Below are 127,512 nucleotides of genomic sequence, written 5' to 3' on the forward strand. Positions count from 1 at the left end.
ATAATTTAGTTCCTTTTCCGGAACACTTTCTATAATATTTAAATTTTCTCACTCTCTAAACACTTTTTGATATTCTTTCAACGAATTATTTTCTTTTGCCCTCTTAATCATTTTTTGATGACGTGTCAAAGTAATACTTTTACTATCTGATAAATTGGTAGATTCGCATTTCCAGGATAAGTCTGATTCATATCTACCATCGGGCCGAATAGATAATTTATTCTGAAAATCAATTTCATAGTCGCAATCAACATTTTTCTTTTACTATTTTCCGTCGGATCGGAAATACCCAAAATTTCAAGCTCCCTTAAAGATTTCAAAGAAGCAGTATTTACATGCAGGGAAAAACTTATTAGGGCATTATCCCTAACAGTATCATTTTCTTTACCCATAACCGTCCAACCCAGTTTTATTTTGACTGCAGTTAAACCAGAGGGTAATTCTAGGTATTCGTCAGTTAACAATTTACCAATGACATCTGCGCCTATCAATAAATCAATTTCACTTTCCTCGCAAAATGTGTCACTGACCTCAATTTTCCTGCTCTTCAATTCCTCTATAATCTGATGAGTATCCTTAATTGTTGGGACAAAAACCAATACCTTGTCTTCTTTTTTTTCTGAAATAGAATGGGTTACAGGCGCAGTTTCCCTCCCCCCAAGCAAACCATGAATTACTTTCTCCTGTCGAATAGGATCAGCTTTCATTCGCTTAATAATTTTCTCTCCAACGTAAGATCGTTGGGATCCCGAATCCAAGAGAATCCTAATTTTTCTCTCTCGATCTTTTAACTTTAATTGGAATATATGAAGTTTGCAAATAAACTTTCTCGCTCTTACTATTATTAGAAAGGGAAATATACAACTTAGAGTCATTTTGTTTTACTGAACTAACATTCTGAGGACACAAATTTTATATGATCACAACTGCAAACGGGACATTTAATATTGGCTTTACATTGGTTTATTAAATAACCAATTCTTAAACATGAAAAACAAACACCTTTCTTTTGTACAATTTGCCTCTTTTCATTTAAGCTCATAGTTTCAGCTTTAAAACATTTAGCAATTGTATGAGGCTTACCACAGAATATACAAAAATTTTGGTTACCTTTACTGGTTTCATTTGTACTTACCAACGTGGCAGATGTTGCTAAATCTGAATTACCTGAAATAACATTTTTATTAACACGTTTAATAGGGTGAGTAAATCCTGATTGAGCTAATCGAATCATTTCTTCCGATTCTACTTCATGCCTTAAAAAACACATTTGTTTTTCAAGCGTTCTTTCAGAACTCTTTTCCTGTCTTTGTTCAGAAGTTCGACTCCGCTCCCAGGCACGTAGAATATTCTCAGGTAGGCACGACTCCACTAAAGGTTACGAAAAATCCGCAAACTTTTCCTTGGTGCGTCCTAAGCTTTCTAGCGCTCGTAATTTACATTCTATACTATCGTAAAGTACTCCTAAGTCCGACGCCGTTTTGCCTGTTGTAGCATTCTTCGTAACAAGCCCAAGCAAATCTCTTACATACACTGGTGTGCAAAAATTAAGAACGAGACGGTTTTTTCAATATAACTTTGTACAAAAGCTTTCCAAATCAACACATTTAATACCGTAAGATCCCCAATACGTAAGGACATGAGTAATGTAAGCAACACTTACTAAAAGAGAAATCAGAGGGATAAAAAGAAGCTTTATTGAAAAAGTAGCATGGAGCGCAATGCGACTAAAGGCCGAAACATCCTTGTGATGGGTGTCAGCAAGAAACATCCGGTCTTTAATAGGGGATATGATCTCCCCTGACTGCTAGGCAGGTTTCACAGCGTCTGCCCATGCTGAGAATGAGGGTGTCAATGAGTTGTTGAGGCATTGCTGCCCATTCGTCTTGCAGCGCCAATCGAAGCTCCGGAATCGTTACTGGTGGTAAGGTACGAGCTGCCAAGCGTCTGCCTAGAAAATCCCATACATGCTCGATGGGATAGAGATCCGGAGATCGTGCCGGCCAATCCATACGTTCAATATCCTCACTCTCTAAGAGCTGTTCGGCAGCTACTGTGCGATGACATGATGCATTGTCGTCCATGAAAAGGAACTGCGGACCCATAGCGCCTCTAAAAAGACGCACATATGGGAAGAAGAATCTCGTTACAATAACGAGTCCCGTTGACTGAACCTGCGTCGAAGATATGAAGGTCTGTACGACTACCAAGCATGATGCCTCCCCAAACGAGAACACCGCCACTTCCATACCTGTCCCTTTCAATGATGTTCGAGGGATGATTGCGGCTTCCCCGCTCTCTCCAGATGAGTATGCGATGAGAATCTCTACTCAGACTGAATCTGCTCTCCTCTGTAAAGAGTACTCGTCCCCATTCATTGTCTCTCCAATTCCGGTGTTCCCGGCACCACAGAGAACGCCTTCTCCGATGGGCAGGCGTTAGAAGTACACACCGTACAGTGCGTCGTGCAAACAGACTACCACCGTGCAGTCTTCTGGCCACGGTAAAACGCGATATCGGTCGTCCAGTCGCCTGTGTCGTGTGTCTAGCGATTTCTCCCGCCTGTTTCTTCTGGCCTGTAAGGCAATATACCGGTCATCTGCGGGTGTGGTTCCTCGTGGACGACCACTACTAAACCCCCGGATAGATGTTCCTGTAGTTTGAAATTGTCTCCAAAGTCGTGAAACGATGCTGTGAGCAATTCCGAACTCTGCAGCCACACTTGTCACACTGCGGCCTTCCTCCAACTTCCAAATGATTCGACCTCGGGTAAAAGCATCCAGATGTCGTCTAACAGATTGATTATTCGCCATTTCTCGCTGAAGCAGCAACTCGGTGTGATTTTAACTGCTATACGGCGTGCAATCTCTTTACCAGAAATACAGATCTTACACCGACAACATGCTTTATACTACTCAGACACTCCTCCATTACGTCTACCTGCATATCTGCGCATGTGCTACCGTACATAATTTTACTTAATCTCCTGATTGGTCTTTCTGTCCGCTCTGCCTCTTCGTTCAGCTAATTTTTCGACTTCGTCCTTAATTTTTGCACACCAGTGTAGATCTGCACCAGAAGGTCTTGTCTACCAAATCTTTCTTTCAGCTGCTCGATAGCTTTGGGATAATTCGTGGCGGTAACAGGAAAACTGTTCAAAAGTTGATCTGCCTTTGAGCCAGGTACTGCACTTTGCACAAGAGTACAAAAATTTATCTTCCGGAACAATATCCCTTTAATTTAAAGCACATTTTTTAAACAAAAAATATTACTTTGCATTAAAACTTATCTAAACTGCATTAAGGTCTGATCTTTCAAAAATAGAAAATTTCTTACTACTGTGTGGGTTTTAGACAGAACTTTCAGCTCAGTTTCTTAAAATGCACTAACTATTATTATTACTTTTCCAAAGATATCAAAAAATGCACAAATTTTCAATTAACAATGTTAAAAGTTTAAATATTTAGCAGCACTACCTTTAGTATTTTCACAACGTACAATTTTTCAATACGTTAATTTATTATTAATCACATAAATTTAGAATAATCCTCCCAACTTCTTTTTCTTTTCATAATTTTTGGCAAACGTACATTTCTCTTCACACACACATACCTTTTACCATTTATATTTTATTCAGAAAAAGTTATAAGGATGGTACATAAATTACATATTTTAACTTTAGAAATCACAAATACATCAGCAATTCAGATACTGTTGTATATTTACATATGCCAAAATATGTTTGTATGCCAGTCACTCTAAATGAATGACAGTGATACGACCTCACAATATGGTCTACCGATGATCTGCTTTATTATAGTGGTATTCCACCTAGATAGAAAAATAATATCCTATAATAGAGTTCATTCAAGGCCTCTTCAGTGCTCAAAACTGGAAACTGGTGAAAGATCTTCCACCTTCAAGGTAAGAACTTAACAGTTTTGAACAAAATAATTTTTTATCCATTTACAGTGCTCTTAGCAGCATTAGGAGATAATGGTGGTATATGAATGATGGCATAAAAGCAGAGATATTATGCCTTGTTATGGCAGATAAAAGTTTTTAATTGCCATATCACTAAAAAACAAAGTTACTTTTCTGAATAATTATTTACATACAATCACACATAAGTCCAAACATACATATCCGCATTCAGGTAGAAGAAATAAAATTAGGTATTCGCCCAATAGGCGATCTACCTTGCTTAACTGTGTAGTTACTTTACGGATCGATAGGTGGCCTTACTAAAATTATTGTTTTTGCTTTCAAATTTTCATCATCAGATTTATTATTTAGCATTGATAATTATTTAATGTTTTGCAAAATATTTCTTTTCCTGTGTTTTATGATACGTATAAGGAAACTTTCAGTGTGCGAATAAAAGGGTGAAGAATTCTTTTTATTAAATTAGCTGGTTCAAGTATTTCAATACATTACTCAATATTAATATAGCTGAAAGCGAGTCCCTAAATGTTATGGATACAGATGACGTCAAGAATTTCGTGCATAATAGGGAATGAAACAGATAAGAGGTACAAAATACCCCCAATTTCGTATTGCTATATTTAGTTGATTCAAAACCTATTTACAAACAATTTACTGTTAGCAGAGTATTAAAAAATGAGTGATAAATTAAACACTGTTGTCACTTAAGAAAAGTATTTCATTTGTTTCTTATTTCAATTTTTTTTAATGCAAGCGTGAAATTTGAGACATAAATTGATAACAAACATTCAACGACAGCATTTTGAAATCTCTTCACAAATTCATTGGTAAAATTCCATGTGAAAGCAACGATAAGCATAAATATTGCTTTTACGAACAAAATAATAGTTTGAAAAAGAGGTGGCGCCACCCATTATGAAACCTATTAACTAAAATTAATGAACTTTGGTAGATTGCCTACTGAGAGACTCTAAAATTAATCTCTTTTTGTCCAAACCTAAGTGATATGATAAACAGTATTGCCAGTGAAAGTTCTCAGTTAGTGCAGAGTTTAATCTTGCTTGTTGTAGACTGAAGTGCTGCTGAATTTATATTCAGTGATTTTACCTTTTGCTCAGTGAGTAATTTTAGAGACTACTGTTTATTTACTGTTGTTGGACTTGCAAATTTTTGACAAGAGGGGTTCTGTCCTTAAGGAATGATTCATTATTTAGTCCATTGTTAAGTGGTTCTGTACTAAATATGAATAATTTATTTCTTTATTAGGGAGAATTTCTCATTCCTTTTCACCTACATTCTTAGTCATTTAAAAAAATTAATGCTTGTAACTGCAATAAAAATTAATGTCTATTAACAAGACAACTATTTACAGAACATTCTTAAACCTCAGATCAATGAAGTAGATGAATATATTTCTATTAAACAGTCATTCCTGAAATAACAGATAAAAGCTTTGGTCCCAGAGATATCCATTAATGGGAAATTTGACTGTATATAACATTAGACTCTTTAAATTTCTACAATACATTTATATACTAATACTTTAGAGTAAAAGTACTGACAGAATTTTTTTAAGTTCCAATGAAGGCATTTTTTAAAAAAATGATTCATTGGCAGCATTACCAAAAAAAAAGTTAACATCAAAGATTAACATGTGCTGACCAACTCTATGCAAATAAGAAAGTGTATTTTATGGTAATAATATTTATAAATAATAGGAGACAAATTTTCACATAAGCACAAAACTTTATTTTAAAATACAAAATCTGTACACAGTGCTCATGTACACATCTTTTAAAACTTTTTAAAAAAATGACATGAATATAAGTTTTACCGTTTAGCAACACATCATAGAAAATATTGTGGAAAAGAAAACTATCTTGCACACAATGAATTCTGACAACTTTTTTTTTTTTTTTTTTTTACATAATCAACACAATAACTAATTAAAAGAAAATTTCAGCATTCTTCAGACAGAAGATTATACCTCAGGTATAATCAACTTGGAAATCTGTTGGCCAGAAACATTAAATTATGTGCAAGTTTAATATTCCATTATGGAACAATAAAAACAAAATTCTATGAAGCTTTAAGCTATTACAAATTCTCTTAAAGAAACTACGGAACCACAAAACATGGGACTCATGAATTTACATTATTGTAGTCTAAAAAAAACAATTTGACAGCTTTGTTATTTACATATTTAAAATGTACAAACTGCACTTCTGTATGAACTGCTACCACACAGTTTCTTGCAAATGCTTTAAGATTCCAAAAGACGCACATGTAATAATGAAATATATACACTCTCCCCCCCAAAAAAAAACAACCTTTTAACAATACTAATATTTAGGCACAATTAATGAATTAAAGTTTTAAAAAATACTTTCTATTTACTGCATATTATTTTTTTTTTTATTATAAAATTGTTTCATTTGCTTTTTACGAATAGAGAATGTTTGTTAAATTCAATTTTTTATTATAAACCAACATAACCACAAACTGTTTGTTTATGATACACTAAGCCCACAAAGTATTCATTAAATAGTATGTTAATTCATTTTCTCCCCCTAATGTCAAACTTGCAACTACCGTTTTATTTATTATATACCAGCACACATTTTATAACAACCAAAGGCTGCATTAAAATGTGCACTAGTTTGTTTTTCATTTGAAATTCAAACTTGATGAAAATTAAACAAGAAACACCAGCACCTGCACCAAGAAGAAATTGTAAGAATCTGCATATATCAAAAGCAAATACTAAAAAGGTAAAAATTTTTCATATTTTATCAATATTTTCCCCATGTTTTAAAGGTCAGACCTGCTATTATTGATTACTTAATTAGAAATTCCCTCCCACAAAAGGGAGAGAACAAAGAAATCAACAGATGTTTTTTAACAAAGAATATTACTTTTAATTAAAATTTATCTAAACTGCCTTAAGGTCTGATCTTTCAAAAATAGAAAATTTCTTACTACTGTGTATATTTTCTACAGAGCTTTTAGCACAATTTCTAAAAATTCATTACTAATATTCCTTTCTCAAATGTATAAAAAATGCAAAAATTTTCAATTAACAATGTTAAAAGTTTAAACATTTAGAGCACTACCTACTGAATTAGTTTTTTCACAAGACACAATTTTACAATATATTCATTTATTTTTAATCACATAAATTTAGAATAATCCTCTTTAATTTGTTTCTCATTTTTAAATTTTTGGAAAAAGTATATTTCTCCTCACGCACACACAAAAGCATACACACACGCACACCTTTTATCAAGCATATTTCATTCAGAAAAAGTTAAAAGGATGTACATAAATGACATTCTTTAACTTTTATGGTCATAAATACACCAGCATTTCAAATGCTGTTGCATGTTTACATATGTCAAAATACGTTTGTATGCCAGCCACTCCAAATGTATGACATGATGGTATTAAGCTCATGTCACAGTTTACACTTGACCTCCCGGTATGGTCTACGATGATCTGTTTTGTCATGGTAGTATCCCACCACCTAGACAGAAAAATAATATCCTGAAGAAGGATTCATTCACAGCCTCTTTGTTGTCTTCTTCTGTGCTCAAAACTGGAAAAAGGTGAAAGGTCTTCCACCTTCAAGGTAAAAACAAATAGTTTTTACCAAATACTTTTTTTATCCATTTACAGTGCTTGTGACAACATCAGGAGATACTGATGGCATATGAATGACAGCATACAAACAGACATATCATGCCTTATTACGGTAGAGAAAAGTTTTTAACTACCATACCCCCCCTAAAAAAAGGTTCACTTTTTCTGAATAATTATTTACATGCAATCACTCGGAAGTCCAAATGTACACATCCACATTCACACAAAAGAAATAAAATTGGCTGCTATAAAATTAAATTAATATAATTTTCTAAAACTCTTTTCTACTCTGGTTATTTTTACATACAATATTTGTGTTCACAATCAATTTATACTCCTTTATATACATACGTATATATATATAAAAAAATTAAAAGATTTGATATAAACTTTACAGTTCCTTAACATTAAATTACAAATGTACAAAAAAGGCACTACATATTTAAATTTCTAACATTCTGAACTTGATGAATTTAGTAACTTTTTTTTTTAACAGCAGACATATAAACATTAAGAATATGCTTTTTTTTTTCCCTCCTTTGAAATCAGATTTTATTATCACAGAATTATTCAGCTTAAAAAGAATCATGATATATATATGAACTTTAAAATTTATTACATATCAAAGTTACTATTACATTTATATTAAAAGATAATTAAGATGTAAAAAAGAATATACATAAGTAATTTACAAACAAATGAAATGGACCAAATGCTGGTGTTCCTCATTTAATAAGCATATACATGTTGTATAAACTGCAAAACCTAAAATTTTGTATAATCTACTCGCATTTAATTAATCATTTCCTGTTTAACAAAGAATATATAAACTTAAAATATGATAAATAAAAATTCATTTTTACCATTAATACAAAGGCTAAACCCTTGCATGTATGTATATATGTGTATATATTATACGTATATATTATATATATAAAACAGCAAGCTTGAATTTCAAATGATATTTTCTACCCCTTCCTACCTTTTATTTTGGGAAATATTTATTTTATTTTTTAAAGAAAATTAAAATTAGAAAGCTAATTTTAGGGTAAGTATAGCAAGGAAATATTCAGTCAAGCATTAAAAAATATGACTAGGGAAAAATTAATATTTTTTAGCTAAAAAATACCTGTAGTGGTAACTTGAAAATGCTTTAATTACCAAAATACAAAAACTGCATTCACAGAGTCATGAAAATTATAATTTTCCATAGCTAACACCAAAACATATGGGAAAAAGCATTTTCAAGTTTAAGAACTAAAGTAATTTTTGCATACTAAAACTTTAAAAAAATTAATCAAAAATTTGTCTTCCTTGCTAATACTAATGATATACTTTGAAATATCAATATTGCAATGACTATGAATCAATAAAAAAATTAAAATTATTAAATTTTGAGCATTTGCTTTCTCAATAGCAGGAATCCAAATGTGGTGACATAAATCTTCCTTTTAAAATTCCTCTTAATCTTGATAACATCTGGTATGATACTGTTGTATCTTAGAAGTCAACAATTACAAAAGTAAGTTAACAGTCTGGAAACTGCATCTTAACATGATAATCTTTAATCACAGCATAATACATTTTTTGCTGTTTTTGCTTAGAAAATACTGACAAGAACCTTTTTTTTAAAAAAAAAAAATGTTTTTTCTCTTAACATCTCGTATTATACTATCACATCCTGTAAGTCAATAATTATGTCAGTAAACAGTCTGGAAACTGTTTTAACATGATAGTCTTTAATCACAGCATGATATACTTGCTGTTTCTGCTTGGAAAATATTAAGTGTTGATAAAAATTCTCCATACTGTATCACTGTACTGGTACTGTGGCAAATGCTTCTGGCGGTATTTTACCTTCACTCTGCAAAGATAGTAGTACAGCATAAGAATAAAATGCATTCTCAATTACATATTATATATATAATTTATTTACTAATGGATTATTAAGTATATTATCTCCTTTTCCAATCAATGACAATAATTACTTAGTTAATTGATTAGTCTTTCATTTTGACAAAATCTTCAATATTCATTTTTAAATACTTATAAATTACTTCAAAACCAAATTCTACTACCTTTTTCAAAAAAGATAATATACTCAACAATACATTAATAAGCAAATTATTATTTTATTACTATGCAGGTTTTGCACAAGTATTAGGTAATTTATTAAGATTAATTATTATATATATATATACCTTAATCTTATATATATATATATATATACAAATAATAATATACACAAAGAGAGTATTCTTTTATATTTTTATTTTAATAGGCTGATGAGATAAATATTTTCCCTGAAAAAACATTAAAACTCCAAAGTGGAACATTTTTGCAGATAAAGTATTCTTAAGCTTTAACTAGAAAACAATTCCTAACAGATATATATACAATGAAGAGCAAGTGAATCAGGTATTGATGGCATTATTCACATGGTGAGTTGTGTGCAAGCCTGTAAATGACCAGCAAATGACGTAAGCAGCAGTTTGACAAGATAAATTGTGTTGCTCACAGCATCACTAATAGTCAAAAGCAAAACGGGTAAGAGTACAGATCAAAGTGCACATTTGATCTTGGCCGAGTCATCAGGGCCCGAAGAATGGGTCACTCCATTTCAGTAGTGAAGACACTCGCGTTTTCACGTACCATTGTGCCAAGGGTACGGAGTACAACTACTCCGATTCTGGCAAATTCATTCCTGCCAGGGTCAAATGCAACACACAACAGCATGTGGATGACTGAGATCGTCAGTGGCTAGCCTGTATTGTAACAGTGGATATATGGGCTACAGTGTTAAAGATCACCCATCAATTTAACCCTAGAGCAAAGCAACATGTAAGATGCCACACCATCTCCTCTCAATGGGGTACGGGAGTCACGAGAGTCATGGCGCAATGATTAGCATGGGCATGGTAACACTGCCAATGGACTGCTTAGATGTGGGAAAATACTGCATGGAGTGATGAGTCAAGATTCACATTGGTACATGTACGGCATAAACCACATGAAGCAACGGATCCTTCCCGCCAGAAGGAAACTCTTCAAGCCTGTAGAGGCGGTATTTTTATCTGGAGAGTGTTCACATGGACAGAAATAGAAACCCTGGTATATGCAATATTGTCCCTCACAAGTGAACATTACTGCGATATCCTTGATGACCATCTGGTCCTGTATGTTTGTTTTGACAGCTCACTTAAAGAGATCATCCTTCAGCAAGACAACGTACCCTGCCATCGCTTACGAATTGTATCGGAATAGATGGAACATTTCACAGACCTGCAAGTGCTTTCCTGGCCATCAAGGTTACCTAGCTTAAATCCAATCGAGCACATCTGGGATGCAACTGAGAGAGATGTTCAAGGCTCCAACCACCTTTCATCTAATCTTCATTAATTGTGGGAGGTTGTTCAGAAGTTGTGGAAACATTTGGCTTCCCAGCGACTCCTCGAGCCTATGTCGAGATGAATCACAGCCATTATCAAGACGAAAGGTAGCACTACATGCTATTAGACAGGTATCCTTAATTCAATTGCTCTTAAGTTATACTTGAGTGAAAATACACCCAAAATATGATTCTAAATAATTAACATTAACACTATGATGGCAAGATCCATGAATAACACACTCAACCATTATTCTGAATATACGAGGAGAATGTTCTTAACACACCATCACTTTAATTTTGTGGTACATTAATGCAATAACCACTAGTTTTTGATTCCATTTAAATCAAATTCTTCAATTTGAATTTTATAATTTTGTACATGCACTTATAGGGTTAAGTGAATGTTAAAATTAAGACTGAAGTCTGTTCACATTATTTGATGAGAAATCACTTGTAAATTTTTTAAAATCTATTTTAATTATTATTATTTATTTAACTTATTCTTCTGTGTAACATGGCATAATAAAATGAAGGCATCTATGAATCCAGACAATTTTGGCCTCCTATAAAGGCAATTAAGACATTCATTGAAAGTTGAGATTGAGAGTGCTGTTATTGGTGATTAAGAAACTAATAATAATAAGTGTGACCAGGCATATAAACATACTTAAGATGGCATATAAGTATCTCACGAGAAGTACAATAAATTGAACTCTCTGATTGCCATGACTGAGTTTATTCGGTTATGAGATTTTTTATCACTTGTTATATATTAGCTTATAATTTAAGATATTTTGCTTTTTTACTTTCATTAATAATATAAGTGCCATCTTGATGAATACAAGTTTATGAAAATAGAGATTAAAATTGGTAAATATACGTATTTAGCTAATAAAAGCTCTTTAAATACAGGTCTTCATGAAAGATCCAAAAACCTGAGCTGCTCAGAGGGTTTAAGTTTCTCATTTTATTGATAACCACAATATAGTCTATCATATACAGAAGCAGAGCTTACTGAGTGGCACAGCTTGTAATCTCTCATTGCTTAAACTTTCTTTAGAATTTGGAGAGATGAATTTGTGTAAGAGAGGGGATATTAGGATGCAAAATTCCCACTTTCTTACACACAATACAAGGGCTTACAATGGATTCTTAAATAGTTTAGTTAAATAAATTAATATTTATATGCTAAGAATAAATGCCTGTAGTGAAAAAATTATTATATTTATCAAAAAAATGAAAGTACATAACAAATGTAGGGTATGATTTATTGCAGACCTTTAAAAAAAAAAAAAGTTAATAAGCCATACCATGTGACATAAACAATACTTTTATGTAGCTTGCAAGAATTATACCATTAACATATTTTTTCACCTCAATGTGTTGTGTTAAGCAAATTTCCATTAATTACCTCAAGCAAAAGATTTGTGTATAACAAATAAGAGCAGACATTACTGCTCTCTTTATGAATAGATTATCACTTCTTTCTTGTGAGTTTCTCTGATATTACTTTGTAAAGATAAAATCTTAATACATCAATAATTTTTTAATAACAGCAATATAACTAAATAGCTACAGCTGAAAAATATTTAATTTACAAAATTAGCAAACACCAGCATTTTACATTAATTTATTTAAATTGCAAACTTGCTCAAGAAACAGAGAAATTTAAGCTGTTACAAGAGGATGCATTGTATGTCCTCTGCAAAAATATGTTCCAATGAAGAAACATTTGCATCTGCATTTCAACATTATGCATTTAACAAATTAAGACACTTTGGTTTGATTAAATTAGATGTAATTCATTTGAAATATATTTTAGAAATGATCAACAGATACTGCCTATAGAAAGTTATGTGATTCACTTTATTATGCTTATTTAGATATACTTACTTGAAATTTTAAGAAAACTGCTAAAGCTCTTTGGTAATCCCAATCATTTTCTTCAAGGCATCTATAAAAATAAATAATCAATTATTTTAAATAAAAAAATGTAATTATGATTGCAAATCATTAATTTCATGTTTAGATATTTTAATACAGCAAATATTACAATTTATTTTTAAAAATATGCAAAAAAAATTGTTAACAATATTTATTATACAAAAAGGAACTCACTTTGTTGAAAATTCTGAAATCATCCCAGTCTGTTTTGACAGTTCGAGAACAAGCAACTGTTTTTCACTGATGCTTTTTTCTTCTGTTGAAGGTGCTGGGCTAGGTGAAGGAGTAGGTGCTGGAACTTGGAAAGCCTAAAGGAATTTAAAAACATTCAAATTTAAACATATTGCACTCACAAAAGAAAATTAAAAAATACATAATAAAATATGCTCAAACTTTTTTAAATAAAAGTAATCAATAAAATGGAATTAATCTTTAAAAGTTTTTTTAAGAAAGTATTAAAAGTTGAATAAAATGTTAAAAATAATTTCAGGAACCAAAAAGCCTAATTTTAAAAAATTGATCTAAACAAAGTTCTGAATGCATAATAAAAGCCTGACCTATCCAACATTCAACTGAAACCACATTTTTAAAAAAATTTTAGAAATCCCCCTCTCCCAATTTAATCAAGTAAATCCACCATAAAGCACATGTAGGACACTGTTGCATAGTAGTAGCACAATTTAATACCAATAATGGATTACAGTGTCACAATTATTAGGTCTCCCTGATAAGCTGGCTTAATTTTTGTGCAGTTAACAGTTAAATGCTACTTATCTGTTTTCTTTCGTTTTGAAAGAATTGCTAAATTTGGAACCTGCCTTCATAGCATGCAATGGAGCATTTTAAAAGTTATGGGAACCAAGCACCAAGAAAAGTGTGCGTAATGGGCAAGATATCCAACTTTATTTGAAAATATAAACAGTGGTGATAAAAAATTAAAAAATACAATTTAAGTGTTTTATATGATATAATATTAGCCACCGGTTATTTAATTAAATAAAGAATGATTTTTCTTTAAACTTCTGCTTCATTTTATCAACTTTATCAGATTGGTCTTCAATGGTTGGCACAATTTTGACAGCATCTGCATATAATTTCATAACCAGCTTTGCTTACACATCTAAAGGCCAATGAATTACATCAGATTTTGTGTCTGAAATGCACCCCCTTCCCAAAATCTTATATAATTTAAAATGTAGGCTTTTGATATTCAAATTATAATAAATAGGAGACTGTTTTTATAATTTTATATTGGAAATTTCGATATTCTTCTGTTATTGGGACTGGATTCAGAAATGCAATATATATATGGATGTATGTGTTCATGTAGGTATGTATATATGTTCGTACACACACAAATGCATACATGTACACACACATAATGCATACATACATTTCTAAATCTGGTCCTGATAACAGAAGAGTATCAGAATATCTTCCATTCATAGGTTTTTCTACAATTAATTGCATTTTTTATGTACTCAATTATCTGCAATCTTCTTGCATCTGGCATTTTTCAAGTTTTCTGAATAGCTGTGCTTTTATTGTATGTAATGAAAAAATGAAAGAATTTAATATGAAAGGTTTCAGATTTTACATTATGTCCACAGAGGCTTTTCTTAACGTTTTGTGTGTCACATTTACTTATTAAATATCCTGTTCAACATAAACTACAAAATTCAGTTCAATAGCAATATCGTGAATTAATTTTAAAATGAGCATTTTTTTAGAATTTCCGATACAGAGTCTCTCCCGCTGGAGATAAAAATGTTTTTTTTTTCGCACAGTGTTGCCACTGCTCGCTTTAAAATCGTTTAGATTTTTGATAAAAAATTCGTTGAAGCATTACAAAATCTGAAATCGATAATAAAACAAATTTCAAATTCTAAATGCTGATATTCTATTTAAGATTACATTATTCAAATTTTGATGGCTCTAGGTACCGTTGTTTTATCACAATGCGAGATACATACATACATTTATGCAGATTCTTCATTATTTAATTTCTTTAAATAGTTTAAGACAGGGTGATAATATATGGTGGCAACGATTTGAAAAGCGATACTACCTTTTAAAGTTTTTGACACAAAATGCCAAATGAAATTAATAGTCCTTACAGACTAATTGCCCCTTTGGACTAATAAGAGTTTTACTTTGAAATATCATTAGTATGCAGAAAACACACTTCTCTTTCTACATGACGAAATTGACCAACAAAATAGTTTTGGTATCTAGTTTTAAGATGGCATACTTTTTTAACACTTTTTTTTTTTTTTTTCCTTTTCAATTGGGGAGGTGAGATGGAAAACTAAGAAAATACATTTTAATTTTTAATAATGATATTGAAGCAACACTTAAGGAAACACATTTGTTCCAGCTCAATCTGTCTGTATCAATGAGACTGTTTTTATATACCTGCATTATCAAAAATAAAATCATTTTATATTACGTTTATAACAAAACAATATTAATTACTTATTGGATATTCTTTCACAAATAATACATATTATTGTACTTTTGCCATTGAGTCAGTTCTGGTACATTATTACCAGTACACAACTAACAGCAAAAAATCAAATGCACATAATTTATAACTTCTTAGTAACAGAACACAAATTAACTGTGTACCTTCGGTTTTAATGATTTTGTTAAATGAAAATTTTGTGGTTTATGACCTTAAGGAATAAAAAACTAATGTCACACATAATTTTTAAAGGATCAACAAATTTTAAAATAACTAGATAAATTCCTGTGATTTAAGAACATGTAAATTAACTTCCAATCTAAAAGAAATTTATTTACTTACAGGGATGATATGCATGGATAATTTAAATTTTGTATTATCAAAATCAAACGTCTTGTATTGTGTTTTGTATTATACATATTCAATTTTGAAATGAGGCAACAGGTTCAAATTACAGTTACAAACATGACTTCACAGTACAAAGTAAATAAACGTACAGGAACTACCATAACAGTTTAAATAATGAGAAGCCATTTTCCTTTATATATTATAATTTTATTTAAATATCTATACCTGAAATATTTGACACCTACCTTTGCTTGCTGCTCTTGACTGGCATGAGCAATGAATAAGGTCTCATTTGTGATAACAAAACTGTAAAAAAATATATATAAAATCTGAATTAAAAAACTACAATAAACTTTTAAGAACAACTTAGCTCTTCAAATAAAAAAATACAAAATAACTTACCCTTGCCCTTGGGCAACAACTACAAATGTTCTACTAAAGGTTTTTAAGGTAGCATTATTTATGTCAGCTCCAACTGAAAAGAATTAGTAAAATGAAAATGAGTAAAGAAATGTCAAATGACAAAAAATATCAGATCAAATGAAATTATTCACTGAACATATGTACCTTCTTTGAATACTCCCACTACAGAGAAACTCATCAAACCAGGCTGAAAATTAAAAAAATAAAAAATTTAATAACAATGGATTATAAGAAATATAAAAGAAATCAATCAATTACATTTTTCACATTCTGCAAGTTTTCATGGCAAGGTTCCCACTGAAAATCTTTTGAATTTCTTGATTTTTGCTGACTTCCAATGACCAAAGAGAATGAATTAACACTTATTGGGTACACATAGGTCAATTTGACCTTTTAGCATTTTTACATTCTGATACTGGCAATGCTGATTGATTGGAACTGAAGGAGTTTGTGAACTTTACATTATACCAACATATAATATGCCAATGCTTATTAACAACAAGTTTTCTGCTTTTGTAAAAGTTTTAAATTGTAATAAATTTATTATCGGTCATGTTTAATAATCTTTGTTCGCTAATTTAAATGTTCTTTAATTTTTTATTTCCCTACTTTGTTTTAAAGTAATAAAATAGGTTAAAAAAATGCATACATGGTCAAAATGACCACATGTTTACTTTTGCATTATATGTACTCTTATAGGTGTTAAACTATCAAATTAAAAAGATGAGCAAGTGAAAATATTTGCCACACTATTATCATACAATAAATAAGAACATTAAAACTGTTCATTCTGCAAAAGAAACTTATGAAATACATCATTCACAAGAAATATTACTTTTTTGGTATTTCATAATAAACTCATTAACAGGTTGATAAAACTGTATCAGATACGAGCCAGATGAGATACATTATGCATTAATAGTGACACTTCACTTGCTTTCTTTTTAAAAAAAGTCACTTTTGCCTTTAAAAAAAAAAAAAAAAAAAAAAAATTAAAACATGAACTTTTTATTAGCAAGAACTAAGGGGTACTTTTTTTAACCTCTCAAACCTTTTGAAAAAATTCCAGTTTTCTTTACCCTTTTTTGAGATAAAGGTTTATAAGTTTCCTGTTCATACCTTAACTTTGCTTCCACTGGCCAGAAATTTCCAAGCCAGTGGAAACCAAAGGAAAATGGGAAATATCAAATACGTTACTCAAATTTTATTAACTATTACCGTTAATATGCAAATAGCTTTTTAATTTTTTTTTTTTATGCGGCTTGGAAGAAAAGACCCATTTTCTACACACACACACACACACACACACACACACACCCTTTAAGTTTTAGTGCATGGAAAACACTAGGAAAAAATTTTTAACAGAAGAAATAAGAAAAACACATATTCAAAATCATGTGACTTACCGAAATATGGAAAATATCCACACTAAAAGATGTTGGGTCATGCATGGTTTGAGGTAATTCTGAGAGCGTGCTCACAATATTTAACTTTCCTTGTTTCAGCAATTTAAACCTTTCATCTGAAACATGAAAACAGTCTTGCATCAAACAGAATAAGCACTATCTGATTAAAAAATAATCAAGAAAATAACACAATCATATAGTTAAACTATGGACATATTTTAACTAACCTGTTAAATGATTTTTTTTCCCTTATACAAATTTTTCATGCAGTATACTTAAAATGATTTCTCTCATAAAACATATGTTGATAATATGACCAACTGGGTATGGTATGAATATACCTAGATCTTTTTAATAAATATTAATTATTACTTGGGCTGATGTGACTGAAATGCTAAATGTGGAACCACCACTACTTTCTAGATAACAGCGACTTGCATGATATGTTCTAGATAACAGCGACTTGCATGATATATAAGAACAACTTGCATGATATGTTCAGTATTTTCACAGTAATTAGATATATTTGTTACAGTGGTAAACAGCAGATGTTTAACATATCTAGGTTCTGAACTTTTACATTGTAAACTCATTCAACTTCCCCCAATTACTCAAATGATATTCTGCTTTCCCATTTTAAGAATACAAAACACAGCAAATGTTAAGTGTCTAATGTTTATCATTGTAACAAGCTCTCTATAAACTTCAACATTTTGCAAGATATGCTGGAAATAATAACAATACTTGAGAAGACATAGCTAATAAGTGCAGTATACGAAATTCTCATTACTGATCTAAACTGGTTACACACCCTATTGTAACATTTCAAATTCCTCAAGAATGCTGCAGTCATTGATTTAAGTACTCAAACAGTAATCAACAAGCATATGCAATATAACCACAGCTAACTGCCATCTGACAGCATTCGCCACATGAAAGAAAATAAAATGAGATTCATAAGTTGATATTTGCCTAAACAATTATTTTTCTATACATATTAGTAGTTCAATACCAGAGAGCATGGTAACCTTTTATGTTGACATTATGCTTGGTTTGATTACAGGCTTCAGGTAAACAACTTGTTTCCATATGCAAAATATATATTTGGCAAATGATACTCATAGGTAAAAAAATTACATTTAGTACTGTTTGAATTGGGAATAAATGATTTATTATTTATTTAAGCCCTGAGCTGTGCCAGAGCTGGTGTGGCAAGATTAGGCAGAAGAATTTAGGAGATGCTAAATTTTTAGAATATACAGTAGCACTGAGTAACAAAATTAAGAAATGGAAAAATCTTCAGATTTTAAGGGCAATAAAATTTTTAGAATTAGGAAGATGCTTGGCAGGAGAATTTATGGAGCACAGAGATAGCATCAAGCCACTAAATGTCTAGCACTGGATAAGACTTAAGTATATGTAGGAAATAGGAGTAACTATAATAAATAATTAAATATATAATTCAGGCTTAACTTCGTTAGCATGCGTTAGTATTCTTATAGGTGTTAAAACAAAATTTAGTGGAACAACATGCTTTTACTAGCTAATCCAATGATACAATGCCTATAGTGTATAGGATCATTAGCTAAGTTTTATTATGACAGAGGTGAATTTGGAGGTTTTTAAATATTGCAAACCAAAAAGCAAAACTTTCCAAATAATAGAATTTGTGAAGAAATGAGGAAAAGTGGTAATAAATGATGATATAACAGAAGTTTTCCACTGTGATAATCAATCAATCAATCAGTTAATGGATGGCAAAATTTACAGTATGGTTCTAAATTCAGAAAATATTGCTACTGACGATTAAGAAAGTGATCAGAGATCAAAATTAAAGAGAAAGTAATAGCACAAAAAACAAAGCAACTTAAACAACTTAGATTGAAAGAAATATTCAAAGCAAGCAAACATATATTGAGTTTTTATACCTATAAATTTTTTTATTTGCTTAACCCGGTGGAAGTCGCACCAAGAAAAGTTACTAGAGTGGGTGCGTGGGGTATCACATACCCCAATATTTAAAATACAATAAAAAGAGTATTATTTAGTTTTAAAACTTTTTTTTCCCCTCCTGTGTATTATAAATAAGTGAATAATAATTGGTTTTCAAAAAATTAATTTCCGAACTAATCTTAAAATTAAGATAAATATGAAAACAATAAAAAAATAAACATCATGCCGCTAAGTTTCATTGCATCTCTAATACACCATGCTTATTTTATTTCTTCACACTTTGAACAAAATACATTCATGTGTTCTTGGCCCAGAATGTTTTCACATTTTAAACATTGCATTCACGTTCTTGTCCTTGCGCGAGGGCAAAAAATTTATCACATCTTTCATACTTAGTTGTTTCGAATTTCACGTATTCGTTTTAATTCTTCGTAGAAACTTCTGCTTTTGTTTTGCATGCAGTACGTCAATTTCTTGGAAAAGTAAATCTCTGATCTTTGTTCAATACTTTTTTCATTAATTGCAATGCTAAGTCCTTCAAAAACAGACTTTTGTTTCTGGTTGGTGGATTAGCAGTTGAATGTAATATAATTCAAGCATTTATTACAGCAACATTCAGTGCACAAAGGAAAATTACCATTGGCCATCTCCTTGTTATTCTGGCAATTGAATAATTGGCTGACATTTCATCCCCCATACCCACTGCTCCTTTAGTCATATTATTAAAACATATGATTCCTGATGTTTTATTTTCTCCAATAGTATCATCTATAGTATGATCGTTATATAATGTTAAAAGCATAAGAACAGTTTTTCTTTTTTTAGGAACATCAGGAATTAATGTTTTATCTTTTTCAAAACCAAAACATTGTAGAAAATATTCTTAGTTTCACGTTCAGTTTCTGAAATGCAATCTTCGCTTTCAAATATTTCTAATAAATTACACATGTGTTGCATATCCAGTTCATAGGGACTCATTCTTTTTACCATAATGCAGTTAGAAATTTTTAAGAATTTAATGTCAAGTACTTTAAAATCACTTGACAGTAGAAATATTTACTGATACACTGTTAGAAATAAATTTCTGAACTAAATATTCAGTCAGAAAAACACTTACACAGACAGGCGCGTGGGGTGTGTCATACCCTAGTTCCAACAAAAGACCGATAAATCTTTTTCTGAAACACACAGGCAAAGAAAAAGCGGTTCTGAAAGTCAACCACAACTAGAAACTCAGCTACTGAAAGCAGCACAGAATTTCAGTTTCACAAGTTAGGAATATTCCACTTTTATGTAGGGTTGGGGTATGATAAACCCCACGCGCTTTCCCGCGGGTTAAGATCATAAATGCTTCATTATTTCCTAAACCACTATTTCATATTTTCAATTTGATCTTTATTAATGATATAAATTATCAATAAACACAGCTACTTAAAAATAATGTCTTGAACAGAAATTTATTTTACAGCTTTCTATTTTTGAGTAAAATATTTTATGAACAATGACGGAACTCAGCCAATATTTTTCTTCTTCTTCTTGTTCCTATTTTAATGTGATTTTGAATAAATGAAATTTAATCAAGATTAACACTTCAGCAGACTATATTATACTCCATACTTTTTTATAAAATATGAAAACACTTATAGTACATTTAAACAACGTCATTACTATATCATCAATACTGTTGCATAAAAGGACAACTTACTGTTATTTGTAACTCGTAAGAGATTTCTGCTTTCCGAAATGTAGGATCCAAGAGTACCGCTGTTTGACCTAAAAAGAAGAACACTGTAAAAAGGTGGTCATAATGTATTTGAAAAACTATCAATAAAATACATATAACTGACTTACTTCGGAGAAGAATGTCTTGATAAACATAAAGAGAAATTTGCCTAAAAAATAAAGTACTTGATTAGTAATAATTAAACATCATACAGGGTTTGTACACATTTCTACACACGGAAATCAAGTACTTTTAAGGACCACTAATGAAAAAAATTAAGAACCTATGAGCAAATGGAAACCGAATAAATTCAATTAAAAATATTATTCTATGCCTGAATTTTACTATTGTAATACCATCCTAAAAATAAAATGGATCCCTACATACATGGTCAGTATAGAGGTTCAGTAAATAGCAGGGAAATTTTATGTCAAACGGCATGGGTTAAAATGAGAAGTAAGATCATAATCAGAATGATTCATAACAAAAGACTGAATGTTGTCCCTCTGCTGCTTGTCTCAAGAGAGACCTGCTGAGTGGAACAAACCTGAAAGGCCTGATGCACGCACGGTTGGCAAGGGTTGAAAATTAGTCAGGCTCTACTTAATGCAGTTAAATGTCATAGCTTTGTGTAGAGTTCCAGGGGTTGTAACACAGTTAATATATTTAAGGTTCCAATAAGCCATTAAAGCACCAGAGGTGATAAGTTGTTTTGTATATATTATTCTAAGTCTCAGTAGATGCAAAGAATAAGTTTTACTTTAATTTTTACATTTTTGTGTTTTATCTTGTGACCACAGTGAGTATTAATGAAAAACAATAACTTGCTTTAATATGTAGAGATAACTTTTAAGGGTAAGTAGTTAAATAATTAAATCAGGTAATTAGATAACCTTAGTCATTATGGATTTACATGGCCACTATTAAATTTGATTTTTTGACAATACTTGTTCAAAAAAAGCCTTATTAAAATCAAAATCTAATAAAATTTTGCAGTTTAAAATACATTAATTTATGACACTGATTCTTAAATGATATTATTAGGATAATTACACATTAAAAGCTACAAAACATTTATGTTTTGTAACAACAATACTCAACAAAATATTTATCCGTCATTTCAATTTGAAGCTTATAAGGTATTTCTCCCACCTTCTTAGAGAGCCTTCATAGTGTAGTGGTTTGCACACTGAGCCGGTATTCCAGAGGTTCGCAGTTCGATTCCCGGCGAAGGCGCTGTTAATTTTTTCATCTTTTCTGCTTTAAAAAATACCTAATGTATCTACATTGGCACCCGAACTAAAAGGGTGTTGGATAATTGTTCTCCACACCCAGGATTTGGCGATTGGGTCCCCTAAAAACCCCAGTTACCCTTTAAGGGGGGAAGTAGATAAGGTATTTCTCCTACCTTCTTGGGGAGCCTTCGTGGTGTAGTGGTTTGCACATTGGGCCGGTATTCCAGAGGTCCGTGGTTCGATTCCCGGGAAAGGCGTTAACTTTTTATCTTTCCTGCTTTCAAAAATACCTAATGTCTCAATAAGCCTTCGCAAACATTTTGGCTAGTTTATATTGATTTCCTTCTCTTTAAGCATCTTTTCTAACAATAATTAGAAATTTGTCTAAATATGCAAACCAATGTTCTCGCTAGTTTCTGTGTGCTTTATCTCCTAATTTGTCAAACTTTTCACAATGTATCTATGAGGGTTTAATTGATCTGGTTAAAGTTAAATAGTCCCAACCCCCCGACAGATGTGAAGCAAATTATCACTGTCTGAAAGTAACTACAATATCAGACAAAGGTTTAAATAAGCCTCTTATTTAAAACAACTTAGAACAAAAAGGCATGTTCTGATGCTAACAAAGTCAATTACAGCTCCCGGTGACGTAATTAAACAAGAACAGTCAAATTCAAACTAAAAATGTGGACTAGAGGTCAAAGATTATACAGTCAAAAGTTGTTAATCCGGACTCGTCGGGACTTCGGCGATTCCGGATTATCGATTTTTCCAGATTATAGATCATCAGTTTAAAACTGGTAAGATGGCATGCAGAAATTATAAAATTAAAAATATGAAACCATAATTTATGAAATAAAGAACAATTATGATCTAAAGGGTATCAAAATTTAAAAAAAAAAGCTTAATATTTATTTGTTTACTTTATTAAACATTTCTTTCAATGTAAGTTGTTTAAGTTGCTTCGTTTTTTATGTGATAATACATTCTCTTTAATTCTATAAACAGACATAATTTCTTGTTCAGTTACAAAGTTCCGCTGTTCAAGTCCTATAATTGCTGTGTCGAGAATACCGACTAATTAGTCAATTGAAATTTTTTCATTTTCAATAACCTTTGTCACTTTCTTTGCTATCGGAAGCAAATTATAATGACGAGGAATTTGATTTAAATCATATCAAAGACGGAGTACATCGAGATGAAATACTACATTTAGTAAGGAATTATAAGCCAAATAAAATAGAAACATCTGCCCTGAAGATAAGGATAGTGCTGACAGATCAACGTCCAATTCATTGCGCGTCGCAGCGTTAAAGTTAAACAAACGTTAAAGTTTAGATAAACACAGGATATGCCTTTATCCATTTTTTCCAGCAATTCCACTTTTTGTTTAATGGACTTCGAAACATACTTTTGCTTTGTCGATCCTTTACATATTAGTAAATATATATCAGAAATTCTATTTGACATATGTAGAAAAAAGAGATAGAGGGCGCTGCGCCGCCCGTATGTTTAGCTAATTAAGAGTTTCGGTAGAGAGGGTTGAGAGGTTCAGGAGAGTGGTTGAGAGTGACATAAGCTAGATACTCTGTAATCAGTACTATATAATATTTGTACATAGTCTTCTCTTCTTTAAATAGATTTAGTTAAAGGAAAGTGTCTTTGTTTGGCCAATAAAACACAAGAACCACTGATAAAAGAAGATGTAAGTAAGTTATTACATACATCAAGTTTTGGTAGCATCAGGCCAGAAGGTAAGTCATTTCATTTATCTGCATGCAATTTATCTTTGATAATGAGTTTTGAAGAAACCGTCGAGAGAAATAGAAAAATTAGAGGTTCGGTTCGTACCAGTGTAACAAAATTAATAAGGAAATTAGATGAGGAATTGCAAAGCGAGAATCCGAACCTAGAAGTGTTGCAGGAATCACTTTCAGTGTTAAACGAGAGAGAAACTAGCTTGCTAAAATATGATGAAGTTATTAATGCTCAAAGCACTGTTCAGGAATTAGAGACAGAAGTAGAACATTGTTTAGAATACAGCAAATCTATCATTAGATGTAAATCTAAAGTCAATAGATATATTCAAAATGTGGGTAAAACCGGAACAACTTCACAAGTTTCGGAAATCAAAACTAATTATAATACTAAATTGCCTCACATTACCTTAGAAACTTTCAGCTGCGATTTATGTAAATTTACTGAATTTTGGGCTCAGTATAAAGCTGCCATTCACGAAAACAATACGCTTCAAGATGTTGAGAAGTTTAACTATTTAAGATCTTTACTCACCGGTTCAGCTGCAAAAGCTATAAGCGGATTGCCATTAATAGGAGAAAACTATATAAAGGCCATCGAAATCTTAACTGACAGATTTGGGAAAAAAGAAATATTAGTTAGCGCACATATGAACGTTCTCCTAGCTTTAGAGCCAGTACGCCGATCAAGTGATGTATCCAGTTTAAGAAAACTATATGATGAAATAACAGTTCAAACAAGAAGTTTACAGACACTAGATTTTAATTTTAATTCTTACGGTAATCTATTACTTTTTATTTTATATAAGTGTATACCGCAAGATTTAGTGTTACAGTTTAGTAGGGAGCAAAAGGACGACACAGAGTCAACAGTGTCAGATTTATTGTTGTTTCTAAAGAGAGAGGTAGAAGCGCGCGAAAAGTCGCTAACTCTGGGTCTTAAACAACAAACACTTTCGATAACCAGTGAAAGAAATACCAACAACTATCGTAAGAGTGTTGCTCCAATTAAAAAGAAAATGGTATCAGCGACGACGCTTAATACATCAGTCGAAAATTATATGTGTGACTTTTGTCTTAAATCTCACCTCTCAAAAGACTGCGACTTAAGTATTTCAGAGAAACACAAAGCATTATACGATCAATTTAAGTGCATGCGCTGTTTAAAAAAGGGTCACAAAAAACCATTTTGTAAGGCAAAATGGGTTAAATGTAATATTTGCAAATCTTTGTCGCATTTAGAGAGCCTGTGTGATGCAGAAGGGCAAGAAAATAAATCCATTAAAAATACTGCGAGCGCAGCAAAAGAGACAAACGTTAGTTCACTATTCCTCGAAACACTGAGCAAGCAAATTCCTAATGACGTGATTTATTATCAAACATTGAGAGGTCAACTGGTAGGAAATAATTCCACATTTAACGTTAGGTTGTTATGCGATTCAGCTTCCGAAAGATCTTATGTTTGTCAGTCTATTTCCAGAAAAGCAAGTTTACCAACTATTGGTAAAGAAAGATTAAGAATTCATACATTTGCATCTTCGAATCCGCCAGTGCAAGAATTTAAAAGAAAAAGACTTTCTCTAAAAAATAAGACAGGGTTCACTCTAATCATCGAAGCACTCGAAGTAAAAACCATATGTTCCAATGCATTACCCAGGCCATCTGCAGAAATTATAAACAATCTTCGCCAACAAGGATTTCACTTATCTGACAGCTGCGATAGTGAAGTGGCAGAGGTACAGATTTTAATTGGGAATGATTACTTGAACTGCATCTTAACGGGGAAAACACATAGGTTAACAGACTATTTAGTACTGCATGAAAGCATATTCGGTTGGACATTGAGTGGTAGAGTGGGGGGAGATAGTAAGAAGTTAAGTTCAGGGTCAGACTCCACCGGCTTGTTTATACACATCGATTCGGAAGAGGAATTAAAAATATCGGAACAGATTCGTCAGCTTTGGGAGATTGAAAGTCTAGGAATCTCTGAGTGCGCGTCGGAAAGGAGTTCTGGCGATGAGCGAATAATTAAACAATTTGAAGAGGATTTGAAATATGTAGACGGAAGGTATGAGGCTCGCTTGTTGTGGAATAGGAGTCCAGAGCATTTGGAAAATAATTTTGGTTTAGCGAAAAGGCAGTTCGAAAGGGTGCAGCGAGAGTTAAAAGGTAACAGCTTTGTGAGGGAACAGTTTATGGAAATAATTAAATTTCAGACACAAAACAACATTATTCAAGAGTGTGAGGATACAAGAAAGGGATACTTTATGCCATTCCGAGCAGTGGTCCGTAAAGATAAAAAAAGCACTCAAGTTTGAATGGTATTTAATTGCAGCAGTTGCGAAAGAGGAAAGCTATCGTTAAACGATTGCTTAGAAAAGGGCCCAAACCTAAATCCGAATATTTTGGATATCATTCTTTCCTTTCAAAAATGTAAATTGGATTCTGCGGTGACATAGAAAAGGCGTTTTTGATGATTGGGATAGCAAGGGAAGATAGGCAATATTTAAAATTTCTCTGGTATCCTGATAATGACAGTGAGGACTTTTAAAATTATGCAAATGAACAGAGTATTATTTGGATGTAATTGTTCACTGTTTTTATTGAGTGCAACGATCAAACATCATTTAAAGAAATATGCGGAAACAAACAAAAACTGTGTCGAGATGCTAAATAGCTCACTGTATGCAGACGATTTGTGTTATGGAGGAGAAAGTGTAGAATCAGCTTTCAGTCTTTCATCAGAGGCGGTATCTATTTTGAGAGACGCGAGTTTTAATTTGAGAAAGCTAAACACTAATTCTAAAGAGCTGTATGACTTGTGGGTTCAGGAAGGGTTGTGTGAAGAAAGTAGGTCTGAGACAGATAGTAAGTTGAAAGTGTTAGGCTTGGTGTGGAACTTAGAAGAGGATGGTTTGAGAGTAGACGTTACATCATTGTTGAGTAGTTTAGAATCGTTGAGAAATAGTAAAAGATCGGTGTTAAGCACAGCAGTTAAGGTGTTTGACCCAGTCGGATTTATTTCTCCATTTGTGGTGCGAGTTAAGAGACTGATTCAGGAAATATGGAAGAGAGGTTTGGTGTGGGATGCAGAGTTGCCAAAGGAGTTACGGTGCAAATGGATAAAGTGGTGCGCTGAAATTGAGGAATTAAACGCGTTGAAAATAGAGAGGTACTACTTTACAGAAGTTCTAAGTAAAGGTCAGTCGGTTGAAATTCATATTTTCAGTGATGCATCAGTAGTGGCATATGGAGCGGTGGCATATTTTAGATATAAGAATGAGAGAGTAGAGGTATGTACGTCGTTTATAATGTCGAAGAGTAGGATAGCTCCGTTAAAAAAGTTGTCCCTCCCTAGGTTGGAATTGATGGGGGCTGTAGTTGCAGCTAGGTTAGGGAAATATTTATTGAAAATATTTCAGGATTTGGTAGGTAGGTTAGTTTTGTGGACGGACTCCGAAATTTGCTTGTGGTGGATAAAGGGGTCAGCGCGTGAGTGGAAACAGTTCGTGTCGAATAGAGTTGCAGAAATACAAGACTGTACCTCGCCTGATAAGTGGAAATATTGTCCAGGGTCGGAAAACCCAGCAGATAAATTAACTTGTGGTGAAACAGCAAATGCATTGGTGAAAGATAATAACTGGTAGCATGGTCCATCATGGTTGAAAGATTCTGAAGATCAATGGCCTGAGCAGAAGTTTAAAGTAGAAACTGATACTCAAAATTTGGAACGTTTAAGCACTTATGTTCAAGTAACTATTCCAGAAGAAGAAAATGCGTTAGACATTACCAAATTCAGTAGTCTCGAAAAATTGTTGAGAGTTACAGCTTGGGTAAAGCGGTTTGTCGCCAAGCTAAGAAAACGTGCCTGTGAAGAAGGTCCTCTTACTGTATTGGAGATCCAAGAAGCTGAGGAGTACTGGATAAAACAAGTACAGAGAGCGAATTACTTTTCGGATATTCAACAACTAGAGAGGAATAATCTAATAACACCAGATTCTAAGCTTTACAGTTTAGCACCATATCTGGACAGTAGAGGTATTTTGCGTGTCAGAGGTCGTTTGGAACAATCAGAATTAATAGATGACGAAAAACATCCCATTATTATGCCCAAAACGAAGTTCACCGAACTAGTGATATTTAGTGAACACATAAAAGTATTCCATTCAGGAGTCATGGCAACATTGTCCAAAGTCAGGAATAAATTTTGGATATCTAGAGGAAGACAAGTAGTAAAGAAAGTTATTAATGCTTGCCTGGTGTGTAAAAAGTTTGCAGTGAAGCCCGCCAAACAGTTAACGGGTCAGTTACCCAGAGACCGTGTAGTCCAAAGTAATCCTTTCACAGTTGTAGGCATTGACTTAACGGGAGCAGTTACTATTAGAGAAAAAGCGGGTAACCATAAAAAGGTGCACATAGCTTTATTTACATGCGCCGTCACTCGTGCTGTACACATTGAAGTGGTTTCAGATATGTCAGCAAAAAGTTTCATTTTTTCATTATGACGTTTTTTAGCAAGAAGAGGGAGCTGCAAAGTGATTTATTCAGATAATGCCAAGAATTTCCGCAGCACATGTGAAATAATTAAAGGATTTAAAAGAATCAAAGCAGCACCAAGTGTGAGAGATTTCTTGACATCCAAAGAGGTAACATGGAAATTTATACCTGAGCGTTCCCCATGGTGGGGAGGGTTCTGGAAGCGTTTGATGAGAAGCATCAAGGAACCTCTGAAGAAAATCTTTGGGAGAGCATTACTGACTTTCGAAGAGCTCTCTACAATATTAACTGAACTCGAGTGTGTGCTAAATAATAGACCTCTAGCATGCGAGAGCAACGAGCTGGGTGAACCTCGCCCGCTCACACCTTCACAGTTTTTATTGCCAGGACGTGGTACATTTAACTTTCCCGAGCATTTCTTGGAAATTTTTAACAAGGTATCCGACAAAGAGACTTTAACCAGAAGGAAGCTTTACCAATCTAAGCTCTTAAAATTAACATGGATCAAGTGGAAAGAGCAATATTTACTCAATCTTAGAAATGCGCATAACTTTGCTAATCCTAAAACTGAGCGGAACCTTAAGACTAGAGACGTTGTGTTGGTAGAAGGACCAAAACAATCCAAACTACTTTGGGACATGGGTGTAATTGAAAACGTGATTAGAGGAAGAGACGGACATGTTCGAGCGTGCCTTGTTCGCACGCCCAAAGGACAATTCAGAAGATCGATCCAGATGTTATATCCTTTCGAGATTTAATTTAGAACTTTTGATATTATTGAGTTTTATTATATTATTAATTATTATGTTCATTTGTGGCTTTGATATACTAGTATCGATTATTCTTTTATATTATTCATTTGTATATGTCATACCATTTAGTATTAATCCATTATTAATTAATGTTGATATTGTTATGTAAGTAAGTTTGTGTACTCTTATTAAAGAGTACAGGTGGGGAGTGATGTAGAAAAAAGAGATAGAGGGCGCTGCGCTGCCCGTATGTTTAGCTAATTAAGAGTTTCGGTAGAGAGGGTTGAGAGGTTGAGGAGAGTGACATAAGCTAAATACTCTGTAATCTGTACTATATAATATTTGTACATAGTCTTCTCTTCTTTAAATAGATTTAGTTAAAGGAAAGTGTCTTTGTTTGGCCAATAGAACACAAGAACCACCGATAAAAGAAGAGGTAAGTAAGTTATTACAACATAATCGAAAGTTCAAGCTTACTTTTATAAAATTGCTCTAACAGTCTGCAAAAAATAATAAGCCGAATAAAATTCGAAGATTAAGGAACAACGCAATCTGCAATATTAACTGAATTAGATCATTTTAGCTTAGCTTATACCGTCCGTTATACATTAAATGCACATTAGTAAACGTATTTTGTGCACACGCATATTCGCAGCCGTAATGGTCTTACACGCATGCGTCAACTTTGAGGTCTGGATTATAGATCATTCCGGATTATGGGTGTCCGAATTAACGACTTTTGACTGTACAATTTAATTTAAATTTAATCTGGCTCAGTAACTCTATCATATAAGGAAACAGAAATGGGAAGTTATAGTAAAGGCTGAAATCATAAACAATTGGGTAATTTACATAATAATAACTGCACATATCTTTGAAGAATAATTTTCTTTATGTATTCGGTTTCTTTCTTCAACACGTTTCCTTTTAATTTTAGAATTTTTGGATTTAATTAAGGATTTCTGTTATTCTAAAAAACACTAAATGCATTTAGAATGTATAGAAAAAGTGGCTAATTTTATTTCTTTAGTAATATGAACATTCAGAAGAAATATGAAATATTTATGGTAAAGGCCAGTTACTTAGCTGGTGTGGCAGAATCTTTAGAATTTAGTGACACACAGAACAACAATATCTAGAAATGGCAAAACTTTTACAGCAGGCATTGGAAGCAGAATTTAGAAAGGCACTAGGGAGCAGAATTTAGGATCGACAGAGACTGCATCAGGTGGGAAAATGTAGAACACCAGCTCTGTGTACAATGCATTTAGACATATTAGATGAATCTTTTAAATTTAAGTTTTCAATTTCTTTATCAAAAAAAAAAAAAAAAAAAAAAAAAAAAAATGCCCGCGCAAGTGATAAGATTAGAATCATTTTTGATATTTTCCATGCTTGTGTCTAGTGAAAAGTACAGAAAATAAAGGGAAGATAAACATGTTAAGAAAAAGATACTAGTATCAGGAGTAAAACATTTAAATATTATGTTTCCAATTTTTTTTCCAGACGTTCTCCAAAAAGTAAGAAATTCATTGCAAACTTTTTGTAAAATACATCCATTACGTGTTGATACCGTGGAGACATTTTTCATTTTGTCACATATTTCTCAAATCTTCTAAAATCGTGGGGTCTATATAAATCTTGCCTTCAAATCTTCTAAGCTTTCCATGTTGCAGTGTCAAAAATACTAAAAATTATCCCAACCTATTCTGCTACAGCAAAAAGCCAGAAATATTTTGGAAAAAAAAAGGGGGGGAAGGAAAAAGTGTAAAATTAATTTTATAGAGAAAACTGATGCATATTCTGAGAATTTTGAATAATCTGAGACAATTACCGTTTTTCACGGCATATAAGACACACTTTTCTTCCTAAATTTGGTCTCAAAAAAGTTATCTGCGTCTTATATGTGAAGGACACAGGTTAACTTTCAATACTGAATGCTCATAACTTTTTCTACATCTGCCATAATTATTTTGTGCATGCGTGAAATATCTGTCACCGAAACGCGACAAAGCTCAAAGCTGATGTCGAAGTTCGAACAGGTTCGACGGTCACATTACGCCTTTGGAGCCTTTTCTTCTTTACAGACTTTCTTTGACTCAGCCGACACACATGTCGGTATCGGTGCTTAAAACTATGTGTTTAGAAAAAATACCCTGGAAAATATTACTACAGGAAACGAGATTAAGCTATACAATTCAGTATAAACTAGGAGTGTTAAACTACACCAAAGTGCATGGAAACAGAGCAGCAGCAAGGCATTTTGGTCCATCACCTACTGAAAAAATGATACGTACTTGGCGACTGCAGGAAGATCAACTGAAGACTGCTAAAAAAACAAAAACATAACCTTCGATGCCCAGCTCCATCTTGGCCTGAACTTGAAAACGCCATAAAAATGTGGGTGATAGATAAGAGAAAATCTGGGATAAGTGTTTCAAACAAAATGATAATCAATGAGGCCAAAGGATTTGCAGAAAAACATGGGAATCAGAACTTTTCAGAGTCCGAGGGCTGGTGCTACAGGTTCATGAAAAGGCAAGGCTTATCATTGCACACAAAAACAACTATTGCACAGAAAATGCCAGCAGATTATGAAGAAAAAATACTAGCATTTCATAGGTTTGTTATAAATGCAAGCAAGAAAGCTTCTTTTGAGCTCAGTCAAATAGGAAATATGGATGAAATTACACTCACATTTGATGTACCATCCAATAAAGACTGTGAGCATTAAAGGGTCTAAATCAATAACCATAAAAACCACAGGTCATGAAAAAACCCGATATACGGTAGTTCTAACATGTTGTGCTGATGGCACAAAACTACCGTCGTTTTTCATATTCAAAAGAAAAACTTCCAATGGGTGTAATTGTTCATGTTCATCCGAAAGGCTGGATGGACGAAGCTGAAATGAAACTGTGGTTACAGAACATATGGGCGAGGCGACCAGGTGGACTCTTAAGAAAACCCTCTCTTTTGGTTTTGGATCAGTTTAGCACCCATGGAACTGAAACCATAAAGAATAAAGCAAGAGAATTAAAAACCCAGATAGCTGTCATTCCTGGTGGACTGACTAGCCAATTGCAGCCTTTAGATGTATCGGTGAATAAGCCATTTAAGGAAAAAGTGCAAGAACAATGGAACAAGTGGATAGGAGAGCCACATCACGCCTTCACACCCTCAGGTAGAATGAAGTGGCCCTCTATTTCACAAGTGTGCGAGTGGGTAAAAAGATCTTGGGAGGACGTAAAGGCTTCAGTAATTGTTTAAGTCCTTTAAGAAGTGCGGAATCAGTAATGCTCTTGACGGAACAAAAGACGACGCATTATTCAAAGAAGGTGATACTAGCGATGACGGAAACAGTAGTGATGACGATATTCTCGTTTTCGATGATGGTGATAGTGAAAAGGATTTTTATGGTTTTGAAAGTAGTTAAAGTCTAATGTCATGATAGGCAACGTTTTCCTTGAATCTGTGTTTTTTGTTGTTTCTGCTTTATTTTGTATTATGTTTGATTGCTTGCCATTTATTCATTTATTCATTATTGAAATTTACATATCATTTCAAAATAGCTTGCAGTTTGTTAATTTTCCTTAATAAAAATACGCTTGGTAATTGCATTCAATGATTATTTATTTGGCTTTTACAAAACATGAGAACTAAAGAAACCACAGTAACTCTTTTTTCCTTGTGTGTGGCCTTCTAAATAAGAGTGCGTCTTATATGCCGTCAAATACGGTACATGGAAAAAGCGCTTACTATGAAAAAATAAAAAAGAAGACATTTTTAATTAATTACATAGCTAATTTTGCTTTTACTAAGAGCTGTTTCGTAAATTATGCTTTATAGCATTATACCTTGTTTATTTTTCAGATTCAAAATATTGTATAATATATTGCCAAAATAAAACTTTATAATATGATTAATTTTAAAATTTTTTATTTTAATGTTATTTTTTAAATATAATTCCAAAATATTACCATTATTTTAATGAAAAATTTATCAATGTTTTAAAAAATTTGCCAAAATGTTGACACATTATCAAATTTAGAACTGTTTAATAAAAGAATTCACAACCCCAAAAGCGAAAAGTTGTTTAAGAGCTCTTTATTAAAAAAAAATGAATTTTGAAATGCTTATGTTTCACTTCTTGCTTAGAAACTCGAGTATTCCATCACTTATATCAGAAATAGAAACAAATTCTAACCCATGAACCCTTTCAAAAGATAACCATATACGTCAGTGAATCGCCAAAAATATTCCTCCAAAATGCTAATTCACACTCAAAATGGCAGTCATAAAAACAGAAATTCCAAATGATTAAAATTAAGGACTTAACACTTTGACGCGCGCGATATTATTTTTATAATTTTTTAAACTTAAAAACTCTACAAATTGAATATTATGATCCTAGAGACATATAATATATGAATTAAAAAAAATCTACTCTTGCCCATTGTTTTGTGGGTGGTGGTCGCACTGTGAAACCACCGCACGTCTAGGACTTTAAACTTACCTAGGTAGCAAGGAAAAAAAAAAAATTACCTTTTTCCATTCCCATTTCCAATAAATGACGAAATTTATGAATTTTTTTTAAAAAATGCATGTAAGAATTGCATAATATATATATTTTACAAACTAAATCGTAAGAAAAAATTAAAAAATAAACATTTATGTAATTTTTCTATAGCAGTGAAAGTATAAGTACCTACATAATAAGGACGTTTGGCCTTGATTAAAAAACTCAGTAAAATAAGGATAAAAAAAGACTCAGTGTTTTTTTTTTTTTTTTTTTAATTTTTTTTATTTCAAAGAACAAATATTTTTTGTAACACTATTCAAAGCATGTTTTGTCTGTTTGGTACATGCATAGACTCACATTGCATGTTTCGCACATGTATCTTCTTCTATGATGTTTCTTACTTGTGCTACAAAATGTACACTGATTGGATCTAAATTTCACCGGTATATGTCCAGCATTATTTAGTTTCTTTTCATCTGGCACATGACATTTGTGGTTTTTCTATGTTATTGGGGAAAGGCCTTGGTCTTTTTGGCTTTGGTATGGATCATTCGTTTCCCATTCATACCTATTTTATTCGTATTTAGTCTCAAAATACTCAGAAAATATTTTTAATTTAAATAAAACTTTACGCGATTTCTATTTTTAATTACAGTTAAGTATATTTACGTTAAATTTAAACCACAGGAAATAATTTATAAAATCACAATACTAGCTTGGGGAGCAAGCGTGTTAAGGTAAGAGAAAAAGTCTCTGCAAAAGAAAGACCTTTTTACTGGGCAGGTGCGTGTATTGTTTAGTAATAAAATAACTCTGTGATTTCAAAACCCCTTATCTATATCCGGGTAAAAATAAACATTCCTATTTGAGAAGCACGCAAACGCCATTGCGAAGAGCAGTGGTTTTAAAGAGGCTTGGTGGTCGTGCCCTGAAACTACAAATCAAATGCCATACATATAGAGGGTTTTTTTTTTTTATATATGCAGTTTAATTATTGCTATTTTTTATTGTTTATGACAGAAATCATGATGTGCGATGAATAACTTTTGAAATTTAAAGTTGTTTATAATAATAAAAGGAAGTTATTTTGTCTCATTGAAAACGAATTTTAAAAGGCATCCGATTTGAAGTACTAAGACCTAAAACATGCATGATTCTGTAGTTATTTTGTGTTATTTAGAGGTCAAAGATCAGTAATCAATTGATTTTCACTCAAAAATTTCCAAATGAAGAGGAGAAAAAAATTCGAAAATTGTTAGTTTCAAGGCGCGACCGTCAAAGGGTTAAAGGCAAAAATCGATTTCAAGAAATTTAAGGACTTTTAAAGACTCTTAAGGACCGTAGGAACCCTGTCATATAGCAAATTTATTTCCTTTTTTTAAAAGAAATTTAAGTTAAACTGATGCATGGATAACTAAGGCATTAAGCATAATAATATACATTATTGGAAGGGGAAAATGCCAAAATAAAAACTAAAATTACGCAAAAAGTAACCTTGGAACCGGCACAGATTTTGAATTAACTTTTAGTTTCCATGGCAATCTGACATGGTCCCTTTACATCAGGAGAAAAATTCTAGATTCTTTTCCCTCTGCAGAGGAAGAATTAATGGCAAATTATCTTTGAAATCAACAGTTTTGTTTTTAACATACATGCCAAATCTAAAGTTGCTTTTTTTGTCTAATATTAAACAATATTCTTCATTTACTTAAACAAATGTAAGAATTCAATTCAGTAGATCAAATCTCACTTCTGCTCCTGGTAAGGGAAGGGGACTTACTTCATAACAATTGCAAAATCAGCTTTTATATGACTTTAACAATTTACTAATGTGTTTAACTCAGTATGTTTTGAAAATAATTTTTAAAAAAATAGAGATAATTGCAATCAAATTGAAAACTTTAATTCAAGAATTACAAACATTTACAAAAAGTACTATTTAATCATGAAAAAATATATACATAATAAGAAAATACATACCTGATCATGGTATGCTTCTAAAAGTTGTGTACGATTCCCTGAATCATATATGGTATAATATCTGTAAATTGCAGAAAATTTGAATAAGCACAATTATAGCTATTAAGATACAAATATTAACACATATTTTACATAAGCTACACATATTTTAAGAAACAAATACTGAGATTTAAGTGCTGAATTTGATTAATAAAATGATTAATCCTCAAATTTAACCAAAATTATTGTCAAAGAATATAAATTATACACATAAACAGCAATAAGTTTATATTTGCAGATATGTAATTTTGATTAAACTTACAAAAAACATTATAATTTCCTCCTTTTGTAAAATTTGAAAAATATAAATGAGATTTATTACTATTATAATACATCACGCACATAAAATTACTTGAATGGTTTTTCACATATACACAGAACTGTTCTTCTCTCGCCTTCAGTTATGAACAATTTATTGCTTTTCAAATATGAAAAGCAAAATCGATTCCTTAATTCTTGTTTTAGAATTTTCCCAAAATGATTTAATTTCATTTTGTGTAATTAGTTTGTTTTGCTTATTTTTAGGTTTTTTTGTACTATTTCGGATGTTCACTTTTTGTAATTTCTTTTTTCAATGCATGTAGGGGAAAGATCTGAGCATTTGAGACTAATTAGAAATTTATTTTTAGAATTATGATTTAGTAATGAAATGCGATTTTAAGTCTCAAATGGTTCAGAGGAAAGAAACATGTATTCAGAACTCATTAATCAACTTGGATTAAATCTTCAAAAATCTTTTCCATTGACAAGTTCTGTTTTGAAGCTTTGAACAGACAAGATTAATAAAAATTCTTTTTTGAGCAAAATTATTTTGCAATTTGTTATGTCTCATGTTCTATATTTATTAAAAAAAATTTGTAATTTGTAATTTTCTTTTAGATTTCTTTTTTGAATGCTTTCTTAATTTGTGTTTATTCAGTTTGGTAACCTTTGCCCGGAGAGAGAGAGAGGAAGTTAGACCTTCAAATTTTTGGAATAGAATATAATTTAATTTTCTTTTCGACCTTTACTTTTTGATATATACACATACATATCACGACATTAAACTAATTTAATACTTTTACTACAGAGTCTGTCTTGTAGGAAAATGCAATAAATAAAGTTAACGTGAAATAAGATAATAAAAATTAAATTTTCTTTTAGGTAATATTTTCCCTTTAAGAAGCCATATAAAATGAGATGATACTTACTGATCCAAAAACTGAATTACTAAATCTTTAACATCTTCAGCTGCAAAGAAGCTTTTCTGTAAAAATATAACAAAATAATCTTTTTTTAAAAAATAATGTGTTTTGCACTGCTTAAAAAAAAGAGGACTGTTTAAATTTATTAAAAACATTCGACAGCTGTTAAATATACATCCATAGAGCATTAAGAACACAAATTAAATTTATAATTATATTTCGCTACCTTTGATGGCGGAAAAGTTTCGGGGCCTAAATCGAATCCAATTGGAGCAGGTAAATCTTGATCATCCTATAAAAACACATCAAAAATACAATTTTAATCATTATTTAAAATTTTTTTTAATGATGCATTGCCTTAATTAATGGTATATGATTTAAAAAAGTTATCTCTATATGCTAAACATTTTAAATTCAGTATAAACTTAGCAGACAATTAAATTACAATTAACAATAAGCATTAATTATTAGTAAATCAACAGGAAAAACCTAATATGGTAAAAGCCCAACTTGCATTCAACTAACCAGAATATTTCAAAATTTTAGAAGAAATTTTTTTCCCAGAAAAATTTAATAAATGAGAGATTTTTAACACCATTATTGAGCTCACAACACCATTAATAAGTACATATTGTCACCAAACAGTGTGATTTTATAACAATGATGGATAAACATGACATCACAAGTAAAAGAAGTTCCTTTTGTTTCAATTTTTGTGTAGAAGGATATAAGTTCTATTGTTTCTTGCACTTAGAAAAAACTGATACTTGGGATTCCACGAAATGCACATTTTCAGAGTTATCAAAAAGTTTGCATTTGCTCTTGAAAATGGATAAAAAATAAACATGTAATGTGAAAGATTATGATAAGTAATTTAAGTTTTTCCCATGCTATATCCATAATTTGCATCTCTTCATTAACTAAATAAAAAAATGATCTGTTGATTTAAACTTCTGACAATATGATCTGCGACATCTCTGTAAATTTTCACATTTGGAGAAATTTTATAATCCTAGCAGATGTTATATTCATGTTTAGGGTCTACGGAATACGAGGGCTTTTATGACTGAAATGCGTTCCCTTTTTCTTTTCAAAATCTTGTATGATTTTAAATGTAGACTTTGGGTTTTTTTTTTTTTTTTTTTTTTTTTTTAAACATGCTTAATTATGTGGTATTCGGGCTTCACAGTCAAGATTTTACTGTAGCTGGAAAAAAGTTAGGAAAGTTAAGTAACTTGAACACAAAGGGACAGACATGCTTTTATGAAATATAACTAAAAAGTTCTATTGATAATTCCCATATTATATGATCATCTTCCTAAAAAATGTTAGGTTATGCATTTGTGTCATAAACAGGTCAAAATAAGCATTTTTCTCCATCAAACTCCACACAAAAGTAGAAGCAGAAAAGCAAACACAAATGTCTTCTGCAAAAGCTTTCCCAAACCTTCTTTCTGGAAAAAGAGGGCAAAAAAGCATTTTAAGTGAAAAAAAAAAAAAATAAGTTTCACAACTATTAATCTTCATTTCACATCAGACCTTCAACTCTCAAGATTTCTATGGATAAGACTAATGCTTCCAAAAGTTAAATTCATTTTTTTCTAAGGGGGTTAGGCGGAGAAGGGGGAAAGTTCCTTATATCCTATTCTACAACTGATCTACTAGATAAAACTCGTCAAACAAAACACACAGCATTTAAAAAATGATTGTATACACATATCATCTTCAAAGAAGATGCACACACTCATTAACCATTTGTTATGTTTCTGAATATTAAACCACACAGGAATTTTAATCTTAGTAGAGTATCTTATTTTAATCTTAGTACTTGCCTTAACTATAGTTTTTCCAAAAGTTTTCAACTGATGAGTTAAGTGCATTTAAAATCTATGCACCTTGGCAAGTGTTGTTATTGCACAAGTCTTTAAATTATCAGCCATGTGACCTAGCAAATAGCAATTTCCAAAATGCTGCCACTTGATGCAATATAAGATCTTTAATTCATTTAGCTTCTAAATCACAACTACCTAACACATGAAATAAAACATTGACGGCAAGAAAACTTTTTAATAATTTAAATTTAAAGTTTTTTTTATTTCTTAATAATAACTGATGTAATTTATATCTATGTGATAACACTATATCTATGTGATATGTAAATATCACATAGATATAATGTGATATGTAAATATAAATACCAAGAACTTTACATTTGGTATTTGTTAATGTGAAATTTTTTACTATACTTAATTTTGTTAAGAACTTAGTCATACAGAAAAGTATAAAAACCAAATGACAATTTTCAAATCTGGAAATGGCTTAAAGTCTCATTTAAAATATATATATATACATCTGAAATTATTTAAGTTCTGCAGGTAAATTTAGAAAATGTAATTCATCACTGAGCAGACTAAGATTGCTGTATTTCAAGAAGTAATTATCCATCTTTGATGACTAGAAATGAGCAAAGAATGACATAAGTAATCATTACACATCTTCAATGACTAGAAAGCATTGAAAAAATATATCATTGACAAATCTCAAATAATAAAGAAAAGGACTTTGGGATGTACTTTTCGCAGAAAGCTTCGAGAAAAAGTTCTGCAAATTCCATGTCCTCTGGTTTATGCTTTCTTGAAACTCTTAACTTCTTCCCCCAGGAAGAAGTCTGTTTAATCAATTATGCAAAACACACATGCAATACCTATTTAAGGAAGGGATGCCTTCATTGGAGATTTTCTAATGTGAAGGAGATTAAGACATTTAATATGAAGCTAATAACAGTACAAGCATGTATTCTTTTCAGATATGATTTAATTTAGCTCATCTTCTTAACAAAAATAAACGAAATTCCATACATCAAAATCAACAGATTATTTAATGAAATTTTGAGACGAAAATACTTACCAAACGAATTAACTTGGGAAATTTATCTCGAATGGCACTGCAACATACAAGTTTTAATGATAATCAATTTATCTCAAAAATATGATTTTAAAGTTAGTTTAATGGTTAAGCAAACAAAAAAATTAATGTATAATTTTGCATTAAAGAACTTTGTTAGAATCAAACTAAAAAAGATAAAAAAAATGAGCGAGTTAAAAAAATAAAACCTTAGTAAATAAATTTGTAGAAAAGAAATTAAGTTTAGTAAATCGATTTCACATGAAAAAAACTGATGAAAAACAAAATTTCCTTTCACAAAATCTTCCACTGATTTGCTTACAGAACCAAGTAAAAATTTAGAATTTATAGAAATTCATTAATTAACAATTTCTGCAGTCCAATGAACAAACATGTTGAAACCATCCATATGGTGAAAAGTGAGCAACCCATCATTCTTTCATTTAATTATAGACGCAACTGAATTTAAATTATGAAATACAATGCGATTCCATTTCTTGGTCAAAATAGCATCCAACAAACAGCCTGAATATGCCTGAAAATAAACTACAAACATGTTTTACATAAAATATTAAAAGGCAAGAGGAAAACAGAAGAAATTTATCTAATAAATGTTTAAAAACTATTCCCGCAACAATTTAATAGTTAAGATATTTTGTGAATAAATGAATTTTTTTTTCCTTTGACATATAAATGAAGAACTCTAAATTTCCCCTTCAGGAAAATGTTTTCATATGCAAATACACATAAATCAAATTTTTTAGAAAAAGAAAATACATAAAGAAATGGTAGTTGCAGGCAAAAGGCGGTAAATTTTAGAAATATTTATACAGTGGAACCTCATGTCACGAATGCCTCACTTTACAAATTATTTAAAAAAATATGCCTCGGATGACAAACAGTTTTTCAAGTTATAACAATAATATATGGTTTTACAAAGGTGTTTTAAGATAACTTATGCCCCATAATTAATATTCAGGAATTCACGGAAACATAATATTTTTCACTGCTTAACTCTCATTAACAAAGCCTGACAGCATATGACTTACAGGATTATGAATTCACTCTGGAAGAAATAATGTCCAAACTGCATTGCATGCAGAGACTTTGAGTGCTCTAAGAACTTCTTTTGTTATCTGCAATATTATGTTTTTAGGTAAAACCATGGGCTAGGAAGCGAACAACGAAGTTGCAGAGAAGGTAACAGAGGATAATAAAAATGAGCTCATCAAGAAGAGCTACAGAAGCTGTAAAAAAGGTGATTACATGGAAGAAATGTCTTCAGAAAGGAATGAAAGAAAAATTACCCCAGTTCCAAAATGTGAGAAATTTATACAAAAGAGACCAAGCTAAAAGTTTTATGTAATGACATCACGCTGATAAAACAGTAGCAAGCTACAGCACAAGCATTTTCAATGGCAATGCCATGTCTCACTTCAAAGATATTTTAAAATGTAAGCAACAATAAGTTACACTTAACAAATTTTGAGTGAAATAGAGGCTAAGTGGGTCTCAAACAGAGATAAATATTGCTCAAGGACACAGCAAAGATAAAAGAAGGTGCCTTTAAAGAGAGTTAACTGATGTTTTCAGGAAAGAAATTGCCTCATCTGTACAAAAACCTCTTGCTCATCATTTTCCACTTATGCTCTTTTCTCACCATACAAATTCAGTAAAAGTAAATTTCCATCTGTTTAATATTTATTACATTAATCATTATCCTTTTTATATTTAATGATTTCCATTGGTTCTGGTTTTTTAGATTACAGCAAAACACTCGAGGGCTATCTGCCTTAAGGGAGGGATGCCTTCGTGGAGGACTTTTTAAGGGAAACTGGCTCGTATACACGTTACACATGGGGAAAAACCACGAAAACATCCATGCAGCCAGCCCGTTCATGGGATTCGAACCTCGGACCGAACTACCAGTGTTCAGCGACGTTACTGCTCAACCGCTGGTGGGCCCATTGGTTCTGGAGTTATGAATTTGTATGTAAAGTATAATTGTAAAGTTTAAGAAAAACCATCATTTCTCTGTACAGGAATGATTTAAACCATTTTACTTTAAATCTCTGAAGCTGCTTTAGTTTTGGGGAAAACACTTTTAGTTTATTAACATACATTTCATTTGATGAATAGCCTTGAAGAACATATTAAATTCGTGAACTGAGGTTTCACTGTAGTTAACATAGCAATAATTTTGTAATTCCGCTCTGTTAGGATGCATATCAAGCACAAAAAAAATGTATTTCATAATTTTTGTATATTTTTTTAATTATATTTTAAGTTAACTGTAGGAATGAAATTTATAACATTATTCTTCAAAATGGGGCTATTTCTTTAAATAAAAGGTGATCTTTAGGAATTATTCAGAATTTTTTCCTATTTAACAGCACTGAAAATTCTTTAAAAAGAATGGAAAAACCTTTGAAGAACTGATAGATATATAAACTATCAAGTTCATACAAAGTAACAAATTTAATAAAAAGATTATAGCACATTTAATGAAACAATGGTCACACTAAAAAATCTAATAAATTTTAATTTTTTAAAAAACAATAAAATTTTTTAAAATTTACTTGGAATCAATCCAAAGTAAATTTCAAGCTATTAATGATAGTTTTCACAGGCATATATATACTGAGATTAGAAATTCACCAAATGTTAAACCAGCAACTGAATAAATAACTTCCAAAAAGCTTATTCCTTTTTTAAATTTTCCTCGTTATAAATCTGAGGGAAATCTAAGAACCTTCATAAAGAATTTTAATTCAGTGACAGAATTTTTTTATACTTGGCTGATAAAATAAAAACATATATAAAATCAGCATTTCCTTATTAAAATACACATATTATGTTGGAACAATACAGGACACTGTAGGTTACCTGATATATGTACTTAGATCTTTAAATTCATCACGTAAGGTGTTACCATCCAATACTAAATCTAAGATATCCATTCCTTTCAAATGGTTTAATTCTGCAACAGATCGGATCTAAAAAAAAAAAAAAAAAAATAAAAGCATTACAGTAGTAATTCTAAACAATTGAATTTTAAAACTTTAACAGTAAAGTAAAAACCCTAAATTTTCTATGCTCTTTCTGAAAAAAAAATCAAAAATTATTATTTTTACATCTTTCCCTTACAGAGAGAATTATCTAATTTTGCCAAAATTACTTAAAACTCAAAAGAACAGCAGTAATCCGAACAATACAACTGTACACTACCATACCATGCAGCCATATTTCTTATTCCACATGATTATATTTAACTGCAACACTATCCACACCAACACAATAAAATAAATTTTCTGCTCTAATTTTCACATTTATCCAGCTGTTAGGAAATGAGAACAATCTATAACTTGTACGTGTTTGACAATTAAATATCTGGATTACCATGAACTCAGATTACAAAAGACCACTCTAATTTATATTAACAAAAAATTAAAAGAAGGATAGAATTTGATTGCAATTCTCAGCTCTGAAACAGAATTTTTACAACTAAAATTTTTGTACTGAAGGGCAAAGCAGTTAAGTTGAAAACCTTGCGAAAAATCTAATAAACAGCAAAGAAAAAAAGTGTACATACATATTTGCTCTCCCCCTCTAAAAATTATGTTGCAATACTACATTTTCACTTTGTTTTACGAAACTTTTTATTTAATCAAGTATGAAGTATTTATTCAACAAAAACTAAAAACTACATAATTACTCTTAAATATCATGTTTGAATAAATTAAAAGAAGTTTGCACAGAGCAATTCAAGTGCTATTAGAAGTATCATTTACAGCTAATTGTGGTTTGTACTCAGCACAGTTTTTGAAAAGAAAATTTGGACAATCTCAAGTAAGAAAATAATTCAAAACTTTGTGATATTTTCATGACAGTGCATTTCTCAGCACAGTTTTTGAAAAGAAAATCTATACAATCTCAGGTAAGATAAATTTCAAAATTCTGAGGTACTTTCAGGCTCTTATTTTTTATTTGCAGAAAAATAATTATCTTCCATTCGACCCTAAGTGTGAATTTAGCTTTCATTTCAGTCAGGACTTAATTTATATAATTAAAAGTACAAAAGCTTTATAAAAAGTTGCTAGAAGAGGTAAAATAAATAAATAATAAATGTTTAAACAGAATGTACAGGGATAAACTAATAAATTAAGTTAAGAATAAATAGTAAAATAATAAAATACTGCAGTCCACCTCACTTCGAGTTTTGTTTAAAATTACAATTTCATGCAAAAATTGAGATCCATGCTCAAGTTGAATTCACAGCCTTTGTTTTTTGACAAAAACATGAAGAATTTACAGGCAATGAGATATCAATTTTGATGAGTAAATATAGCTTGCAAATTAAACAGTATACTCATAAAAAATTTTATGATTATACAAAAAATTTAAATTAATATTTTGAAGTTATTTTATATAATATTATATTAACAAATAGATCAGAAGTCACAGCTTACGTAAGCTTTTGATATCAATTTAATGACTATTATTAAAAAATTTGCCTCAGATGTAATTACTAACACATTCAAATTATAGCAGTTGGTGCATAAGAAAAAACAAGTTGACCCAATTGACTTTCAATACTCTAAATCAGTCTTTAAATAAAAAATTAACCATTTTATTGGAGATTTTCATAAGGTGGCATTTTTTTTATTATTATAAGGTGGCTATTAATAAAATACTACTAAAACAGTATTAAAAATATGTTACTTGAGAAAACATGCATTTCAACTTTTTGTTATAAAATATATGCAAGTATCAACTTTCTAAAACGATGTATACGACAACAGAAGTTAAAGCACAAGTCTCTATTAAATAACTTCATTATGGTTCAAGAATTAGAAAATTACTTTCATTCACAATAATACATAGTTTCGACAGAAGCATAATGTTAGCGCCTAAAAACAATGGAAATAGGAAATTTACACAAATTACTTAGGATAATTCTGCAAATACTGACAGAATTTTGAGAGCATTGCATACAAAGCAAAAAATGTAGAAATACATTCTTGTTCATACCTTATTATTTCGGAGACTCAGAGTCTTCAACTGTTTGCACACAGGAACAAGAATATTCATAGGTTGTAAAGAATATAGCTTATTGTCAGCAAGATTCAATGTTTCGAGCTGAAATTAATAAACACATACAACAGAATATATAAATCTATATGCATTATAATTTTTAAAAGTATGGAAATACATCATTAAAATTACATATTAAATACAAGTGATGTAATTATTCAACTTTAAATGAGCTACTTTATAAGCATAAAATGATAATGAACTAAACCTATATACCTGAGGTATGTGTTCTTTGACTATTTTCATCACAGCATTAAAAAAAACAGTTTTGTGTAAAGGAATGTAAAGACCAAGGTTCTTTAGACCTAAAAACAAATAAACATAATAAATTATTTCTTTCAAAAATGCCTCTAAATGAAAGCATCTTATAAACAAAGATAAAATCAGAAAAAAATTGTGAAATGCTGATAAACTTACACTGGCCATTAAAATTGCAACACCATGAAGGAAAGCACATACAAAAAATATTGTGCACAAACAGTATGGCATGAAGACAAAATGATTAAATTTGTAAGCAGTTTTGGGGTTTGCAGGGGTGAAAAATCAGTAGAAACAGCTACCACCACTGGCAGCTAAAACGGCCCTTACCCGATTAGGCATGGAGTCGAACTGGACTTCGAAGACAGAAACAGGCAACTCAATCCATGCTGCTTCAAATGTATACCACACTTCATCAAACACAGTAGCTGGAAAGGGTTAGCGGGCCAGTCTCTCACCAACCCATGAACAGATGTTTTCAATGGGCGACAGATCTGGAGATCATGCAGGCCAAAGCAGCAGTCGAATATCCTGTGTATTTGAGGAAGGTGAGAACACGAAGTGCAACACGTGGTCTCGCATTATCTTGTTGGAAGATGGTTTTAAGCAGGTCTCAAAGATAGGGCACAACTACTGGATGCAAGATGTCAGAAATATACCGATCTGCATTCAAATTACCGTCGATCCAAACAAGAGATGTACGTGTCGTGTATCTAATGGCTGCCCAAACGATCACACCAGGTGCAGGGCCCCTATGTCAATATCAAATGGAAGCAGGTGACATGCAGTCTCCTCGGAACCTCTAGACACGTATAAGGCCAGCAGAATAATGTACGTAGAACCGCGACCCGTATGAAAAGACGAAGTTGTGTCACTGTTGTATTCAGCTTTGTCATTCGGCGCACCAGAGTTGCTGTCTCTCTCTGTGCTACATTGTCAAGGGAAGCCCAAGTAATGGTTGCCATCGAGGCCCTTTATGCCGTTCAATATGACCCTCAGCAATCCATTGATCCCATATTCGCATGACAGTGGTTAGATGTCGACCAGTGTGATGGGTGATATCATGGAACAATAATCCAAACTCTCAATAGGCGACAAACCTGTCTCTATCGAATTCCAACACTTGCTGGTAAGCATTTCTTCTTCTTATATGAGGCATAGCATGGTATTCTGAGAAAACTGCGACCTCACAAAGCGCTTTCTGAATGAGAAATCGACTACACAACTTTTCTTTTACGCAGTGCTTCAGACGTCGTTTCTCCCTCCTGCGTCGTCTAAATGCACTGAAATACTAATCATTTGCATATCCTAATCTCTTCTTCCTTTCATATGATTTTGACATTCTTCAGATTCTTCTTTCCTGGTGTTGCAATTTTAATGGCCAGCAGTGTATTTTGGATCGAAAAGAAAAAGAGGTATGAAGGCATTCCCCTTTTTTTAAAGCACCATGCTGATTGTACTGTTTCTAAACTAATGAGTGGACTGTATAGCAAAAGAACTAACTAATTTATTGACAGTAATTAACTACATTCAGATCTAATACATGCTCTGGCATGCTGGATCCAGATGGCCAAGTGGGCGTTTTTTCACTATATCCAATATGTTGCACTATATTCTAACTTAACACTGATGTTGCATTGTAAAGACATGACTTTTAACGAACAACTTAGGAATCAGGAAAACATTCTATAGTATTCTAAGAATTATTTGTTAAGAAAAGATAAAAGACTAACTGAAGACTTCAAATTTCTGTAGAGTGACTTTTCTGAGGAGGGAGGTTAAAACTGCTCATAGTGCCTATAACTACCACTTTATTTTGAAAGTGTTCCAATCATAAAATATGCCAATAAATTTGAAGGACTGTATTGTAGAATGATTTATAATTCTCTTTGTAATTTTGAAAGTTTATGGCATTTTAAAATAATAAACTATTTTCAATAATATCTAATTAATATTTGAATATTTAATATATAATTATATCTAATTAGTTTTATTTCATTGTTAACATATGTGACAGATTTTATACCCTTTGAAAAAGAAGCAGCATAATTTTATTCACGGTAATTGCCATAGCAACCTGCTTTCACCAACAAAAGTTTTTTCAATGCCCCCCCCGGGGTCGACATAGCTCAGCGAAGCTACTGGCTAGGATCTGTACCCAAGCAGTCTCGGCCATGGGGGTATGATTATGAACCTAATGGTTCTGGAAGCCCCGGAAAGGTCACTCATTGGCCAGCTCGGTGGTCTGGCAAGTCCTAGAGCAGTGTGGCTTTAGTAGCCCAGGAGTTTGCTGGGTAATGTCCCACTGCAACGGGCAGCCCAAGCGACTGGCAGGTAGCAAATTGACAACCAGTGTCGCTATAAGTGATACGTCCTTCTTTCTAAGGTGCGAGGGCAGAGGTTGAACCTCTGTGCCTGGTTTTAAGGGACGAAGGAACTCGTCGTGCGTTTCAGTCTCGCAGAATGAGGAATGCCCTATCGTGCTTAAAATGTGTCATCATTCAAACTGGTTTTACATTTAGGCCTTGTTCGATTAATAACACGAAAATTGTTCCCATTCTCAGACTGCTATAAGGATTTTTAAAATAGCTAACATTATTTTTGACATCTCATTATACACAAAATTCCATCAGCACTGTTCAGTTTTCCAAACAAATTCCATTGGATACAGGCATTATTCTTCAAGAACTAATCACCAAATTACAGATAAAACTTCATGACAATATAATAAATAAAATAACTGCCAGTCTTAAACAGTTCCCAAGATAATTTAAAACAAGTTAAATTTTTCATACATGCACATGCATGTATATTAAAAAAAAATAATGACTTACATTCATATACACTGTAACAATTTGTTTAACATAAAAATTTACTCACTCGTATCAACATGAAACTTGGACAAATCTAAAGTGTGAGTCATGGTGTCATATCGAGAACTCATGCAAGTCTAAATTTTGGGAGAAAAATGCACTTAACATTAGTAAAATATTTTAAATGAAATTAAACACAGTGCAATAATATATATATGCTCAGTAATACCATGCAAAAGTAAAAAATAAATTAAAATTTTTTCAAAGACTGACATATTAATCCCAGACCTAGCTTATATTTCCTTCCCTAAATATAATTAGTGAATTGTAAATGTTTACCTTGATTGCTTCTGATGTTTCTTGGTCTATAGAAATAGTAGGTGCTGCACATCGAGAAATCAACACATGCATCTGCAAATATTAAGAGTATTACAGAGCATACTTCATGATAATTTACTTCTAACTTTTTAAATATCTAAAAAATATCCAGATACAGCATTAAAGCTTTATGCCATTGTTTTATCTCATGCTAAGAAACTGACAACATGGAGTTTAACGAATTTTCTAATACACACCATTGTTATTTGCTGATCAGAATAACAGAATAAAAAATTTTAAAGCTTAAAAGAAGAATAATTTTTTAATAACTTATCACAAGCAATTTTTTAATCAGGCATTTTAGTTCAGAGAGTTTCAAAAAAATATTAAATTAAATTAAAAAATAAAAAAAACATTCAATTCCTTAACACAAAGAATGCTTTGATATAAATTCAGCAAGTTTCCTTTGAAACAAGTTTTGCTTAGGTCATCTTATTAATTTAAATAACTTGCTTATTTTCCCATTACAACTGAAACAGTGCTGCCCTGTGAATTCTTAGTTTTACAGACTTGTGCTCTATTCAGCTGATGAAATAATCAAAATACTATTTTAGGAAAAATTACGGCAACAGAAGTGAACTCAGGTCAAACTATCAAAGTTCAGCTTGGCTGCTGGTGGGCCAACTGTTTCTTGAATTTTATCAAATTCAAAAACACAGTAATCTAATCAAAAATATTATCCAAAACATCTATCTTCTCCATAAATGAAAACAGGAGGATACTTAGAACAATTTTCATATGGTATGATAGCAACAAGCTGGAGATATAAATGACACGCATTTATGCTAATTAATATGCACAATCAGTCCCATATATTTCAAAGACCAAATGGCTAACATAATCAACAAAAAACTTTAAGGTGGACCAACAAGTTATTTCTTACATGAGCTACAATTCTGAATAGTCATTTTGTTTAAGAATATAAAGAGACAAAACAAAAATCTCAGACAGAAACTCATTTATCAAAAAAATTCAGAGAAATATTACTCATGAATTAAATGTATTGTTGTCACCTAGAACTTTGAAATCTATAAAAATTACACTTTCAAACAAGAACCATGTATCACTGGTCAAAGTGTATTAAAATTCAATGATACTGCAATAAACGGCATCAAAAATGGAATTAGGAAAAAAATTTAAGTTTCATACAAGAAATGTCATGCTAGACTATATAAATCATTTTGAAATTCTTCTGTGAAAATTCTTCAGGGGGACACACAAATTTTATTCAGGAATTATTATACTTGAATATCAGGACATACATACACTGATAGAAAATGAAATTCTAACACCAAGAAGGAGTTGTCCTCAGGGTTCGTACACATTTCTGCACATGGAAATTAAGTACTTTTAAGGACTTTTAAGGACCATTAATGAAAAAAATTAAGGACCTACGAGCAAATGGGAACTGAATAAATTCTATTAAAATTATTATCTATGCCTGAACTTCACTTTTGTAATACCCATAGCTGTGTTTAGACTTGTTAAGGCAATAAGCTATTTGAGATATGGGGCCATTTATGAGCCTGTTATACTATATTTTAATTTTTTGGGGCCCCCAAGAAAGTGGTGCCCTAAGCTATAGTTTGTAGTATAGCTTATAACTAAAATCCTGCACTGGTAATACCATACTAAAAATAAAATAGATCCGTAAGTAGGATGCATTATTATTAAACATGAATTAATTAACATAATTATTGATAAGTTTGAGAATAAAACTTCATGAAATTTATAAAGTAGCATTAAATATTTTATACTCAAAATAGTTGGAAATATTTGAAAGAAGAAAAGTGACATTTTATTTATGTTTTACTAACAGTTAGCTTTATGTTGATTTTTTTTTTTTTTTTTTTTTTTTTTTTTTTTTAATGTCTCATTTTGTCACATAGTTGTTCAATCTAGAGGTTTAGTAAATGGCAGGTAGATTTTATGTCAAGCGGCATAGGTTAAAATAAAAAGTAAGATCATAACATGATTCATAACAAAAGACTAGATGTTGTCACCGCAGCTGCTTGCCTACAGAGAAGAGTGGCTGATTGGAAGAAACCTGAAAGGCCTTATGTAGGCACGGTTGGCAAGTTTTGAAAGTTAGTTTTGCTCTGTCTGACACAGTTATAGTGTAGTAGCTTCGTGTAAAATTCCAGGGGTTGTAACCCAGTTAATATAATTTAAGGTTCCAATAAGCCACTAAAGCATCAGAGGAGATAAGTTGTTTTGTATTATTTTAAGTCTCACTATATGCAAAGAAAAAGTGTTACATGAATTTTTACATTTTTGTGTTGCATTTTTATCTTGTAATCACAGTAAGGATTAATGAAATTCAATAACTCACTTTAATATGCAGAGATAATTTTTAAGGATAAGCAGTTAGTTATAAATAATGAAATTAGGTGGTTAGATAACCTTAGTCATTATGGATTTACACGGCCACTATTAAATTTTATTTATTTTTTAACACTATTTATTAAAAAAGCCCTTTAAAATCACAATCGAATAAAATTTCACAGTTTAAAATGCATGTAATTTATAACATGGATTCTTAAATGATATTAGGATAACTGCACATTAAATGCTACAAAACACTTACGTTTTGTAACAAGAACACTCAAAATATTTATGCGTCTTTTTAATTTGAAGCCTTCGCAGACATTTTGGCTAATTTGTTTCGATTTACTTCTATTTAAGCATCTTTTCTAACAATCAGAAATTTGTCTCAATATGCAAACCTAGTGTTTTCACTAGTTTTTGCTTGCTTTATCTCCTAACTTGCTAACCTCTCCACAATGTACTTATGAGTGGTTTACTTGATCTGGTAAAAGTTATACAGTCAAAAGTCTTTAATCCGGATGTCTATAATCTGTAATGATCTATAATCCAGACCTCAAAGCTACAAACTTTCTGCGCATGCGTAAACGCAAGCTAGGCTTAAATTATCTAATTATCTATTTCAGTTAATGTTGCAGATTGCGTTGTTCCTTAATCTTCGAATTGGATCCAGCTTATTATTTTTTGCAGACTGTTAGAGCAGTTTTATAAAAGTAAGCTTGAACTTTCGATTATGTCAAAAAGAATTTCCGATTCTGGAGCAGCGAAAGGATCTACAAAGCGAAAGCATGTTTCGATGTCCATCAAACAAAAAGTGGATAAAAGCATATCCTTTGTTTCTCTAACCATTCCGATATCTGTTAATCAATTTCACGCTGCTATACGGGGGGGGGGGGGGGGGCGTCGCGCGGCGCAATGAACTGGAAGTTCATCTGTCAGCACTATCCTCATCTTCAGCGCAGACGCTTTTATTTTATTCCGCTTATAATTCCTTACTAAATGTAATATTTCATCTCGATGTACTCAGTCTTTGATATGATTTAAATCAAATTCTTCGTCATCATAAATATCACGAATACACATCAAATAGTTTTCTGGTTGCAATTTTCTAATTTCGACTATGCGTAATGTATGCTTTACGTGAAAGAAATGTTTAATAAAATAAACAAATAAATATTAAGCTTTTTTTTTTTTTTTTTTTTTTTTTTTTTTTTTTTTTTTTTTTTTTTTTGTAAATTTTCATACCTTTTAGATCATAATTGCTCGTTATTTCATAAATTACGGTTTCATATTTTTTTTTTATTTTATAATTTCTGCATGCCATCTTACCAATTTAAATTTATTATCTATAATCCGGAAAAACCGATAATCCGGAATCGCCGAAGTCCCGACGAGTCCGGATTAAAGACTTTTGACTGTATAGTCCAAAACGCCTTGACAGATGTGAAGCAAATTATGTCTGAAAGTTACTACAATGTTGGACAAAGGTTTAAAAAAGCCTCTTTTTTTATTTAAAAAGAACTAGAACATAAAGGGCATGTTCTGATGCTAACAAAATCAATTACTCCTCATGGTGATATAATTAAACAAGAACAGTCAAATTCAAACTAAAAATGTGGATTAGCGGTCATTTATTGTGTATAGAAAGAGATAATCATGATGCATATAGACTTAGTGGTCAAAGCCTATACAATTTTAATTTAAGTTGGCTCAATAACTCTATCATATGAGGAAAAAGAAATGGAAATTATAGCAAAGGCTGAAATCATAAACAACAGCGTAATTTACATAATAATAACTGTAAATATCTTTGAAGAATAATTTTCTTTATTGATTCAGTTTCTTTCTTCAACATGATTCCTTCCCATTTTAGAATTTTCGGATTTAAATAAGGATTTCTGTTATTCTAAAAAAAAATGCATTTAGAATGTATAGAAAAAGCTGCTAATTTTATTTCTTTAGTAATATGAACATTCAGAAGAAATATGAAATATATATAGTAAGGGTCAGTTACAGAGCTGGTATGGCAGAATTTTTAGAATTTAGTGACACACCAAGCAACAAAATCTAGAAATGGCAAAATGTTTAGAATTTAGAGCAGGCATTGGAAGCAAGATTTTGAAAGGCACTAGGCAGCAGAATTTAGGATCCACGGAGATTGCATCAGGTAGGAAAATCCCTAGCTCTAGCACTATGATGTATTAAAACATATTAGATGAATCTTTTAAATTGTAAGTTTTCAGTTTTTTTTATTCATTTTATTCCACGCCAGCCCATGTGATAAGATTAGAAGCATTTTTTGACATTTTCTATGCTTGTGCCTAATGAAAAGTACAGAAAATAAAGGGAAGATAAACATGTTAAGATAAACATTTTAGTATCAAAGGTAAAACATTCAAATATTATGTTTTCATTGTTCTTCCAGACGTTCTCCATAAAGTAAGAAATTTATTGCAAACTCTCTGTAAAATACCATGGAGACATTTTTCATTTTGTCACATATTTCTCGAATCTTCTAGAATCGTAGGTCTACAAATCCTCCTAAACTTTCCAGGCTGTAATGTCTGAAGTCCCAAAGAAAAATTATCCCTACCAATTCTGTAACAGCAAAAAGCCAGAAATATTTTGAAAAAAAAAAAGGGGGGAGTGTGAAATTAATTTTATAGAGAAAACCGATGCATAATTCTGAGAAAATTACATGGGAAAAACTCTACGAAAAAATTAGGAAGAAGACATTTTTAATTAATTACACGGCTAATTTTGCTTTTGCTGTTTGGTAAACTGTACTTTAAAGCATTATACATTGTTTATTTTTTAGATTTAAAATATTGCATAATAAGATGCTAAAATAGAACTTTATAATATGACAGAGAGAAATAAAAATGTTTAATTTAAATGTAATTTTTTAAATATAATTTCAATACATTATTATTATTTTAATGAAATTTATCAATGTTACAATGTCTTAAAAAAATCGTCAAAAAATTCCCAGATCTCAGAATTAAAATCTTTCTATAGAAATTGATCTTAAAATCGCCAAAATGTTGATAAGTTGCCAAATTTAGAACTGTTTAATAAAATAATTCACATCCCCAAAAGCAAAAAGTTGTCTAAGAGCTCTTCATTAGGAAAAATGAATTTCGAAATACTTATGTTTCATTTCTTGCTTAGAAACTCGAGTATACCACTGTTTATATTAGAAACAACAACAAATTATAACCCATTCAAAAGGTAACCATATATGTCAGTAAATCACCAAAAATATTCCTTTAAAATGCTAATTCACACTCAAAATGGCAGTCGTAAAAACAAACAGAAATTTCAGATGATTAAAATTAAGGACCTTCTGCCGATTTTGGCCAAAATTAAGGACTTTTAAGGACCAAAAAGTGATTCCAAAAAAGCTAAGGACTTTTAAGGACTCTTAAGGATCGTACGAACCCTGGAATAAACAATATTTGAGAAGTGTGTTTGTACATCTGAAAGATGGCATCTACTCAAACTTCACCACTACAAACATGCAAATCACGTTTGCTTTAAAAACTTCCATGTATTTTACCTGCTGAGTTGGGCATTGTGAACGAAGTTTGTGCCAAGAAAAATTTTGAGGCAAAGAAAGAGATTAACAGTTTAGCGAGTCTGACCGAGGCCAGCTATGATAATATAATATGGCTATGAGAAAATAGATTTTCTTTTTGCGATATTGCAGAAAGACTTGGCAGGGATGTATCCACTCAATGTGTGTTGGCAGCACTGATCAGGAGAAATTACTGTCTCAAAACAGTCAGGTCTAGCCACACACACAGCACTACTCAAAGGGGAGACTGATGCATTTATCCGTGGCACATCGATTACATCCGCAGCAGACATTCAAAATTTTTGCTAAAACACCAGAGTAACATAGCTAACTGCAGATTTCTTGACGGACAACTCCAAGCCAGATATCCTGTAGCAGCCATTCTACTCAGGTGAGTGTTTGGAACAAATCTACCAGCAGTGCCAACACACTGGACCTAGAGCAGGTGTTATGGTTAGGGGAACAATTTCTTGTGACAGCAAGAGCACTTTCATCATTATCCTACACATTTTGACAACAAATTTATACTTCAGATTGATGATTGCACTAGCTGTGTTGCATTCTTCAGCAATATTCCAGTGGGCATTTTCCAATAGGATAATGCTCGTCCTTATACCGCTGCTATCACCCAATGAGCTTTACAGCATCATTGACATCTTCCATTCACCTGCAAGATCATTTGAGCTTTATGCCAACAAGTATGTATGGGATATGAGAGGATGACGAATCCAGCAGCATCCACAACTAGCCCAGAAAGTTGCCATTTGGCTTAGACAACAGGAAAGTACATAGCACAAAAAAGGCACCAGTACAACACATGCACATTTGCCTTCAACATTGTGGTGAGTACAGAGATTATTAATGTATAAGTATTTCATAGATGAATTGGCTCTTCTTGCCCATACTTTAACCTGTGACCTTGAAACATAATCAAACAAATATGCTACTTAGAAAAGTACTTTGGTTACATTCTATTCCTCTTGGTGTTGGAATTTCCCAGCAGAGAATACCCCAAAATAAATAAATAAATAAATAAAAATTTTCTCTTGGGCTAAACTTGAAAATAAGATTTATATACTTTCATCAATCTGTCTCTCTTTACGTATGAAATTATAAGGATGTTGGTGATGTGCAGATATGTAACAAGTAGTTGCAGTAATAGCCAATTTTAATATTTCCTTATTCTCGTGGACAGAAAGTTCAGATGCATCACTTATAAATTTCACAACTGACAAAACATCATTACTCACACCAATATATTTTAATTCATCCAAAATATCAGAGCACTGTTTCCAAAGATGTCAAACAAATACAGAAAGAGAAATACCATCATTTTTCTCCTCCTCTAAAGTAACCATAAAGAAGCTATAAGCAGACATCCATATTAATTCAACATAACTCATTTTGAGCCAATTGCAAAGTCGAGATTCTAAGCTTGCTTTTAAAACCACACTTCTTCACTCCTCCCCTCACTTGACTCTTTTCTTGCAAATGGCATGCTTATATGAAAGGAACAATAAGCCTGGAAAAAGCAGCAATTAACAATTTTTAACGAAAGGATAACAATGGTTTCCTAAGTGGAAAATAGTTCTGGGAAGTGTTGAAACTCTTTAAAAAAGACAGTTGCCTTGTACACTGCAATCATCCTACATGTGATAATGACAAATGGAGTGAGCTTACCAAGAAATATAATTATACAGTCAATTCCAGATTTACCAGGTAATATCCATGGTTTCAAACTGAGGACAGTTAAAAAAACACACAAATGAGAATTAGCTCAAACTATAATTAATAACTATTAATAAGAATTTACCTGCATTCAAACAGTTTAATATGTTTGCTGCTATCCATGAGAATACTCATAGTTGGCAAACTACAAGAATATACAAAGTTTATCAACTTAGCTAAATAACCAAGTATGAAAATGCATGCAATGTTTAGGCGCTTGGCATACAGGAAAAGGCAAAATAATACATTCTGGTAAATTGAAATGGATTAAAACACATCTATTCATAGAATATTTTGAAGCTCACAACAAATAACAAGATTTTTTTTAATATGTTGAAAGTTGTCTATGCTGAACTACGAGTAAACTTGTTTACTGCTGAAATTGATCTATTATACCTATATTTAAATAATAAAAATAATTTAAAAGCATAAAAGTGCAGACAGGATCTTGGTGCGCATGAAGAAATGCACCGTATCAGCTTTGGCAGTGAACATATTAATCATGCATTTAAGTTCACTTGGTTACATTAATTACTTCATTATTTCAAACAAATAGTTCAATCTGTAATTAGTGGTTGAACAAACACCATTAGAAATTAATAAACTAAATCATAAATGACAAAAAAAAAATTTTACTACTTTAACAATACACACAGTTCAAATTCATATGCAAAAAAGTGAGAACTTTTAAAATATATAATGTTTAAATATTCTGAATTATATGCTATTAATTACTGTGTTGTGAATTTAAAAAAAAAATTCCAAATATTATGGCACCAATTTCCATCATAACTGCTATCTTACATATTTTCCTACACTTTATTTTCTAGAGTTTCATTGGTACTTTCTTCTTAATGCAACCATCTTCGTCTAACACCAAAACCAGTAGATTAGCCGCCAGATTTGGCAAACTTATAACAGGAATGAACCATAATACATGTACGTTAACAATGACAAAGCTGTGTGCAATGCCAAATCTGTACTATTTTCTGATTTTTAGTGAAAACAGATTGCTGAATACACGGGAAGAACAACAGTAATGTTTCCTATTGCTTAATGTATAATATCAATCCTCGTTTTACAACTCAAATTTATAATTCAAATTGCAGACTGGCTAAATACAATAGCATAAGAAACAGTATTTGACTATGCAATGTAAAAATTCAAAATGTAAATAGTACTTACTTTAAATCCATCTGGTGTGATAACTCTGCGATGAACATCTTTAATATGACGTGCAGCATCAGGATCCTCTACATAAAACTCAGCTGCATTTCCATTGAATTGAAACTTTAATAAATAAATAATAAAAAAAAAAAAAATACTTCAACTACGTAAAAACTATACAGATTAAAAAAATCAACTCATGAAATTCAGAACTCTACCTTAACAAAGATCAGAAAATTCAGCACAATTTTTCAAATTACCTCAATAGTAAAAAAGGTCAATGAAGTAGACTTGGATTTAGTGTGACCTTTTTCTAATTACAACTAAACAGTATTGTAAATTTATGTAACTTGTGTTTTTGCATTACTTTTAATCTGGCTGTAATAAATTCTAAATAAATAGCTAATTTTATGTGTAATAAATTTTAAATTAATAACTACTGGCATTTCATTAAAACGCACAAGTAGAACTCTAAACATTATTCAATCTCAGCAAATTTTTATGATTTTTTGTTGAATTGGAAACTATTTGGATGGTTTATAATGAGTATGGTAATTTAAATATGGCCATCATGAATAAGGATAGAATAATCACAAAGCTATAAAACAGAGAAGGGCACCAGTTCAATTACTTCTATAGTGAAGTTCTGTAATTTAAGCCTTAACTCGACTGTGTTTTCAATTTAATTACTTTCAAACTCTGGTATTGCATATATTTGCAACAGCATATGCTCCTATATTTTTTAAATAAATCTACTAAATATTTTCCTCTTACAAGTAGGATGAGCAATATTCAGATACAGGTCATGCAACAATTGCTTTTGATTTTAACTGTTTTTAGTGATTAATAACTGTTTCTAACTGGAGTAATAATAAAGGATCATTTCCCCCTTCCTAGTCTGTTTATTCTGGAGAACTACTGTCTGTTTATTCTGGAGATCTACTGTCAAATACACAATATTTCTGATTTGTATATTTATATTAGTTACATACTTCAAATGCCATTACTTTGCTATAAAAATATCACTAATTTACAGCTTAGCATAACTTTTCTTCTTAAGACTTCATATATTTTATTACAAGCGTTTACTTTTTTAAATTGAAATAAAGATGATTAAATATACTGTATTTTTCCACGCACATTTCCACCCCCATTCTTTTTTCTAATTTTATCATTTGAAAATCGAGGCAAAAATTATGTGAATAATCTAATTCCTGAAGGACTATTACATTAAAAACAATGATGAAAAGTAGTCATGGATAAACTGCAAGCAACTATCACAATTTTATTTCTTTAAAAGAAACCTGTATTCTACTAAGATTATGCAGTAATATTAATATTTCAATATCCAATAAGTTATCTTTATTTCTATTTTTTTGTAACTTGAATCTCACCTGCTCTCATTGTTATCTCTGCTACTCCTTAGGGCTCAAAACATCCATAAAGGATTAGAAACGATGAATGTGCAATTGATTCAGCGAAATCGAGATAATGTCATTTATTATTTGGTTTGCTGTGGCTAGTCAGTTCCTGTTTTAGGCTGTCATAGTGTCAGCACAACCTTCGCAGGTAGTTTGTGAGGGCTTGTCATTGTTAATAAGACAAAAACAATCATTACATGGACAAATACATTTTACAATTTAGGGAACTCATTCTCTAAATGAACTGAGGAAAAGGGAAATTACAAAACATTTTGTAAATTTTCAGAACCTGGAACTAAACACACAAAGGGGAAAATATGCAAGGAAATATGCCATACTTTCCATCCCAACCTACACCATTCAAAACTCAAGAGAATTTTGTCAACGACAAAAAGATTTTTTAAACAATAAAAATATATACTAAGAAAATACACTTTTTAACAATGAATTAACCTTAAATAGTAGCTAATTAATATCTGAAAGTTCAGTTACTAATTCTTGAATGCAAATAGTACAAAAATACTTACATGTAAGAAACATTTTAATTATTTGTATGTTTTCAGTTTTCAAACAAATTCTAAGAACAATGGCAGATTTTACTTTCATTAAGAAAAAAACTCCTTGGTGGTAGCCTGCTTTTGCTAATAAAAGTTTTTGTCATGTAGCATTATAAATATTAGAACTAAATTTAGTCTGTTTTAGTAACAACACTGAAAATTTTAATGCACTCTGCGCTACTATGAAAAATTGTCTAGAGGACCAAAATTATTCTAAGCAGCTCTGTAATTTGAAATTCTATCAGTTCCAATTAAAAACTCCACTGGGTGACAATTCTTGCTGCTTTTATAACTTCATTCAAGTCTATATAAATATGCATTTTATAACCTTAAATAAGCCTTTTATCTTAACTCTAGAAGCATTTACCTCTTTCTTAAAAAAGTGTAAGAAGCGGGTTCTACTTGACGAGGATTCTAGATAAACATTTCTCTAAAGATAACCAGTGTGAACATACATGTTTCAAAATTTTTCTTATTTTAGTATAACACACCTATTGGAATTGTTTCAATTTTTACTTCCTTTTAGAACTCTTTTCAAGATAATAAATATCAACAATGTGTTCATCCATAGTTACTAGCAAAGAAGCTGCTCCTTTTTCAGCTGGTACATTTAAAAGGCGACAGGTGCAGCTCATGATTTGCATATTTGAATTTTCCTTCATCTAGATGCTTGAAACATCTGTCTTCAAGAGCTTATCCTTATTGGTATTTAGTCGAAGCTAAGTGCTAAGCAAATATCCAGAGGAACTGCATTTTATTTAGTTTTTACTAAATAGCTGTGCTACGTTAAAGGCTGTTGAATCTCCATCTAAAATGAATTTTTTTTAAAAAAAAACTACACTCAGTTTCTGAAGACTCTGCATTAAAGAAAGAAACAACTATTGGATATAGTTTTGCCTCAGTATTATTGCTTCCATCAGTAGATAGGCAGAACAAAGCTGTTTTAATGCAATCAGTAAATGAAGATTTATTTTGCATACCCATTTCTTTAATAATTTTTAACCTAGCACTTCAGCATTTCTTGGTGATTTTGTTACTGGGAAAAATTTTGTAAATAAAGCTCCAGCATGATCCGATGCATTCAGTTAAAGTTTGTGCTCCAGTTAAAAAAAAAAAAAAGAAAGAAAGAAAGAAAGAAAAGGCATTTTGCATTAATAACATTTTAGTCCTTTGCTCCCATAGTAAAATTTATTTTTTCATATTTTCTCCAATACAACTCACTTTTCCTTGTCTATACCCATGTTTAAGAACAATGGCCTTTCCACCATGTGAAGAACTACAAAGACGAATGGAAACCACTGCAAATGTAACACATTTTTTTGACAAAATAATAGAAGAAAAGTAATCTGTGTATGGTTTTTGAAAAGTATATAAGTATTTTATCTTTTCACAGATTTAACTAACAAAAGATCGCAATTTCTTAAAACTCTTTCTCGAAAGCACATGAAGCTCACAACGATGAGCGGTAAGACAAACCAAGTAACAACCTTGATCTTGCTTTGTTCTTATTGGTTAACATATGCTAGATGACCCACAGCAGTACTTGATGCTCACTGGAGAATTGGAACACTACATTTTTGGATACATAAAGGGTTTGTCTGGGAAATAGGACTGATTTTTTCCCAACCAAAACATCGTCAAGGAGGGGCATGTTACTGTGCTAGTTGGGCTGTGGGGGATCTTAGCAGAGTTGCCACTCAAACAGGAGAATAAAATTCCCTGACTTTTCCAGGTGTGTTTCAAGAAAATTCCAGTCTATCCGCGTAATGTACGTTGGAAGTGCTAAGAGGTAAATTAATTATGATATTACTTGTACTGTATAGCAAATTCACTTAATTATTCAATAAATCCCAGAGGACATTTATTCTTAATTATTCTTGGTATACTTTGTTTGATAATTTTGTTTACTTTTCCACTTAAGAAACTTAATAAAATTTAAGATATATACATAGGATAACAAATGTATGTTTTATTGAATTATTACTCATGATCATCACCAGTTCAACATGAGGCTAATCCGGTCCTTATAAATCACAACACAATGCTAAATAGTTAGGTTAGATTTTAGGTAAATTTAAAAGGCACCTTAACACTTGAAAACACAAATATAATTATAATAGTTGTTGTTTTCTCCACTGAAGATTGAGATTGGAATCTTCCCAATCTGGAATAAAATAAGGCTTTTTTTTGCAAACATTCTACAGCTAAACGAAAGAAAGAAATCTATTTTAATAAACTGAGGTATTTTATATTTATTTCGCAGTATACATAAGGAAAAAATATGTGCATTAAATTTCGTGATGGTAGGTCATCATACTGCTAGAATTTCAGGATTATGCCAGAGAAAATTTCCTGAAATTTGGAAATATTATTTACTAATAATAAATAAATTTAGAGGGAAGAAGCAACATTAAATTATATGAATAACATAAAAATAAAGATAATTACTTAAAAATTGAATTAGAATAATCAACGATGTTTTAGCGAATATAGTTATATTACATGGTTAGCCTAGATGACTGATTACTATTTTTTTATTTTACTGCAAAATGGCAAGGTATTTATTAAAAAGAAAAAAAAAAGGTTTAAAAATATTTTGCGGTAAAATTCTAGTATACGGTAAGGTTTTGGCACGATTTTGAAAATTGTCGCCAAGACCAAAATGACCCGTTTACTGCGCATCATCATGTTGCCAAATCCCATTGTACCATACATGGAGATTATTCTAACCAAAGAACGTCTATGTAAAGAAGAAAAGGTTCCATACAAGTAAAATGCTATTACGCCGCTAGAATGCGAGGGAAAATTTTCCAAGGGATTTGGCGACGGAACCTGGCGGCCAGAATTTCCCTCTCCGCGATGTGTACCGAAATTGAGAAACATGTGTTAAGAAGAAATGTTCTTTGACAAAAAGAAAGCTACGAAAATCAGTTTTTAAATTACTGCGAAAAATCCAAGAAGAAACGTTTTATCAAAGGACGTTTCTTCTTGGATTTTTCGCAATAATTTTAAAAACGGACTTTCGTAGTTTTTTTTTTCCCCCTGAAAATAACTAATCCATGAATTAATTTGCTTGCGCCAAAAAATATTTTCTTTTCCTTTAGAGTTTAACCACTTGCGCTAAGACTAAACGTCACGGTTGCGGTGCCGCGCACTACAATATAACAAGCGGTAAAGTGTCTCATTTACGCCGCTCCGCATCTGCGAGTGCAATCCACAGCTGTAACTCGAGAAATAAACACTCTTGTTGTTAGGCGACGTGTGCACCACGTTATTTTCATTTTTGCGATAAATGCTTATTGATGTGGCCGCTCGCGGTTTGAGACAAAAGCATATTGATGTGCGTGGCACGTCTTTTTAGCGCAAGTGGTTGAAGAAATTTTAAACGATATTCATTTTATGAACTCTTGATAACCTGACCTTTGAACTTCGACACCGGTTTCGAGCTTTGGCGACAGATATATCACGCATGCACAGGCTGTTTCCCTCTATGATGGAACGGAGCCACGTCTGTTGCGGAGAGGTTTTCCTTCTTTACAATACATATTCTTTGATTCTAACCTCCATGGTACCGTATACTAGGATTAAACCCATTTTGTTTTATACGAGAACAGGTACTTTCTTTAGTTCATGCACTGCACATGCGATTCTCAAGAATACTGGAAACCAAAAGTTGAGGGAAACTTGCTTTGCCTTTCTAACAGACAATCAAATTGGAGCTGCGAAAATTGGCTCTATGCCAGCTGCCCGAATGACACTCACGTGATACACAATTCGCCAAAAAAGTTACCTCTTCCGACGTCGGCGCAAAAATCGCTTTTTTTGGCGGGATCGTTGTATGAACTTCCCTGACTTTTCCAGATTTTGACAAAAATACTTAAATTCCCTGACTTTTCCCTGAATTTTTTGGTCAATTTTCGAATTCCCTGACTTTTACCGGTTCTCCCGGTTTTCCAGATGGCGTGGCAACCCTGTCTTAGCTACCAGCGCACCAAGCCTTGATAAAATGTAGATCAAGTTTACGGTAAGCTGTTTCAAGGTGCCTTTTCATCTCCACAATGAACTGTTTGTTAGAGAACGTTATGCAGTGAAGGTTTTCATCAAACTGGGTAAAACTGACCCACGACATGATCAAGACTGTTTATGCTAGTGATGCCATGGGCCAATTAAATATTTTTGAATGGCACATATTGTTTAGGGAGGCAAGAGAGCAAGTTGAAGATCAGCAACAGCAAGGATGCCCTTCAATAGCAAAAAGTGTTGAAACTTAGTGAAAATGCAAAATCTTTTGAATTCTGACCACAGACTGAGTGTGCAATTGCTGGATCATGGAGGCTCTATCATGACAATGTACCAAGCCACACCGCCTTTGTTGTCACGGACTTCATGACTAAACAAGGCATCACACAGCTTCTTCAGCCACCCCACAGCCCAGATGTTGCTCATTGAGATTTCTTCCTCTTCTCCTGACCGAAAAAGGTCACGCAAGGATGATACCATGGCTTGGTCCAGGCGATTCAAGAGGCCAGGAAAAGGGAGCTGAAGAGCATTCCAGGGAGCCTTCAAAGATTGGCAGAATCGCTGGAAATGCTGTGTTGATGTAATAAGGGCATATTTTTAAAACTATTCTGTCAATGCATCAAAACTGAGAATATTTTTTTTTTAAATTCACTTCTACTACTTTTGGGACAAACCATGTATGCTCTCACACAAAAAGCAGAAACACACCATTATGTTTCGCTGATGAAATGACTTTGGTTTTCTTTCACATGTAATCTAGGAAAAAAACCAAGCGCTTTATGGCCAAAATCCATTTTTGGGATGCAAATAAAGAAGTATTAAGCCAAACTACATAAAAATCATGACCTAGTTTAAAAATAAGAGAAAGTCAAAAGAAATATGTTGTAAATCAGGCTGGCGGGCATACGGTCGGAAATCTGGAGTATTAGTAACTCTGATATGGTACAGGTTAGTGCTATTAAATAAGAAAAACAGCAACATCCAACTGCAAGTTATTTTATTTGAATAATATTTAAATGCTAAAATCATGAAGCATTTCCCTCCAATTTCTAAGAAATTTAGTTTAGCCCTTTAGAGGCTTTTGTTTTTACTATGCATTTAATATTACATAACAAAATAACTTACATTGATTGGTATAAATGGAACTTTGCAGCGAGAAACAATTGATCGTAGGATAAAGGCTTTTCCACTTTTTTTACCATATGGAATCTGTAAGGATATAAAAGAAATTTTAATTATCAAATTCAAGATAAACATGTAATTATAGACTATAAACATATATGTAAAAAAATTCATAAAATATCAACCTTAGATGTGGGAAACATTATGTCATGATATTCCCTAATCCCCTACTGTATGACGTATGCATTGTGCATCAGCATGTGTTTCCCGCCTTTGGAAGAAGACGAGGATTAGCTGGCGAGCGGAGCAGACGTCGCTCAATCGCTCGTATACCATTTTCATTAATTGTAATCCTAATGTAATCTATATTTGTAAATAGTAATAAATGTGTGTTATCAACTATGGTCGTTGCCTTTCCTACATTTTGGGGGCTCGACCGTGCCTATTGTGCATGCATTATAATCGAACCCTAGACACCAGCAATCACTAAAGACGTTCAGAAAGCTAATGAAGACGTGCCTTTATGACGATTTAATATTCTTCAAGCTGGACGACATATGTGAATGATGTTACATGCTACTTGTCCATTCTTCTGATTTTGGACGTTAAATCGAAATTCGATTTTGGATTACATTGGATTGGCTAAGATATATATTGGATTATAAGGACTGCCCCGAAGTTAGGTAGGGCCATTTTTCCCTAATTCGTTCATAATTTATTAGTATTACGATTTTAAGCTGTGTTTATACTGTTTAATTCTCATTCATACATACCCTATTTCATATTCATATTGTCCTATTTTACTGTTTAAAGAACTATGGCCCTAAAATTAGGTGATATCCCATTGATAGCAAATTCTCTTAAATATGGCACAACATGAGTTATTAAATTATTTAATACCGTGCTCGGTCCAATGCTCGGTATTCCAATTTTGATCATTCTTCGCGAAAGAGAATGCGAAATTTTTCCGCGTTCCCGGACAGTTTCGATTTGGCAAAACATAAAGAACTTCTATTAAAAGATTTTTCTTCATCAGATTTTATATCAGTGGCGAATTTATTGTATTTGGAAGCTTCCACTAATAAAGATGTTTTATGTGAAAAAATTTTTCATGCGCTCACTAATCTGACAGATTTTCACAGTTCCCTAGATGTTAGTTTTTTATCCGATGACGATCATTCAATTTCAAACACCGACAGTGCACCGACGCCTGTAGGTCTAAGTTCTTCTGTTCCCCCTTCCCCTCCTTCCACGGCGCCAAGCCCAAATCGCGTTGTTTCTTCTGACGCGGAAGTAATAAATTTGAATTCGAGTCGCTCCAGTGTTTATATGACAGCGAACACCGAGATTCACGAGATGAGTCATGACTTATGGTTTATTTTGAGAGATCTTTCAAACACTTGCAGAAACTTTTCAGGCAATGATTCCTATTCAGTCCGCGCTTTTTTCAACGATATAGAGGATAATTTCCAATTATTCTCAAATCTTACCGACCAGCAAAAATTAGTTTTTGCGAAAAGACTTGTTGTGGGTACTGCTAAAACTTTTTTGTTTTCATAACGGAATCTCAATTCATACGACATGTTTAAAACAGTATTACTTAGTGAGTTTTCCGATAAAATTACGTCTATTGAAATTCATAAACAACTTGAAAGAAGAAAAATGCGCTCGAATGAAAGCTCTTCACAATATTTTATTGCCATGCGCGAAATTGCGAATCGTGGTGAAGGTGTTATCGACGAGGCTTCTGTCATTCAATATACCATTCAAGGAATACTAGGTACCCCATCCGATAAAATTATTCTCTACGGTGCAAAATCATATTCTGAATTCAAGGAAAAGCTACGCACTTATGAATCTGTAGTTAAGACTAGACATACAAATATCTCTCATCCATCAAATTTTCAAAATACGAATAATAGCCCCAGACGTGGTACTGGACGCAAAAATTCAGACCAACAACACGACACGAAATTTAATAATACTGGTCCATCTAAAACTAAACCACAAACTTGTTTTAACTGCAATGAGGTCGGACACCTCTCACGGTCCTGTCCTAATTGTTCTCTTGGCCCAAAGTGTCTAACTTGTGGTCGTTTTGGACATAAATCTATGGATTGCCGCCCCACTACATCGAATGAGACTTCCACTCCACCTGCCGAAGTAAATACAGTACAAATCTCTCACGGTAATATGTGTAAAACTGTCATTATACTCAATAGCACAGTTACTGGATTAATTGACACTGGAAGTGAGGTCACATTACTTAACGAAAACACATGGATCCAACTTGGTTCCCCACTACTTTCAAATAATTCTGGAGTGTTAACTGGTTTTGGATTCTCGAAAATTCCTATTATTGGCTATTTTCAAACCATTATCAACATTCATAATCAGGACTTTCCGGCTAATATTAGAGTTCCAAATCATTCTATGCAATTTTCTCTTATTGTAGGATGTGACGTAATTACAAATGCTAAATTAACTATTACACCAGACAGTATATATTTTTCAAAACCTTCCGAGCAATGCTTTGAAACTGCTCCTGAATCTTTCATTTTTGCAATAAATGACGATGTTCCAGCTTTTGATATTGGTTCAAATGTTTCCAAAGAAACTCGTGCTGCGGCAGAATGTTTGCTGAATTCGTATGTCCCAAATAAAACAAAGACGACAGATATTAAACTTAATATCACTCTATCCGATGATAAACCGATTTTTCACCCTCCTAGACGCCTTTCTTTTGTTGAACGGAAATTGTTGACAAACAAATAAATGAATGGTTGAAACTTAAAATTATTGAACCTTGTTCATCTCCATATGCCAGTCAAGTTCTCGTGGTGCGTAAAAAAGATGGTACACCCCGTGTTTGCATCGATTATAGGAAACTTAATCGACTTTTAATTAAGGATCATTTTCCTTTTCCTCTTATTGATGACATTTTGGATAAACTTCAAGACGCGCAAATTTTTAGTACTCTTGACCTACGTAACGGCTTTTTTCATGTGCCAGTAGCGGACGAAAGTAAACCATACACAGCTTTTGTAACTCACAACGGACAATTCCAGTTTCTTCGGATGCCATTTGGTCTTTCAAATTGCCCTTCAGTATTCCAGCGCTTTATAAATTATGTTTTTCTTGATTTAATTGTCAAAGGTTAAGTTTTACCCTACATGGACAATGTAGTTATTCCCGCCAAAAATGAAAATGAGGCCATTCATCGTCTCAACCAAGTACTCAAAGTTGCTAGTGAATATGGTCTAGAAGTTAATTTTCATAAATGTCAATTTCTTCACAAAAAAATCGAATTTCTTGGACATATCGTTGAAGACGGTAACCTTTTTCCTTCCCCTTCGAAAACAAAATCTGTAATTAACTACCCCGAACCTAAGAGTACGAAAGACGTCCAACGCTTTCTCGGTCTCACGGGATATTTTAGGAAATTCATCCCCTCATATTCTAGCATTGCAAAACCCCTTAGTGATCTCCTTCGTAAGGACACCCCCTTTCAATTTCATGCTGATCAGAAAGCCGCATTTCACAGATTAAAATATTTGCTTTCTCAACAACCAGTTTTAAGTATTTTTAATCAAAAGAGTCCTATTGAAATTCATACCGACGCATCCATTAATGGCTTGGGGGCAATCCTACTACAAAAATCTATGAACGATAACAGCTTTCACCCTGTCTACTACATGTCAAAGAAAACATCGGACAACGAGCATAAATACACCAGTTATGAACTCGAAGTACTTGCAATTGTTGAAGCTTTAAAAAAGTTCCGTATTTATGTCCTTGGTTCACATTTTAAAATTATCACTGACTGCAACGCTTTTGTACAAACTTTAAATAAAAAGGAACTCAATTCGAGAATAGCCCGATGGGTATTATATCTCCAAGATTTTGACTGCGAAATTGAGCACCGTATCGGCTCAAAGATGGCTCACGTGGATGCCCTTAGTCGCAGTCCATGTTGCATGACTATCCAAGACAGTGTCCTCCTCCAATTTCGCAAAGCACAAGAAACCAACACACATATTACGGCTATTAAAGCACTTCTTCAAACGACGCCTTCGTATGATAACTTTCTCGTTAAGAACAATCTCCTGTACAAAAACGTCAATGGCATTGACTTACTTGTGGTGCCCGAGGATATGCAGGCAAATGTCATTAAAACAGCTCACAAACGAGGCCACTTCGCCGTAATTCGCACTCAAGAGCTTTTAAACAACGAATATTTTATCCCAAATCTGAAAGAAAAAATTGAGCGGTGTATCCATAACTCAATAATCAAAAACATGGCAAACAAGACGGACTTCTGCACCCCATTGACAAAGACGACGCACCCTTGCACACGTACCATATCGACCACTTAGGTCCCCTTGCCACCACATCAAAGAAATACAAACATATTTTGGCAGTTATAGACTCGTTTACTAAATTCGTGTGGCTTTATCCGACAAAGTCTACAGACGCAGATGAAGTTATCAGTCGGCTGGAATCTCAAAGATCAGTCTTCGAAAATCCTTCACGGATTATCTCTGATCGAGGCCCTGCATTCAAATGCACTGCATTTGCAAACTATTGTGACACACAGAGAATAAAGCACGTTCTTATTACAGCTGGCCTCCCACAATCGAACGTTCAAGTTGAGCGTTTGAATTCCATTATTATTGCTGTCTTTTCTAAACTCTCCATAACCAACCCTGAGCAATGGTACCACCATGTTCCCGCCGTGCAACAAATTATTAATTCAACTTTTCAACGTAGCATCAATTCCACTCCCTTTGAACTTCTCTTTGGGACTAAAATGAAATCGCAAAACGACATCAATATTGCTGCTCTAATCGACGAGAAGATCAAATCTGCATTCATTCAGCAACGTGACGATCTCCGTAAGGACGCAAAACAGCAAATCTCTAACTGCTCATTATACAATCTTTCAACCACTACCCAAGTACTCCATTGTCAATAAACAATTACCATTTAGTATTCTCATCACATTTTCGTGAATTTTCTCCATGGACTGGAAATTATATACGTTTCAATTATTTTAAACTTGGGAAAGAGAAAAAAAATCTGAGTTAGGAAAATGGGGTGGTGCAATGTTTTGTCATATAACTGGCAACAAGGAGCAATGCACGAGCTAAAGTATTGCTATGATGCCACACCCATGATTGATTCTCCACAATTCAGGTCTTTTCCTCTGCACAGCATCCATCAATCATATTCTCTGGTAGACTTTCTTGTTTACTGCTTGACCGCGTGGTACGAATTAATAGTGCACTCTAAAAATGTTATCTGTCTGTTGATGTGGGAGGTTGACTAGTCCTTGAATTTTTGAAAACGGAACTTTTGCCCTTTTTAACAAGCTGAAACCAAACATAGCACTGCATTTGCCCACGGAGTCACTTGTATACTTGGTTAATACGGTGACGGAAGCGTGGATATTAGATGTTCTTTTCGTGCGCCAGCGCAGCACCAAATTATAAAATTAAAAAATAAAAATTTTTTAAATAATTGTATTTTTTTATATACAAGCATAATTTATTATTTTTTGATATACAAGCATGACCCATTGGTGAGTCATGCTGGCCAATGACACAATCAAGCATGACCCAACGGTGGGTGAGGCTGCCCCACGGAAAAGACAAGTATGGCATCAGCATGTTAAATACTTGGAATGCTTCCACTAAAGTTTCCTCCACTTTTATGCAAAACTTTCCACAGCCGCGTTGTTTCCCCAAATCCTTTTTTTAAACTAATCTGATGAGCAGCTTATGCATGACCTAACTCACTTGTACTCAGCAACTAATGCAACAACTGGAACTCAGTAGAAAGCAATATGTTACCAACAGGTCTAAGCCAAGCTGGACAGACAAAAGCCAAAGAATATTAACAATCTGGAACAGCAGCTGCAAAATGTTGAGACAAAGTACCAAAGGAAAAAGTAAGATATCTCATATATCAGCCTGATTACTGCCAAACGATTCTTTAGATAGCTTATTAATGAACTCTGTGATTAATTATACAATAATTAAAAACTGCATTTCATTTTTCAATCCTTTTTTTCCCCCATGCACATCACATACCAAATTTCATTCAGATCAGACAAATAATTTGGCAGGAAAGAAGCATAATATTTTACTAAAATAATACCAGCAATCTCTACTTCATATTCCTTACTATCAGCTTTAATATGTATTTATACCTAATGTTCTGTCTGAAAATTCATTTTTAAACATGTTCAGTTATTTTTTAGGTTATAGCTTTGATTTTATAGCTCTTACATAATGTTACATAATGTTAATTAAATGCTTCATAAAAAAAAAAACAATCTTTAGTATCCTTATGTTGAATTGAATTCCCAACAACAATTATACTTACAGTGATTTTATGCCATGAACCAACTTCATATCCAGCTGCACCATCACGATAATGTTTTGATTTACCACCTACAGAAATTTTAAAAAATTCAGATATCTTATAAAACATAGACAAAACAAAATACATTATGCAAACAATTTTTTTTTTTTTTTAAATAAAAGAGTAAAACTGTTTAAATTAAGATAGGCTGCCACTATGAATTTTGTAGCACTTGCAATAGCACATTTTGCTACTTTCTTGTCTTTAAAAAAATCTATTGCAATGATTTTAAGTAGTTCTTAATCATTTTTAACAATAAATACTAAATAATGATAATTACTTACAAAAACTGGTAAATAATTAAACAATGAACATAAAATACCTTTTAGCAAAGGATTAGAAAAAACAGCATATTATTATTCCCTTAAATATAGTGTAATGCTCAGCATATCACACAGAAAGAACTGCAACACCACAAACGTAGCTATACAATGCATTTAATGCTCACTGTAATGACCACTCATTACAATGACTGATATGAAAGTCCCCAACTAACATACATACGTTAAATTCTTACTTGCTAACATTCAGGGTCAGTCAGGGTCTGGCATTAAAACTTGGTTACTGGCTAGTTTTGAATTTTTTTATTTTGAAAAAGTTGGAAAAATTTAAATTGGGAGTGAGGTGGATGTAAAAAATGCACGATGAAATGGTGACGGTTACAAAGCAAGGAAGCAGGATGGCAGTTTAGGCACAGAACAGCTCAGTGTAGACATACTTTCCTCTATAAAGGAAACTAGATATTGGTGTCATAATATTATAAGGTTTCTATAATTTCCATCTAGACAATTATGTTAACTACTTGAAACTTGTCAGCAGAGGAGGTGCATTCACAAAGTGTTCCCCCCCTCTCACAACACCAATGAAAGGAGGACAGAAAAGCAGCAGTTTTAAATGGACCTATGGGTACATAAAACACAAATACAGCCATGGCTTACAGCAAATGGTCATCACAACATGCTTTTCATATGATATGCAAGAAATTCTATTTTATATCTATCATATTTTACATCATATCATATTTTACAGCACATCATATCTTGTACACTCATTAGGATATATTGAAGCAGGAACACGTGACAAATGTGCAATGCCCTCGCCGGGACTCCAACATGCATCGAGTTTGCTACCGTTACACCACGAAGACATGCAAAAAGGAGGGATAAAATACCTTACATACTCCACCCTTTAAAGGGTGACTGACAATATATCCTTTAAAGGGTGACTGGGGATTAGTGGACCCAATCGCCAAATCCTCGTGGTGAACAATGTACCACCTTTTAGTTAGGTGCCACTGTAGAATCATTAGGTTATTTTGAAGCAGGAAGACATGAAAACTGTGTAATGCTCTCCTCGGGACTCAAAACTGGACATCTCAAATCAACGGCGAGTGTGCTACCGTTACACCACGAAGGCACACAGAAAGGAGGGAGAAAATACCTTATAACCTTACTATAAATTAACATTTTTACTACTAAAATTTAAATCTATTGTTTAAACAAAACTTTTCTCACTTGTATATTTTCAAAATTACAAATAAGGCTACAGTATTTTGATTTCTAACCAAGTTCATACTCAAACAGTTTCCACTCAGGCTTCTGTTCTTAATAGAGACACGAGCTTTAGTTTTGATGAGTTACAGTTGTCATTTCTGTAACTGCTACAAGTAATCATAGTTATTATATTAAGGCTAATGTGGCATTAAGAGCAAGGTTATTTTTAACTAATAAAACAACTTTGATTAATAATGTATTTTCTGAGGCTACATACAGCTCAACCAAGTCAATGTTTTCATTTTCTGTGTGTGTGTTTCAGTATTTTCTATGTTTTTAATTTTATTTAATGGCTTTTACTGTCTTATATTCCAGATTAAATACATGTATTATGCAATATAATAAGACACCTGCATACTTGCCAACCTACGACACGCAAAAATCAGTTTAAAAAAAAAATCATTCAATAATTTTTTCAATAACAAAAAGATTTGTTAAATAATAAAACTATGTAGAAACAAAAAATATTTTTAACGATGTATTAACTTTAAATACAAGGGCGAGTCAAATGAAAGTGAGCCAATGCAAATATATGACAAACAGAGCATTTTATTTAAAGGTAGTCTCCATAAACATTGAGACATTTATCCCAGTGACAAATGAGCCGCGTGATCCCCGTCTCATGAAACTCCTTCGGCTGTCGATTCAAAAAGTCTGTAACCGACTCCTTCACGACGTCGTCCGACAGGAATCTGGTACCCTTGAGATGTTTTTTCAGTTTCTTGAAAATGTGAAAGTCGCATGGCGACAAATCTGGGCTGAATGGAGGATATTGCAGCGTGTCCCACTTGAACTTTGCCAGTTGTGTCTTAACCACATCAGCGACGTGGGGACGAGCATTGTCATGTAGCAAGATCACACCATTCGTCAATCTTCCAGGTCGTTTGTTCTTGATTGCGACACGCAGCCGATCCGGCGTTGCACAATATCGCGAACTATTGATAGTCTCTCCACGTTTAGCAAATTCAATCAGTAATTAATCAGTAATGCTTATCCTCCGTTCTTGTCTAATCAGCTCATCAACCTGTGCAATTGTGTCGGGGGTGATTGCAAGGTGGCTTTGGCCCGGTCTTGGATCGTCTTTGCAACTTTCACGTCCTTCTCTGAACCGTTTGCTCCAACGCTTCACAGTGGCCAATGCGATGCAATGTTCACCGTACACAGCAGTCATACGGCGACTAATTTCATGTTGGGAAACACCTTCAGCTGTCAAAAACCTGACCACACCACGCTGTTCCTATTATGTCATGCTATTCCTATTATGTTCCTATTATGTTAGCATCCATTATGTCATGCTACTGTCTTCAACGCAGTGTAAGAGCACCTTAAAGAACTTTAACCTCACACTTTCGCGCCACTTTCGTAAATGAAGGCTGTCTCTGTGCTACGCGCATGCGCCGCAGATGATGGACCGAACCATTCTTGCTGAGGAGGGGTTGGCTCACTTTCATTTGACTCGCCCTTATAGTAACCAATTAATATCTGAAAATAAACATGTTTAAAAACTTTTTATAGTTTTCAACTTTAAACAGATTTTGTCCTTGCACTTGATTATTTCTTAGCGATTTTACTGCCAGGAAACATTTTTCTAAAAAACTGAAGCATGAACCAATGCATTCAGAGGCAGGGTGTGCTCCAGTAAAAAGGTAGAGAACAGGCATGCTGCATTAACTTTTTGTCCTTTGTTTCCACAGAAAAGCTTAATTTTTTAAATTTTTTCCCAGTACATGTTTAGTTAATCCTTCCACCATGTGAAATCGAAAAATTGCAATGGTAAAACTATGCAGATTGCAATATTATTTATAATTTTAATAAAATTTCCTTGACAAAATATTAGAAGAAAGTCATCTGTGTACGATTTTTGAAAAGTACACGAGCATTTTTCTTTTCTTCACAAACATAACTAGCACAAAAGATTGCAGTTTCTTAAACTGTTTCAGGGAAGCACGTGTCACGCTGCTCACTGGCAAGACAAATTAGATAAACACTGCAATCTTGCTTTGGGTTCATTGGCTAATATATGCTAGCAACCTGCAACAGCACTTGATTTTCACTGGAGAACTGGAAAACAATGTTTTTGGACATGTGTTTCAGACTCTCATACACAATGCAGAAATGCGCCATATCTCAGGGATGAAAGGACTTCGGTCATTTTTATATGCATCTAGAAAAAACACGCACTTTCAGACACCAAAAACCACTTTTCTGCGAACAAATAACGAAGTATGAAGCCAAGCTACATAAAAATCATGAGAAATTTTAAGAATAAGAAAATATCGTGAGAAATACGTTAAAAACCGTGAGAGTTGGCAACTCTGCCCATGTTATAATTTCAATCTGAAGGTGTACACAAAAATATAACAGCAAAATATTTAATACAACAGTATTTTATAATAAGTACAATGCATTAGAATTCCAAAAATATGCACTAAAACAAAGCTTTACTATGCAAAACAGCACCTTAATGTGTTGTTTCAAACAGAAATGAATAAATACTTTCTTTTGATTTTTTACATAAATATTTGAATGTTAACTAGCTAAATCATTTTTAATCACCCTTCAAAATTAGACACCCTATACCAGTGGTGGCGAAACTTTTTGGAGCTACATGCCATTCCGTTCAAGATATTAAATTAGAATTATTCATAAATTACCTCAAAATGCTTAGATCTGAAAACTGGAATCTAACAATGAAAATATTAAAACTAACAGGCAGTCTGCAATAAATTTGAATTTGTTTGGCAAACACGAGCAGCTTTAACTTTGCTGTATTCTTTTCCACGTAACAAGTAATATGATTGGCCCAAACAAATGAAACATCATAAATTGGGTCAATAAATATGTACATAATTTCTATGGTCAGTGGCATGTATATTGTCAGTGGATGTCAGTGGCATTATGCGATAAGTAAGTAAGTGAAACATTAAAGAACAGACTAAATTACATAGTAAGGTAGAGGGACCAAAAGTTGACTATGCACTAGTAGTTGACTATTTCAGGGGAAAAGCTTCAAAATAAGGGATATTTTCGTTTGGCGTTCACAACAAACCTGCTTATAAGACGCTACTGCCATCTAGTATCACATTTTATCAACTCCCAGTTGATATGCCTATCAGTTAAGTAATGGCTAACCGTGAAACTTGTGCTCTACCAGATCCTGCTAATTCTTGCCGCCCAATTACCGTTTTCGGTTAGGGATTGACTTCGGTTTTTGTGTAAGTACAGTTATTTATTTGTATTATTCAATTCGGCAATCAAATATTTATTAGGTGCATGTATTATTGAACAAAATGACCTGTGAGTTATGTGGTTTACTCTTTATTTTTAGGTGGTCAACTACTGGAGAAGAAACGTTTTTTTCTAAATTATTTATAATAATTTTATATTACAACTTTTTTCGGTAAAGAAGGTCATCACTAGCTAGGTAGGCAGTTGAAGAATTCCGTTAACTACGAAAAAATTAATTACCGTCTCCACAGCTTGACAAGTGAATGACAAATTTCCCTTAGCTGGTCAACTACTGGTGCCTTATTATTTTATTGTGATTATTAATTAAGGACGTAATATTTTAGTTGCGTGCTGACTGTGGTACACGTGCCATAGGTTCGCAAACACTGCCCTATACATATGTACATGTTGCACTACTGGCAGAGCCAGCCTTGACCCAAAAACAAAACAAAAATAAGTTACCACTTTGCTTCTTATGTTTCTTTCTGCTTCCATGATGTCTTTGACCACCATAGGGATTACTAAAAAATACAATTATTTGTGCGTTTTTCAAATTTGTAATATTTTACTACTAAGTATTTAAACCAAACACTTTAAAAACAGAAAACATTTTATAGCAGTTTAAAAATAAACAAAACACAAAACATATCTTCTCTTAAATATACCAACTTATTATTTTTCTAGAAAATTAAATACATATAAACCAAACTTCTTGTACAATTTTTAGCAATCTTCTGTCATCGGGACCAGATTCAGAAATGTATGTATGGATGGATGGATGAATGTGCATATATGTGTGTACATACACATACATTCATCCATACATGCAAATATGCAGACCTTTCTGAATTTGGTCCCGATAATAGAACAGTACCCAATTTTATGTTTATGACATGTCTTCAATATAAATAAAGAAAACCAATACTTAAATTTTTAGTGTTGAAATTGAATACCATGAATAATTTATTTTTAATACTAAAACTATATGTTGCACATTGACATACTCTTAATGCCTCAGTATTATTCATTAATCCACATTTAATATAATCTTCAAAATATAAACTCAAAGAGTTTCCAAACCATAGTCAAAGAGTTGTTGAACTGCAAAATTCTACATTTCAAATCTTTAAATATATGAATTCATTAGAAAATAAAACAATTCATTACTTTAAGCCCTTCAGGGAAGATTATCACTATTTTCATAATAATTTAAATAACCTAGAAATTATTTTTATTCTATACTGTTTTTTACACGATTATCCTTTTTCTTTAAATTTTAACATATTAACCCTCCCACTTTATCTGATCATTCACATAACATCTTTTAACTCAGTGGACTAAATTTTACACATTACATATAAAAAAGGGGGGACCAATAATTTGTTTATCAGGAGTTTGTAAAAACTTAAATCTACTGTATTTTTAATATGAAATAAATTCATCTACATAATTATTTCTTAATATCTCTCAAAATCATTCATATAATCAAAGTATAAAAAATAAATCACACTAACATTAGGTTCTACTTCAACATTAATCTGTACTGCTCACCAAAATGATTTCTCATAACAAATAGAATCTCAGAAAAAACTGTTGTTTTTATAATGGCAAATAGACACTTTAAAAGGGTAAAAATTTGATTTTTAAAACTAAATAAAAACAAGCAAATTTTAATTCACAATATCACATAGAATGCACAAAAATAAATAAATAATATAAACATTACAGCATTTACATAAAATATTTCTATAGCTTGTCAGATGTCAACAACGAAATGCAGATAGCTTTGGCTCTTCTGGGTGATATTTGGACAATACTGGTAACACCTCATTTATGATTGAAGCAAGCTACTATACCGCATTAATTATTGCTTTTAAAAATTGCTTTAAATCATTAAAATTAACTTTAACTGAAAAATTAATTTTGCACGATTTTAACTGTTGGAATTTCGGGAAAAAAATTTGGGGGAGGGGGCATGGCATAAGTACCAACCAAGATGTGTATAAGTGAATTAATGACAGCATACTTTCACTGCAAACTACATCAGATGTAGTTATTCACCATTTTCTTTTGCTCTAGGCACATTTTTAGTCCCAGATTTTGATGAAGAAACAGAGGAGTCTTTTAAAAAGCTTGTTCTTATTATTATTAAGAAAAAGGAATTACCCATAGTGAAACAGCCGACATTTATGTCATAGTGGTAAGATCATGACAAGAGAAAGAAAGGACCATGAATTCTAGTTACAATCAGAACAACACTTGTGTTTGGTGATGACTGCCGTTTCATTAATCCTTTCCGAAATGCTACCTTTTAAAGTTGGAATTTCGATTAAAAAAAAGAGGGGGTAGGCAGTCTAATTAGGCCTAGAGGAGTACAGAAGTAAAATTTTGTGAAGATAGCACTTATAGTTTTAATTCTGTGGGTGTGCCCGAAACAGGCCCACTGTTTGAATAGAGCTTCGAAAAGAGTGCTGAAACGAGTACTGCTGGGAAGCGCGTAAAAGAGCAAGAGATTTTGCCTACGATTAATAAACACTATATTCTGAATATATAGCAGATTTAACATTACCTAGGGTGTGCCACGGGGAGACCTGCTACTCTACACCCCCCAAAAGCTCTTTTTTGGTTATATGATGATTACATGCGTAAGGATGGGGGAAAAGAAAAAGTAACTTGGGTATATGATATTTACATTATTTATATTTCATATTTACACCTTCTTTTTTTTTTTTTTTTTTTTTTTCCCATGGTGGTACTTTTTAGATTTTTTATTATTTTATTTTCCAAATGGATCAGTACGGGCTGACCATTTCTGGAGCACTGAGGTCAGCCCTCACCGATCCATTTGGAAAACAGTTAAAAATTCGAAAAAATAAACTATAAAATAAAATTAAATAAATGTCTACACCTCAAAACTGTTACACCTAGCGCTAGCGAAACTTTCAACGAAAGCAATAAAGATAGCTGCTCTAGTGAAAAAAACCAAACAGCTAACTGATAAAATTACCCTTGACCTTCAGAAAATCACCCCAACAATTTGTCAGTTGATAACCAAATGTCCTCTTCTCCCCCCACACACACACACCAAATAAATAAAAAAAAAAAAAAAAAAAGAGAGAGAGAGAGAGAGAAAAGAAAAAAAGAGAAAAACAAGAAATGAAACACAGATGTTGACCCATCTTTCTATTGTCAATGAACTCACCGATGAGATGCGGACAAACAAAGAATAGTCTCTCAGTTATCCTAGATTCTCGGTGAGCCGGTCTGGGAACACCTTGGGCTCGCCGTTCGATTTTAGGCAAGATTTAAAGGCAAAAATTTAAACTAATATAGAATAAGGAGTTTAGCATACAGCCAAAAAAATATTCCTACAGAACAGAGATTTCTTAAAAAATAACAGAGAAATTTCTTTTCAAAATATTCCCTTGATACCCTAAAAAAAATCTGCAAGATTTCTTTGAAAAATGAGGTTTTTAAAAAACAAAACAAGGCTAAAATATATGGACTGGTTTGTGTTGAACTGCCCTCTACTTTAAATAAAGAAGGTTCAGAGTAACCTATACCTATAAATTCTTTTTTTATTCAATTTTTCTGTGTATACAGAAGGAAATTTTTAGGTGTGCCTGCACTGGGCACACCGTGCCACAAAGGATTAACAGAAAAGTACCAAATTTCTAACTTTTATTACGACTAGAATTAAAAATAGTACTTTTCCATCCTATCAAAATGGCAAGTTCTGAATAAACTCAATAGTTTTTTTTTTTTTTTGCAAGCAAAAAATATATAAATTAAAATTAATTTTAAATTACAACACTCTATAACTGACCAACAAATAACTCATAATTTGAAAGAGACTCAAATATAAAAAATAATTTTACTTGAATTTCCACCTTTTTTAAATAAAATTATGATACATGTCATATATTTAAACATATTTCTGCATCTAAAAACAAAAAAAGAAACTGTGCTTATGCATTTTTACTTCCTTGTACAAAGTAAAGGAATGAACGTAATCACGAAAAATTCCAGGTACCATATTTCAATAAAAATATCCATTTTGATCGATATCGAATGAAGTTAACCATGTTTTTGTGTGACATCTGTACATAAAGACAGAATAAAGGACACTTTTCCCAAACGGATTAAAAAAATTGATTTAAAATGAATTCGGAAGAATTTTTTCGTGACGTCCGTATGTACCTATGTGTCTTGCATGACTCAAACATGAGCAACCTCAGAATGTTGAAATTTTGTATATAGGACTGCTATAAAATTTAGCTGTGCATCAACCTTTTTGGTTCTAATTGGCTGCACCAAAAGTATATAAGTATGCAACAAAGTACACACGTATAGCCATTCTGTTACTCGGCTCGGTAAGCTGTTTTCCCCCGCTTTTATGTTGGTAAATTACACATTTTTTGCTTTAAAAACAATTTAATTATATTGTTCTTATCTTCCGTTAAGATTTTTATGCCTTTAATTAATTTGCATGCAATAGTTGTAGAATTATCAACAATTTAAAAACTGTTAAGTGCAGCTAAGCCTAGTTTTTTTCACCATAACAGCCATATTTTTTTACATTTAAAACTTAGCAAAATAATTATTGAAGTGAGTTTCTACACCTTCAATGTCTTTTTGCCAAGTGGGACCAAAAGTAAACTTTCTGTTTTTTGCACTGAAAATTTTGCCTTTTTTTTTCTGCTGGTCGAATTGCTTGTTTTTACGTAAAAACTCTAATTTTATTTGCAACATTTAAAAAAAAAATTTTTTTTAACTGTATTTGGTGTTTTAGTCTTTTCTATCTGTTTGCATTTTTAATGAAGATATTTTGAGGTTTTATTTATTTTTACCTTGTTGCGAAGTGAGAACTTAGTTAATTGAATGAGAAATTTATCACTAATGAAATTCGATGAAATAAGTTTAAATGAAGTGCAGGGAAAAAATGCGTATAATTTAATATTCCGTACAAGAAGTTCATATGATGTCAGATTTTTCTTTATATTTTTATTGATTTTTTGCATCTTTTTTATTCATGATTTGAAATCTATAAATTCACAGCTTCTAGACCACATGGAATTTTGGTTTTCTACTGTACTCACTCCCCCCCCCCTCAAAAAAAACTTAAATATAATTTTTAATTATTTTAATCGGCATCTTTATATAACATATCTTTAAAATTTTTCACATAAATTACTTTTACGGTTTATCTAAATCAGAAGGATTCAACCTTAATTCTATGAAAGTCTTTTCAAGCAGTAATTCTTTAAAATGTGGTCTGTGGACCTTTGATTTGTAAGTTAATAGCTAGGGTTCAAGCGATTTTTCCATCTAAATTTTATCATTATTTAATTTCATTATGAAAAATACAATAAAAGTATTACATAAGTTAGAAGATTTAGCAAAATTCACAACATAAGAAAGGACTTTTTCTCAAGAAAGGTTCTATTTCATAAGAGACATGCTTTGGAAGATTCAAAAAGCATTACAATTATCTGATTGTTAACTGCTATTATTATTGGCTGAAATACTTCAGCTTAGAAAAGCTAAACATGTTTTTCGTCGCTTTTTAATAACATGTTTGTTCTCAATATTTTTCCCCCCTTTTTTGTGTGTGTGTCAGAAATATTTTCATATGAACAATTTTTGAATCAGTAAAACTTTCATGTACTTACAATCTACGTTCTGTAAAAGTATGCGAGTTCATATCCACATCTCCATCTAAATCTACAGCAACTAGCTTTCCACCTTTAAAATAATGAATAAGAAATGAGACAAATATGACAGCATAACCATTGAGTTACATTTCAAATCTATTTAATTTGCAATACCATACACATGTGATTCAATAAGTAACCTATAAAAAGACAAAAAGAACATTATATATAATTATCGCAAATAAATAGTTATGAATTAAAATAGTTTAATTACAAATTTTATTTATTATTTACAAATTATATTACTCGCAAATTTTTATATATTAAAACTAGTGCCCGATATCAAATTTATGTACATTTACATGTCTAAATACTGAATAATGCAGAGCTACATCAATATTTAATTATCTGCATTCATCCACATTCTAAACTGCATCAAATTATGATACAGCATTTAACTATAAAACACTGCAATGTCATGAATTTCTAGTCTTAAATAATTTTAAAAATTCCAGTTTTATTAGGTAACAATTTCTATTACAACATATAGTTCAGGGGAAAAAAAAATATTCCAGGCTTCTGTTGCCAGAAATCTTCGAGCAGAGGAGAAGAACTAAACAGAAGTAAAAAGTAGCATGCGACATCAGAGATCACCAGTGGCAAAGAGTGTCATCTGTCTCCAGGCAGAGCTTTCAGGGGACGCCAAATTGATGATACTCAATTTTAGAATGAAATGTTTTCATTTTGGCACACAGAAAAGGGCACAAAATTTTTAATTGTCCCTGGGCACTGAAAACCTTAGCTACAGCTCTGGAGATCACAAGGACGTGTTTGTAATGTCAAATTCGTAAGCTTGTGCATGGTTTTTGACATCATGACAATTTCTGTGGATTCTGTAAACTACAGACTTTAATATCATTTTTGGTCATTTTATTGATGAAATTTTTAAAATCATATTGCTTATTTTTCACAGTTTAAAACTTCGTTTTTCTTTTAATCGATTCTCAGTTTTTTAGCTGCTTATGGCACTGTTCTGTTATCGGATATGTATGTATTACACACACATACATATTGCTGCTTGCTAGATTGCTGCTGCTTGCATAGATGGATACATGAACAAATTCATTTATACATGCATATATACATTTTTTAATCCGGTCCTGATAAACAGAATAATGAGTTGGTCATATTTATTGTTAGATGCTTCCTGACATTTGAATTATGAAGCTGTTGTACAATTTTTTTTGAAAAACAATACTTTTCTTAATAGTTTTTAAATACTTCATTAGAATCTGATTACCAATAAAATATATGTGTTTTCACTGTTAACTTTGTTTTTGTATTTAATGTATTATTTAACATATGCTATAATTGTCAAAAACCAAAATAGCATCATCTTTTTTTTTTTTTTTCGTATTTCATTTTGTTCATTAAAAAAGTGTTTTTTATAAGATATTTGTCTCTGTATATGTAGTTTATGCTATTTCTATGTTTCACTCCTCATAAATGAATTTTACTCCTCCTAAAAAAGTCAAGGAGTATTTTTACTCTTTCAAAAAAATCCTAGGAATAACACTGCTTTTAACTCATTTTGATTGCTTAGTTTGCAGTAATGTAAACAAGAGATAAAATTTTATTTCTAGCTCTGAATTATCCAACATGTGGAACATGTGGCATGCAGGTTATAAACCAACTTATTATTTTGGAACTGGAGGAAAAATTAACCTTAAAGTAGAATTTATAGAGCAATAAGATTATCAATATTTAAATGCAAAACTTTGTTTTACATTCCTTTTGTAATATTTCTCCTTCTGTTACTATCATTTTTATGAAACTAACCCATCTTATCAGTAAAACACATTCATAGAAAAATTTTTTAAATCCTCTTCACACAACTTGAATACCTATATTTTGTATTGTTAAACACACCAACCACAAATGTGGAAACACTAGACTATAACTGAAAAATCTGGACCTCAAAGCTACAAACTTTCTGTGCATAAAGCATTTACACATGCGCATAATACGTTTACGCATGCGCATTTGATGTATAACAGACGGTATAAGCTAAGCTAAAATTATCTATTTCAGTTAATGCTGCAGATTGCATTGTTCCTTAATCTTCTAATTGGATCCGGCTTATATTTTTTGCAGACTGTTAGAGCAATTTTATAAAAGTAAGCTTGAACTTTCGATTATGTCAAAAAGAATTTTCGATTCTGGAGCTGCCAAAGGATCATCAAAGCGAAAGCATGTTTCGATGTCCATCAAACAAAAAGTGGAATGGCTGCAAAAAACGGATAAAGGCATATTCCTTGTTTCTTTAACCATCCCGAAATCTATTTATCAATTTCACGCTGCTCTGGGGGGGGGGATAAACTGGAAGTTGATCTGTCAGCACTATCCTATCTTCAGGGCAGATGTTTTTATGTCATTCGGCTTTACTAAATGTAGTATTTCATCTCGATGTACTCCGACTTTGATATGATTTAAATCAAATTCCTCGTCATTATAAATATCACGAATACACATCAAATAGTTTTCTGATAGCAATTTTTTAATTTAGACTATATGTAATGTATGCTTTACGCATGCGCGTGGTGAAAGAAATGCTTAATAAAGTAAACAAATAAATATTAAGCTTTTTTTTTTTTTTTTTTTTTTTTTTTGTAAATTTTGATACCTTTTAGATCATAATTGCTCTTTATTTCATAAATTACGTTTTCATATTTTTAATTTTATAATTTCTGCATGCCATCTTACCAGATTTAAACTCATGATCCGGAAAAACCGATAATCCAGAATCGCGGATGTCCTGACGAGTCCGGATTAAAGACTTTTGACTGCAATTATTTTTTATTATTAACATATGAGGCATTTTTCAAAAAGTAAAAATACAATGCTTCATACTCATTAAAACTATTTTAAACTGATAAAACGTCCATTAAAAGTTACTGCCTTTTTTTCCCCGACACAGTTTTCACCATTGTCCAAGCATTCGTCAAGTCTAGATACATGAGTTTGTATAACACAGTCACAGAAGTCTAATGTCTGTTGTTCAAACTACATTTCAACCTAAGTTTTGATATCATCATCATCGTGAAAGTTTTGTACTGCAAGATTTTATTCAGGCAAAGGAATGAAAGAAGTTACTGGATACAAGGACCAGGTTAAATAGCAGATTGCCTAAAAGTTCCCCCTTGAAACTTCAGAGTAGTGCTTTTGTTTGAAGCACTGTGTGAGAATGAGTGTTGTCATGAAGCAGACTCGATCTTGTCAGCATGCCCTTAAGTTTTATTTTGAACTACCCATCTAGGACAATATGCATTAGCCGTAATTGTGATGCCATGGTATATGAAGACAATCAGATGGAATGCTTGTCTGTTCCAGAAAACAGAAATGATTTTTCTCTGTTGAAATTGAAGTTTTAAATTTCTTAGCTTTTGGGAAGTTTGCATGGTACCACTGCATAGACTGTTAGATGCATTTTGGTGCATGATGACAAATGCATGTCTCATCACAAGTAACAATATGGTTAGCCCTTTGATGGCTGCGATATTCAACAATTCTTTCTTCCCAATACATGCCACATCAGTCATAAATTTATAATGCAAATTGTGTTTACTTGCGGCCACTGCTGCGCATAACCGGAATGGTAGCTGCGCTTGTTAATGACCATCAAAAGGTTAAGAAACTTATCACCCACTTCAGCACAGCATGTGAGGAGGTGGAGTGGGACGCCCATTCATTTCTTTTTGTGCTCTTCTGTTAACATCCTCGGAATCCAACACGCACACAATTTCCTGCACCCTAAAGCTAGTCACAGCTTTATAAAAAGTTGTCACAGACACTTCTGAATGATTTTGTGCAATTATTTCAATGCCTAACTGGTTAAACTGCATCCTCTCTTCTTTGAAGAAGAGCATCACAGACAAGAGAAAACCTACTCGTTCTGTGCTTGTGATGAACACTGGTCCCACCTACACAAGGTACAAAATCATTTAGTTATGTTTTATCAACTCATAATGATCCCACAGACAGAAACACTTTCTTTGTGAATATCCACTACATGCTCACCTTTTGCATAAAGAAAACATATGACAGAAATGCACTTCTCATTTGGCAGGATTTTGAATTGATGCAACTATTATACATGTGTTGCTCGAACTAGACTCATTAACAATGAATAATTACAAGTGAAAAGTGAAATGTTCAAGGTCATGATCAGTGTTTTAAATATACTCCCCAAAATATTTCCTTTCTTGCTACCTGTGATGCATCTTTTACTTTCAGAAAACTGCTCACTTTTGTCAATTTATTATAGCAGTATACAGATTCTAATAGAAAGCTTTTGGATGCTGTTAAGCAATTTCGTGTGCCACAGACTGAAGACACAGAAATTTCTAAATAAGGTAAGTCAGTATTTCCTTCTTGTAGTGCGTAGATGAGATAACATGCATTCCTTTTTTTATGTTATTTCACTGTTTGATTTAAAATGTAGTTAATAGAGATTATATATATATTTTTTTGTTTTGTTTTAATTATGCTTTATTGCATTATGTTTTGGATGCCATTTTACTGGGGAGAGCATTGAACATAAACAGGAATGGCACCAAAAAATCGCCAATTTTCACCAAGGGGAACCCTGAAATATATTTTTACCCTAATTATTTGTTATTATTTATGAACCATGCTTTAATTAATGCAGCATCTATAAACTGAAAATCAGCTTTTCAATGTATCTCCAAATTCAACTAATGTTAATATTTTCAGTTATCAAGCAACTTGACAGATAGAAATGTTTAGTTTATCAATGAAACTCTGTTCAATCATTTTAACCCCATTTTATAAATCCTTCCCTAAATTTAACTTGAAATATGTCTGTGCTCATCAGCTGTTTTATATCTCAATACATATTGCTTTTGATATCTGACCATTTTTTGTAACATTTAACAATAACTTTTAGGGCATCATAATTATGAAAGCATATAACTTTAATCTTAATAAATGAGATGCCATTCTAGAAGCATTCCTATCTCATTTTTATCTAGGATGCTCTTTCCAGACTTTCTCTACAGCCACATTACTGTACAGTAATTGAAAATGAAAACCAAATATTTAGCATGCAAATTTAATAATCTTTTAATAGTATTATAAGTAGGCATTTAAATTTATGGCACTAAATAAACACAAGAAAAAATTCTGACATTTGATATATTTTAATTACCACTACATAAACTGTGATCTGATGAAAGTTTTACCTAGCCTTTCCAGATTAATCATTTAAAAGTTACTTATACTGAAGCATATTAGTTATTTTTCTTAGCTTATTTTTTCATTGCTGTAAGGATCAAAAAAATAATATGCATTTTGTTGTCCATTACACATAAAATATATCAGAAGTCTAGTTAAGTGATCATCATATTAATTATAAGGCTGAAAGATTTATATATGGATGAAAATTACTTTAGATACTATGGATACACTTACTGACATTTTAGGCTTATTCATTTTTAAGAATAATATATCCATAAAATAATTAATAGTGTAACATAATACAAATCATAAAACAATTTTAGCAAATGTAAAAAACTTATCCCAACTCCACGTACGAGTTGAAAATGATAGTTTCTAAATGCAAAAAAAGAAAACTGCAGTCTTGCAAATAATGTAAACATATACACTATAGTAAGCAACAACTACACATTTAGTCAGATAATGGCTGAGATTTGATTATGGAGATATATCCGAAATTAAAATGTATCTATTTTAAAGTTATGATGTTTGTCTTCACCTGATAAACTAACATGCTTTTTTTCATAAAATCTTACAATTTCACCAGTTTTTAAGAGTTTCTGCTGACGATATTTTGAGGCGTTGATTTATTCTTTTATATTAAATTTTAAATTTGGCAATTTACTCAAAATATTCAATTTAAATTATTCAGGACTTTTGGCGAAATAAATATAATTTTATCTAAAATTTGACAGAAATTCAAAATTAATATAAAAAAGTTAGAAAGATACTTGCCTCTTGCATATGAATCACGAAATTTCTTTTGTCTTCCCATTGCTGGAACTGATCTATATTTACTAGTACTTGGTCCTCGAATGTCGTGTTCTGCAAAAATTTCGTAACATTAACATATTATTTAATAATAACTATCTAAGCAAGCTATACGTATCTGATAACAAGAAAAAAAACGCCTTCCTACAAAGTGCAACTACTTTGAATATTGAATCATAAAGCCATGCGATTTGCAATGCCTTGTTCTAATTCAAATATATTTACTTGCACATAATAAAGCGAAAAAAGAAATACAGATTTTAAATTTATGACAAGTAAGTTAAAGGAGAGTTTAATATTCTTAAAATAAGGAAACATTTTAAGCAATAAAAGTACTGATAACAGATGCAGGCAATTGCATCAATCATAATAAAATACTACACCAAATACAGAGTATTTCAACACATCATTATCACATTTTTTAAAAAACAAATAAGTGAAATAAAATTACCAAAAAAGACCTGCCTTGACATAGCCTATTAATACAGTAAAGTAAAATTTTCTGTCTTTTAACACATTACGCACGATATGAGATAAAAAAACTATGCTGGTTACAGTTAACAGAAGAGACAAGAGAAAAGAAAAGCCCACGGAGTATAATCCGTGGAAAAGCCAAAGAAAGTCTGAGGGCCGTTAGCAGCTCAAAACAGGGATGGCTGTGAGCGGCTCCTTACGGAAGTCATGTTATGCGCATGCTCACGGATATCGTGAAATGTATTTATTTTCAAATGATCATTGGGCTACTACATTTGGCTAGTATGCGCCACTTGGCGTTGTTTTTATCAATTATCGGAAAATTCCAATGTGAGAGTGGTTCCTTTTTCACTTTATATATAAATAATATTTTTCACGCATATGATAACTGTTTTAAATGCTGAAAATGAAAGATCTGCTATTTAGACAGCGTTCATTGCGAACAATGAAAACTGAACAGTTAAATATTAAAATTCTTTCGGTGAAAACATTCACATTTAGTTTCCGAGCCATCACTAGGCAGAAGAGACATTTTTCGAATAAAGTCAAAAGTCGTTAATCCGGACTCGTTGGGACTTCAGCGATTTCGGATTATCGATTTTTCCGGATTATAGATCATAAGTTTAAATCTGGTAAGATGGCATGCAGAAATTATAAAATTAAAAATATGAAACCGTAATTTATGAAATAAAGAACAATTATGATCTAAAGGGTATCAAAATTTACAAAAAAAAAAAAAAAAAAGCTCAATATTTATTTGTGTACTTTATTAAACTCTTCTTTCAATGTAAGTTGTTTAAGTTGCTTCGTTTTTTAATGTGATAATACATTCTCTTTAATTCTATCAACATACATAATTTCTTGTTCAGTTTCAAAGTTCCGCTGTTCAAGTCCTATAATTGCTGCGTCGAGAATATCGACTAATTTGTCAATCGAATTTTTTTCGTTTTCAATAACCTCTGTCACTTTCTTCGCTATCGGAAGCAAATTATAATGACGAGGAATTTGATTCAAATCATATCAAAGACGGAGTTCATCGAGATGAAATATTACATTTAGTAAGGAATTATAAGCCAAATAAAATAAAAACATCTGCTTTGAAGATAAGGATAGCGCTGAAAGATCAACTTCCAATTCATCGCGCGCCGCGGCGTTAAAGATAAACAAAGTTTAGATATACAAACGTTAAAGTTTAGATAAACAAAGGATATGCTTTTATCCATTATTTGCAGCAATTCCACTTTTTGTTTAATAGACTTCGAAACATACTTTCGCTTTGTAGATCCTTTACATATTAGTAAATATATATCAGAAATTCTATTTGACATAAATGAAAGTTCAAGCTTACTTTTATAAAATTGCTCTAACAGTCTGCAAAAAATAATAAGCCGAATCCAATTCTAAGATTAAGGAATAACGCAATCTGCAACATTAACTGAATTAGATTATTTTAGCTTAGCTTATACCGTTCGTTATACATTAAACGCGCATTCGTTAACGTATTTTACGCACGCGTATTCGCAGTCGTAAAGGTCTTACGCGCATGCGTCAACGACGCATGCGCGGAAAGTTTGTAGCTGTGAGGTCCGGATGGCATGTTCCTAAAACGTACTCGCCGTACCTAAGGCTACTATAAAGGGATGTTGCATATGTTTTACTCTTCTTTTTTACCAAATAAATAGAGTATGTTCCTAATCAGACATTTCTTCTTTTGTACCAGGGTTATATAGTATGATGTGATAATTTGGATTTGTTTATAGAATACTAACAGTATTTTTTGACATTCTAATAGAACCAGTGTATTTTATTTATTTACTTATTGCTTTAAAACAGATTTTGAATCAAGGCTTACTTCCCACCCCCTTTGGCTATGCACATAAAACATGTTTAAGCTATATTTATAATATATCAATGAGATACAGTGGATGGACAAAAATATGGAAACACCTTGTGAAATGCATGTTTGAAAAGAAAGATTGATTTTAATGAAATGTAGGTGGCGCTGGCGTTTTTGACTACTGACGCCACCTATACAACTTCGTAAATGTGCTAAACAGTTCAGTTTAAGGCTCCTATATACCAGGCTGAATCATCAGGCATTCACGATCCCAAGTGGGAGATTTAATGGCGTAAAATGGGCGGATGTGCAGCTATTAATTGTTCAAATCATTCACGGAAAGGTCATACATTGGTAAAATTTCCTAAAAATGAAGAAAGAAGAAAAATATGGGTAAATAATTGCCGAAGAGACAATTGGAAACCTGGTCCAGGCGCTGAACTTTGCTTAGTAAGTATAATGTTAATTACGCCTTCATTTAGAGTTTATATCTTCTCTGATGTTTATAATGTGCAAGTAAAGTGAAATTCTTGTGTACAATAACCTGAGTATCTGCTAATTTCTGTAATAATAGCTATAATTAAATTAGTCTAGGGTTAATGTAGTCGCCATGTACCCGTCGCCAAACATCGCCAATGTGGATGTTTTGAATGTGGAAAAGAAATTTCTCTTCTAATATAAAGCGCAGATTTTGTTTTCCTGTGCTAATTGTGGAATTTATACTAATGTAACATAAAAATCATTAGCATATTGAAATTTATTAAAAAATAAATAATAATTTGGAAACTCAAGATAAAATCTGAATGTTTGCTAAAGATATATGTAACATTATACTATAGTTGCAATATCGTTGGAATGATATATAATTTTTTTCTTTATTTTATAATCACTGTTGTTAAAAAGTTAGATGAGTTGTTTATGCACGGTGCCCACTACTGTTTCTTGGTTAAAATAACTTCCAGAATTTTGACATTAAGTCAATAGAATAAATTGAATAGTATGAGACAAAATATATATAATCTGACTTCAATAATTGCACGTACCATATATTTATAATCACAGTATTATACAATTTGGCAATTTTAAAAAGATAATAAGAGTAAAGATTTAGAAATGAATGCAGAACATTCAAATAAGCACAGAAAACTTGTGAAACTGCATGTGTACTTTTCAAAAATAATTGTAGTGTTTTTAATGCATGTGTAGTGTTTAATGCATGCATAACAATCAAATAAATCTGCCTGTAATGATGAATTTCAAAGGCCAAGCCAAAATCCTTTCATGAATTTGATACTTCTAAAGAATGTGATCTCCTCAAATTAAATCCTCATGACATTGATAAACAATTATTACTGATCTGTGTTACAAAACAGATTTTTATACATGATAAATAATATTTTCTGAAGCGTTATTTTGTTTTGTCATCTCTAAATAAAAAACATCTAACTGATCTAATCTGAACGTAGTTCAGAAAGCTACTGAACTACGTTCTAGAGTTTTTAATAACTTTAATTGGATATGTCTGTGCCGATGTAATTTAAAAAATAGTCGTTTAAACTGGCCTTGATGCTTTTTAAAATGCATGTTGGCACTGTGCTCCGAAATTAGGGCTATGTTTTGAATGATTAGAGAATTAAAAATTAAATATTTCAATTAGAGCAATAAACATTACTACAATTATAACAAGAATCATAGTCTGCTCTAATTATAAATGTATTTATCGGCCTAGTATCTTAAAAGTTGGGTGTAGTGAACTCTTATTTTCTTATCTATTGTAAGAGCACTATAGCAAGAAATATAAAGTTTTATTTTAGTTGTTTTTAATGTTATAGCAAAACACTACTTCATTTAATTTTTGGATAATGTTCTAAAGAACACCTTAAATTATAGGCAAAAAATAAATATTGGATAATTAAATTCTGTCCAAGCTTACAAGATGCTGCTGCTGATATGTTAGACATGGTTTGTTTATTGTTTCACTTTTTTATAATACTGGGCCTAATTTAATTACTTGCATATTTATTTATTGCCTATACTTACTTACAGTTCATGCTTGCTGCCTTTGGCACAACCTCACTGTGTGGTTTGTTTTTTGTACTTTTATTTATTTTGTGTACTTTTTTTTTATTACTTTATGTATTTACAGGATCATTTTGAGGAATCTCAATTTGAGTCACTATGCAAAGATAGAAAAAAAACTAAGAAAAACTGCAGTACCAACACTCTTTAGCATTCCAAATCCACCACCATCTGTAACTGACAAGAGGATAAGAGAAGTAAGATGTCCTAAGCCAAATACTGAAGTGGTAAATTATTTAATATTCTCCAAAAAAATTGTTGAAAAAATCATTGTTATTACAAATATATTAATTCATCCAACCATTGTTTAAAAAAATAATCACAGCATAACATGTTTACTATTTCTTTTTGAATTTAGGAAACTCTACCTGCTTCAAATGAAGAGTTGTTAAAAAAAATAGAATTCCTTGAGCAACAGCTTCAAGAAAAAGATGCAAAATTGACATCATTTTTGTCCGATGAGCAAGTAGGAGCCCTTGCTGTGCAGTCAAAAAGGAACTGGTCAGAAAAGTCCATTATAAAAGGACTGAAGATGCGATTTGCTTTGGGCAAACATGATATAATTACCTCAGAAGTACTGGATATCCAGCACCATCGTACAGTACCTTGAACAGGAGGATTAGGGAAATAAAAATAAATTTCGGCATTTTAGAAAATTTGTTTTTTTTCCTCAAGACAAAAGTTCATTCATTGGATGCTCTTGATAGGAACTGCTGCCTTTTAGTTGACGAAATGGAAATAGCTTCATATCAAGATTTTGATACATCGTCTAAGTCATTCATTGGAAATGTTACGTTAGGAAAACCTGCAGTTGCTAAGCATTACACTATTGTAATGCTTAGAGGCCTTAAAACATCATGGAAACAGATTGTTGCCAATGAATTAACAGGGCCTTCAACATCAGGTTCTGACATGAAAGATCTAATTCATAGAACTGTAGTAGCAGCTACAGAAATAGGTTTAACTGTAAGAGCCTCTGTTTCAGATATGGGAAACAATAACAGAGAAGTAGCGGTAAAATCGTTGAATACTAATAGTTTGAAGCGGGTTCAAATCCTGATGAATGGATTGCCTGCATACCAGTTTTAACGAATGTTTGTTGTGCATGTTTAATGTGAATATGAGACAATTTTAGTTAGCTTTCCATGATGACGTGCCTTGACTACGAGTCCTCGCTCGGGTTGTGTTGTTAAGAGAAGCGATTCCAAGAATGTTTAATTATTTTATTTAGTTTGTCATAAACTAAATAAAATAATCAAACATTCTTGAAATCTCTTCACATTACTGAAATGGCAATAACTTCGAATTATACTATGCTACCACTTTTCCTCTAATATGAAATTTTGAACTTTTCCGTTATCGGACAGCCCACCAGCGACTGAGCGGAGTCTAACGGAACAACTGGTGGTTCTGTCCGGGGGTTCGAATCCCGGCAAACGAGCTGGTTGCCAGGATGATATTCTTAGTTTTTCATATGTGTAACATGTATGCAAGCCAATTTCCGTTAGGCAGTCCTCAAACGAAGGCATCCTTCACCTTAGGCAAATAACCATCGAGTACTTTGCCATAATCAAATAAACCTTTATCCATAACATGCTTCAAATATTTTTATGTTGAAAAGTTCATGCGCCAAAGTTGGCCCCCGTTGAATGAAATATGTTGTTTATTTTTTCTTTGTTTTTTATAACAACAATGTTCTTGTTTTCAGATTTCGTCATTGGATGTATCTGTCTCTAGGACAGATAGGAAGACAAATTACAATATTGGAGGACCTGATGTTTTCATTCACAGTATTGCAGATGTACCACATCTCATTAAAAACATGAGAAATGCATTTCTTTCAAGTATTATGATATTACCAGAGGAATTTCGCCAGCAGCATGCCTTGCCATCGAGGATAGTATCTTCAGTGTATGTGAAACGACTCTGGTCAAGTGAGATAGAATCAGATGCTGCCCTGAGATCTCTACATCACTTGAACAGAGTTCATCTCTTCCCAACACACTTTTCCTCGATGAATGTGGCATCTGCTGTGCAATTGTTTTCTGTAAAAACAGCTGCTGCTATTGAAAAAGCAGTTATTTTACACCAAGTTGCAAAAGAAGCATTAACTTCTGCATGGTGGCTGAGACTTGTAGCAGAATGGTTTACAATTATGACTGCAAGGCATCCAAAAAAAGGCATCACTATCAAAAATCAAGATGAGAAATTTAATATTTTATTGAAATTCATTCATGTGACTGAAACTGTTCAGTTTGGAAAAGCATGGAAGCCATTTCAAACTGGCATTATTATGAGCACATTGAGTGTTGTGAAACTCTCAAAAGAATTATTTTCCGAGGGGTTTACATTTTTCTTACCAGGCAGGTTGACACAAGATGCGCTGGAAAATGCCTTTTCACAGATTAGACGAAAGTCGGGTGCAAAGCCTACTGCTTTGCAAGCCAAGAGAGCACTGAAATTAGTGTGCCTATCACAGTTCATTTCGGATATCAATAATCCAAATTATTGTTCTGAAAGTGACCACAGCCTCTTTGATGCTTCTGAATTAGAGGTTGCTATCAGAAAGGAGGTCTTGCATCTTATCTCCAATTCTGTAGTGCCATCTACCTCTTCTGCAGTGGCAGTGAAACGTCGCTTGCCCCCAGTTGTGGAAGAAAATGATATACATTACATCGCAGGAGCCATATATAATAAGTTGTTGAAAAAAAAAAGCATATGTGAAAATTGTAAAACAGCTATGACCATTTCAGAGGACATGCTGGAACCTGACATACCCGAGCATCGCACAATTCTTACAAAACACAGCAATAAAGGTGGACTGAAGGTCATCTCTTCAGGAATGTATCGAATATGTAGGGAAGCTGAACGAGAATTTCAAAAATGTAAAGATGTACTCCTTCGTTTACAATCAGCCATCACAAAAGAATTAGTTGAAAGAATAATTGATAAATGTACGCATGTGGCCATGCCAGAATGCTGTAATCTTAAGAAAGTAATTATTGATAATTTTTTTATTACTAGATGCAAAGGCCTTACACAGCATCTTATCAACAAAAGAGCCCATAACGTTTCATATTCATCAGCATCGGCCAATAAGAAACAAAAAGTAAAATAATTTTAGAAGGTATGTATGTTTTATATTAAATAATTTATGTGTTTTATGTAATATGTATTACTTTTTCCTAGGCTACAAGTATATAAATTTCTGTGTTTGATGTTATATATGTTACTTTCTGCTAGGCTATGAGTATATTATTATGGTATTATTTTCTTGTTTCTAATATATAGAAATATAGCATATTTTCCAGTATAAAATTTCAGTTAAGTTTTACTTAAAAGTATGGGAAAGCAGATTTGTTTCATGCATGATCTTTATAATACTGGTATGAAATAAATGAATTTTAATCTGTAAACAATTTTTTTGTTAATATTGAAATGTGTTTCTTTGGATACATTTTTAGGCACTTGTGGATCATGTCAGACAACATGCAATAGAGAAAAGTTGTCCGTGTGCATAAATTTTCCCATTGTTTTACTTCATTTTATCTAAATTTCAAGGATAATTCTTTTCATTTTTATATGGCATGTTATCAGTATAAAGGCTAGTGAAAATAAATTGGTATGTGTATCTGTTTTTGAAGTGTAATGCTTAAATAAAAAGATGGTGTGTGTTTCTTCATTTAAACAAAATTTCAAGGATAGTATTTTTCAGCATTGTACTGTTTGTTATTTCTCAATGTAAAGGGTAACAAGGGGAAAAAAACTGGTATGGTACATCTGTTTTTTAAGCATAATTTTATTTATTTCTTTAGTGATGCATATAGTATATAGAGAGAAGGTATTTGGTCCAACTGAAGTTATAATAAATCTAATTTTACTAGATCTCTTTCTCCCCTCAGGTGTAGAAAATTTTCAAATGCAGAAAGTTTATTTGCAGAATTAATTCATTTCTGATAAACTTATTATCATTAATTTTTTATATAACATGTTATTAAGTTACACATTTGACTACTGTGTAATAAACTTTTATTTAGGGCAAAAAATTAACTATTTTGCAGCTGGTGACTAATATCATATGCTTCTAAGAATATTACTTTTAACTTTTTTCATAATTTTTGTATTTCAGGAACGTGAAACTGTTATTTTGATATACTTAAATAATAAAAGTGTGTATCTGAATCAATTAATGGATACAAATATTTTACAGTTATTTTTAGAAGATATTTGCCATATCGCTTCTAATAATTCATAAAGTATGTTAAAATATAGGTAAATAATTTGGTGCAGAATTCAAATTTAGGGTTTGAAATATAGTGAATCATGAGACTAAATGATTTTTATTGTCATGATTTGCCTGGGCTTAAGAATGTACTTTTCGCCCGGTGGAAATTGTCATCAAACTGTCCTGAACAGGCTTTTTGTTGATAATAACTTCCAGGCTTATCAGTACCTCCATTTGAGTGGAGGGTATACAAATATAGTACCCAATTTAAATTACATTGTGATTATAATAATATTGTGGTATTAAATAAGTGATTATAATTACAATTTAGATAATTGCATTGTAATTATATTACATTGTATCTGTGAACTCTTAATTTCATTACTTTATGCAATTATGTTGTAAGTGCATAATCTAATTGCAATAATATAATATATTCACAATTACAAAATAATTATAAATGCAGTTACATCTTAAATAGAGGCCATTTTAATACTTTTAAATTTTTGCAAGATAACTTCCCAGTAAGGTTCATTTGGAGGAAACTATGCAAATACTAAAAAAGAAATTATGCTAAATTTACATATTTTGTACAGTAGTTTCTTGTTATAATGCTGTTCAATATATCTTCAATACTTTTGTAAATTTAACGACATTCATTGCAATCACTGTGGTGCTTTAAAAAGAAGTTTCTTAGTTATGCTTTCTAATAAGAATGTGTTAAAAATTAAGTATTATGTATAATAACTAGCAATTAAAAAACCTTGACTGCATGAAAATGCTGTTGCTGTGTAAAATAGAAAATAAGCTTATGAAAGATAGAAATAAGCTATTTTATGACTATTAGAAATTTTGAATATTAGAAAATAAGCTATTTTATGCTTTGAAATGAATTACTTGGGGTTAAGTCGTCCTTTTACAATTTAAGAATGTGGTTAACACACATTCTTAAATTGGACAGGTTTTATCTAAATTATTAGTATAAAATATATAAACTATGAATTATTTTGTAACATAACTCAAATTACAAAATTCATTCTATATACGTTCAAATTTATTATCTTTTATGGAATAACTGTTTTTTAATTTAGGTAAAAATTGGATTTTTAGAAGTATTACAAATACAATGCAACACAAAGGTGATCTGATTGGAGAGGAAGGACTTTTTATTACGGTTTCTAGTTCGTATTTATATTACATTTGGTGAAAATCATCCAAAACACAGAATGCTGTACTTTCTTCTTATATATATGTTATGAAATATTTCACACATTTAAAAGAAAGTGTTTCTTCAGAGTCTTGCACAATTATTTCCATATACCTCAGACTAAAATGACAACATATTCTTAAGTTATTTTTTTAGTATGAATTTAGTGTTTTTATGGAAATTTTTGTTAAAATGTCATTAAGATAAATTTATTTGCACACTCTACGCTTTAACTATTTCCCCATTTGACACTATTGAAAGTTTTTATTCATATCTTATTTATTTTAGTCTGCTAATAAAACTGAAACATCTAAAGAATAAGTTATTTTGAATATGTTTACAAAATATACGCGAAATTTTTATTTAAGTGAAAACGTCTATATACTATTCGAGAATTAATAAATTATCCGAAAAGTTTATGTGCGCTGAATGCCGCGCGTCTATAAAATAAATCTTTAAAAAAACAGCAGACATTCAGCCAGCGTGTGCGATAAACGCGCCAAAATTGGTAGCGCGGTCCCTCCCTCGCCAAGAGAGAAAAGTTAGTGATTCAGCCTGGTTTAGAGGAGCCTTAGTTCAGTTGTTAGACTAGAAGAGAAACACGCTAATGTGACAATCAAAATCGTAAAAAACAACCTTATATTTAGCGTAGGTATAATGAAACACTCAATCGATTTCGAGGGCAGCTAAAGGTCCCTCCTCATCAGGAGAAAGAAATACACAGAAAGAAGAAAATAGGACAAGGAGTCACAGAAACACGTATTGCTTATCAGCACTGCACGTGGTTATAACTAGATTTTTAATCAGAGTTGCACTGGCCGCCTACTTTTACTGAGCCAGGCTGTCTGATCAAGCATAAAGAAATATTAGCGAAGTTAAAATAGGGAGCGAGGGGCAAATGCACATTACGCGCAAAATCTGAACTTCAAATAATGGAAAGCAACCACTGAACGGATTTTTATACCCTGGTAGTACCAAGCGCGAGGAGGTAACGCCATCTATCGGCGAAAATAATTGAATTAAGATAGTAGAATTTTAAAGGCATTAGGAAGGACTGGATTGGACTTCAAATCATTAACTAAACTTTCTAAATCTTTGTGAATGTGAAAAGCCTCAATAAAATCCAATTCGCCTATGGAAGAAGCCTTTTGGATGATTTTTGCAGACCCAAAATCAAAATTATGGTTAAAAGTCCAGCTATGATACGCTATTGAAGACTTGTTAATTTCGCCTTTTTTGACATAAGATTCATGTTCCTTGATACGAAACTTCAACGCTCTTTTTGTTTGGCCAATATATCTTAAACCACACTGACATGATATACTATAAATTCCCCAAGAATTCAAGACAGAAACGCAATCTTTTAGAATCGAAGGGTGAATTTTATTAATAGGGGAGAAACCGACTTGAAAATTGAATTTCTGGAGAATCCGTGCAGGCCAAACAAAAAGAGCGTTGAAGTTTCGTATCAAGGAACATGAATCTTATGTCAAAAAAGGCGAAATTAACAAGTCTTCAATAGCGTATCATAGCTGGACTTTTAACCATAATTTTGATTTTGGGTCTGCAAAAATCATCCAAAAGGCTTCTTCCATAGGCGAATTGGATTTTATTGAGGCTTTTCACATTCACAAAGATTTAGAAAGTTTAGTTAATGATTTGAAGTCCAATCCAGTCCTTCCTAATGCCTTTAAAATTCTACTATCTTAATTCAATTATTTTTGCCGATAGATGGCGTTACCTCCTCGCGCTTGGTACTACCAGAGGGTATAAAAATCCGTTCAGTGGTTGCTTTCCATTATTTGAAGTTCAGATTTTGAGCGTAATGTGCATTTGCCCCTCGCTCCCTATTTTAACTTCGCTAATATTTCTTTATGCTTGATCAGACAGCCTGGCTCAGTAAAAGTAGGCGGCCAGTGCAACTCTGATTAAAAATCTAGTTATAACCACGTGCAGTGCTGATAAGCAATATGTGTTTCTGTGACTCCTTCTCCTATTTTCTTCTTTCTGTGTATTTCTTTCTCCTGATGAGGAGGGACCTTTAGCTGCCCTCGAAATCGATTGAGTGTTTCATTATACCTACGCTAAATATAAGGTTGTTTTTTACGATTTTGAGTTCAGTTGTTGTCGGAGTACTGTTATGTGAGGTTGTCATTGCATTATGTCAGAGTTAACAGACTTCGAACGTGGGCAAATTGTTGGAGCACGTATGGTAGGTGCTTTCGTAAGCAAGGTAGCCGAGGTGTTTAGTGTTTCAAGAGGTACTGTATCGAAGATTTATTCCGCATATTTGAAAAGCGGAAAAACATCATCTGCTAAATCACAGGGCAGACGAAAGTGTGTCCTGAGTGATCGTGACAGACGATCATTAAGGGCAATTGTGACGAAAAATAAGAAGACCACAGCTGCAAAAGTTACTGCTGAAATGAATGTTGTGTTACTGAAGCCTGTGAGTACCAAAACAATTAGAAGGGAGTCTTAATTAGAAGGGAGCTTTATAAACAGGGAATTGCTGGCCGTGCTGCAATTGAGAAGCCACTCATCAGTGACGCTAATGCCCATAACAGGAAAAGGTGGTGTTTAAGTCATAAAGCCTGGACTATAGAGCAGTGGAAGTGAGTAATATGGTCTGACGAGTCTTCTTTCACATTGTTTCCCACTTCTAGCCGAGTTTACGTCTGGAGAACGCCATCTCAAGCCTATAATACAGACTGTTTGTTGCCAAGAGTGAAACATGGCGGGGGTTCTGTTCTGGTTTGGGCAGCCATATCGTGGTTCTCTGCTAGCCCCAAATGAACTGTGTCAGGGCACATGACTGCCAAGACTTATGTGAACATTTTGGCCGATCAAGTTCATCCCATGGTACAAACTTTGTTCCCCGATGGTGATGGTGTCTTCCAAGACGACAAAGCCCCTGTTCACACAGCTCACATTGTCCAGGACTGGTTTTCTGAGCACGAGGATGAGTTATCCCATCTCCCCTGGCCACCACAGTCACCAGACCTGAATATTATCGAACCTTTGTGGTCTTAGGTTAGTTCCTTTAATGGAAAAAGAACAAAATAAAAATGATATACCTGGAAAACAAGAATACTATGTGAATAGTGTTGGCTAAAATTTATTCAGATGGTTTTTTGCATTTATTCAAACATCTCCGCATATAAATGAGAATTAATTATATTATATTAGTTTTAAAAGTAAAACTAATATAATATCATTCTATATAAAGCTGTTTGATGTATAATGGAAAAAATTCAATTACTGCAGTATGTTTTAATAAAATTTGAATATAATAGACTGAATTGCACTACATTAGACCAAAAAGCAAAACATTTTTATTTATTTATCTTTATTTTCACTATATGTGTTTGTCATATGTTTGTTACTAGAGGACTTATTTTATAGATTTGAAGCTAAATAATATTTTTATGTTTTTACTTATGCAAATTAAATAATAAAAAGAACTGTGATTTAAGTATTGTCTTTGCTGTGATATAGATTGAATCTTATTGATGTTATGGAATTATCATTTAAATATTCAGATACGTATAATATTAAGAGCATATGTATGTAAGTATAATTTTTCCAAGTATAATAAAAAGAAACCATCAACAACAAATAAACTTATAAGTAAATAGTATCTGTAAATTCTGTATGTAAAGGTATTATTTTTATTTTTATTTATTTGTGTGTGTATTATTTTAATATTGTTTATAGCTAAATAAAGAACAAAAAAAAAAAAAAAAAAAAAATGGAATTTTTTACTCTATTAAATCTATGAATCCCACAGTCATCTGAGCATTGAAGTAATTTTTATAGCATTCTGCACTTCATTCTAAAAGCATTATAATTTAAAGGTGTATATCTTGAATCAGTATTTAAAATCATTAAGTGTTTAGCAGCTTTTTCTGGAAACACACACAAAATAACATTTTTAACAAATTTGCTACAGTAATAGACGTTTGATTCCATGTGAGCAAAATTCAAATAACATATTAAAAATAAAAAACAAAAATTAAAGATTAAACCTTATCCTAAATTAATGGAGGTTGAGGGATTTCCCTCAACCATATTAAGAATGTGGTTGAGGGAAAGCTCTTGTCAAAAAATACATTTTGAGATAAATAACATTATGCGTGTATTTAAAAGAAAAAATTGAAAATTCAATAAAGGAATTCAAAAAGAAAGCATTTTTAACTAAAAATACAAATTTGAAATATGATATGTGAAAATGTTTTAGAAACTTTTAAAATAACTTGAATCATACGAGAAATTTGGCAATTTAAAAAAAAAAAAAAAATACGAGAAAGAATCTGTACTGCAGACAAAAGAAGGGGGAAAAGCCACACATCTTTATAGGAGTGCAGAAAAAAGCTGAAATTCGGATTCTCTAGAATGTTAAATTTTAGCGGACAGCGCTAAAGAGCCAAAGTTGCCGCTCCACACCTAAATTGCAACCCTAAAGCTTAGATTCAAAATGGTTGACGAGTCAGCCTGTATCTCTAGTAGCTCTAGCCGTACCCCCTGCTGTGACAATGCTGAATCACTATTGGCTGACCGACTTGCTACGTAAAAAACGTCACTTGTTTGGTCACGTGACAAGCCGATTGCATGGATTCTGAACTGTTGTGAAAGTGTAATTTGTAGTTTGCTGTATAAGACGTAATAAATTTTGTATGCATATACAATTCTGAATTAATAATAAACCGCTAAAAGGTACAGCTGGTAAAGAATATAGAACACAAACCTTTTCAGACATAGCGCTTGAAGTATTTTATTTGGACGGCATAAGATATGTTTACTAGGAAGACAAATTTCGGCAAACAAAATATATAATTATGCAAAAGAAATTTCGTTACCGGAGCATAAAAGTATTTATTATTGTACTTTAGATTTTCAAATATCAGAGGTTGTGATATAATGTAAGAGAATTTTGATTTAACATTAGAGATTCAATTTTGAGGGAGTTGGAGCTTGGCATGAAGGGATTTTTTATTTATTTTTCAATAAAACAAGATTGGTTTTGTATTTTTGAAAATTTTTGACAGAAGAACAGTTTAATCTTTTAATATTTCATTGGTATGTTAATATTTTCTGGAACTAAAATTAAAAAATGGAGGACTGTTAATATTTGCAGTAATAACCGATATTCTGAAAAAGAATATTGTTTTCGATTATTTAAAAATATAGAGCAACTTCTGATGATGTCTGTCTTTTAAAAAGGTACAAAAAGGCAAACTAGAACACTACTTTGTCATTGTGACAAGTAATGTATCAAAAAACATTGTTTCAGTTTTGGATGTGGGTATTCAGTTGCATACTAATTTATGTGAATCACAGGAAAAAAATAAGCATTCCAAAACTTGGAAACAGTCATTATGGTATTTCTAGGCAAAGTTTGGCATGGTGAATTAATAATTTCAAAAAGTTGTGTAGTGGATTTGTCATTCGGAAAGCACTTTGCAAGGTTGTAATGTGCTCAGAATATCATGGTATGCCTTGAATAATAAGAAGAAATGCTTACCAGCAAGGGTCAGAATTCAATAGAGCCAGGATTGTTGCCTATAGAGTGTGTGGATTATCGTTCTGTGATATCGCCCGTTGCACTAGTCGACATCCAACCACTGTTAAGCGTATATGGCATGTATGGAATGCTGAGGATTATACTGAACGGCATGCAGGACCTCATTGCCGTCCCATGATTAATACCCGAAAGGACAGGCATATTGTGAGGTCAGCCCTCCAAATTTACAACCACATCACAGACCATTAGTCAGAAAACGGGCATATTTGCAGCATGCCCAGTATGGTACTCGTACGGTGTGTCAACGTTTGCATCAGCATGGACTATCAGCACAGTGTCCATTACTTTATTTTCCTTAACAATGCAGCACAGAGAAAGATGGCTACTGTGGTGTGTCCAACAACAAAGCTGGATATAGGAGGGGTACAATGTCGTCTTTTCAGACGAGTCCCGTTTCTGTGTGCATTATTCTGATGGTCGTATAAGTGTCTAGAGGCTCCAAGGAGACCGCAAATCGCCTGGTTGTATTCAGTATCAGCATAGGAACCCTAATGTGATGGTATAGGCAGCCACTGAGCACATGGCACACACATCTTTACTTCGGATCGATGGTAATTTGAATGCCAGATCGGTACATTTGTGACATCTTACATCCAGGAATCTTTGAGGCCTGCCAAATGCAATCTTCTAACAGGATAATTCAAGACCACATGTTGCACATTGTGTTCTGACCTTCCTCGGTATGCAGTGCATTTGATTGCTGCCCTGGCCTGTACGGTCTCCAGATCTGTCACCCATTGAAAATACCTGCTCGTGGTTTGCTGAGGACTGGCCTAGCAACCCTCTCCATCTCATATGATTGATGAAGTGTGGCATGGACTTGAATCAGAATGGAATGAGATGCCGATTTCTGTCATTCAAGTGAAATGTCTACGTAGACGATACTTTTACCCTGTTTGAAGGTAATAAAGATGATTTAAATAAAGTTCTTTCAACAATGAATTCTATTGATCCTGCTATTCAGTTCACTTTTGAACTTGAGACTTGCAATTCTTTTCCGTTTCTCGACATTCTGGTCACACGTAACACATCCAACTTCAGTACTACAGTTTACAGTAAACCTTCATCGGTTTGCCTTCCACCACACTTTAAATCATGTCATCCGACTAAACAAAAGTTAGCTTCATTTTATTCCTATGTTTTCCGTGCTCTTCAAGTTTGCTCCTCCAAACTAGCCCTTGATGAAGAACTAAATTATTTAAAAGCAATAGCTATTGACAGGGGCTTTTCACCCAACATTATTAATCAAGCAGTTAAAAAATTTTCATCTCAACATACTAAAAGCCACACTCTTATTTTAGGAGATTATAAAAATTCTGTTGTCATTCCCTTCTTTCCATCAATTAGCTATAAAGTTGCACATATTTTGCAGAAATTTAACTTTCGGGTTGTTTATTCTCCCATCAATAAAATTCCAACTTCTATACTCAAGGACCCCATTCCGGATATGAATTCCTGGGGTATTTATAGGATTCCTTGCCAGTGTGGTTTAATTTACATTGGCCAAACTAAGAGAGGCTTAAAATTTCGTGTCAAAGAACATGAGGCATATGTTAGAAAAAAGGAAACACAGAAGTCTTCTGTTGCTCAACATTGTTGGTCCGAAAATCACACTTTCAATTTTTCTGCTGCCAAAATTATTCAAAAATCATCTTCCATTGGAGAACTGGATTTTCTAGAGGCATTTCACATTCATAAAAATCTTTCTGTTCTAGTTAACGATCCTAATTCCAATCCAAATTTGCCTTCGGCTTTTAGAGAAATTATGTTTTAGTTCTGGTTTCGCCAACAGATGCTGCCACTTGCTTATTCTTGTCCAGGCTTTCTTATCTTATCTAATTATTATTTCCTATCTTGTTCATTTGCGGTTTTGCAGCTGAAGATGATGGTTCGGTAAAACCATCGAAACTAGTCCTGTGAAAATTTTGTAAATATAACGCTGATTTTTGTTGTATGACTTCTGAATTAGTATTTATTCGGCGTGTTATTGTGTCTTAATCACTGTCTTATTGACTAGCCATTTAGTCGCTCGCATACCGTTTGCCATTGTGCATAATGATAGAAAACTAATGCCTTAGTAGCATTGCTCAGTCAACATCATGCTATTCATGAAATTTTCTAAGGGATAAATCAAACAAAAATGTAAGCAAAAGTCTTCTAAAAGATTATCTTCCCTAGAAAATACCAGCCAGATTTAAGACAAAAATACAGCATGTCTTCTGAGAAGAAAATAATTACTTACAAAATCATGTTTCCAACACTAATAAAGCACCTAATTATATATTAAAATTTCAAAAGATCTACACAATTGATATTCAACTAAGTCTTGTATATCTATTATTTGGCTTCATAAAGTAATATATTGTCTAAAATGAAGTAGTCATATAAAAACAATATATTTTTCTTAATGATGGTTATATAAAATTTCTTAATAGAATGGTTTTTCTGAGTAAATGAATTAGAGTTTAAAACAATAAATATAATAGTGCTATAATAAAGCTTCGTAGGACTGGATTTCCTTCGTAAGCTGGATTTCCTGCTAATTTATAATTTAGATTTTTTTTCTGCTTTGTGAAACTTTTCTCTTCTTCATAACATCATGCTTCTAATGTACCTTTAAAAGCTAATTAATTAATTTTGACAAGTATTTTGCTTGAGAGATGCTCTCATGGAAGCTACTAAATGATATTTGTCTCATACCTGCTTTTCTGATTAGAAAATACATGAAAGACCAAGCCAGCCATGACCTGCCTGAGATCAGTATACAAATGTTTTGTGTCTTTAAATATGAAGCTAGGTTAAGTGATGTATGTTTAGTAAAACTCTTAATCTTTATAATAAAATATATCATAAATATATTATACCTACATAAATATGTATCTCAGAACATTTGCTTAGATACAGCTAGGATAACTTCTCTTGTTAATGTTATTTTGCACAGATTTTTTAATCAAAATTTTCTCTAAAGTAATGTGCTATAGATTTGTTTTGAGATTTAGAATGATGTCAGACAAAACTGGACAAACTGTATATTTTCCTAGATCCAAATTTTCCAACTTAATAGAAATAATGCTTGAATAATACATGAAGGAAATAATACATGATTGGAAATAATGCTTGAATAATACATAAAGTAAAATTCTGAGAAGAAAAAAAAACTTCTGAAAGCATTTTAATGAAAAATTAATAACAAACAGCAATACCGGTTTCTAGGAAATGATGATTTAAGTGAAAGAAATATTAATTAGAAAATATGTAAACTGACGTTTAACATGTATGTTACAAAAGTGCATAAAAGATAAGTTAAGTAAAATGTGTTTCATCAAAGAGTAAAATCTTCTATTAATGATTTACTATGAATAAATTATTAGTAGTTATGTGTACATTTGAGAAAGAGTATGAAAATCATCAGTACAGCGAATATGTTCTACTGATATTATCACTTAACGCAGTTACCATTTGACTGTTAATAGACAAAAATATAAAAATTTCCTCAATTTATTTGCAGAATGAGTGTGGATGAATCTAAACAACATAGGAATATTTCTTTAGATCAGGGGTTTTCAACCATGGTATACAAAGAAGCAAAGTATTTTTAACTATTAAATTAAAAAATTAAAACCTAACATCCTGATTGAGTTTTTTTTCTAACACTCATAAATTTATGTGATTTGAGCTTTGTTCAGGAGTGGTGGTGGTTTAGATGGTACGCGTTAGTCAAAAGGTTGAGAACCGTTGCTTTAGATTAAATATTAGAAGAAAATGATAATTGCAGTTTGTCTAATTTGTAGATTTCCACAATGATTTAATATTTTGGGGGGTTAACATTAATATAAATAACTGTTGTAATCTTAAAACAGTGATGGCCCTTAAAAGCATAACATTATTGAAGACGGGAGATAAAGCCATATTTATTATACAAATAAATTTTAATACATGGTTTAATTGTACATGTGTAAGAAAATCAATTAGACTTAAAGTACATGGTTTAAAAAAAAGTTAAACTTGGAGTATACCACCTCGTACAGCCATTGCATGAAGATAAACAGATACTGGATGTGCACCTAGAATATGTGAGAAAAGTAGATTTCAGTTATTACCAGTTTTCAGCTCATGTAGCCATGGGTAGACTGTGGTACGTTAGTTTTTTTATAATCATAGGCCTGATATATTCAGTAGATAACAGATCTGATGAAATCATAGATCAAGGGATTAATAGATCAATAAAAAAAAATGGTGGGAATTTAGGATTTTTTCTCTGTTATGTGCCATACATTCCTTGTTGATCACTAGTTCTAGACAACCTCTAAAGATAGACAGCAGTGAGCTTCGAAAACCTCAGAGTAATAATAAATGATTCATCAGATTTTAAAAACACTGCCTTTTCATAAATGGTATACATACAATAATCAATTTTTGGAAATGAACTAGAAACTAAAAAATTACCTCGCACGCTACATACATTTTATGAACATTGATCACATAGCACACTTCCAAATGGCTATTGATTTCACATTTTTTGTACGAGTTTCCATACTGCATCATCTATCACATTTGAAGTCTTCGATTGGGCAAACATTAAGGAGTGCATTTTTGTACATAATGTACTGTTAATATGTTATGTACAAAATGCACCTGGTGTTCACATGGTATTTTTGTACATAATGTAGCTGGTGCTCACATAACATACACAGCAAAACATTTGTTGTACGTAAAGAAAATTTGGATAATTTCTCATTCTTTACTTGGATTCAATCATTATAATATGCATAATATTTTCGATATTAGAATTTTTAAATCTGATAAATCATTTACAGTAGCCCTAAACAATGGCGCCTGTTCAACTGCACATTAAACATGGAGGCTATTTTTTTGGGGGGGGTGTTTAATTTATTTGATTACAGTATACAACGCCGGCGCAAGGTTATCCGGCGCCCGCCTGCAAAATACCTGAAGTCGCCCCCCTTTTTCTAAATTTTTGTATAGGAGAAGGAAGTTTTGAAGAAAGCATTTGTTGAAATTGATTTTAATAATTTATTGAGAATAATTTATTTTTCTGCATTTCATATTTACAAATTTTTCTATAATTTCTTTCGCATCTAGTTCTTGACAGATTTCATTTTCAATGGCAATCAAAGCTAAATATATGAGTCTTTCCTGCGATATACTTGAACGTAAATATGTCTTGATCAATTTTAATTTGGAGAATGATCTTTCGCTACTAGCAACACTAACAGGAATGCTAAGTAGTATTCTCAGTACGATCTTCAAGTTCCGGAAGCACAAATTATTTGACACAATTAAGTTCAAAATATCGAATGGGTCATTCAAACCGGCTGTATAATGCCTTTCGAAGCTACTATTTCGTCATAGAGTTCTTCTGCGTTAATATCTTTATTGTCACCACACTGTAACAATTTTTCTAATTTATCACATTTTATTTTCAAATTTGCGTTATCGATTTCTGATAAATTACCCAGGAAACTAAAATTATCGTAGTGATTTTTCATTGAATCAAATCTATCGTTTAATGATGTCCAAGCAGTATCCAAAATTCTAAAAAAGACATTTGCCCTAAACTTTTCTTCTGGACATTGAGGAAATTCGTCAGCATGTTCGTAATCGAAGTGAAATTTCTCTTTCCTTCTTCGGACTTCTTCAACAGTTTTAAATTGTAGCTCGCCATCCACTTCTTCACTAAGTTCTTTGGCTTTCTCAAGAATACTTTTGTAATTGATATCACTTCTATATTCTACAATGAATGTTTTAAGTTACTTATTTCCTTTAAGGCTAGTGTAACACTCAAACCCTTTTCTTGCAATTGTTTGCTGACAGGATTAATTCTGTTAAGCAAATCGTGCCAAACTATCAAGGAACAAATAAATTTATAATCCTTGATTTTGGTACACAGACTTCGTGCTTCATGCTGCATTTCGTTTGAAAAGCATTCATCTTCGGATATTTCAAAGAGAGCATCATAGATTTCTCCTAGTTGATATCTTAAAGGGTCCTAGTTGATATCAAAGAAGGAATTTTACGTCGGCAGTAATCAAAGAACTCTGCAAACTACTCGGCATTGACAAAACTCAAACGACGCCATTACATCCCCAGTCGGACGGCATGGTAGAGAGGTTCAATCGAACCATCCTTAATAACCTCTCATTAGTGGTTTCCAGAAACCAACAGGACTGGGACAAGAAATTACCACTGTTTTTACTGGCTTACCGCAGTGCTGTTCATGAGACTACCGGCTATTCCCCATCACAGATGCTCTTCGGTCGTGACCTTCGTCTGCCTTGTGATCTCTTGTTTGGTCGTCCTCCGGATGCTCCTTCATCGCCTGAGGAATATATTAAAGATCTCCAGGTCCGGTTTAAAGTGATGCACAACTTTTGCACGAGAGCGAGTCAACTTGGCGACGGAGAAGATGAAGACCCGATACGACACAAGAGCTACTGAACATCAATTCCACGATGGAGACAAAGTTTGGTTGTGGAATCCGGCTCGACGGAAGGGACTATGTTCGAAATTACAATCATCTTGGGATGGTCCGTACACAGTCCTAAACAGGCTAAATGACGTCATGGTTCGGATCCGTAAGTCTTCGAACTCTAGAACTCTAAACCTAAAGTCGTTCGTTACGACAGGTTAGCTCATTACTATGGCCATAGTAAGCAATGTAAACAATTCTAAATAGTGTAAGACCATGGTCCTTTTTGTTTCTAAATGTGTATTTAGTATTTGTTTTGTATTTTGTATTTGATTTGACTTGTAGTTAGTATTTGATTTGACTTGTACTTAGCCTTTGATTTGTTTAAGTTAGTTATTGCATTTAGTGTTTATGTTGTTTATTGTATTTATGCCACAGTTGTAAGTTTGGCTTCCTGTCCAGGGATTGTACTGCACGGGACGTGCAGTCCTTGGGAAGGAGACAGTGTTACGGATTTGGTATTTAAATAGCTAATGCTAGTTGAAATGTAAATTAAATGGTTTTATTTCCCGCGCAGTGCAGCGCGTGACGAATATTAAAAGAAAGCTAAGTCGGAAAATTGAAAATACAAGAGCGCGTGCATGTAACATTTAACAAATATCTCTTTTTGATTTCGAGAAAGTACTAGAAAATTCTCGCGCGCGATTTTAAAATCATATAAATAGGAGGAAAACCTCTCAATTCGAGAGTTAGTTAGTTTGTTGTTTTAAGAGTTTGTTTAGAAAACTGTTCTTGTTGATTGTAGCAAATTCGCGGATTAGCTTTCTTTAGCTGTTTTGAATTAAGTTCTCTTGAACGTTTGAGTAGTTAGAAGATACTACTGTGATATATTGTGATACTACACGATTATTTGAGGATATTTAATCATATTTGTTGTGACAATAATAAATTTTCTTCATTTTTTATCGGACTTGTGCATTCATTTCGTAACGAACCCGTACGCACGCAACATTACAATAAAAATAGTTTACCAGTTTATAAAATAAATACACTGACTACCAATAAGTATTTGGACACCTGTGATAGAAAAGAAAAACTAACTTTATTCAAAATCAAAAGTGGTAGAGCCTCCACGAGAGGTAATTACAGCATGGACCCTCCAGGGTATACTTTCCACAAGTGTTTGTATGACAGCTAGTATTATTTTCTTCCACTCGGCTTGGAGAAGACATAGAAGTCCCTTCACCGATTTTGCACGAGTAGTGCACCGCGGAATTCGGCGATGCAACTCGTCCCAGAGGTTCTCGATAGGGTTCAGGTCTGGACTCTGGGCAGGCCAGTCCATTTGATGAACTCCATTGGCACCATACCAAGCCTTGGTTAACGTCGAAACATGACAACTGGCATTGTCGCCCTGAAAGTAACAGGGGTCCAACCCGTAAAACTGCCACAACGTAGGAAGCACATTGTCATCCAAAATAGTGCAGTAGGCATCGGAGTTGAGCTTACCATGAATGGGGACCAAGGGTCCCAGCCCATTCCAGGAGAAACACCCCCAGACCATAATTCCACCTCAGCCGAACTTGACTGTTGTCACAATGCATTCTGGCAGGAGACGTTCTCCAGGTAGACGCCAGACCCAGACCCAGACTCTGCCATCCAAAAGGTAAAGGGTGAACCTTGATTCGTCACTCCAAAGAACCTGTTCCCACTGATCTACGGTCCAATTTCAATGTGCTTTTGCCCACATTAACCGAGCAGCACGGTTGGACTTTGTGATCAAAGGCTTATGGGCAGCAGCACGACCATGAAAACCAAGCAGATGTGCTTCCTTACGGATGGCATTCATTGAAACAATACTCCCGGATGCCTGTTGAAACTCCTCGCGGATGAGGGCTATCGGTTGGGTGTGGTTCTTCCGAATTTCTCTGAACAGCACTCGTCGGTCTCTATCCCCCAGTTTCGTTGGTCTGCCGACTCGGGGCACATTCCGACAATCACCGCTCACCTTCCACTTCTTAATCACATTGGCCACTGTCGATATTGGGTACTTCAGATCGCTAGATATGTCCCTTAAGGATCGGCCACATTTGTGATACCCGATAATTATACCTTTCTTGAAATCAGAGAGCTCCGAACGAGCTCCGAACCATCTTGCATGCGACTAAAGCCGATGCTGTTTCCTACACGATATATACCGGCGGAGTCCGTGGCGTATCTGGGGACCGCAGATATCGTCATTTGCATAGGTGTCCAAATACTTATTGGTAGTCAGTGTATGATCGGTGATGAAAAATATAACAACCTGGCAACTAGGTACCTAATCGCCTTTTATGAATTGCCGTGCCGTACACTTAGTACACCAGTTAGTGTGCTCCTGTTTGCCTCGAGTATCGCTGATTACTTGAACAATGAATGTCTATCGTAGTGTTTAAGGCGTCTTAGGTCAGGTTTCGCTTTTTATCTTGCTTACATTCTTCTGCATGCTTCGACAACTGAAAACTATACATCAGCGTAGGTTTTTAATAACCATGGAATTTAATACTGTGCTATAACTACTATTTCTTTAACTATAGGTAGATGAAAAATCAATAACCAGGATGAGTAAGAAGGAAACGAAAGGCACATATATTTAAATATGATTGTAGGCAAATGGTAATAAGAATATTACAATTAACTTATGTAGTAATTCTTGAATACTTTGTAAAGTTTTTTTTGGGGGGGAGGGAAAAAAACACACTGGTCCGCGAAATTTTTTCGTAAGTTTTACCGGTCAGCGGACCAAAAAAGGTTGAGAAGCACTTCTCTATAGACTTTTGCGTTTTCGTCCATGCAAATCTTGCCCTCCCTTCCAACTCCCGTGAAAATATGAAAAGTTGGTGCCTGTGTTCATTCTTACATATGGCAAAACGGCAAATTTTCCCTGATAGAAAGGGCTAATCCGTTCCCCCCTTCCCACCCTCACCGAAATTTTCAAGAAAAAAAAAAGCTGTAGTTCACTGTATACATTTTAAATAAAAATATAATAAAAACGATAAAATAAGGATAAATAGAAATTATATTAAGTAAAATAAAATAAGAACGTACTTCATCAAATGGACTTTTCTTTTCCAATGGTAGTAAGGTTATTGTGCATCGAAAATTTTCTTCGCCAACCACTCAGTGATACTCAGTAAATACGAAAATGGAATGTGTAGATGATACGTGGCTTTCTAGACACATGGAAAATGACCGTTATCTGGTACTAGATGCGCAGAAGGGTCATTGTGAGTAATGAACAACGTCTGAGGGTATTACCTAGATTTAAACTCGCTCACAGCGTGAATTCCCAACTCGAACTTCTTTGTATGATACTATCCCTGACGATTGACGGATGGGTGACAAGGCATTGATGGATGAGCTGGAGACATGGAGGTAGGAAGTAAGATGGAGTCGCCCTAAACAAGTTTCTTCCGTACCCTGCTCTGAAGCACCGGCGATCCCTACGTGGTGACCAAAACATTGGGTCTTTTAACATTGAGTTCTATGGGATTTGACGCGTTCGGATGTAAATATTTTGTAATTACGTCGTAAATATACATATAAATGTATATATTTTCTTTTTCTACAACACTTCAGAGTCCTAAGTATGTGAAAACAACATATTTTTAAACAACATTTCATTCTGAACGGAATTAAATGCTATACTTTTCACAGGACAGTTTTCTCAGAATGGTTTAATTTGAATGAAATATTTTCACAAGTTTTCGTTAATTACATTAGAAAAAAAAATTAAGGTAATTCGATTTTATTCGGTTAAGGTACAAAAATTAAGATCAAAGTTTATTGTATTATTAATATTAAAATTATGCACTATTTCTTTTCTATTTATAGAGCTTCTTCCTAAAATACTTTCTTAAATATGACATGATTTTTTGGCTTCTTTTAAATCGAAAAATGTAAGTCAATTTATAATTAATGCTCTATTCGGTTAATTTTAAATTAGAGAATTATTAGGAATTAGCGAAATACTTTAAATAAGTATTTCGCTAATTCCTAATAATTAAATAGGTATTAAATAGTATTTGACTTTCTCTGAACATTTCTGAAAGGGAATAAAATAAGTTTTTTTTTTAAAGTATTATTTAAAACTTGTAACTAAGTTATTATAAAATGTAAAGGGAATAATTCTTTTAATTATACTTATCAGATTTTTTTTTTACCCTTCATTTCAACAATACATATTCCAAAACTCTTTATTACGTACTTAAGTGCGCATCTCATAGCATTTGCTTTACAATACCTTTTAACAGATTGCTTTCCAATGCGAACAATTCTTGCTTAAATAGTTTTATAACGTATTTGTCAACAGGATTTCAATTTATGTTTACAATTCAATATTAAGGTTATTATATATTTAGATAACATTTATAATCATTATAAATTAGATACATTTAATAATTAGATTTCTTCCCAGTACTATCACAGTTGTTTATAAGTGAATAAATTCTTCATTTCAAATACATTTATAAATAATTTAATGAATATTTATGTATTTTGTCAAAGGCAGATACATGCTTTTTGCAAGCACATGCATAAATACCCATACATATTTCCTATTTTTCATTTCCGGCATGTGCAAATCTTTAATTTCTGTGCATTCACTATATTTTTCGTGTAAAGTAATTTACACTAATTTAGCATACACCCGAAAGTTTTACATAAAAAATATATATGAATATAATTTGAATGAAATTATAAGTATTATTTTTAATACCCGCTCAAAGGTCAGTTTTTCTTCAAAATTCCTCCACGATGGCATCTCTCTCTTTAGGCAGATAGCCTTACATGCGTTAATCTATTTAATAAAAACTTAATCTGACCTATGTGCCTAATTACAAGTATTTTAACATACATAATTTTATATTTATAAAACGTGTAAGCGCAAAGTGATTATTTTTCAGATATGTAAAATTAAAACGATCGGTTTAAAATGAGCAGCAGTAAAGCCTCTCCTCTAACAAATTTTAAAAGGTACATGTTACAATAATATATGGATGTGAAAAATATTTGTTTTATTTAAAATATTTTGACGTTTGGAAAATAAAATAAAAGTAGCGAATACTCTATCAAGGGTATCGAAAGACGTATACAATTTTAAATGTACCGTAAGGTATTTTTCATTCTTTAAGCATAACATTTTTCTTAAAATCTATATTTTTGTTGTGCAACAGCTTATAATTTTATAAAAGAAATTCATAATCAAAATCGCTGTTGTTAGTTATCGAAAAATAACCAAGATGTGATTTTTGCGTAAATGTCACTAAACTATACAAATTGCTATTATTCATCACACTGTGAATGTTTCTTTCATGCGAAAGTGTCCCTTTTTCGATTTCTATGGAACTGTCGTGGGTCGAAATACTATCAGAATTTTGTCAAGCGAGCTTCTGAATGTAAACAAAGAACACCCCATCTGGTGACCCAAGCTTCAAAGCAGTGCTTCACTTTTAGCGCGGGTTGGCCCATCCTCCCTTTCCTACCTCCATGGCTGGAGAGGAAAGCTGGGGAAGGGCAACACCTCCTAACACCTTCTGTTAGGTGTTGGGAGGGGGCGCGAACTCCCATGGTCCCTGTCCTGTGTAAGCATTCAAGGAATATTTTTCTTCTTCCCCGATAAGTGCACATTCTTTTTCATTAAAAAAAAGCTCTGTGTCGTTCGCTGGTCGGCGCCCCTCCCTTAGTCGGCGCCCGCCTGCAAAGAAGGCCTTGCGGGCCCGCTTCCGCCGGCCCTGACAGTATAGTAACTTGGCTAAGGGTAGAGGTACTTTCAAAGAGAAGTTAGCTTATACATATTTCATATATGCAAAAACTATGAAAACACACGTGCAGCCAACCTGTTCGCTAGAATGTAAACCGAGGTCGAATTATCAGTATTCAACTACTTTACTGCTTGGTTGCTAGCGAAGCCAGAGCTAGATATTTTATCACCTAAACTATAGCTGTAGTCACTTATAATGTTCTAACGAGGGTTTGGTTAGGTTACATGAACATGGCAAAGCATCTAAGGGCTGCTTATTTTTTCTACCAAAGTTAGCTGAAACAATGGTCACTTTAAAAAAAAAAAAACTACTTTAACTTTTTGCTATGTAGCACTTACTTAGTTCTGAACTGAAGAATAATATAACTGTAAAAGCCATAAATACAGATTATGTTATCTTAATCAATGAGTCAAACTAGTGAGTTCATTCACCAGCTCAGGTAGGAAAACCAGATCAAGTAGGATAGTGCTTTTTTTTTAACATAATTAAATATAAAGTATAAAGCATATGTGCTTTAAAAATGATAATTCAAATTGTGACAAAGGTATCTATTTATTATTAATACATGTCAGATTTTTAGAGGTAGTTATTTCCCAGCAATGATGTCTGTGCGTTTTCTTTGGTGGTAAAATAAAAATCTCATAGATTGAAATAATAATCATTCCAAAAGCATATTGCAATAGTAAAGTTCTGATATATGCAAATAAATCATTATGTGGAAGAAAGAAAATTGGTTTGAGGGAAGCACAGCTTATTAATTTTTGTTCATCACAGTTCACAAAGTGTATAACTTACTCAAAATAATTCTAAAATGATGAATTTTGGTACTTTCTAATTTTCTGAACCTCACCAGAATGCTGTGAAAAAGAATTGATGGTCTAAACCATGATGCGAAGAAAAATTTATGTGGCTACACATGTCACTAAAAATCATTTATATCGCAACCCAAGTAGACACATAGCATTCTCCCATACAGCACTTCTCCAGATATTTTCACCAGTGTGGTTGCAGATTATGATCCCTCCTATGGGAATTTCAGTACTTCAGCATTAGGGTGGACCACATACCACAGTTTCTGTTGTCTCTGGTAAAATCTTTGGCGATGTTGCTTTCTGCATGCATACAACATAAAAGGCATCACATGCCTCTCTTTCCTTTCTCATTTTAGGATTCTGGTGCCAAAATTTTGCAATTTTCTGTTTTTTTTTTTTTTTTTAAATTTTTATTAAAAAGATTTATAGGGAAAACAACGGTGAAAAAAAGCCTAGAATTGTGCGTGTCTTGTATTGAAGAAGAAAAATGTAAAACAATAGGTGGTGGTGGATGCATCGTTGAAATAAATTTAAAGATATGCAAACAAACATCCCTCTCCTAACTCACCAACAAGTTTGCAAATGCTCTTCAAAGTTGCCAATGAGTTCATGACTTACCACATCTGTGGTAAGAATTTAAATTCGATATATTTTATGGCTGTTGTTAAAGATGGAATTAAACACAAGAATTTTAATTTAATAACTTATATTATTATATTTGTTTCCCTTAATGGGAGAGCAAACATAAATATTGGTGCAAAATGTAGTTTAAAATATTAATGGTAAATTTAAAATACATTCAAAATGCAATTTGTCACACTAGATCATCCCCATCTTAAAAAAAAAAAAAAAAAAAAAAAAAAAAAAAGGTAATGAAGTAGAAATAGATAATGGAAATGACACTGTGTATTTTAAAATATAAATGAAAATTTAGGATAATCCAAGCAATGTTTATGTGTCTAAAAAGTATATTCCTTACTACCTAATGCATCTAAAAGTTACTGATAAAATTAACTGACAAGTTACTTTTAAAACAAGAATATTAAGAGCGATTCAAAGGTTATATTTAATTTAATGGACAGTAGGCAATGTAGGCATATATATTTTGCTGTAAATTGACTGGCAAATGTTATTCAGTAAAGGTAAAGATCCCACGTGTGCTTTCTCTATATGACTACTTTGATCTAGTCCATCATTAACAATATTTTTCCTGGGATTCCATCTCAGAGTGAAAACTGAGATAAATTTAGGTGTATAATTGTAAACTTTGTAATCTTGTTCTTAAAAATGTGGTTGTATCACGATAAAAGATTAATAAACTATGTTAAATATTGTTTTTCCAACATTCCATTAGCAAAATGCTATATGTATATAACCCTCTCAAGCAAATAACCCATTTTCCTTCCTTTGTAATGATCCGGTATTTCTCAAGTGTGTATTGCATAAAGTGAAATTATATATTAACATATGAATTAATTCAGTTGTACATAAAATCACCTCTGACTTAACTGATTTTTTTAAAGGATTAAAACATAACCGCTCTAATCCGAACAAGTATGGCTGGAGTACGAGAAGCTTTACCACGTGACAAAACAAATGACGTCGAAAGCTCTATGTTACGTCTAATTCTTCTAACCAATAGCAGTGAAGCAGCTCTCACAGCAGGAGGTACAGCGAGTACGTTTTAGGAACATGCGTCCGGATGCATGTTCCTAAAACGTATTTGCTGTACCTAGAGCCTTAGCCTTATAGTAGCCCTTATAGTAGCCTTAGCTGTACCTCCTGCTGTGATAGCTGCTTCGCTGCTATTCGTTAAAAGAATATAGACGTAACATAGAGCTTTCGACGTCATTTGTTTTGTCACGTGCTATAGTTTCTCGTAAAATAAAAAAACCTTTTATGGCGTACAGCGGTTATGTTTTAATCCTTTCAAAAAATCAGTTAAGAAGTCAGAGGTGATTTTATGTACAACTGAATTAATTCATATGTTAATATATATTTTTACTTTATGCAATACACACTTGAGAAATACCGGATCATTACAAAGGAAGGAAAATTTTGGAACAAAGGAAGGTTAATTGCTTGAGAGGGTTATATCCATATTCTATTTTGCTAATGGAATGTTGGAAAAACAATATTTAACATAATTTATTAATGTTTTATTGTGATTGTTCCGTCTCGGTTAGAATATTTATGTCTATTTGTACTGGCTTAATGCTTGCAGCGGCACGTAATGTTAGTGGCGAGAGCCCAGTACTAATCAGTAAGCGATAGGGATGCACTCGGTCCACACCAAGGAGGTTAGAATAGACCTCCTTGGTCCACACCGAGTCTCCGCTTCTCTGCCCGAACAAAGCGGCAGTCAATTGTTAATTATTCCTTACTCACTCTTTGCCCGTTTAAAGCGGCATTATTCTTCTTGAAAGAAAATAAATGTTGTTAAGTTTCTCAACTTGAATTTTATGAATTAATATACAGTCCACAACTACCAATTGCTATCAACATTTTGGTCCTAACCGACCCGAAGAAAGAACAGTAACTATGGATAATGTAATTTTGAATAGGCAACGCGGTTGTCTGAAAGCAAAAGTCATAAAACTGGAACATTCTCTGCGTGACTTCGTCGAAAATGAAGAAAGTGAATCATTTTTCGAAGTGAAATTGCAATCACTATCAGGAATAAAGCGATCCTTGGATGAATTAAAACAGCGGTACTTCAATCTACCAGCAGTCGTCTCCATAGAGGAATCCTGTGTGATTATTGAAGGACTGGAGGACGATCTGGAGAAAATGGAGGTAAGTCTCAAATACTTCCTTTCAAAATTAAAATCAAAAGTTAATGCATTACCAATACGTAAAAATACTGTTGAAAATATTAATGTTAAATTGCCTGAAATACCTTTACCTCAATTCTCGGGAAAATATGAAGAATTTCATGATTTTAAATACCAATTCATATCCTTAATTGCTGAAAATGAGAAATTAGCTGAAACACAAAAACTTTATTATTTAAAGGCTGCTCTTAAAGGAGAAGCAAAAAATATCGAGAATTGCGAAGATACATACAAGTCACTGTTTCAAGCTTTAGAATTAAGATATGAAAATAAACGGGCGATAGTGGATAGTCATATTCAAAATAGTTTGAATCAAGAAAAAATTCAGCAGGAATCACCTAAGGAACTTCGCCGATTATTAGATCATATCAAAGGCAATCTACGCGCCTTAAAAACGTTAGAGTACAATCTTGATAGGCTCTCTAACGCAATTTTAATAAACATTCTCCTTCAGAAATATGACAAGGAAACCCGGAAGCAATTTGAGCTTACCTTAAAATCCAAAGATGTTGCATTACTCGATGAATTTTTAAATTTTCTTGAAAACCGAACTTTGGTACTAGAAAGCATTCATAAAAATATGTCTATAAAATTTTCTCCTAAACCCAGTATCGGTGCAAAACCAAAAGGTTTTGTTACAAATTCAATTCATTCCAACTCAAAAAATTTATCCATTGTAAAGGAAACCATGCCCTCTTTAAATGTAGTGCGTTCAAACAAATGAATGTTGGAAATAGGCTCATTATCGTCAAAAATAAAAAAATTATGTGTGAATTGTCTAAAAACTCATTCCGGAGAATGCAATTCAAACTCTTCGTGTAGCCACTGTTTCCGAAAACATCATTCCCTTCTCCATACGGACAATGACACTCAGAGTCCAACGGCCACTCCCTGCTTTCCTCCAAACCAGGAAAAACAAACCCCTCCGAAGAAGCTTCGGGTGACAATATACAGCAAGCAGTACATAGTTTTGCATCTATTTCCGGTGCGGGAAACTCTGTCTTACTAAGTACGGTGGTTATTTATGTGAGGAATGTGTTCGGGCAGCGCTGCAGAATAAGAGTCTTACTGGACTGCGGTTCGCAAATCAGCAAAGAATGCGCAGAATTTTTGGGTTTGAAAACTAAACCCATCCGAACGCACATTTCGGGAATAAGTGGTTCAGCTCATTCAATCAAAGGGAAGATTTTAGCCCATATTTCGAACGAAACAGAGACTTTTTCTCACAATTTAGAATTATGTATTATTCCAAAAATAACAGATGTAATTCCTTCGACACAACTGGATATTTCTAATTTAACGATACCGCATGACATTAAACTAGCAGACCCTAACTTCTATACACCTGGTAAAATCAATATATTGATAGGAAATGAACTATTCTTTAACATCTTGAGGGAAGGTAGAGTTCAAGCGCTGGATGGAAAGATAATATTGCAAAACACAGAATTTGGTTATTTAATGACAAGGATTCTACCTACTGTTAATAATCAATCCTATTGTTATTTGATAAAGGAATCAAGTCTCGATAATGCAATTAAGAAGTTTTTCGATTTAGAATCCTTCCCGGGAGCGTATTTCCAAACTTTACCCCACTTTTCTAATTTTTGACGTCATGGACAAATCGACTAGTTTCGCCTGGATGGTAATTCTTGAGCATGCGCTGAAGGGCGAGAAGTAACATAAACAGAACTTTGGCTTGCAGTGGTAAACAGTATTAAGTATATTGTCTGAAAGTGCATTCGTTTATGTAATTGCATATTTTGATTGTTTCTGTAATAAGAAAACTTCATTCAGATAAAATTTATTTTAATGTTATTATTATCTGGTAATAGGATTATACGAAATGCTGAATACTCTTGGTACTATCATAGGTTGATCTTTACAATATGGTAACTGGTAGTTTGGCGACATTTTGGAGGCGATAAAGTTTACTACCTGGGACTTTGGTAATAATGTGAGCAGTACTCAGTTCCGATTGCGCATTATTTTGCGCAAATGAGAGATCATGGGATATGTCATGTAATATTAATGGACGAATTACGGTTCTTTAATCGGAAAAGGGGGGGAAATCGGGAAAAAATGTGGAAATTTTGTATTTAGCTTTATTCTGTGTTGTGTGAAACAGTGTTGTTTAATTTTTGGATCCCATGGCCCTAACTAAAGTGAATTCGAAATGGGTATTTAGGCATTGTGATAAAGAGAAGTTTGCTTTTTATTTAGCGGAGGAAGTATGGAGGAAAAATTCGCAGAAAAAATCTTTCAATAATTTTATTGAATGAATTAGAAAAGTGTATCCGCCACGTAATCAAGATTCTGAAGAAGATTAGGTAAGTTAGTATTTTTAATTATTTGAGGATATTATTTTTATGCATTGTTATGCTAAATGTAAGGTGGAAAGGCATTTGGTATTATTGGGAAAATTGTTATTAGCAATGATTTAGTTTAAAGTAATTAGGATTGTAAGGTAATTTTTATTAATTTAATGTATGTGCTCATTTATATTTTAAGTAGTGTTTTTGAATTTAATTATATTTTAATGAAATGATAGTTATTTTGTAAATTTTATGTTTGTAGGAATTTGGTATACGTTTAAGTTGAAATAAACGTGCATGGAAATAATTTAAATATTTGATACTAAGTATTTGTAATGCTTGCGGTATGAATTCGTTGGTGACGTGTATAATGTAATAGATGATTTAGAGGTAAAAGATTTTGGATATTTTATTTATTTTATATGTGGAAATGTTCATATTTGTAAAGGGTAAATACTTTTTCGCGATCAGGTAATTTCATATATGTTCTTTTTACCGGGTTTAAAGATTGAGAAAATTGTCATGTATTTTCGTGAAATTTTTCTAATTTATGAGAAAAAAAGCAGTGTACATGGATATAGTGAAGAGTGTGCGCAATGCCATTTTTGTGCAATTCTGGGATGTTTTTTTAAGTAAAAATAAGTTGGCGTGTACATGGTTTATGTGTATGTGTTATTTTGAAAAACGCGTAAGAGTATGGTATTTTGCACGGATGTTTTTTGGATGTTTTTTTAAGTAAAAATAAGTTGGCGTGTACATGGTTTATGTGTATGTGTTATTTTGAAAAACGCGTAAGAGTATGGTATTTTGCACTTTTTCCCAATTTTGCAGTGAATATTTGTCATGATTAAGCAGTTTTGTTTGATAAAATTTCTAGCATAAGTGTAATTCGGCTAGTAGATTGTTGGAAGAAGTGTTCAGTAGATAAAAAGAAAAGAAACATGTCTTTACTTCGTGAAGACAAAATGGCGGCGGGGAAAAAAAATAGAGGGTTGCTGTAGGAGAGTTGGTTGCCAAATTTTCGCCAAAAAATCGCCAAGTTACCATAATGTAAAGATCAACCCTATCATAATCTTCGCATAACCTTTCACATTGTATTTTGCCTTATCATTGTAAAATATGTTGTATTATAAAGATTAAATTACTTTGTTAGAAATGTGAATGTTCTAACTTAATTTTCTTTTTATCACTTATTATTTATTTCCGCTTTGAAAACACATTCATATTTTACAAATAATTATCTCCTCTGAAAATTTTTTGATTTTTTAAAAACTATATTTGTCAACATTGTAATAAAAACTCACTAATCTAGTGCTTCATAGATCAATATGACAACGAATTCGAAATGTTTTAAAAACAGTTCTTTAATCTTTAGTTTGTAGTAGATGCAACTAATGTCACAGAGAAAAATATTTCAATAAAAAAGTTCTCCATGTTAATTCAATAGCAAAATTATTTCTATTTCAGTGAGAAATCCACTTTCAATGCTTATATAACAGAAAAATGTAATATAAGCATTTTAGAAGTTTTAAATATAAGCTAAAGGTTTGTTGTACAATTTTATGTAAGAAACGTAATAATTTACTTTCATTCCTTTTAAATCAGCATATTCGTTTCCAATAGATAATTGAAATTTTTGGCAAGTTACAGACTTAACTTGAACACACAGTATTCCATTACTTAAAATATCAATTAATTGTTCTTTTTCATTTAGAGATACATTGGAATTGAAAATACCAAAGGCAAAATGGGTCACAGATCCAACCTAATTCCTTATTTGGAAATTTTTAAAAAAAATTTCTGTCAGTTTTATCATACGTTGTTTTAAACAAGAAATCTATTATTTTCTTTAGTAAATTCTGAAAACCACGTTTCTGTTGTTTTTGTTCAATTCTCTTTGCCAAAGTATTAGCTTAGTTTTAAAAGCTTCAATATTGGTGCTCATTATTAAAATGCTTAGTTTCAAAATGTCTGTCAATAATTTCAAATATTTTCTCTCCAGTTGCTTTTCCTTTCCAAATATTACAACATAAAAAATATTCTACTGTGTCATCTTGAAAAACGTATCTCAGATAAACGATGAATTGAGACATTTTTATAATGTCGGTAGCTTCATCAAGTTTTATAGTAAAGACTGGATTTTGTATTCTATAGTGTCTGATATTACAGAAATTTGGTGAGAAACGGTATCTTTTTTAATGCTATTGTTTTTAAATCATTACTATATTTTTCTGCATGCATAAATGATGTTACGGTTGATCTTTACATTATGGTAACTTGGCGATTTTGTGGCGAAAATTTGGCGACCAACTCTCCTACAGCAACCCTCTATTTTTTTTTCCCGGCTGCCATTTTGTCTTCACGAAGTAAAGACATGTTTCTTTTCTTTTTATCTACTGAACACTTCTTCTAAAAATCTACTAGCCGAATTACACTTATGTTAAAAATTTTATCTAACAAAACTGCTTAATCATGACAAATATTCACTGCAAAATTGGGAAAAAGTGCAAAATACCATACTCTTACGCGTTTTTCAAAATAACACATACACATAAACCATGTACACGTCGACTTATTTTTACTTAAAAAAAAATCGCAGAATTACACAAAAATGGCATTGCGCACACTGTTCTCTATATTCACCTACACTGCTTTTTTCTCATAAATTAGAAAAATTTCACGAAAATGCATAACAATTTTCTGATTCTTTAAACCCGGTAAAAAGAACATATATGAAATTACCTTATCGTGAAAAAGTATATACCCTTTCCAAATATAAACATTTCCACGTATAAAATAAATAAAATATCTAAAAACTTTTACCTCTAAATTATCTATTATATTTTAAATGTCACCAACGAATTCATACCGCAAACATTACAAATACTTAGTGTCAAATATTTAAATTATTTCCATGCATGTTTACTTCAGCTAAAACGTATACCAAATTCCTACAAACATAAAATTCACAAAATAACTTTCATTTAATTAAAATATCACTAAACCATGTGCACGTCGACTTATTTTTACTTAAAAAAACATTCCAGAATTGCACAAAAATGGCATCGCGCACACTTATCACTATATCCATGTACACTGCTTTTTTCTCATAAATTAGAAAAATTTCACGAAAATGCATGAAAATACTCAACGTATACTACTCAAATATATTCCAAAATACTACAACCATATAACTCACAAAATCACGATCATTAAATTAAAGTATAATTAAATTAAAAAACACTACTTAAAATATAAATAAGCACATACATTAAATTAATAAAAATTAGATTACAATCCTAATTACTTTAAACTAAATCATTGCTAATAACAATTTTCAAATAATACCATTTTAATTTATTTATTCCTTACATTTAGAACAATGCATAAAAATAATATCCTCAAATGATTAAAAATACTAACTTACCTAATCTTCTTCAGAATCTTCATTACGTCGCTGCAGTACTACTGCTAATTTCTAAATCCTAAATCCAGTAGTCAACTAGATGTCTATTCACCAAGTAATAAGAAATTAATAAAATTTCACCTATACTCAAACTACTTTCAGCAAACTAAGTACCCTTCCTTACACTCCTTTTCACAAAATGTCCATTTTCACCATATTTCTTGCACCGCCATTTAAACTTGTAATATCCTTCCTTTCACACAATCTCAACTTATTATTATTATCAGATAAATGCATTAAAAATTTAGAATTCACTTTACAAAGCGCCATGCAATCCAAAAATTAATCAACACTATTTCACACAACACACAATGAAGCTTTTCCAAATTAACCCTCTTTTCTGATTAAACAACTGTAATTCGTCCATTAATGTCACATAACATATCTCATTCTCACATTATTACCAAAGTCCTAGGTAGTAATCTTTATCGCCTCCAAAATGTCGCCAAACTTCCAGTTACCATATTCTAAAGATCAGCCGATGTTACTTTAATTGCTGAAGGAAGAATGAGCGATTCTCCAATTGTATAATGTTTTAAATTTTTTGCAATTAAATATGAAACTTTTAAGATGCCTGTAAATCTTCTCAGGAAGTGTTGTATATTTTTTCAAAAATACATTTTAATTTTTCATGCTCTTAGCTCATTCCTTAAAAAAATTCTTCAGATATATTTACGTAATCTTTGTTTAGTTTCTGAGATACTTTCCGTTTCACTGGCGCAAATCTCGCCAAGCAGACTTTGTTGTCGACAACATACAATATACACATAAAAATTTTAACAAACGTTAGTTCTAAGAATTTTTTATTTTGAAGGCATAAACATTTTAATACCTTTTAAAATTTTGTAAAAAAGCCAATAAATTTGTGAAAAAACATTAAGAATTTACTATGTTTTCATGTTTCAACATCCTGATTTGTCGGTTCGCATCACGTGATCTCATCTCACGTAAACTATGCTACAAAAATCTAATTCTCTCAGTAATTCTCTACATTAATGACAAGTTAAATTTTAATTTGGAATGCAAGAATTATTTCAATTCGTATGAATAGTTTATTCAGGAATTATGTAAAACCACAGTGCTTTACTTCACTAGTCCATTCTCATTAGAATTGATGAATTTGACCCGTGATTTTGTCTTTTCTATATTTTCGCCTTCGGATGAGCGGTGTGATTGCATTCTAATTGACTTAATTACCATGAATGGTCTTAGAGCATAAAATTTAACTATCTTGTACAAATTCTATGTAATTGTATGCCAGTACAGTAAATCTGATAAGAAATGGCTGCGACTTGTTTTGAAAATGAGGCGTAAAAGGTTGCCAGTGAAGGTATTCTGTTTGGCATCAGTTGTACCATTGTTGGCAACTTTATTGTTTGCACCGGCAAAACGGAAAAGTACCGTTTCTAAATGTGTTTTTAATTTCGCAGGTTTCATACTTTCCATGTGCGAAGTTTTCACTGCATTTAACACACAATGGATATTCATTTTCCATTAATAATGCAAAATGTAAAGCAATATAAAATAAATTCTTCTTGATATTTACTCAATTTTTTTTAGAAGTAGAAAGAGAGCCATTGGATTCATTATTGTTTGCATTTCATTAATAGTTTTTCTCTAAAATGTAAAACAGTATAAAATAAACTCTTCTTGATATTTACTCAATTTTTTTTAGAAGTAGAAAGAGAGCCATTGGATTCATTATTTTTTGCATTTCATTAATAGTTTTTGTTGGTCCATCCAGCCCATTTCTCTTGTAAACATTGGGTATCTATTTTGGGCCATTTAACCATCTTGAACAAAATTGCAGCTAAAACAAAATTGTTTTTATTATCCTTTGAGACACTACTGAATTTTCCAATACTTAGGAAATGTTATGTGCTTACTTGACAACAAATTTTATTAGAATTAAGGAACATAGTTTATAAATGATGCGTATTGCAATTACATGCAAGACACTACTAACATAGTCGAAAAAAACTACATCTTAGCTACGCGTATGCAATTGCATTAAAATTCGATTCAACCTGTTTGGAAATCATCAAGCATAACACACAAATCAAGTGGAAACCAATAAAATCAAAATTTAAATATGGAAATGTTAAAAAACATCCAAAATTCTCTTCAAATTCTGTATACTTTTTATTGTCAAATAAACATCTTTGGATTTGGTGACCCCCCACAAATTTGTTCATGACTCCCAGGTTTAAATTTTGTAAAAAAAAAATACAAGTTATCAATTGCATTTTGAAAAAAAAAAAAAAAAAAAAAAAAAATGATTTCGGGCTTGTCTTCAACAGAGCATGCAATGGAGTATTTTCAAAATTACGGGAAAGTACGACTTATGTAAAAATTGATAAACATTGGCTGTCCAATGTGAAAAGTGAATTACGGTTTAATATGTTATGTTCATAGCTTGTGTATTTGTTTATCTAACTGAATACAGAATGATCCGTTTCTTCAAGGTTCTGCTGGAATAACTGCTAGAAAATCTATCCCATTTCAGATGAACAGAAAGCAAGTGTTTTATTCTTATTAAAAAATTGCAGTAATTTTATTCCGTATTTACATGAATTAGGTTGGTGCAATCAATTTTATTCCGTATTTACATGAATGACGTATCGCACAATGCTGTGTAGGCTGGTGACCTAGCGATGATGACTCGAAATGCATCTCTGCATTCAGGCATACACTCCTTACAAGAATATAACCATACACTGGAGTCCTAACTTCAGCAGGTACATTTTGTTGTGCTATGCCATCTCTGTGGGTCCTAAATTCTAAAAACTTCTCCTAAATTCCAAAAATTTTGCTACTTGATATTTTTGTAAATTCCAAAATTTTGCACACCTGCCATAACCGCACTGGCTGTAGCCTCAGTTATCTAAAGTTCTAGCAAAATCAAATGTAACGTTATTTCAGACAACTTTCTTAAACTGTAGATCGCAACCCCCA

General features: G+C 32.4%; 2 protein-coding genes and 1 long non-coding RNA gene across 6 annotated transcripts in view; 2 read left to right on the forward strand and 1 right to left on the reverse strand.

Moving 5' to 3' along the window:
- Positions 1-5,671: 5,671 nt before the first annotated feature.
- Positions 5,672-88,115, reverse strand: LOC118185983 (nuclear RNA export factor 1-like). Of its 2 annotated transcripts, none has more exons than XM_035355962.2 (25): positions 87,945-88,115; positions 87,458-87,547; positions 81,446-81,518; positions 76,236-76,294; positions 70,954-71,021; positions 64,570-64,653; positions 57,465-57,569; positions 48,611-48,682; positions 48,339-48,408; positions 45,417-45,505; positions 45,138-45,245; positions 42,993-43,102; positions 40,110-40,146; positions 37,429-37,494; positions 37,209-37,264; positions 35,980-36,040; positions 21,365-21,405; positions 21,219-21,286; positions 17,561-17,676; positions 16,299-16,341; positions 16,134-16,206; positions 15,977-16,037; positions 13,094-13,227; positions 12,869-12,929; positions 5,672-9,448 (listed from the first exon to the last, which is right to left on the reverse strand). In XM_035355962.2, exons 1-25 carry the CDS (start codon positions 87,964-87,966, stop codon positions 9,398-9,400), a joined length of 1,818 nt encoding a protein of 605 aa, XP_035211853.1. In that variant the 5' UTR covers positions 87,967-88,115; the 3' UTR covers positions 5,672-9,397. The 2 variants fall into 2 exon arrangements, with proteins under 2 accessions (XP_035211853.1, XP_035211854.1); XM_035355963.2 differs by having other exon boundaries at positions 87,959-88,111.
- Positions 88,116-90,053: 1,938 nt separating this feature from the next.
- Positions 90,054-96,270, forward strand: LOC146995318 (uncharacterized). 3 transcript variants are annotated; one of them, XM_085823302.1, is made up of 4 exons: positions 90,054-90,254; positions 91,951-92,110; positions 92,242-95,010; positions 95,348-96,270. In XM_085823302.1, exon 3 carries the CDS (start codon positions 93,706-93,708, stop codon positions 94,999-95,001), a length of 1,296 nt encoding a protein of 431 aa, XP_085679428.1. In that variant the 5' UTR covers positions 90,054-90,254; positions 91,951-92,110; positions 92,242-93,705; the 3' UTR covers positions 95,002-95,010; positions 95,348-96,270. The 3 variants fall into 3 exon arrangements, with proteins under 3 accessions (XP_085679428.1, XP_085679426.1, XP_085679427.1); XM_085823300.1 differs by having other exon boundaries at positions 92,242-96,270; XM_085823301.1 differs by having other exon boundaries at positions 91,951-96,270.
- A 28,218-nt stretch (positions 96,271-124,488) lies between these two features.
- Positions 124,489-127,512, forward strand: part of LOC146995319 (uncharacterized) — a 17,557-nt gene continuing 14,533 nt past the window's right edge. Inside the window, exon 1 of the long non-coding RNA XR_015042945.1 lies at positions 124,489-127,512. This exon is cut by the window's right edge and continues 2,302 nt beyond it. This is a non-coding gene — a long non-coding RNA (uncharacterized LOC146995319).

Source organism: Stegodyphus dumicola, chromosome 9 (assembly GCF_044657685.1).
Source record: "Stegodyphus dumicola isolate Sdum_Otavi_A_Nest chromosome 9, ASM4465768v1".
Classification (NCBI taxonomy): domain Eukaryota; kingdom Metazoa; phylum Arthropoda; class Arachnida; order Araneae; family Eresidae; genus Stegodyphus; species Stegodyphus dumicola.

Excerpts from the sequence above, each read along its gene's own strand:
- LOC146995318 (XM_085823301.1), top strand. The coding sequence starts at position 93,706 with ATGAGAAATGCATTTCTTTCAAGTATTATGATATTACCAGAGGAATTT.
- LOC118185983 (XM_035355962.2), bottom strand. The coding sequence starts at position 87,966 with ATGTCAAGGCAGGTCTTTTTTG. Across the intron at positions 87,548-87,944 it reads GTCAAGGCAGGTCTTTTTTG|AACACGACATTCGAGGACCA; the intron begins GTAATTTTATTT and ends AAATTTTTGCAG. Across the intron at positions 37,265-37,428 it reads AAACTTTTCCGCCATCAAAG|AAAAGCTTCTTTGCAGCTGA; the intron begins GTAGCGAAATAT and ends ATATTTTTACAG.